This window comes from Trichosurus vulpecula, chromosome 3 (genome assembly GCF_011100635.1).
Source record: "Trichosurus vulpecula isolate mTriVul1 chromosome 3, mTriVul1.pri, whole genome shotgun sequence".
Taxonomy (NCBI): Eukaryota; Metazoa; Chordata; class Mammalia; order Diprotodontia; family Phalangeridae; genus Trichosurus; species Trichosurus vulpecula.
Genome location: NC_050575.1, coordinates 284079864 through 284224042, shown reverse-complemented (window position 1 = coordinate 284224042; position 144179 = coordinate 284079864).

The following is a 144179-nucleotide window of genomic DNA, read 5'->3' as shown; positions in this document are numbered from 1 at the left end:
ACCCTTTACTTGACAAGGTAACAAAAAAAGGACTTAATTGTCAAATTGGAAATGTCACTGAAATCTATTTACAATTGAATACATGGCACTTCACTAGTTTCCTGAAGCTCTGATGGGTTAAATGACTTATTCATAATCCTTTTGTGGTTAAGTATTAAAATTTGAATTTAAGCCCAGTTCTTTCCTGAAACCAATTCTATTATTCTAACCAACACACCACACTGACTATCAACCATTGGCTTGATACCAGAAATACTTTTCTTTTCATCTACCTCTTTTCACCAAATAGATAATATCTCATCATTCTTGACCAATTCAAAGATGAAAAAGAAAGTATCCCACCCATATAAGACTGTTACTCCTCTAGTCACTTTCACCTTCCAATTAATTCCTTCATAAATGCTGTAAACAGAGAAAAGTTGGGAACAATATTCTTCACTTTTATGGTCCTTTAGAATGTCATTGGAGTGTTCAACTTCACAAAAAGAATACAAGTTTTCTGGAATTTCCAAGTTTTTGATTAGTCAAAGAATTGCATTTACCCTTTGTATTTTATTGAACATTTAACCAATTTAGGAGGATTTAGTGAATATATTAATTGTAGAATTTGTACAGAAAAAAACTTTTGTTTTTGAAATGTGAGACTAAGTGGCTTTATCTTCATTTCATAGCTAGTCAGTGGCATAGACAAGATAAGAAGCCAGATTTCCATTTTAGTATTTTTTCAATATTCTAAGTATGTTCTTGCATGACACATTGAAATTAGCTCATTATTAAAGATTAAACTGGCACTCCTTCCAAAGGTTATATTTGATGTGAAGGGTGACAAAATTGGGAAGGAAATGTATTGGGAAAATGCATTTATACATTTGTACATATGACATATATGAAAGGATATACAAATATAACTGAGCACTATGAAAGTAAAGAACCAGATTTATATTATTGTAAAAGAGTTTAAACAAAATACTTTTAGTTTTCCTTTCTGTAAATACTCCCAAAACACCCAGAATTGGGCAAATGGTAAAAATGGCACAAGAATCCACTAAAGTAAAACCCTTAAAAACCAGAATTGGCCAAATGAAAAAAAAAGGTACAAAAATTCAATGAAGAAAAGAACTCCTTAAAAATCTGAATTAGTCAAATGGAAAAGGAAATACAAGAGCTCACTGAAGAAAATAACTCCTTAAAAAAATTGGACTTGAGAAAGTGGAAGCTATTGACTCCATGAGACATCAAGAAACAATAAAGCAGTCAAGATAATAAAAAAGAAGAAAATATGAAACATCTAAATGGAAAAAAAAATCCACAACTGAACCAGAAAATAGATACAGGAACGCTCATTTAACAATTATTGCACTAGGGGGAGGAGCCAAGTTGGAGGAGAAGAGGCAGGGACTCAAACCCCTCCAAATACATTTAAATAATACTTCAAAACAAATTCTGAAGTGGCAGAACCCACTAAAGGACAGAGTGAAACAATTTTCAAGCCCAAAACAACGTAGAATGTCAGCAAAAAAGGTCTGTTGCACCAGGGTGAGAACGAAGCACAATCCAATGAAAACTGTGCTAATACAGGACAGGCCCCAACAAACCAGGAGCATGCATTGGAGATGAATGAATCAGTAGCAGCAGTCACAGTTTCCAGACCTCTCAGCCCACAGATGATAAGGGTGTTGGACAACTGTCAAAAATAGATTACAGGGGTCCTTTTGCTGGCACCAGGGGCAGGACTCTGTCACATTGCTCATATTTCAATCCAGGCCATAGTCCTGATTCTGAATCCTAGGACAAGGAGGAGCACTACCACAGCAGAGCTTACAGCCACAATGGAGCAGGGACCCTGGTCATTGTTTCAGGACAGAAAAGAGTGCTTGTGGTCAATCACAGACCAGTGCATAGTACAGGAAAGTAATAAATACACCTGTCTCTAGATCATACCACTTTGGAAAAGCTGAAAACTTACAGTCCCTTAAGAATTACCTCTGAAAACAGCTAGACAAAAAACCTGAACCTTGGTACAGTGCCCTCTCCACTTTGGAAGAAGAGGCCCATTTTAGCATAGAATTGAAAGTCAAGAAATAGGCTAGAAAAATGAGCAAAGAGCAGAAAAAAATATCCTGACCTTAGAAAGTTACTATGGTGACAAGAAATATCAAAACACAAACCCAGAAAACAACAAATTCAAAAGTCCTATAATCAAAGCCTCAAATAAAACTATTAATAGGCCCCAAGGCATGAAAGAAGCCAAAAAGGACTTTAAAAATCATGTAAGAGAGGTAGAGAAAAATTGGGAAGAGAAATGAGAGTGATGTGAGAAAATAATGAAAAAACAGTCAACAGCTTGGTAAAGGAGGCACAAAAATGTAATGAAGAAAATAACACCTTAAAAAACTGAATAAGCCAAATAGTAAAACAGGCACAAAAATCCAATGAAGAGAAGAATGTCTTGAAAGTACAATTGTCCAAATGGAAAATGAGATACAAAAATCTACTGAAGAAAATACCTCCTTTGAAAGCAGAATTGACCAAAGGGGAAAGGAGGTACAAAAGCTCAATGAAGAAAATAATTCCTTAAAAATTAGAATGCTGCAACTGGAAGTGAATGACATTATGAGGCCTCAAGAAACAACAAAACAAAATCAAAAGAACGAAAAAAATATAGGAAAATGTGAAATATCTCATTAAAAAAAAAACAACTGACCTGGAAAATAAATGAAGGAGAGATGATTTAAGAATTATTGGGTTACCTGAAATCCATGATAAAAAGAAAAAGAGCTTGGACATCATCTTTCAAGAAATTATGAAGGAAAACTGCCCTGATATTCAAGAACCAGAGGGTAAAAGAGACATTGAAAGGATCCACTGATCACCTCCTGAAAGAAATGCCAAAAAGAAAACTCCCAGGAATATTGTAGCCAAATGCCAGACCTCCCATATCAAAGAGAAAATATTATAAGCAGCTGAAAACAAACAATTCAAATATTGTGGAGCTACAATCTAAATAACACAAAATTAGCAGTTATTAATATTAAATGATCAGAGGACTAGGAATATGATATTTTCAAGGGTGAAAGAGCTAGGATTATAACCAAGAATCACCGATCCAGCAAAACTGAGTATAATTCTTCAGGGGAAAAATGGACATTCAATGAAATAGAGGACTTTCAAGTTTCCTGATGAAAAGACCAGAGCTGAATAGAAAATTTGACTTTCAAATTCAAGAATAAAAAAAAAAACATAAAAAAGTAAACAGGGAAGACAAATCATAAGGGATTCAATAAGATTTAACTGTTTACATTCCTCCATGGGAAAATGATACTTGTAGCTCCTAAATCTTTCTCACTATTAGGGCAGAAAGCAGAGGTGTGCATGGAATATGTTGGGATGATTATTTAAAAATAATAAAATTGAGGAGTGAGGAAGAAGAATGTATTTGAAGAAGGGGAAGCTGAGAGTTAGAATTCTGCTAAGTTATCTGACATAATAGAAGTATGAAAGAGACTTTATAGTAGAAAGGAAGATGGGGGAAGTGGGGAGGGAGCACATGAATTGAAATTGGCTCAAAGAGGAAATGACATATACACTTAGTTGGGTGTAGAAATATATCTTAACATACAGGAAAGTGGGAGGGGAAAGAGGCAAGAGAAAAGGAGTTTGGGGCTTATAGAAGGCAGGACACTTGGGGGAGATAAAAGTCAGAGGCAAAACACTTTTAAGAATGGACAGGATTAAAGGAGAGGATGAGTTGGATAAACAAGGGGAAAATAGCATGGAGGGAAATACATAGTTGGCAATCATTACCGTGGAGAAAAATTTACAATAAGTTTCTCTGATAAAGACTTTATTTCTCAAATATACAGAAAACTGAGTCAAATTCATAGAAATAATGGCCAGTCCTCAATTGACAAGTGGCAAAAGATATGAACAGACAGTTTTCAGAGAAGGTAATCAAAGCTCTCAATAGTCACATGAAAATATTCTAAATCACTATTGATTAGACAAAAGCAAATTAAAAAATACTCTGAGCTACCACCATACACCAATCATATTGGCTAATTTGACAGAAAAGGCAAATGAAAAATGTTGGAGGGGATACGAGAAAAGTAAAACAATGCACTGTTGGTGAAGCTGTATAGTGTTTTAACTATTCTGGAAACAATTTGGAACTGTTACCAAAGGGCTATAAAACAATATTTATCCTTTGACCAAGCAATACCACTACTAGGCCGGCAAAATTTGCATTATAATTTTGTTGTATATTTGAAAGGAATAGCAAATTGTGCATAGTAGATTTGCAGTTACATGTGCAATCATCTTTTTATTGTACAATGTCATGTTTATTTTATCCCATAAATTAAAGATAAAATTTAATAATAAAAAAATTATTATAAACAGTATAAAATATGTGGTCATGCCAAGACAAACCCAGGAACTATGTGAAAACAATTACAAAACATTTCTCACGCAAATAAAGTCAGATATCAACAATTTGAAAAATAATAATTGCCCATGGGTGGACTAAGCTAAAATAATATAAATGACAATTTTGCCTAAATTAATCTACTTATTTGATGCTATACCAAAAAATATTTTATAGAGCTAGAAAATATAATAAAAAATTCCTCTGGAAGGAAAAATGGGCAAGGATATTGAGGGAACTGATGAAAAAAAAAATGTGAATGGAAGTGGTCTAGCCATACAACACCTCAAACTGTATTATAAAGTGGTAATCATCAAAACAATCTGCTACCAGCTAAGGAATAGAGTGGTGGATTGATGGAATAGATTAGGTACATAATACATTGTAGTAAATGACCATAGTAATTTAATGTTTGATAAACCCAAAGATATAAGCTTTTGTGACAAAAAACTTGTTATTTCATATAAAAATTACTGGGAAAACTAGAGAATAGTATGGCAGAAAGATAGGTATAGACCAACATCTCACACAGTATACATGATTTAGATACAAAGGTTGATGTTACAGATAAATTAATGGAGCATGAAATATTTATCTTTTAGGTCTATGTAAAAGAGGAGAATTTGTGACAGAATAGGAGATTGAGAGCATTATAGGAAGTAAAAGGTATAATTTTTATTACATTCAGTTAAAAGTTTGTTTTTGTGCAAACAAATCAAATGCAGCCAAGATTAAAAGGGAAGCAGAAAACTTGGGGGGGGGGGCAGATTACAGCAAGGTTCTTTGATAAAAGTCTTATTCTCAAATACATAGAGAAATAAATCTATACAAATATGAATCATTCTCCAATTGATAAATGTTTGAAGGAAATGAAATAGTCAGTTTTTAAATGAAGTAATCAAAGGTAGCTATGGTCGTATGAAAAATACTCTAAATCACTATTTATTAGAAAAGTAAAAATTAAAATAGCTCTGAGGTACCACCTCACACCTATCAAATGGACAGAAAAGGAAAATGACAAAGGTTGGAGGAGATGTTAGAAAATTGGGTGCAGTTGTGAACTTATATGATCACTTCGGAGAGCAAATTGGAATTATGCTCAAAGGGTTTGCACTTTGATCCAGCAACATCACTACATCTATCTCACAAAGAGATGTTTTAAAAAAGGAAAAAGACCTATATGAACAAAAATATTTATAGCAGTTCTTTTTGTACTGGCAAAGAATTGGAAACTGAGGGGATGCCCATCAATTGAGGAATGGCTGAACAAATTATGTTACATAGTTGTGATGGAATACTATTGTTATGTAAGAAATAATGAGCACAATGCTTTAGGGAAAATGTGGAAAGAGTTACATGAACTGATACAAAGTGAAGTGAGCAGAGCCAGGAGAACATTGTATAGTTGCCACAATATAGTTTGGTGATCAACTGTGAATGACTTAACTGTTCTCAGCAATACAATGTTTCAAGACAATTCAGGAGGATTTCTGACAAAAAATGCAATCCCCCTCCACAGAAAGAACTAATGAAATCTGAATGCAAATTGAAGGATGCTCTCAAAAAAACCCTTTAATTTTCTTATTTTTACTTTATTATGTTTTTTCCTTTCACAACATAATATGCCAATATATGCTAATATGCAAATATGTTTTGCATGACTACAAATGTTTAAACTATACCAAATTGCTTACCTTCCAAGGAGGTATATATAAATCTAGTAACCATTCCCCAATAGATAATTGGTTGAAAGATATGAACAATCCTCAAAAGAAGCATTTCAAAGTATTCATAATTGCATGAAAAAATACCCCAAATCACTAATAAAGAAAAACGTACATCAAGATGACCCTGACCTTTGCTTCACACAGTGCAAATTGACAAAGATGACAAAAAATGGTAATACTCAATGCTTGAGGGGTTGTGGAATGATAGATACACTAATATATTGTTGGTGGAGCTATAAATTATAGTCTTTTTGGAAAGCAATTTGAAATGATGCAAATAAAGTAACTAAAATGTCCATACTCTTTGAACCAGAAACTCTGCACAAAACAAATCAAAAAACTATATTTCAAATTCAAAGAGGGTGGATTAAACAATTAAATTAAATAATTCCAATGACAAAAAAAAAATTACAAGAGAATATGGGCATCCTTCAGTAATAAAGGAAAAGGAATTTGAATAACAAAAGACTGTTCTACACCCATCAGAAACCATGGAGGGAAACAATAATACATTTGGAAATACAAAGAACTTTGAGGTGCAAACCCAAATGACGTACCCTACAAATTTGTGCCTAACCATCAATGAAAAAGATAAATGTTCAATAAAAAGGTACAAAAGAACTGTCATCTCATGATGCTTTCTTCATTTTGTAATTGTGAAGTTGATCTTGTGATGTATTTAACCTTACATTTATTACTAATAAATTCCATCTTTTTAGATTCGACCCAATACTCTAAGTTGGCAAAAATCTTTTGGGATATGGACTCTGCCATCCTATATGTTAGTTATCCCTCTGAGCTCTGAAAATTTGATGAGTATCTTATCTATTCCTTTTTGTACATCACTATTAAAAGTGTTAAACAGAGCCAACCACAGATCACTGAGGCATTTCGCTGTAGCAAGGACCAGAAAAAAATACCAGACAACTGCTGGCTTCTGTGTGGTCCACAATCTAAGAAAGTTTTATTTTTATATTTTAAACTAAAGTTAGATTTTTTTTATTTAAAAGTGTAAAACCCATTCTTATCTCCTTGAATTTGGTCCTTGGGTAGTAGTTTTTTGACCTTTACTCTAGAGATTGCCATATTGATTTCAGTCCGTTAATAAAATAAGGACACTTTAATCTTATTTTCTACTTTGACTCCTTCAAATTATACTATTATCAATCTCACATGTCTCCCTCTTTTCCACAAGAATAGAATCTGATTTTTTTAAACAGGTATGCTAAGTATATAGGCAAAGTATATTGATAGTGATTTCCCCCTATCTCTTCATCTAATAGACTCCTGTTTTAAAATAAAAGCAGCATGGTTACTCAATGAAATCTTCTTGATGAAGCTATAGTGCCTCTTTGTGATTATTTCTGTTCTATTGCCATCTATTTAAACAAATGTTCTAGAATTTTGCCTGGAATTGAGTTTATGCTAAATGACCTATTTTTTCGGGTGTCATTGTCTTCCCTTTTATAAATGTTTGGACATTTGCCTTCCTAATAGTTTTTTAAATTCTTCCATTTAACATGAGTTAGATTCCCTCTATGGTGCCTTTTAGCTGTAGAAATATTACTGTACACAATTTCCACAGAGAGTACTGTGTATAATTGCAGAAGGACCAAAAATCAACATATATTATAATGTACCAAGAAGACTTTAAGTAAACAATACAACAGCAACTTATATTTACGCAGCATATTACCATTGTAAAGACCTTTCAGTGTCTCATTTTATTCTCGCAGCTACCATCCTTTGAGTTAAGTGTCAACTGCACAATCAATTGAGAACCTACTAATAATGGATAGAGAAGTGTAGAGGAAGATTTCAGTGCTATTTGATTTATAAAGGAATGTGTTAAATTTATATCAAACTTTTGGTTCTTTTTAACAAGTCACTTTTTTTTTTTCCTGATAATGACCTTTTCTTTTGTTTGTAGACCCTAAGGGATCCTTCTGAACTTCTCTGTTGAGCACCACAGGGGAGCTGAAAAGGTGAAAACAGAGCCTTAAATCTCTGGGGGATGTGTGGAGTATGGTGCTATAAATATGACATTTTTCATCTCCTGCATATTTCTAGGTGGACTAGTATGCTCATGAGATCATAATCATTTATTTTATTCCATTTGCCTTTCTTTTTCAAGTAGTATTCAGTAACTAAAGCATTGCATAGAAACAAAACAAAGAGATCTATAAAACAGATAATTCATTTTGATAATCCATCTTTAGAAGGCAGGAACTCTGTTGCTTTCTTATTTATATCCCCAACACTTAGGACAAGGCTAAATGTAGTAAGCACATATTAAAGTCTTTTTGTCCATTCCCCTACCTCCTTTCCAACATTTTGTAAACATGCTTAAATCTCCCTAATCCTAACTCTCCTGCATAAAATCCCTAAACAAATAAATGAATGAATGAATAGAAGCTTTTCCTTGACTGCTTTACCCTAACAAATTACCACTAAGTGGCTAAGTAGTGAAGAGAGAACTGGACCTAAATATAAATATATAAGTCCTGAGTTCAAATACCGCTTCACTCACATAGTAACTGTGTGGCCTTGGGCAAGTCATTTAATCTCAGTAAGCTTTTGTTTCTTCATCTGTAAAAAGGGAGTAATAATAGCATCTTCTTCCCAGGGTTGTTTTGAGGATCAAATGAGATAATATTTGTTAAGTGTGTTGCAAATCTCAAAGCACTGTATAAATGTTATTATTATTATTATTATTATATCCCTCCCATTTCTTTCTAATTCTCTGTACTTCTAACTTCTTGAAAAAATTCCCTGCACTGAATGTTTCCACTTCATGTATTTCATTCTCTTCACACAGTCTTTTGCAAAACAAGATACTAAACCCATAATAATCCATGACCTAGGATCTATGATTTCCTCATTGTAGGTATTCTCTCCAATGGTGCAGATAGCCACCACTTTATGTCTTCATAAGTAGTCTTAATTAGTAACTGTGTCTGAAGAAATCATTACCCTGGAGTCAACCTGGTGTTAAGCTTACCCGAATTTAGTTAGGCTAGTCCTTGGTTAACAAATACAAGTCTTCTCCTTAAAGACTTTTCAGCTTATTAGTGCTTTCCAGAGCTTATGCTCAGGTTACATAACATACAAGAACCTGGTACACCTTCCATTCCATGAGAAGGTATCTGAGTAACACTATATGTGTGTACATATACATATGTTTGCTGCAATAATCTTCAGAGATGGGTTGTAGGGTTTTGTTTTTTGTTTTGTTTTTAGCTTAAGGTATTTAACTATCAGCTCTTATCCATAGCCTACATTCCCTTCTTACTCCCCACCCCATGGAATTGTATAAAATCTAAATAAAGCTTAAAACTAGTGTTACACCCAAATTGAAGCCCACCATTAATCCCCTTCAAGCCCACTATTAATCCCCTTTATATTTTTGTCTGTCTCTGTCCTATACCCTGAATGGCTTGAAACAGCTTAAGGCATAGTTCTGGGTAGTTTACCCAAGGTTAGTCCCCTGATCCCCTCTTTCCTCATGATTCAGCATTCTGTATATTCTCTCTACATCAGCATTATGTACAAGGATCAGTTGCTAGGGTAAGGCATAAGTTTATTTCAAGGAAACACCCCCCCCCTCCCCCTGGTTACCAAGTAGCCTCACACCCTGGGTTATGGTGCAGCTATTCTGCTGACCAAGTTAGGTCCCCCACCCCAGCTCCCCACTCAGACCATAGATCAAGTAGGGGTTACTTTCTGGGAAATTCCACCTCATACCCTCCACCCATTCTAGGAAGCGGACCACCCTGTGTCACAGGATGGTCGCATCCCTGAATCAAGACATATTCCCAAATTAGTTCTGAGCTGATGAGTTCAACCAATGGCTGATCTTTGCTTCTGTAAGTCATTGCTTCCTCTAGCGAACCTCCCAAATTGTCATTGTGGTTTTTGCCTTTCCGGACTGCCTGATTTGAGTATATACTCCAGGTAGTTGAGTGCTTGGCCAATAAATCCACACCTTAAATTTACCTTGAACCCAGGTATCATCTCACTCTTATTTTCTACACAACACTAGCATTGCCTACAGATACATATGAAATAGAATAGGGACTGGACATGTAAATCTATCAGCGTATGACACTCCCAGACAAGGAAGCTCCCTTTACCAATGCAGGCCAACATGCTCTTTGTAACATATTCTTAAAGTGGGGTTTGAAGCACTAAAAGTTTGAGTGAGTTGCCCAACATCCTCCTTTTAGTACCTATCAGTGGGGGCAGACACACACACATACACATATACATATATACATATGTATAATATATGTTAAATATAAATATATATGATACATATAAATATATATTAACATATTATATATTCCATGTAATATATAATCAATTGAGTGAATGCAACTATTACAATCATTTATAAGCAATGTCCTATGGTTTATAATTTTAGTTTAGCTCCTCAAAGTGATAAAAAAAAAAATCCATTTACATTCCCAGTCCCGTTGAGTCTATCTACTCAGAAGTCATTCACAAACTACAGAAAGTTTAAGATTAAAAATTCTTTCTTTTTTTTTTTCCCAGGGTGCAGACTGAAACGTTTTTTATTTAACATGGCCAATGTTGGAATTTGTTTTGTTTAATGATGCATATTGTTACAAAGATTTTTTTTCTTTTCTTTTTAATTTAAATTTAGTTGTTTAGCATATATAGTTTTCGGCATTGATTTTCACAAGAGTTTGAATTACAAATTTTCTCCCCATTTCTACCCTCCCCCCCACTCCAAGATGGCGTATATTCTGGTGTCCTGTTCCCCAGTCAGCCCTCCCCTCTGTCACCCCACTCGCCCCCCCTCCTCCTTTCCCTTCCTTTCTTGTAGGGCAAGATAAATTTCTATGCCCCATTGCCTGTGTATCTTATTTTCTAGTTGCATGCAAAAACTTTATTTTGTTTTTGAACATCTGTTTTTAAAACTTTCAGTTCCAAATTCTCTCCCCTCTTCCCTTCCCACCCACCCTCCCTAAGAGGTCAAGCAATTCAACATAGGCCACATGTGTATCATTATGTATAACCCTTCCACAATACTCATGTTGTGAAAGACTAACTATATTTTGCTCCTTCCCGACCCATCCCCTTTATTGAATTTTCTCCCTTGACCCTGTCCCTGTTCAATAGTGTTTGTTTTTGATTACCTCTACCCCCATCTGACCTCCCCTCCATCATCCCCCCCCCTTTTTTTTAATCTTCTTCCCTCTTCTTTCCTGTGGGGTAAGATACCCAATTAGGTATGTATGGTATTCCCTCCTCAGGCCAAATATGATGAGAGCAAGGTTCACTCATTCCCCCGTCACCTGCCCTCTCCCCTCCTCCCACAGAACTGCTTCCTCTTGCCACCTTTATGCAAGATAATCCACCCCATTCTATCTCTCCCTATCTCCCTCTCTCAGTATGTCCCTCTCTCATCTCTTAATTTGATTTCATTTCTTTTAGATATCTTCCCTTCATCTTCAACTCACCCTGTGTCCTCTCTCTCTCTCTCTCTCTCTCTCTCTCTCTCTCTCTCTCCATATATATATATATATATATATATATATATATATATATATATATATACACACATAGATATATACATACATACACATTCACTTATACATATACATAAACATATATGTATATATATATATATATATATATATTTATATATGCATATTCCCTTCAGCTACCCTAATACTGAGGTCTCATGAATCATACATGTCATCTTTCCATGTAGGAATGTAAACAAAACAGTTCAACTTTAGTAAGTCCCTTGCAATTTCTGTTTCTTGTTCTTTTTCTTGATTACCTTTTCATGCTTCTCTTGATTCTTATGTTTGAAAGTCAAATTTTCTATTCAGCTCTGGTCTTTTCACTGAGAAAGCTTGAAAGTCCTCTATTTTATTGAAAATCCATATTTTGCCTTGGAACATGATACTCAGTTTTGCTGGGTAGGTGATTCAAGGTTTAATCCTAGCTCCATTGACCTCCGGAATATCGTATTCCAAGCCCTTCGATCTCTTAATGTAGAAGCTGCCAGATCTTGGATTATCCTGATTGTGTTTCCACAATACTCAAATTGTTTCTTTCTGACTGCTTGCAGTATTTTCTCCTTGATCTGGGAGCTCTGGAATTTGGCAACAATATTCCTGGGAGATTTCTTTTTGGGATCTATTTGAGGAGGCGATCGATGGATTCTTTAAATTTCTATTTTGCCCTGTGGCTCTAGAATATCAGGGCAGTTCTCCTTCATAATTTCTTGAAAGATTATATCTAGGCCCTTTTTCTGATCATGGCTTTCAGGTAGTCCAATAATTTTTAAATACTCTCTCCTGGATCTATTTTCCAGGTCAGTGGTTTTTCCAAGGAGATATTTCACATTGTCTTCCATTTTTTCATTCCTTTGATTCTGTTTTATAATATCTTGATTTCTCATAAAATCACTAGCTTCCACTTGCTCCAGTCTAATTTTTAAAGTAGTATTTTCTTCAGTGGTCTTTTGGACCTCCTTTTCCATTTGGCTAATTCTGCCTTTCAAGGCATTCTTCTCCTCATTGCCTTTTTGGAGCTCTTTGCCATTTGAGTTAGTCTATTTTTTAAGGTGTTGTTTTCTTCAGTGGATTTTTCAGTATTTGTTGGGTCTCCTTTAGCAAGTCATTGACTTGTTTTTCATGGTTTTCTCGCATCCTTCTCATTTCTCTTCCCAATTTTTCCTCTACTTCTCTAACTTGCTTTTCCAAATCCTTTTTGAGCTCTTCCATGGCCTGGGACCAGTTCATGTTTTTCTTGGAGGTTTCTGTTGTAGGCTCTTGCACTTTGTTGACTTCTTTAGGCTGTATGTTTTGGTCTTCTTTGTCACCAAAGAAAGAATCCAAAGTCTGAGACTGAATCTGGGTGCGTTTTCGCTGCCTGGCCATATTCCCAACCAACTAACTTGACCCTTGAGTTTTTCAGTGGGGTATAACTGCTTGTAGACTAGAGAGTTCTATGTTCCACGTTTGGGGGGGAGGTGCCAGCTCTGCCACACCAGCACTGCTCCTTCCCCAAGAACCCCCAACCCGAACTGGGCTTAGATCATTGGCAGGCTGTGAACCCCTGCTCTGATCCGCCATTTAATTCCTCCCACCAGGTGGGCCTGGGGCTGGAAGTAACAACAGCTGCAGCTGCCCCACCTCCACTGCCCCTGGGGCTGGTAGCAGAACCATGAATTCCTTCCACTCCCACAGCTTTTCCCACTAACCTTTTCTGCAGTCTTTGGTGTTTGTGGGTTCAGAAGTCTGGTAACTTGCCGCAGCTCACTGATTCAGGGCGCTAGGGCCCGCTCTGCCCGGCTCCTGGTCTGGTTGGTCCATGCCACTCAGGCTGGGCTCTGCTCCGCTCCCAGCTCCCAGCTCCCAGCTCCATGTGGGATAGACCTTACCCAGTGACCATCCAGGCTGTCCTGGGCTGGAGCCCTGCTTCCCTCTGTTGTTTTGTGGGTTCTGCCATTCTAGAATTGGTTCAGAGCCCTTTTTTTTGTTTTTGTTTTTTGGTTTTTTTTGGCAGGGCAATTGGGGTTAAGTGACTTGCCCAAGGTCACACAGCTAGTAAATGTGTCAAGTGTCTGACGCCGGATTTGAACTCAGGTCCTCCTGACTCCAGGGCTGTTGCTCTACTCACTGCACCACCTAGCTGCCCCGCAGAGCCATTTTTTATAGGTTTTTGGAGGGACTCGGCAGGGAGCTCACAGTAGTCCCTGCTTTCCAGCCGCCATCTTGGATCCAAGGTTAAAAATTCTTAATTTTCCAATTGGTCAGCTTTTAACCCTAGGACCACTGTATCTCACATCTCCTGAGTCATCTACCAGAGGAAGGTACTAACAAAGATCATTTTTCACTTCATAATAGCCAGAGGTATTGGTGCAGAGTATAACAACCAGGCATGCTCAAGGATACACTAACCAAAGCAATTTTAATAGATGCTTATTGAGAATTGTTTGAATGAATTACTATTTCTAATTATGTTGATGAATCACCATGTGATTACTTAATTATCCCAAGTTTTATAGTTCTTATCAATTGCAGATTTCCAAGTCAAGACTTCTAATAGGGTTCCATAATAACATGTCAGTGTCAATTTGGAGTAGGCACAAAGAAAAAGATTAGGCAGTAACCCCTTAGCTGGGTTTTTAGTTTTTAGCTGTGAATTCTCTAGCATAGCTAACATTTGTGGAATTTAATTGTTGATGCAAAGTATAATCAAGTGCACAAAACACTACTGTGAGAACCCAAGCACATATATACATTTTTGCAGGAGAAAAGGCATCATAGGAATCCAGTGAAACAAACTTCCATATTTTATATAATCTGACACACTGTACAATTCTTTCAAGCTGTTTTTCAAGTAACCAGTGAATTTCATTGTCGTATTTTTATAGGCAGGAATTTAAAATGCTTTAAAAAAAAACTGTATCTACATAAAGATCCCTCTACTCTCTATGTGTAAATTCACATATGGACCTCTCCGAAACTACAAAGAAAAGCTTGATTTATTTCTTCAAAAACAACAAAACTTATTTGAAAACACTTTTGACTTCAACAGAAGCTCCAAAATTTATTTTCATTTAGGCAGAAAATGAGACTAATAGCTTCACTCTTTTTAACTGAATACAAAAGTATTTCTTTAAATGAGCTCTAGTATTAATGAATCAAGTTTATCTCTGTCCTTTGACAGAATCATTCTGCCAAGTGAGCAAATGCATATGTTGCATATCAGTCTTCAGAAGGAAATACATGTACACACAATTTTCCTGTCCCAGAAGACAAAAAAAGTCAATGCAGTCTTTTGTTTTATTAAGACATAATGTCCAGGCCCCTTTTCTCCCTTCCCCTCCCTTCCTGCTCCCTATCTCTTCTCCCTCTGCTTCCATTTCTCCTTCCCCTCCATTCTCTATCCTTCCCTCCAAGCTTTCTCCTTCCTGCCTTCCCCAGCCTAGATGATGCTGTGGTGGAGACAACCAGCCCAGGAGCCCATGGAGCCCCCACGGCAGACATCGCAGGGTTGTGCCAGGACATGTTCTCCAAAATGGCCACCTGACTGGTGAGCTGACAGCCATCAGTGAAGACGACCAACTTTGGAACATATGGACAAACTGATTAGCTTGAAGTATCTAGAAATGAAAGATATCGCAGTCAACATAAGTAGAAACCGAAAGGACTTAAACCAGAAATATGCAGCACTTCGGCCTTATCTAGATTAGATCACTTTAATTTAGGAGCAATTAGCAACTCCTGAGCTGGTAGCCTTCAAGTTGGATGCGTATTCAAAGAAACTAGAAGCAAAGTACAAGAAGTTAGAGAGGAGATGAAAGAATTCTTTAGCACAAAGACTTTTAACTACAAGAATGTTTTATAAGAGATGAAATAAGTGAGATGGAACTTATCACTATGCTTCAACTTCTAAAGAGAAGCAGTGTTGATGATCCATAGAGAATCCCAGTCCCCACCTCTGGTTTGATGTGTAACTCTGGCCACCATTCCCTGCCATGTTTTCCTAAAACTGTACGCTCTGGAACCTCATCTTATCATGTGCTTCTTGTGTGCCCTGGACCAAGACTCAGAAATCAGGATAGAGCAGACACAGATGAGAGGCTCTCTTCTCTCTGTCTCCTCTCTTCTTCCATTTCCCATAGGGCCCCACCCCCTTCATAACCTGTTCTTGAACTTAAATAATAAATGCTGATGTATGATAAAAAAAAAAAAAAACGAATGTCCAGGACTAAAGATGATAATAATGTGTCAATTCTGCCCTAGTTAGAGCACATTTATAGTACTATGTTCAGTCCTGCAGTCACATTTTAGGAAGGAACTTGATAATATGGAGAGTGTCCAGAAGGAGGTAAACAGGATGGTGAGAGGCTTTGAGACTGTTCAATATAACACACAATTGAAGCAAAGTGGGGAAAATGAATAGGGCAGATAACAGAAAACGTTTTCTAGCTATTTGAAAGGTTATCTCTTAGAAGAAGGAATGTTCATATTCTACTTGACAAAAGTAAGAGAAAATGAGTAAGCATTATAGAGAGGTAGTAAATTTAGGCCTAAGAGGAAGGAAAAAAATTTATAAATAGAGCTATAGAAAATGAAAATCAGCTGCCTCAAGTGCTAGAGGATTTTACCTCCCTAAAGGTCTTAATTAGAAGCTGGAATTGATGAGGTTAAAGAAAATGATGAGGGTAGGGAACCATATGTTTTTAGTGGTGCTCAAGACCCCAAAATACCAACACTCCTGGTTCTGCCAAATGAATTCACTCAAGCCTTCTCAGCCAAGGAAAAAGACAAAGTTTATTAAAGATTCACCATATTGGGTTGTCTTAAGAAATCTCACCATTTTGATGCTTGTTTTCACAATCTACAGAGCTAGATTGAATCTCAGCTCCTTCAAGGAGGCAAGATAGATCTTATATACAGAAAGATTGTGGGGGGGATTGAGAGGTGGTCAAGTAGTCTGGGGTGACTAGAGGAGGGGTTTAGGGAGGGTCCTGAGGAGGATTCTAAGGAGGATCTTGATGGGACTGGGGTGACTATCGATCAAGACTCAGGGAAACAAGAGAATGGGATTTTGATGCGATCAAGGATGGGAAGCAGCTAGACAATAGAGGGCTAGGCTGGGTAGAGATTTGGGCCCAGAGAATGAAAGGCTTATGGCCTCAGGTGAAAGCCACATCAAATGGAAAGATTCAAGGAGAGTTCCAGGGGGCTCCCAGAGACTATACCTCATCAGGTTCAAGGGAGTTCCCAGAACCTGCACCCCCATCAGAATAACCAATTGCCAAGTCATCTTGATTTCTAATTTAGATATTTGTTAGACTAGGTTACCTCTGATAACCCTTTCAACTCTGTGGCTATTTTATTTTCTTCCCTTCAATATCTAAGGCTTTGGGGATGGCAACAATGGCAATTTTATCTTCTGACTCCAATGTAAGAAAATTCCATTGACATCATGCTATGTCCTAATCAACATCAGATTGAGAAAAGTGGGTGAGCCAGGACCAGGGACAGAGTGAGCACCCATGAAGAGCATGGATCAGAATAATGGGCAAGGAAAGAATAATTAAGTGGACTAACTGACCAGAAGAGAAAGGTAGCAGGTAGAAAATGTATTTAAATTGTTAATAATTGAAAGATACCTAGAAGCTAAAGGAACACCCCAAGTTGGATGTTCAAAAAGTCAGTAATCTGGACATCCTCAGGAATGGGGTGAACAGGAACAAGGCAAGCAGGAGACTAGATTCACAAATTTAGCAAAAAGGATACTGACACAGGTCTCCTCACCAGCTGAAGCCTTTCTTCTCATTCTACCAACATAAAAGCTAATTCTGGCTTGGAGCCCTGTAAGTAAAAACAGCTGAAAATGCTATGGGAGATGTTGAAGAGTGCAGATTCTTTTTTGGCAGAGGCACTTTCCATATAAATACCTTGGTTTTTGACCCAGAGATACATACATTTCTTTAAAACATTTTTTCTTATGTATTCTGGATTTTTTCATATTTTTAATTTTATTAAAAATTATAGTCAAGGCTCACCATGGGAAAAATAGGGTTGGTTTTCATTTTATTTTACCTCCCCTCTAGGTATCATTTCTCTTTTCTTTTTTTCTGTACCTGCTAGATGCCCAAGGCCCTAATGTCAAGAGGACAATAAACAAATCAACTAAGGTATTTGTGACTTAATAGGCTACCCTATTTGGTGGTAATCACATTATAAAGAGTACCTGGGGAGAGGAGTGAGAGAATGAATTCCTAAATCACTAATGTTGGAATTTCACTCTCACTGCAGAATTTAGAGTGGAGATGAGATGAAGTTTTGAAAGGGACTTCAGCAAGGACATTCTTACTCTCATTCAAGTGCCTGCTGGACTGGATAATCACTATGATTCTAGACAACTCTGAGAGTCAGTGACCCTGAGAAAGATAACTCTGCCTGTGAAAATAAAAATGGTGACTTGGTGAGAAAGAGAAATTGAGAATAAGACTTAATTATACAATCTGCTATTTACTTTTTCTTCTAAATTGCAGTGAAAACAAACAAAACAGACAACCATGAGTCTCAGAAGGAAATTTCTGATTAAAGAAACCATTGGAGAGCTACATTCTTCAAACACCTGCATGAAGCACAGATGGCCAAAGATCATTTGGCATTCCAGGGGCCTTCAAATCTGTTTCAGGATGCTATTCCAACTAATTCCCTCATAGGCCCTTTTTTCCCTTTTGTTATCAATACTGGAAATGAATTACCATGAAAACTGAGTCTGAATCCAATGTCATTTGATATTTATCTTCCAACAAGTATTTCTGATATTCCTAAGACAGGATACACAGTAGCATGTTCATAGTATATTTTTTAAAGTAGTGGAACACTGTCCAACCACCTCCCTACAATGTCAATGAAACATGGGAGAACATTAAGAAATTAATCATAAGCACTTTGACAATTTCATTTTAAAACCTGAAATAAAATTTCATGCTCACTTCTTCAGAACAATTTCTCCCATAAATATAGTTACAGTACACATCTTGAATCTATAGTTAAGTAGCACAGTTTCTCGCAGTCCTTTCCCTTTGAATCTGTTGCCTTCATATCTAGTGCAGTTCATAGCTTTTCAAATGACTGATATTACCCTTCCCTGATCCTCATTCTCCAACATACAGTCATACAGAAACACAGACTTTATGAATAGGAAGGGATCTTAGTGGCCATTTATTCCAAACTATATACCAAATGGAATGCCCCCTGTATCTATCTAAGAAATGGTTGTTCAGCTCATACTTGATGTTCTTCAGAGAGGTGGAGCCCTCCTCTTCTTGAAGTAGGCCATTCCAATTTTGGATAGCTCTAATTGTCTAATTGAATTGAAGTCTTCATCTTTGCACCTCCACCACCCCACCTCTCCCCACCCCATCCAATTGTTCTTGGTTTTCCCTGGTAGGGCCTCAGCAGAATAGGTCTAGTTCCTCCTTCATGTCACAATATTTGAAATGCTGGAAGAGGAAGACAGGTATCATGTTCTCCCCAAATCACCTTTTCTTTATGCTAAACATGCCTAGCTCCTTCAACCTACCCTTATACCACATGGAATCAATGTCCTACTGTTTGCCTTCCTCTGAACAGTCTAGTTTATTGATGTATTTCTTAAATGATGGCACAGAGAAGAGCGATGCCACCTCACTGCAGCTCAAGATCTTAGCTTTTTAAATGTCTCATCACTTTACTGATACACACACACTCACCCCCCCCCACACACATACACATACATACACACACACACACACACACTCATAATAGCTAGTATCGGTATAGCAGTTTAAGGTTTTCTAAGCACTTTACAAATTATATGTCATTTTATCCTCACAACAACCCTGTGAAGTAGGTACTGTTATTATTATTATTCATGTTTTACAAATGAGGAAACTGAGAATGACACAATGACTTGCCCAGGGTCACACAGATTTGAACTCAGGTCCTCCTGACTCCACATCCAGCACTCTATACACAGTGCCAACTAGTTTACCATATACCGAAAATCCCAAATATTTTTCAGAACTGCTATTTATCCATGTATCCTCCATCTTATATTTGTGGAGTTGATTTTTTTTTTGCATGAAAGTAGAAGTAATCTATATTTATCTCTCTTCAGCTTCATCTAATTAGATTCATCCTAATGCCCAGGCTTTTCAAAATTCTTTTGGATCCTGAATCTGTGGTCAACTGTCTTAATATCCCTCCTATGTTTGTGTCATATGCAAATCTTATGGTAATATCAGTGGAGAAAGTGGCAGAGCCATACAGAAGAATCCACTATGAATTGACATTATCTAGTCTCAATTACATCTTCAGGGCTATCAGGCCATAACTTTATGTAGTCTTCTTTGCTTGACTTCTTTTTCTACTCCTTAGATTCACAATTCCTAACCTTCTTTGCTCTCTTCAGTTCATTGAAACCAACACCCCACTTCACCTATCAATAGAGGACATTACCTAATACTTAAGTGAAAAAAATGAGATTGTACATATTGAGCTCTCCTTCCTCTTCAATGAAATATTTCAAATTCTGTCAAAATTATGACCCATTCTCTGTTGTTCCCAATTTGGCAGAAATGATGGTATTTCTCTTTGCTAATGTTAATTCCTATACTTGTACCTTTACCCTGATCTCACTTTCCATTATCTTTCACTTTCTCATATTCAATGTCTCTTTTTTCTCCCCTCATTCTTTCCTTCTCCGCTGCCTACAGTTATTACCAGATTTTTCTATTCTTACCAAAAAAAAAAAACCTTCTCACTTGACTCTGCCATTCCCTCAAGCTAACACCCCATATCTCTCTTCCCTTTAACTGGCAAATTCTTAGGATTAAACCTTTCTACAATCCTTTTTTCATCCTCCTTCCTCAAATCCTACTAACTTCTCAACCCTTTAAAAGTTGATATCTGATACAACCATTCAAATAAAACTATGGTCTCAAGGTAACCAATAAACTCAAATGATAAATCCAATAATAGCTTTTTATGCTTTATCCTTTTTGATCTCTGCAACTTACAACCAATTTTACCACACCCCCTCTTCCAATATTCTCTCCACCCTAGGTATTGGGAGCATTAATTTTCCTTGGCTGACTTGTGTGAATCCCTTCTATAGCACACATTGACATGCAGCCATTCATCTTCCAGGAAGGTTTTACCTTCTTTACTTTCTGAAGGAGTCTATTCTTCTCTCCCCTTTTTTTGTAACTCCTTTTATTAGGATGCTTTTCCTTACTTCAAGTCTAAATACACCTATCTGTCTTACCATTCCTTCTCATTCTCCTTTGCTGCATCATCATTGATGCCTTTTGCCCTCTCCTTAGATCAATATACTCTAAGTCTCTATCCTAGGCACTTCTTTATATTTATATTCTTTCTCACTAGGTTTCATAGATTCTACTATCATACCTTTGTACATGAATACTCAATCTATACTTCTAGTCCTCATCTTTCTCTGAAACTCTAGTCCCACATCACTAAATGCATGTTGGACTTCTTGCCTTGGATGTCCCACAGCTTTTCAGATTCTATGTGTTGAAAATAGAACTTATTCTCTACTCCTCTCCCATCCGTATCTTTTAATAACTTCCTTATTTCTGGGTAGAGATGGAATTTTGGGTAAAGGTCATCCTTTCTAGGCTCCTAAGTTCAAATTCTTGGAGTGATCACTAAATCTTCTCTCTCTCACTCCACCCCCTTTATCCAATCTGTTGTCAGGGCTTGCCAATTCTACCTACACAACATGTCTCACATCTATCCCTTTCTCTCCACTGACACCCCCACCATCCTAGTTTTGGCCTTTACAATATCACTCCTATACTATTGAAAAAGACTCCTGACAGGTCACCTCGCCATAGATATGTTCCCTCCAATATCCATCTTCTATGAGACTTTCATATTGATATTTCCAAAGCACAGCTCTGACTATATTACTCCCCTCCTCAAAAAGCTTGAGTGATACCCTATAGCCCCTAAGATAAAAATACAAACTCTTCCATTTGGCATTTAAATCCTTATCACTTGTGCATTCTTTGTCCCTTCTTCACTGTCTTCCAAGTTTGGAATGTATACATATAAATTCTCATTTTCATCTCTTAGAATTCCTGTCTCCATTCAGTGCTTAACTCAAATGTCAGCTCCTACATAAGGGCTTTCCTGATCCCTGAAGCATTAATGTTCTCACATACCACAAACTAGTTTTTATAGTCTATATTTACTCATCTTTCTGCAAGCTGTTCCCCACCCACCATAGAATGCAATTTCCTTGAGGACTGATAGCATTTAGCTTTTGTTTTTATAGTCACATAAATTACCACACATGATCAATACATCATAAATACTTGTTGAATAATAATATATTGACATTACCAGTGCTCATCTGGAGGGCCTATTTTCATAATGTGAACATTTTCACATGTAAGAAATAATTTGATATTTATCTAATTCTATATAAAATGCTTTAGAACAGAAAATACCATATTGATGTTAGAACAGGTTGCTCCATAAAATAAAGTGTGCCAGCAAAATGAGATCCCTATGAGTGGAAATGGGTATATACCTGTATACTGATAAATAAATACTTTCAATTACCTTAGGTATCAAAAGAGACTTCAAAACATCATGTTCAATTATATTTAGTGAAATATTTTTAAAATATTGTTTAAGTAAAACCATCTTATTAATTTATAATAATGCGATAATGAAATTTATAATATAATAATAATATAATTTATAATAACACAATACATTCTATTTTCTTAACTTTGCCAGATATCTTTTCAGTCTTCCCAGGATATGTAAATTTCACCCCCTCCATTCATCAGCAGAATACAACATCCTTGAGGACAGGAATTTAAATGTTCATTTTTGTATCCATGGTATCTACAACAGCACTTGCACCATAGGAAGTTATTAAATTTTTGTCAATTTTTATTGAATTGGAAGCAGTAGGCCATTTATAGGTTGCACATGTGTTTTTTAATAAACCAGATTTGGGGAAAAGGAATGACTTACCTTTGACTTGAGTGGTCTGATAACATCAGAATTTTCTCATAACGTCTCTGTTCATAACCCATGGAATACTAGGGCTCCCTAGAGGATGCTTTGGAAGAGAGTGTGACAGAATAGTGGCTATAATTTTAAACCAAAAAATTAGCAAACATTCTACTCATACCAACATGTATTTAGCAACCACTCTGTGCCAAGCAGCATAACAGACCTGATACTAAATATGTTTGCCATTAGTATGCAAAGAAAATCCTATTCTTCCTTTTTATCAGAAACCAATCAAGAAACTCAATCTGTACCTGAAGAGACTGGGAAAATGAATGTCAGAGTAATTAATAACAATCAATTTTGCTATGATAACTCACATTCATAATATATTTAAGATTTGTAAAGCACTCTCCTCTTAATAACCCTGTGAAAATTGGGTTTGGTATACCATGCTTATAATTCCTCTGACCAGGGAAGTTAGGCAGATCTCTTGAGTTAGGGATCCTGAGCTGCATTGGGTTAAACTGATTGGGTGCCTATACTAAGTTTGGCATTAATATGATGAACTCCTGGAATTGGAGGGTCATCAAGATATTCAGAGGTGAAACAAACTAGTTCAGATAGGAAGACAGAGTAGGTCAAAGCATTCATGTCAATTAGAATGATATTGACCTATGAGTAATGCCTGCAATTCAAGCCTGGGTGAGACAGAATTTGATACAGACAGTAGAAAAAAAATTAAAAACTCTGTGAGACAGTATAGAATATTACTTATTTCTAGTTTTATCAGCAATGAAACTGAGGTTTTGAACAATAAAGTGAATAATTCTTCATCACACAACTAAAATGTGGCTAAGGCAGTATGTTAACTCATAACTGACCAAAAGTTCCCCTTTTTTTCCAATTCACCATGCTTCTTACATTTAAAAGACAAAAATACAAATTATCCCCTCAATATCCACAAAACATGGTGTAGTTACTTGTTTTGTTATGTATACAAAGAATCATGAATTATTATAACTGTATAGTTACATAGGAGTATAGAGAAATGTGTATGTAGATTGATAGACAGATAGATAGATAGATAGATAGATAGGCATGTGTTAAGAGAGTATAGACCAAGCATGGAGAACAGCTAGTGTAAAAGCACAGAGACAGGAGACAACGTTTTCTATGAAGAAGAGTAAGGAGGCTAAATTGCCATAGAGCGCAACAAGAGCTATAAAATATAAGTCTTTAAAGCTACATTGAAACCAGGTTGTGGAGCATCTTAAAGGTAAAAGAGTTTTGTACATGCTTTTAGTGGCGATAAGATTCATTGAAGTTTATTGAGAAGGAGACTGAAATAGAATTGAGTTTTGAAAAATCATTTTGGTATTTGTATGGAGGATGGGAGAAAAGAATCTTGAGGAAGAGAAACTAACTCTAGGAGGATATTGAAATAGAACAGGTGTGAACTGGTGGGGGTCTGAACTATGATGGTTAAGACAAATGTTGTGGAGGTAGAAATTACAAGATTTGTCAACAATGGATATGTGGGATGAGTGAGAACTAATAGTCCAGGATAACAGCAAAGAGGATCATTAACATAAATTATTCAACCGTGTGTGTGTGTGTGTGCGCGCGCGTGCGCATGTGTGTGTGTGTGCATGTGAGAGAGAGAGAGAGAGAGAGAGAGAGAGAGAGAAATATGCAAATCTATGTTGCTTTTAGTGAATTTTCATGTGGCTAAATTAAAGATCCCATTATTTATTTTTCAAATATTTTATTTGAATTTTTTATTTGAATTGCATGTAAAAATTAACATGTGCTTTTTAAAAAAATTGAGTTCCATATTTTCTCTTTTCTTCCCTCTGCCCTCATTTCCAAGGCAATTTGCTATAGGTTGTGCATGTGAAGTCATGCAAAACATATTTCCATATTAGTCATGTTGTAAAAAAAATAGACAAAAACCCAAGAAAAATAAAGAAACTTAAAAAAATATGCTTCAATCTACATTCAGACTCCATCAGTTATTTCTCTGGAGGTGGACAGCATTTTTTATCATGAGTCCTGCAGAAGTATCTTAGACCACTGTATTGCTCAGAATAGCTAAGTCATTCACAGTCAATCATTGTACAATATTGCTGTTACTGTGTACAATGTTCTCTTGGTTCTGCTCACTTCACTTTGCATAAGTTCGTGTAAGTATTTCCAAGTTTTTCTGAAATCATCCTGCTCATTATTTCTTATGGCACAATAGTATTCCATCTCAGTCATGTACCACAGCTTCCACAGTCATTCCCCAATTGATGGGCATCCCTTTAATTTTCAGTTCTTCACCAACACAAAAAGAGCTGCTATAAATATTTTTGTATGTATGGATTCTTGTCCTCTTTTTTGGGGGGCTCTCTTTGGGATACAGACTTAGTAATGTTATTGCTAAGTCAAAGGGTATGTATGCATAATTTTATACCTTTTAGACATAGTTCAGACATGGCCAAATCAGTTGACAACTCCATTGACAATACATTAGTGTCCCAATTTTCCCATATCCCCTTTAAGATTTGTCATTTTCCTTTTCTATCATATTAGCTGAACTAATATTAAAGGCAAAGTAGCCAATTTGGTTCCAGAGGACAAAGAATGAAATACACGTCTCTTTTTTTGGACAGAATTGGAGGACTATTCTTATGGATTATTGATATGCCACTTAATCACCAAAATGGATCTCTTACTTCCTCCCTCTCCCCCACCCAATGCATTCCTCTTTTAAGCTTTATTATTTCTGTAGAGATTACCACCATTCATTTTATTACCAGGTTTGCAGGCTCAGAGTCATCCTCAACTCCTTACTTGTTCTTATCTATTATATCCAACCAGTCACAAAATCTTGTCCTTTTTATGTCTACAATTTCTCTTCCATAGGTCACTTTCTCTCTACGCACACGGCCACAACCCTAAGTCAGGCCCTTATCTTAATTCACCTGGACCATTGGGATAAATTCCTAATTGGCCTTCTTTCTTCTTCCTTTCTTCAATCTATGTTCTTCACAACTATTAAAATGAGTATGTGAAAACATGGATCTGACCATGTCAATCCAAGGCTCAACAAGCTCAAGCAGTTCTCTGTTGTCTCTGGAATCAAATATTTTCCTTGACATTTAAAACCCTTGACAACCTGGTTCTAGTCTCACTTTATAGCCACATTATGTGTTACTCGTTTATTCACTTTATGTACCAGCCAAACTGAACTTGCTAATCCTTATATATGACACTGGCTTCCGTCTCATTTTTTTTTTTATAATTGCTGCTCCCCATGCCTACAAGACGTTTCTTCTTGACTCACCTTCACTTATAGCAGAATCTCTAGTTTCCCTCAAAGCTTAGCTGAAGCATTGGCTTCTACATAAACCTTTTATGATCCAGCTAGAGGGTACTAGTAGCCCTCAATTCTATATGCTGATATATTTACATGTTATTTCCGCTAATAGTATGTAAGTTCCTTGAAGGAAGGAATGGTTTCATTTTTGTCTTTATATTCCCAATGCTTAGTATAGACTTAGGATACTGTAAGCATTTGATAACTGTGGGCTTGTTTGACTGATAAGGGTACTTAGCTGATCAGTTGGTTTTAATTATCTGTTTTCCTTTATTATATAATGGAGGTTTCTGTGATTGCAGGTAGGCAGTTATTTTGGGAAAGCATGGTATGTTATGATAATTAGGATGGGACTTATTTTTTACTGTTTCTTCTTTTGTAATGCTGAGGAAATTAAGTACCGTTGATGAATCTTGCCTTTCAAATGTGATGGCAAGCAAAGTGTACTTTTTGTTCTCTTTTGTTTCTTTAATTCAATCAAGTCTTTGACCTGCTTAAGAAACAAGAAAGCCTAGTTCACATGGTTTTGAGTCCCACGGTTGTGACACCCTCTGACCCTGAGAAGGGTATATAAGATCTGAGGTTGGCATTTTGTTTTGGGGCTCTCACTCGCTGGAAGAGTGTTGTGTGATTTGACCAGATAAGATTCTGGGTAGCCATTGTTAAGAGCCCTGCTCCACCCTGACCCCGGCTTTGAAAATCTAGATGTTGATACTTCTTTCTCTGGTAGGTGTTTATGTACTGTTTGGTCAGACAGATAAAAGCCTGTTTGTTGATCTGTTTATAATTTCTGTTCGTATTTGCTCTGAAGCTCAGGATGCTGGCTTTTCCCACTGAATAAATGAATGCTATATGTATGTTTAATTAAAATAAGATTGTTAACCCCTTAAAGTTGCTTTCCTTAGAAAAGCAGATCAAAGGATCTGTGCTAGCAGCCCTTCTGTGTATTGTTGTTGTTGGTCTTTCACCTCCACAGCAGCTGCTAGCAACATTGTTGTTACATTCTGGCAAAAAACAAACAAAAATCACCAATAATTTTTTTTTTTAAGATAAGGACCTTGTTGAAAGCTGGTCCATTTGTAGATTAAAACAAAAGCCAAGAAGTAATATCAGGGCTAGTATATCAGCATATTCATAAAATTTTATTACTACTTTCCATAATTCAAAAGTTCTATTGTTGGTATTACTGCGAAGTGAGGTTTTTAGGTGTCATATGTCTCTTCATGGCATTATAGATTTGGAACTGACCTTAGAGGTCATTTAATGCAATTATATCTAAAGCATATGCGTAGCAATTTATATATATAATTTCATTTAATCATACTAAAATCACATGAATTAGCGAAGGTAAATGTTACAACCTCTTTGCATAGATAACAAAATTATGGCTCACCCCGGTACTGAGGTAAATTGTGGCATCTGCTCAAGTCACTGTTGACTATCCCAAAATCACACAACTTGGAAATGGCAATACTAGGACTTGAGCCCCAATCTTGACTCCAAATTGTCTGCTCTTGCCAGCAAGCTACAATGTTTTTTGTGCCATCATAATTCAGCCCATCTTAATCCCATCACCCTGTGCCCCACACCCTATGGCTAACCTCTGCTTGCTGAAATTTTAGCCATACTTCAGGGCCTGACTCAAACTCAATCCACTCCAATAAGGATCTCTGTGTCATGCTGTCCGAGCTCTACATCCATGCCCAGCTAGATGTTTCTTTTTCCCTTTTCTAAATACTTAGAGATTCTTTGAGGGGGGTAGGAGGAATGTGGGGTGACACTCAAGGCACTCATCATATTTCTCATGGGTGAGGAGGAATTCGTGACTAAGGTTCATTTCCACTTTTAGTGGACATTAATATGTACCTGTGATATGTACTCTTTTTATGCATTTTTATGAATTCTCACTAGTGTATTTTAAATAGTTGCACACAAGATACCAAAATAAAGTTGGCAAAATTTTTATTCATTTTCCTGAAATAATATTTGGAAGATATACTCAAATTCCTTTCCTCCTCCTCATATAGTCACTAATGTTCTTTCTTATCTCCTCTTCTACTAAAAACCCCCAAAAAACTATATTTGGCATTTATTTATATGTGTACATGTTGTTTCCCCAAATAGAATGCAACCTTCTTGAGGGAAGAGAATGTTTCATTTTTCTCTTTTTATCACAAGTGCCTGAGTTCCTTACAGACAGTGTGCTTTTAAATGCTTCTGAATTGATTGGCTGATCCATGAGCCTGGGGCTATATCTTAATTACCTTTTTTAATCCTCCTTAGTATGTGCCCAGTGTCCAATAAAGGTTTATTTGAGGAATGGGCAATTTGAATTTTGTTGCCCCTGCCCAGGAAGATGGGATTTTGGCCAGGGCTAAGGACATTAAAAATAAATTTCTTTTCGAATAATGCAAGGAAAGTTGCCAAACTTGTGAGTTCCTTTCTAACTGGGATTCAAATACTAATGGTTTTGTTTTTCTAAAAGAGAGTAGCTCACCTGTAGTTGACAAGTATTAAGTTTAATTACACAAACCCTCCAAAGCAGAGGCCTACCAGCTAAATTACTTGAACAAGAGACATCTGTAGCCAATACAGCTATTCTTGCCATATGTCTTTCACTGTCACTGTCCCATTAGACAGAGTCATTCTTTCAATTGCATTCATTTAACACAGAACATATGAAGTAGAGCAGAGGCTCTGAATGTGTCAACTTGGCCTGCACCATTTCTTTACATCATAACAGATGGCAAAAGACCCACTGACTTCCCACACGGAGATGACAAAATCAAGTAAACTTATGGGTAAGTCTCTGATTTAGTCCTCTGATTGCTTTGCAAATCATTTGCCATATGTTGCCATGTTTGGGTTATACTTTGCATTCAACATTTGATTGCAAGCAGTCTCCCCGAGGATTTGTTTTGGTGGTGATAGCACCCACCTGAGCTCAAAAATTCAGTTTTAGTCTATGCTTGGCATGAAACAACAACAAAAAGGTAGGCAGATGTCATTACTATTTAGAGGTATACTTCTTTTATCTGAGAAACAAACATTGAGGAAGAGAATGAGAGAGAAACAAAAGTTAGCAATGCCAAAACAAAATAAATTTATTGCTTAATTATTTTTGCCAAGTATTCTTTTTTTTTTCATTGATGTTCATTAAGCTCTCCAGCGACTTGTGATTGGGTAGCTTTTAGAAGCAGAATTGTTTGTTGTTCAGACAGACTTTTTCAAATATTCAAGGTCTTTCTTTAAACAGAATACCATTTAGCATGCCTCAATTTTTATTGCAGAGTTTTAAAATGATCTTGAGTAGTGCCACCCATCTTATTTTTGCAATTGGCTGAAACAACACAAGCAATCTTAAATATTTCAAAAAATTGAAGTGGTAACTATAGATTCCTTCTTTCCTAGAGGTATTACCATGGAGACAGAGATCAGAAATGACTCTCCATTCATAGATCAACATTTATCCACAGCTCCCCCATATGCTGACATTAAACTTAGATAGACCTCTAGAGGGAAAGTCAAGAAAGGAAGTTTGAGGGCCACTAAGACATGGGAAAACTCTCAGAAACTTGTAGATTTAGAATCGAGAAGGGACCTTAGAGATTATTGGTTCGAACTCCCTCATGCTATAGATAAAGAAACTGAGACCCAGGGAAATTAAGACTCTGGCTCAAGGACACACAACTATTAATTTCTGATGCAAGATTCAAAGACAGGTCTTCCTGATTCCAAATCCATATCTCTATCTACTACCTCTTGACTGAGAAGAAGCAACAACAGCCACAACAGAGAACTGGAAGCTATGAGAGACCAACGTTAGCTTCTGAAAGGACTACCCTCTGGAGCTGCTACTCAATGATCTGCAGACCAGGAGTGATAATAGAAACCAAGGCTGGAGAAAAACTGATCATATCGCATCAATAAATGGAGATTATAAACAGTCTAGATTCCCTAAGGAAGTCTTTCTTTACCCTTCTTCAATGCAGGAGTGGCGAGTTGCTTTCATTTACCTGGCCACCACTGAATTTTTGGCTGCAGGTAAAGATGTAGCTAGGTGAGAGGGTGCCCTTGCTATCATATTGCATGGAGATGCTATAATTTCTGGGAAAGAAGGATAGGAAAAGGAATTTTCTCTCTCTCCCCCAATAGAAATCCAAAGATGATAAGATTATATATTTGAAGAGAGAAGGGACCTCAGAGGACAAAAGGTCAAACTCTTCCCTGCCACCACCACACACTCATTTTATAGTTAAGGAAACAGAGCCCCAAGGACATTTAATGATTTTTTTCAATATCACAAAGGAAGTCATTGTCAGAGAGATTAGATGTTGGCTATGTCCCGTTAAAGAGACTACCTCAAAAAAGCCTCTTTCTTTATGGCGCACTCTGGGAAGACTCTTCCTGGGTCAGTTACCAATTATATTTGACATAGAACCTCATCTGTTTAAGAGAAATCCTAAGACCAACCAAGAGTCACTGATTGTACATATCTGACAAGTGATAGAGAAGTTATCTCAATGGAAATTGCACAAGTGCATACTCAGTTTCATGGCCTATCCCCATGCATAGAATGTCATTTAGCCAATAGCAAGGAACACAGAAATTCATGATCACTAAAATAGTATTTGAAGAGCTGCTTCTTGAGTACACTTTTTAAAAAATTCTAATTGACAGAAAAGAAAAAAAAAACATTCTCTCTCTTAATTAGCCCCTATTACCATTGATTAAATTAAAAGTTGTACTGTGTCTACCCAGACAAGAGATGATGTTTTGCTTCTGAGTTCAATTTAATTCAACTCAACATACACAGGGCTGGGTTCAAGGGCCAGAGGTGCCCGGAATATAAAATAAAATATAGCATAAGCCCTCTTTTAAAGGAACTTATAGAAGAAGATGATACAGAGATCAAGATGGATAAAAGAGAAACCAAGGCTAGGGAAGAATTGAATATATCATATTATGGATGTTATTGATAGTCTAGGTACCCTACAGAGGTCTTTCTCTACCCTTTTTCAGTCCTGGAGTGATAAGCTGCTTTCATTTACCTGGCCACTAATGACATTTTCAAGGCAGATTTGTTCTCAGCTAGGTGAGTAAGAGGAAGTAAGATGAGTACATAAATAATTCTAATAGTATATAGGAGCTAGCACTATCTATGTAGTTCTCCGTGAGTGCAATTAGCAGAGGGAGAGTGAGATCTTTGTGCCATAGTCTAATTTTGTTTTTTAATTTGGTATAAAGTAACTTTTAATTTGATCTATTTTTACTTTTACTTGGTCTGAGATCAAGATTGCTACCCCTGCTTTTTATACTTCAGGTGAAGTATAACATATTCTACTCCAGCCTTTTACCTTTATTCTGAGTGTATTCCTCTGTTTCAAATGTGTTTCTTGTAAACAACATATTGTAGGATTATGATTTTTAATCCATTCTGCTATCTGCTTCCATTTTATGGGAGAGTTCATGCCATTCACATTCACAATTATGATTAATAACTTTCTCTCCATTCTATTTTCCCCCATTTATGCTTTCCTCTCTCCTTTCTTCCTTTCCCTCACCAGTGTTTTGCCTCTGAATACCACCTCCCTCAATTTGCCCTCCCTTCTATCAGCCTCTCTCCCTTTTCTTTCCCCTTTCCCCTACCTTTTCTTCTGCCTTTTGCCTTCCATTCTATCCACCCCTTCACTTTTCTTGCTCCTTTCCCATCTTACTTCATATAGGGTAAGATAGACTTCTATATCAAATTGAATGTGGCCAAATCAAATGAGAATAAGTTTCAAATAATGCTCATCTCCCTCACTTCTTTCCCTCTATTGTAACAGGTCTTTTTGCCATTTCGTGTGATACAATTTACACTTTTCTGCTTCCTCCCTTCCTCTTCTCCCAGTACCATCTTTTTTTTTTACTCCTTAATGAATTATTTTTTTTATCATCACATTAAAGGCAGCTCATACCCACACCCTTTATCTATGTATACCCTTCTTAATGTCATAATAAAGATACTATTCTCAAGAGTTACAAGTGTCATCTTTTCATGTGGGGTGTAAACAGTTTGACCTTATTGAATAATATACTCATTTTTCCCTTTCCTGTTTACATTTTTCTGCTTCTCTTTAATCTTGTTTTTTCAAAATGAAATTTTCTGTACAGCTTTAGAAATTTTATCAGGAAAATGTGGAAGTCCCCTGTTTCATTGAATATCCATCTCCTCCTTTGAAAGATTATGCTCAATTTTACTGGGTAATTGATTCTTGCTTTCAATCCCAGCTCCTTTGCCTTCTAGAATATTATATTTCAAGCCCTCCGATCCTTTAATGTAGAAGCTGCTAGGTCATGCGTAATTCTGGCTGTGGTTTCATGACACTTAATTTTTTTTTCTTTCTGGTTGCTTGCAATATTTTCTCCTTGACCTGATCATTCTGGAATATTCTACAATATTTATTGGGGTTTTCATTTTGGGATGTCTTTCAGGAGGTGACCATGGATTCTTTCAATGACTATTTCACCCTATGGTTCTAGGACCTCTGGACAGTTTTCCTTAACAATTTCTTGAAAGATGCTGAGTTTGTCACTGACTTTGTATGCTATGGCCTCAGGTGCTGGTAGCTGGAGGCTGAAGGCATCTGTCAGCTTACTTGGTGCTGATCTGGGGTTCTAGTAGTGGTGTCTGGTATATGTGGACACCAGTTGGGGTTTTCTGCATTTTCCTGGGGCTACACCGAAGCAAGTGGAGGTCTGGCTGCTAGAGGACACCTGCCTCCCTGGAGCTGAGCTGGTGCACATGGTGGTTCTCTGAGCTGGAGTATGCTGATTACCATGGCTATACTAATGCATGTGGGGGGTCCTGGTGTTGGCATTTGCTTGCTTCACCACCTGGAGCTTAGCTTCTCCCACTGGTTTGTTGCGGTGGGGCTTGCTGCTGGAATTCTTCATGTCCTGGAATGTGCTCCCCTTTTACCGGAGTGAAATGGGCCTTTCTTGCTAATCCTCCAAGTTTCCCAGGCTAAGAGAATGCTCCATCCCACCTTTCCACTGGCTGTGCTGTTCCAGGATTTTTCTTGGGGCACTACTTTTTGTTTTTTTAAAGGTCAATGTGGGAGGCTTACAGCAACTTACTGCTTGTTCCACAATATTGACTCTTGAAAGTCCCTAAAACGAATTCTTTACATAATAAGTAATAGTATTACAACTATTGATGCTGTATCTCTACTTTGTATCTCTTATATAGAACTAGATGCATATACATATTGGCCACCTTGTAAAAAAATGCAAGTTCTTTGCAGGTCAGGGCATTTTTTGGTTTTTGTATGCTCATCTGTAAAATGAGCTAGAGAAGGGAGTGGCAGTATCTTTACCACAAAAAACCCGAATGGGGTCACAAAGAGTCAGACAACTGAAATGACTCAACAACATCAACAAAATGCCCACACAGAGTACCTGCCACGTAAGAAAAAAAATCAATAAATGCTCAATTTGAACATTCTCTTTTTGCTTCTTGTTAGTTCATCCTTAAGCCCTGATATGGGCAGAAGCAAGATTCCCTTAAATCAGGGCACCTGTTCTTGAGGACATAGTAAAAGACTTTTGCGGGAGTGGGAGCTTGACAGGTCCCTCTAAGAATTGCCTTTAAATTATGATAGATCCAATTAGAAAATAGAGAAGGATTTATATGTACCAGAGTACTTCAAATCATTTCATTTCTGCACACTCACAGAACCTTTCATGTCTCTGACATATGGTTTCATCCAGGTGATCTGACCCCTGTCCCTTCATACTCAGGGTTGTCACCGTATTTCCTTTTAGGGAACCAGGTTCACAATGCTCACAACATGACCAAGTTAATTTACCAGTTAATGAAAATAGCAAGACTCACATCTAATCTTATATAAAGTATTGACAATCTCAGTCAGCCACCCTCCATCAGAGACTTATAAAATTTCTAAGACTTGTACTGACCTGTGCATGGCTCCAGCAAGGATCATTTGCTACACTCCTCCACGCTGATCAACCCTTTTAGCACACCTTTGTTTATTCCATGTTATCTCTAGAAGCTCTTGCCTCTTGCATCTAAGAAGCCATAACAAATCCCTAATTTTTCTCTATTCCTCTTTTCCTCTACTACTGCTTTCTCATTTGCCGCATTGTTTCAACAATCCAGCTAGCAGCTTTGGGGTGAAAAACCAACAACAACCAGTTCACAGAACACTGCAAGCCCAGGTCCTTTTGATCTGTTTTACCAAGAAAAGCAGCGTTAAGGGGTTGATAGTCTTACTTTAATCCAGTATACAAATACCATTTGCTTAGTTCAGGGGAAAAAGCCAGCACCCTGAATTTCAGAGCACATACAAACAAATTACAAACATCTACAGACAGACCAAATACAATTCATAGTTACCAGCATCTGAGTTCAGCCAGGGAGCTCATAACAACAGCTGGCCAAGAGTCACGTGTGCCACTACTGCTGTAGGTCAGAGCTCTGAAAAAGGAAAACCAACCCCTGGTTTTATAACTTTTTCAGAGTCAAGGGTGAGTCACACATGTGACTCACCCACATGACCTAAAATCATCACAAAAAATTTGACTTAAACCCACATGGTCTAAAAGCCTCTGATGTTACAAGCGTGTCACTGAAACCCTTGTAAACTAGGCTTTCCTTTGAGGCAAGGAGGTCATCAAGGACTCCTAATTTAATAAAGGAAATAAAGGCCAAACTCTTCAAGGGCACTTGGTTGAATTAAGTGCTAAGAGCCCATCTTGATTGCCAATACACCCGTAAAGCCAGAAGTTTTCTTACTAGCAGAATAACCCTCTGCTTCTTACTCAGCCTCAATGTTTTTGAAGCAGGTTGTCTTATAGCTGATGACACTTAATGCTCTTTAAGCTATTTGATTGCTGACTTCCTTTTGTAGATTGGTTTTCATTCAGCAAATACAGGTCATATTTTTTTTTCTTAGAGTATGAATTCTACAACCTAACCTGTATGGGACAAGTTTGTTTTACAATCCAATTAACAACCCTAACCCGATTCATTATTCACAAGCATTCTTTTGTACACAGTCCCATAGGCCTAAACCCCTACACCTTTGTTCAAACTACTCCCATAAAATGCCTTGTCCTTTTCTCCCTGTCTGTCTACATTTTGCCCATACTTCAAAAAGCAGTTCAATTCCTGAGTTTTAGCAAGTAACACCTCTAGTCCTCTCAATAAACTCCAGTGGATCACTGCTACCTTCAGATCAAATATCAAATCCTCTGTTTTGGCCTTGCCTGTGAACTCTTATTAAAGAACTTTCTGATTCTATGACCTATTTGTCACTCATCATTTACTATCTTCCTATTATAAAACTATTTGAAATATATGTTTCCTCTCCCTTCTGAAATTTCAGGGCCCTTATGGATACAGGCTCTCACAGTTATTAACCCAGTGCTCTTTAATAATAGTCACATAATGAGGTTTTTTTTTTTTGCATTGAACTAATCAGTTCCATTTTCATTAGCATCCACAAATACCTCTTTATTCATTAATGTTTATATTTTTATTAATATCTTTTGATCTCAGCCAAAGAAAATATTAAAATATCAGATTTTAAAATAATGTTCTATCATCTGTTTTGGTTTCCCCTTTTTGAATCATTATGATTCTCATTCTTCAACGATTTCCTCACAGTATTGCCTCACAGAGTCAAAATGGGATAGTGGAAACAAATTTGTGGAGTCCAATGGACTTGGGTTCAAATTCTATCCTCTTTGCTATTCAATTCAATAAGCATATATTAATTTACTATTATGTCCTAAGCCCTAGACATACTAAGACAATAATAAAACGGCCACTGCTTTCAAATAGTTTATATTCAAATGGAAGGGAAGAAGGTGGCAGGGCAAGAAACAATGAGTTCGTAGAGTCCTAAAAATGAAATATATATGAAGTCATTTTCTGGAAGAAAGTAGTAGCAGTAGGTAATTGACAATTGTTTCAAGTAGTAAGTGATATTTGGTCTGAACACTGAAGAAAGCTAGTGATTTTATGAAGTGGAGTTAAGGAGGAAATGCATATTTTGTGCAAGTCACTTAACCATTCTGTGATTCAATTTATTCATTTATAAAATGAGGAATTTGGACTAGATGACTTCTAATGTCTTTTCGTTCACTACATCTATGATCCTATCATTGATACTACATCTGTTTCTAGATAACTAGGTTATTCTTCATATGCAAAAACTATATCTAGTTCTCTTCATAATGAATAATTATAACAGTGGTTTAACATTTATGTGGCACTTAAACTTTGCAAGTACTTTCTACACACCTTTTTTATTATAAAAATAATGTGGCTATCATCTTCCTTTTCACATATTATCAAACAGAAGTCTAGAGATAACATAATAGTAACATGGCTAGTATGCAACAAAGTCAAAGACTCAAACCAGATTAAATACTAACTCCAGTGATCTTCCTGTTATACCACAGTAAGAAAATCTCATCAGTTACCTTAAGAACAAGCAAGTCAGTTGCATACAAAATGACTGACTAAGTAAAATTACCACTTGTCTATCATTTGTGCTATCATTATGTAGGCAAAATGTCCCTTGGGAAGAGTCCGAAGAATTTTGTTCTTACTTATTACCCTCTTTTCTTTAATAGATTCCTGTGATGAATAACCTTGTTTTCTTCACTTAAAATCGAATTTGCTTATAGTTCCCATGATAACATTTTTGAAGTAAAAAGGTGGGAAAGTCATTTCAAAATAATTGTGTTGCTAAAAAAAGTGGTTAAATGAATGGGCAAAATGTTGCTTTTTCATTAAAAACAAAAAGTAATCATAAGCCTTCTGGATTTTTCTCCATTTTTTTAATTTTAGGGGCTAGCATTGATTATTAATATACCGGATGCATACTAGTCTTTTAGTAATTCATTCACATAAACACCATATTTTAATTAATATTTCTTTTATGCATTCTGGGAAAATCATTAGTTTCATTTTGGTAATAACAGTTGGTATTTAGATGCAGTAGCCATTGTTATCACTAGCAGGTATAAATATATATATATATCAACTGCACATGGGGAAATTTGCTTCTGTTCTTGAATTGGGAGAGCATTTTAAGCTATTTCAACTAATGGACATATAAAAAGGACTCTGAGAAACTGTTGTCTTAATTTAGGTAGTTCTCTTCAAGCCAGTTTTAAAGATCATCAGACTAGGTATCTCTGGGTAGCACAGATGATACTGGCCACATATTCACTCACCAGGATGCTCCTGCCTCCTCCAGTCAACTTGTACCTAACGTAACCTGTACAAAACAGCTCAGATTGACACTCTGGTCTAGGTTAAAAGCTTTGATAGTTTGTCGTTGTTATTGGTACAAGCAGGGTAATTTCTTTTAATGATGTTCCTAACATTGAGTCAACTTGGAATTCTTGGAATTAATCTTACCTGCTCATGATGTATATTTTGTGATATATCATTGTAGACTCTTTGCTAATATTTTGTTTGAAGTGTTACCATCATTATTCATTCATTAGGAGCATTGATCAATATTTGTATTTGATTTTTCTCTCTCTGGTTTAGGTTAGGTTTCTCTCTCTGGTAATTTGGTAGGATCACTTCTCTTCCTGACTTTGCAAATAGTTTATATAATTTTGAAAGTAATTCTTCTTTAAGTATTTAGCAGAATTTACCTGTAAATAAATTTGGTCATGGAATTTTTCTTGGGATTTCATTTATAACTTATTCAATTTCATTTTCTGAGATTGGGTTAAAGTTTTCCATTTCTTTTTCTCTGTTGACTATTTTTAATTTTTATAAACATTCATTCATTTGGTCAGTTTTTTCAGTATATATTTGACAAATTAGTTTCTAATATATTCCTTTATTTCATTTTTAAAATGTACAATTTTCCATATTCTTTATAAAAACAGACTAGCTAATAGTTTATTTTTAAAGAAAATAGATTCTGTCTCAATCAATTAAATGTTTCATTTTTTCTTTTAATTTTGTTAAACTTTTCTTTGATTTTCCATATTTTATGTTAGTGTTTAGTTCAGTCTTCATTTTGTTGTTTTTCTAGGGTTTTTTAGTTATTTGACTGAATAATTAATCTATTATTTTCTCTTTTTGATGAAACTGTTCAAAAGATAAATTTCCCTTTGGTGCTTATTGGCTCCATCCAAAAATTTTGCTATGTTGTTTTATTGCTGTCAGTTTCTTTGATGAGATTTCCATTATTTCTGTTTTTAGTTCTTTCACTCGGAAATTCTTTAACGTTCTTTAAAATTAAGTTATTTAGCCTCTAATTAAATTTGAATTCTTTTTTCAAAGGTAACTTATTGAACATATATCTCATTGTACTGTGGTCAGTAATAGAAATGTTTAAAATCACTGCTTTTCTGCATTTACTTATGAGGTTTTTATATTGAAATGCATAACAAACTGTTGCAAATCTGCCAAACACATAAAATACGTAATTTTATTTTGATTCCATAATTTTTAAGAGTCTTTTATAAGTAGCTTATATAAAATCCATTCAAGTCCTTTTTCTTGTTAATCTTTTTATTAGATGTTTCTAAGTCTGAAAGCCACACTGAGATCCCCAACTATTTTAGTTTAATTTTATATTTTTTTCCTTCTAAAACATTTACTGTATTTCTCCATGTATAAGATGCACCTTAATTTTGGGGCCTGAAATTTGAAAAAAAAAGTATTACATAAAGTTATTGAACTCAAGTTTTATTCATCTGCTCATAGCTTTCGGGCATCTTTTGAGCAAGTCTGGTGCATGCGTGCTTGCTTAGTCCATTCCATTTCATGAACCTGAAGCACCAATTTTGTCCTCCTTTGAAATCAGCAACTTCTTTTTCATCAGCAATTCTATTTACCTCATGCTGAACCATCTTTGTGGACACAGGAATTCCAACTGCCCTTTGCTCTTTAATCCATATCTTCAATTCCCTCTCTAAATCAGGCCATTTTGCTGACTTGCCTCTCATGGCCTTCTTCTGCCATGGCATTTTCAGTAGGGTTTCTTCTTCCCATAGCCAGTCTCGGATCATTTTCTCAGTTGGAGGAGGACCAAACTTATATTCAGCAGCATGATTTCCATTCACTCTTGCAAACTGGATCACGTTTAACTTGAATTCAGTACTGTATGAAAATCTTTTCTGAGCCATTCTTAGGCAGAGTGTGGCAAAACATAACCTAATACACTGGTAACAAATGCAAAACAATGAGCGCAAAGACAACAAGTGTGAAAAAGCAGGAAATGCAAGTAAAAAAAAAAACTACAACCATTGTGTAAGACTCACCCAGTTTTTAGACCCCAAATTTTTCGAAAAAGCGTGCATCTTATAGATGGGGAAATACAGTAGCTTTTCCTTTAAGTACATAGATACAATATCATTTGGTATACACAAACACATATTTTAAGTTGTCTATTATGTCTTTAAGCATAATGTAGCTTCCCTGTTTATCAATATTAATCATGCCTATTTCACAAATACTTTGAGAGTATAATTGTTACTCCTATTTTTTGAGGTTCTCTGATGCATGATAAAATATATTCTGGCCATTAATCATAACTATTTTGAATATTTTTTATTTAATTGTGCTTCTTATAATCTGTTGTTCTTTTGTTCCAAAGGTGAGTTCATCCCATTTATGTTCATGAAAATTATTATTAATTTTTCTTCATTCTATTCTAATATTCCTTTCTCTGTCTCTCTGTCTCTGCCTCTCTTTCTCTGTCTCTCTGTCTCTCTGTTTCTGTCACTGTCTCTCCCTTTCTCTTCTTTTCTCCATTACCTCTTTCTTTACATAGGTAAAAAAGGTAATGAGAAAGCATGTTCTACCTTAGTCAACTATTTCTGCTCCCCAGTCCCTCTTCCTTTCCCTTCCTCCAGACCCTTGTCACTAATTTTTGCTTTCTTTCTTTCTCTTTCTCTCTCTCTCTCTCTCTCTCTCTCTCTCTCTCTCTCTCTCTCTCTCTTTCTTTCTTTCTTTCCCTCTGTCCTCCTTCCTTCTTTCTTTCTTTCTTTCTTTCTTTCTTTCTTTCTTTCTTTCTTTCTTTCTTTCTTCCTTCCTTCCTTCCTTCCTTCCTTCCTTCCTTCCTTCCTTTCTTTCTTTCTTTCTTTCTTTCTTTCTTTCTTTCTTTCTTTCTTTCTTTCTTTCTTTCTTTCTTCCTTTCTCTCTCTCTCTCCCCCTCCTTCCCCCCTCCCTTCTTTCTTTCTTTCTTTCTTTCTTTCTTTCTTTCGTTCTTTGTCTCTCTCTTTCTTTCTCTCTTTCCTTTTTCTCTACCTCCCTCCCTCCATCCCTCCCTCACTTCCTTCCTTCTTTCCTTCCTTTCTTTCTTTCTTTCTTTTTTTTTTCTAAGAAACTTTTTCTAAGTTATCTTTGGCGTTTGTGAGTTGAAAACTGTAAGTGCTACAGCTCAGTGATTCATGGCCCTAAGGCCTGCTCTGCCCAATCTATTCCCAGCCTGGTCCTTCCTGGTGTGGTCCTTGTTGGGTTGCACTTTGTTCCCAGTAAGGTGTGGTAGAGCCTTCCCAGAAGCCATCCAGGCAGTCATGAGCTGGGGACCTGCTTTCCTCTGTTATTTAGTGGGTTCTGTAGCTCTAGAATTTGTTCAGAGCCATTTTTTACAGATGTTTGGAGATATTTGGGGAAGAACTTAAGTGAGTCCCTGTTTTCCAGCCACCATCTTCTTATTGTTTCTTGATAGTATAACTTCACTGGCTTCCCCTTGCCCAATTCTAATTTTCAATGAAAATTTTCTTTCTTAAGATTCTGAACTTCTTTTTCTAATTGGTTGACTTTCTTTCCACGATTTTCTTATTTTTGTGGGATTGTTCTCCTCATTAGACTTTTAAAATCTTTTTTTTAAGTTCAGCTATGAATTCTTTTTGGGAAGGTGACCATTTGACATTACCCATTGAGGTTGGAGAAGCTTTTTTTGTTTCAGTATCCTTCTCTGAAGATGAACTCTGGTCTTCTCTATTTCCATAGTAACTTTCTATGATTGGATTCTTTCTCCTTTGCTCATTTAAAAAATATATCAGTTTACTTTTTGTAATCTTCTCCAGTCCTAGGGTTTGGGGGACAGTGCCTCTCCCCTCAGATTCTCCTTCAGTTCTCCCCTCTAGCTTGGAAGCAAAACCAAAACCTACACTCTACTGTAAGCACCCACAACCAGCAATGTCTCTGTCTCACTGCTTCTGCACTCACCAGGCCTAGTCTGGTTACTTCTTGCCAAGGGCCATATCTTCTCAGTACAGATAGGTCTGTCATTCCTTACTAGCAGAAGTTCTCTTAATCTTCCCTGGCTCAGACATGGAATCCAAGCTCTGTCCCTGAAGTGAAAGTTCCTGTGGTTAGCGATGAGGTTATCTCCCAACCCAGTTAGCTGCAGGGCTCACCACTTGCTGTTTCAGAGAAACTAACCTGGAGGTATTTATTCTTCACAGGAACCAAACCTTGGCCAGGGATCTTTCTTTGGATCTTCTCCCAGTTGTCCCAGGAGGACTGCTCTTCTGCCCCAACTCTTGTTTATTTCTACCACTCTACGTTCACCCAGGGGTACTATTTTGTCTTGTTTGTGGGGTAAATCTGGAGAGCCTGAAATTTTCTTACCTACTCTGCCATTCTCCAAGCATCTTCAGGTGACCATGAAGGTGGTGGAATCAGGTGCTGTAGAAGGCTTAGAGCTTGTCATATATTGAAGAAACAAAGGTGATTTACTACATCCCAGGCTATCACCAGTCATCTTGACTTTTGTCTTGCCACTGGACTTCAGTGGTTCTAGAAGACAGAGTGAGGATGATGACTTTGTGCAACTCTGCCTTACTTAAACCCAATTCATGTACAAATCAAGACATCACCCCATGAGGACACCCATTGGTCTTCTTCAAAAGTGAAGGACAAACAATATATTTCACACCCAACTGTATGTGTGCTCCATCTTCCTTTGCTTGCTTCACATTAAACTGACGTTTGTGAGATATCTGTCACCTCTACCCTCACTTTCATGTTTTTATGCTATTTTTCCCCCTGATATATTCCAATTGTGAAGATTAGATAAAAATTAAATATGGGTAATTATAAAGCTTTCTATATTGTTGAGAAATCTATTTCACAAGAATAAATGGGTGAGGCTTATTAAATTGATCATTGTCTGAAATAATAAGTAGGTATTAGGGTAGTTAGTATGATCTGACAGTGTGATATGGCAGCCACCAAAGCTAATGGAAACTTAGGATGAAGTGAGAACCATAATATTAAATATAAGAGATAAATAATATGGACATCTTCTGTTCTAGTCAGAACATGACTGATATATTGTCAGTTCTGAGAATCACATTTAGGAAGAATATGTATAAGCTAGACAATGTAGAGAAGATAGCAGTTGTGATCATGTTATATGAGGATGTATTGTTAGACTACAGATATTTAGAATGCAGAGAACAGAAAGGAGCATGCTATCTTTCTGCAAGCATTTGAAAAATGGTCATTTGGGAAAAATACTAACTTTATTCTTCTTTGTTGCAGATGATAGAATTAGGAGCTATGGCTAAAAACTACAGAAAAGTTGTTTTTTTTTTCATGTATGAAAAGTAGAACTGTCTATGAGAGTTAATGGCTTCCTCCACTTTAGGTCTATAAGCAAAGACTGCTGACTTATTAGTTATTCCGTAGAGGGAATTCCTGTTTCAGCCCAACCACAAGAATCACTTACAGATCTGAAAATATGTTTTGATGTAAGTCTTTCAAGAATAAAATAAAGAATGGGAAGTGAAAGGAAATATTGCTCAAATCTCTATCCAAAACACCAAAAAGTTGTTTCCACAATATGGCCCAAAGATACATGGATAAGTCCTGCTTCTAATGAAAATTGAATTATTATTTTAAAATAGAAAATCTGCTTCAGAAATTTATGAAAGAATATGCTTGATTAGGAAACAAAGCACTAATTATGATTCTGCTTAAAAGGCATGATAATCATAAAGAAATCACCTAGATAATTTTTAATGAATGACTACTCAAATGTTCCATGTTATTCTAAAGCAAAATTATTCTATCATGATCAACTAGGCAAAGCAGTTTATTAAGCTCATAAAATGAAATGGCATCTTAAAAGGTAACAAAAGCATTATCAAAAATAGATTAAATCATCTTTAATTTATATTCTTATTCTAGGAGCATCTTGTTTGATTGTTTCTTTTATATGGAAAGAGAGGAATAATGTATTGACATTTTAAAAAAGATAATTATTTTATTTTTAATCATCAAGAAAATTTGGTTTAAGTAGTTTATCTAAACCCAGGCACTATAAGGATATGTGTATGTATATGTATATATATATGTATATATACGTATATGTATGTGTATGTGTATGTATATATGCATATGCATATACACACATATGTATATTTTTATGTATGTGTATGTATAGATATGTACACATACATATATACATATGCAGACACACGGCCACCCACCCACAAATATACACCCACATATATACGTATGTATGTGTGTATGAATGTATGTTATATGTGTGTGATCAGTATTTGACTTATCTACATGAATAAATTGTTTGAACTTTCTAGAAAGATCAAATGTAACATAATGATACTGGGTTCAATTTCATTTCTTAGCAATGAAAAATCTTTTCAGTGTTTGTTCACTCTGGCCAAAGTATTCCTAAAAATCTTTTGTTGGTTGGAAGGTTTTTAGAGGTACAGTAATGCCATTTATTGGTATGTGGTTTAGTGGAAATTATAGAAACAAAAGTCAAGAGACTTGGGTTCTAGCCTTTTTTCTAGCCCTAGTTAGCCACTCTTTATCTGTTTCCTCATTTGAAAAATGGGAATGACAATAATATTTTTACTCTCCTTTCTCATAAAGTTGTTCTCAGGGTCTAATGTGATGATTGATGGGAAAATGCTTTGAAAGTATAAAAATTATATAAAAGTACAAGTTATTATTACTACTATGTTGGATTCATTATGATGTAGACCTATCTCCTTTCAGCAGAGGAGAAACAAGGAGTTGTAGTTAAAGATATGTAGATTGTGGCTGATAAATACCAGTTAGATCCTGATTCCAAAAGAAGTCTACTAACCTCTGGATATAGCTTCATCTGTTCCATTCTTAATTTGGAATACCTCAAGGTTTACATACCCCGAGTTGGTGCTATTATAAAAGCCACCAACTACTCTTCTTTATCTCAGTATAAAATCATAGATCCATAATAGCTATAGGCACTATGATGCTTGGGCTATATCTGAACAGAACGTAGCACTAGTGGCCAGTTATTTCTGTCTTCATTTCTTTAAGTTGGATTAAGATTGGTATTCAGTGGGTAGAAGAGAAGTTAAATACAGACCTGATTGTACCCTTTAAAAATTAGTATTTCATTTTCCCCAAATGACATGTAAAAACAATTTGTAACATTTGTTTTTAAAACTTTGATTTTCAAATTACCTCTCTTGTTACCTCTCCACCCCACCCCCATTGAGAAAGCAAGAAATATATTACAGGTTATGCGTGGGTTGTCACTCAAAACATTTCCCTATTAGTCATGTTATAAAAGAAAACATAGACCAAAGAAAAACTTCTCAAGAAAAATAAAGTAAAAAATATATGCTACGATCTGTATTCAGACATCATCACTTCACTGGGGATGGATAACATTTTTCACCATAAATCCTTCAGAGTTGTCTTGGATCATTGAATTGCTGGGTATAGCTAAGTAATTCACAGCTGATCATCTTACAGTATTGCTGTTTCTTTGTACATAGTACATTTCACTTGGCATCAACTCATGTAATTCTTTCCATGTTTTTCTGAGAGCATCTTACACATCAGTTCTTATAGCACAATAGTATTCTATCATAATCACATACCACAGTTTGTTCCACCATTCCCCAATTGATGGGCATCTCCTCAATTTCCAATTCTTTGCCACCAGGAAAGAGCTGCTGTAATTATTTTTATGTGTATTTAGGTCCTTTTCCTTTTTGTTTTTTATCTCTTTGGGGATGAGATTTAGTAATGGTGTGGCTATGTCAAATGGTATGCATGTTTTATAGCCCTTTATGCATAGCTCCAAATTCCTCTACTGAATGGTTGAGTCAATTCACAACTCCACCAATAGTACATTAATGTATCATTTTTCCAACAATAAACAAAAACTAATCAGATAAATAATCATGCAACATCTTGGTTTTCTGGTCCAGTGGTTGCCTTCATATCATTAATTTCTACATTTTAACTTTACAAGAATATTCTTGGGAAAATTAACAGTCTACATAAGCCTCATGAAATGTTTTTAGTTTTGTATTCTTTGAGAATGCTTCTAATGCTAAAGCAAAGCAGTGAGCTGAAATGTCACAAAAGTACAAAGTAAGGTTGGAATCTTTCAAGAAAAAATGGATTATAGGTTTATAAATACCTAGCATTGAAAAAAGTCTTTGGAGGCAATATAAGTCACCCCTCCTTGAAGCATGATTCACTCTCTACTATCTTTGAAAAGTTGTCCTTCTGTGTCTTCTTGAATACCTGAAGGAATGGAGAACTCATTACCAAATGAAATAACCCATTTACTTTTTGGACAATTTCAATCATTAGAGTTAATTCATTATAATGATGGAGATACAGTTCCATGTAATCTTCCACCATTGCTTCTATTTCTCAGGGACTGACAAGAATAAATCTAATCTTCCTTCCACATTGAACCTTTTGAATATTTGAAGTGTTTCTGCTTTCACTAAGTTTTCTTTTCTCTAAGCTAAGCATCTTCAGCTCATTCATCCATTGCTTATATGGTGCAGTTTCTTTAAATGGATACACTTTAAGCCTGAAGCTTCCTTCACACCACTGAAAGAACAAATTAAACCTTCAAAGTCTAATGATGAATAATGTATCTGAGATGCCTATGTAACAGATGCCCATATAACAGGTTCATATTTCAGATTTCCACTGATATTAACCTCTAAGTCTACATTTACACTACAGCCATCATTCAGCTATTTACTGTAGTAAAAACATAGCCCATGATGAGTTCATACAGTAATTTCGCATTTTACTGAGGGAGTATGGATGGATTAAAGAAATGTCTAAAAAAACTGGTAATCAACCGCTGCTGTTTCCTATGCAAAGTCCATTGGGAATTGACTCATGTAACATCTGAAATTGAAATGAGGTGAGATGTGGAACAGGGTGGTTTTTAAATATGGAAAATCAATACCTGTTTTGGATGTATGGACTAGTTTCTGGGAAGTTAATCTTCTAGGAGTTTGTCAAGAAATAAATGCTAACATTTGACAAAACTAAAACAAAAGAAAACAAAACCACAACTCACAGGCAATGAATCTTCTAAGGGAGGCATCCATTTTGAGGTAGTTCTGTGAAACTGAGCTAACATTATTTTCCTAGTTATTAAATTACATTCCTTAATTAAGAAAGAGGACACATAAATCACATTCTGTTAACTTCTCACCATCCTTCATAGATTCTCCTTATGGTTAATGAATGAGGTAGAAGATGAAATGAGTCATATTTAATCTTAATGTCAAGGGGAAAAAAACAAACTTACAAAAAATTAGACCTATCCAAATATATGGAATGGACTAACTTAGGAGGTCCTAGTTTCCTCCTCTTTGGAAATCTATAAACATATATATATATATATATATATATATATATATATATATATATATATATATACACACACACACATATATATATATATATATACACATACATATATATGTATATATGTATGTGTTTATATACACATATATGTATATTTATCAGGCACTCTATATAGTGATCCTTTTAAAGTTTCTTTCAAACTATGTGACCTGAGGTACCTTCCAACTTTAACTTATAGGATTCTGTGATGAAAACATATGTATTTACTTTAATTACTCTAAGAAAAATAACAACCAAGTAATCATGATCGATCGAATTTAGTTCCAAGAATTCATTTTACATAATGTTAATAAGCATCATTTTTCATGCCTATTTCCTCATCTTTTTTGCATCACTATAGCATTGATTCAGAGAGACTGGGTTGCACTAATTTCATAGGGTATACTATGATCTGATTAGATTTTTGGAGGTGACTCCAAAGGATTCATTCAAAATGACTCAACTGTGGGATGTGATCATAGGCCAAATTTTTTGAGACGTAGTATATGGGAAAAGGAAGTTGATAAGACCAGTGTACTTTACCTTGATCAGACCTTATATGGATCATTGTGTTCAGTTCTCTATACTCTCTTTTAGGAAGATATTGACAAAGAATAAAATCCAGAGCACAGTGACCAGCAGTGACAATCATGCTATGATGATTGGTTGAAGGAATAGGAGTTATTTAGCTGGGAGATGAAAATATTTTGGTGATAGTTGGGATTGGGCAGGGATGGGGGTGCTGGGAAATGAGATATGATAGTTATTTTGAAATATGTCAAGGAATGTTATGTAAAAGAGAGATTATGCTTTTTCTACTTAAATACATTGGAGAAAATCAGGGAAATAAAAGGTGAAGTTTCAATGAGGAAACTTTTTTCAAAATTTATTTTATTTTTCAACATTCATTTCCACAAGATTTTGAGTTACAAATTTTCTCCCCATCTCTATCCTCCCCCACCCCAAGATAGCATGTATTTTGATTTTGCCTTTCCCGAGTCTGCCCTCCTTTCTATCACTCCACTGCCCCCCCACCCCCCTTATCCCTTTCCACCTTACTTTCTTGTAGGGCCAGATAGATTTCTATAACCCATTGCCTGTGTCTCATTTCCCAGTTGCATGTAAAACAATTTTTAAACACTTGTTTTTAGAACTTTGAGTTCCAAATTCTCTCCCTTCTTCCTTTCCCACCCACCCTCCTTGAGAAGGCAAGCAATTCAATATAGGTTATACATGCATCATTATGCAAAACACTTCCATAATAGTCATGTTGTGAAAGACTATTTTTCCCTCCATCCTATTCTGTTTCCCTTTATTCAGTTTTCTCCTTTGACCCTATCCCTTTTCAAAAGTTTTGCTTCTGACTACCCCCCTCCCCCAATCTGTTCTCCCTTCTATCATGCCCCCATCTTATTCCCTTCCCCCTCTACTTTCCTGTAGGTTAAGATACATGAGTGCGTATGTTATTCCCTCCTTAAGCCAAATTTGATGAGAGTAAGGTTCACTCATTACCTTTCACATAACCCTTTTAAACTTCCATTAAAACAGCTTTTTCTTGCCACTTTTATGTGAGATAATTTACACCACTCTATCTCTCCCTTTCTTCTTCTCCCAATGTATTCTTCTCTTACCTCTTAATTTTATGTTTTTAGATATCATCACTTCATATTCAACTCACCCTGTTCCCTTTGTGTATATACATATATGTATAGAGATATAGATATAAATATAGATATAGGTATATAGATAGACAGAGATACATGAATATTCCCTTCAACTACCCTAATACTGAGAAAGTTCTCATGAGTTACAAATATCATCTTTCCATGTAGGAATGTAAACAGATCAACTTTAGTAAGTCCCTTATGATTTCTCTTTTCTGTTTACCTTCTCATGCTTCTCTTGATTCATGTATTTGAATGTCAAATTTTCCATTCGGCTCTGGTGTTTTCATCAAGAATGCTTGAAAGTTTTCTCATTGAAAATCCACATTTTGCCCCAAAGTATTATACTTAGTTTTGCTGAGTAGGTGATTCTTGGTTTTAATCCCAGCTCCCTTGATCTCCAGAATATCATATTCCAAGCCCTTTGATCCCACAGTGTAGAAGCTACTAGATCTTGTGTCATCCCAATTGTGATTTCACAGTACTTGAATTGTTTCTTTTTGGCTGCTTGCAATGTTTTCTCCTTGACCTGGGAGCTCCAGAATTTGGCCACAATATTCCTAAGAATTTTCCTTTTGGGATATTTTTCAAGAGGTGATTGGTGGATTCTTTCAATTTCCGTTTTACTCTCTGGTTCTAGAATATCAGAGGCATTTTCTTGATAATTTCTTGAAAGATGATGTCTAGGCTCTTCTTTTGATCATGGCTTTCAGGTAGCCTAATAATTATTAAGTTATCTCTCCTGGATCTATTCTCCAGGTCAGTGGTTTTTCCAGTTAGATATTTCACATTGTCTTCCATTTTTTCTTTCTTGTGATTCTGTTTTATAATTTCTTGATTTCTCATAAATTTACTAGCTTCCACTTGCTCCATTCTAATTTTTAAGGCATTATTTTCTTCAGTGATATTTTGGACTTCTTTTTCCATTTGGCTAATTCTGCCTTTTAAGGTACTCTTCTCTTCATTGACTTTTTTGGACCTCTTTTGCCATTTCGGTTAGTCTACTAAGGTGTTATTTTCTTCAGTATTTTTGGGGGGTCTTCTTTAGGAAACTGTTGACTCATTTTTCATTATTTTCTTGCATCATTCTCATTTCTCTTCCCAATTTTTCCTCTACTTCTCTAACTTGCTTTTCCAAATCCTTTTTGAGCTCTTGCATGGCCTAAGATTAGTTCCTGTTTTTCTTGGAGGCTTTTGATGTAGGCTTTTTGACTTTGTTGACTTCTTCTGGTTGTATGTTTTGGTCTTCTTTGTCACCAAAATAAGATTCTATAGTCTGAGTCCTTTCATGCTGTCTGCTTTCAAGAAGGAAATTTATTAACCTTTAAAAAGATTGTAAAGTAGAAAGGGCTGTCTGAAATACAGGTGGGCTTCACATACTGGATTTCTTCAACTATTGGCTGAATGATTGTTTTTCTTAGATGTTATGGAGAGGATTCAAGTTTATGCCGTTGTCATGTGTGATGATTTCTGTGGATACAGTCTTGTTCAGATTTGGTGCTCAGCAAAGTAAGACCAAAGCTAAGCCCTTTGACTGAACACAAAGGCTCCAAGTTTTTAGGGGACTCATCAGCCAATATCTATTTGGATTTGGCCTTTGTGTGAAAGTGCCTAGATTGCATTAAATTTAATAAAAATGCCAAATATAAAAGTAGCCACATCCTGTTATCTAGAAAAGATTCACTGAAATAGAAGACAAATATGTGATACCACACATAGGAATACAGATTTCTTCTATTGGGCTTGTGGGCTTATATTTGATAAAAGAATTTAACCTTGAGTTTATGAGAAAATAGTCCATGTGAGCCTTTGTAATCTTCTAGTGAGTAAGTTTTCTTTCATCAATTGTATTTGTAATCCCAATGACAAGCATACATAGTAAGTACTTAATAAATGCTTGCTAGTTTATTAATTAATAAATGGTTTAAAGAGAGGCCGTATGGTATAACGGAAGACACAATGAAAATGTAGACAGAGGATGTATGATTACATCTGAAGGCTACTTACATAATAGCTGTATTAACCTTGGACAAGTAACCTTTTTGAGCCTTGGTTTTTTCATCTTTTATATGGAGAAAAACAACATCTTCTCTATAAGGATAAAATAAAATAATGGATATAAAAGATAATTATATGATACTATGTACTGTTATGTATAAAACATAATTCTATTCATCTCATTTTTCTTATACTATGCATAATGAAATGGCAAAGGAATACGCCTCTATCTTGATATTATCATTGTGACATTTTGAAAAATATTACAAAATGGACAAAATAACTGCTTTTTTGTAACTAAAATATTGGGATATAAGCTCATCTCCTGAAGACCCACTGAAAAATTCTTAAGACATTTCTAGTAGCAAACAGTATGATGAAAATGCTATGTATAGCTTCTTCTTCTCATGTGGCTTTTATTCTTCCAGTGGGTTTATATATTTTAAAACTTTTCATCCATGGGAACTTGGAGGATATATATCTCTGTGTGTATATACATGTATAATATAATATAATATATATGTATTATATATATGTGGTATTTTTACTAGGTAAATGTTATATCCAGGGGTATTTCTTTATCTTTGAAAATACTTTGTTCCCTATACAGTTTTTATTAAACACTCAGAATATTTTAAGTCTATATTTGTACTAATGAGATACTACTGGTCACATTATCATTTATTAGCTGAGAAATCAAGCATATTTTGAGGCCTGTATTGGTAGGGTGGGGATTTGTCATTCTTTCATCCATGAAAAACAATAAGCTTTTGATGCTATTTATTCTAATGAATGGATTATGTCATGTTAGGAATTCAGTAGAGCCTGAAATCTTGCAGCCCTCTATGTTGTGTTGCAAATTTCTATTATTATCTTGCATAATTTCCATGGATCAATTAGTCCAGGTTTCTTAATGATACATTTATGTCATTTTTCATAGTAATAAACACAAAATTGTTACCCAAAACTTATTTTTCCAGACACAATTCCCCATGCCTCAGTCATTTGTTTATAGTCTACATTCTGACATATTGTTGGACAAGCACTTGTAGATGTCACCCACGGAAAACTTGTTGAATTCATCTTGGATTTTAGATGTTGTATTGGTTCCATTCAGATATTCCACTTGACAAATCTAAGAGAATACATAATGTTACTACAACTTATTATTGCTTGATGATGGGGTATCTTTATGTTACAAAAACAGTTCAGTTTCTGTTAACATGTTAGGATTATACTAAAATTTGTCCCAGGCAACTCTTTAAGACTGTAAGTTGCAGAAAATATATTAATCTATTTTGTTAGAGAGAGTCCCTCACTAGGACCTCTGTATACTGATGAAATCATGAGGCAGCTAGCCTATTAATTATTATTTCATTCTCTCATTGTTATAATTATTATTATTTGTAATAATCCAGTTAAAATACATGCAACAATAAACAAAGGGGGCTGTATGTTATGCATTCATTTAATTACATGGATTTTTTTTATAGGGGACCCATGCTCAATAGAAGAACTCTCAAATAATTTCTAAAGTTCAAGAGACATGACCAAACATATTTTAAAGTCCCTTCAGGTAGGGCTTATGTAACCAAAGAGTTAAGAAGGTCATTTAATAAGGGTATTAAGGACCCCAAATTCAAAAGCCACTTCTTGTTGCTACCATTCTCTAGTTTTCTTGAAATTGAATTGGAATTAGAAATGAAGATTGAGAATGTCAAGAAAAACAGTGGAGGGCAGACAGGGCATCTAGTTGATAAGTAATGGATAGAAGGTGTGTACAACATGTTGTATGGCATTTAACCTGGGCCTATGCATTCAGAAAGATTCACATTTAAATTATGGAAGAGTTAACAGCTTTCCAGAAGTTTTTGTCTTTCATAAAGACTAAAGAAATATCAAAATGGTATAAATATGATGGTATCATTTTTAAATCCATCTTTCTCCTAATATCTTCCATACTGTCTTGCTGTTCCTTGTACATGACACTGCATACCCACACTCTATGACTTTGTATTAGATGTCCCCCATGCCTGAAATGCTCTCCCTCTTTAGCTCAGCTTCTTTGCTTCCTGGGACTTCTTCAAACCTTTCCTTATGCAATAGAACTTTTTTGGCTACACTTCCCTCCAAATGCTGGTTCCTTTTCTCTGATATTACTTAGCATTATCCTGTATGTATGCATGTATTATGTGTATACACATAGTGTATTATATATATATTATATATTGTGTATTATATACACGCATGCATATGTGTGTATGTATACATACACACACACACATACACACACTAGAGTTCACAAAATAGACATCCCAGTACCTTCAACATGGTACAAACTTTTGCTACAAACCTTCGTATCCTAATTACCCTGCTTCTTGAAAAGTGGTGCCCCAAACTTAACAGAGTGCTCTAGGACATGAGTTCTTAACCTTTTTGTATTATGGACTGCTTTGGCAGTCTGGTGAACCCTATGGAATTAAACTCAGAATGTTTTGAAGTACACAAAATACAATATATAATATCAAAATGAAGCCAATTGTAATTAAATAAAATAGTATTTTTTAAATTTCACAGACAATAAGGAAATAAACTGCTAAGATGAAGCTTGATTAGGGCAGAATACAATAGAATTTCTTTATTCTTAAAAGCTACAAAGTGAGATCTATCTTCCTTGAGAATGTATTGAGTAAATATTGAGGATATAACATAGAGCATACTAGGCCATCAGCAGTCAATAAGCATTTATTAAGAGTCTATGTGCCAGGCATTGTGATAAGGATTGAGGATATTAAGAAAACCAAAGAAAATTCCTGATTTCAGAGACCTCACAGTCTAATGAGGGAGAAACATGAAAACAACTGTATATGAACAAGAGATGCCCAAAACAAAATGGAAATAATAAAGGTAAGCCATGAGGAATAAGGGGTATCAGGAAAAGCTTCTTGTAGAAAATGAGACTTTAGCTAAGATTTGAAGGAACCCAAAGAATCCAGGAGGTGGAGAAAAGAATGCATGGTATGTCTTATGCAAGGAACAGCAAGGAAGTCCATGTCACTAGATCACAGAGTATATGGCAGGTAGCATAAGGTGTAAAAAGACTCAAGGTAAGAGAGGGCCAAATTATGAAGGGCTTTTAATTAGAAATCAATTTTATTTTTTTCTCATAGAGGTGATATGGAACCATTATAGCTAATTGAATAGAGTGATGACAAGATCAGCTCTGCATTATAGGACAATTTATTTGACATCTGAGTATGGACTAGAATGGGGAGAGACTTGAAGTAGAAAGACCAACCAGCAGTTTCAAAAGAAAGGGGCATATGTGAGACAAGTTACAAAGTTAACATGCCTCACTAATAAATTGAATGTTAGCAGGCTGAGACAGAGAGTTAATGATGGTACCTAGATTTTGATCTGGAATGACTAGGAGGAGAGTGATGGCCTCTTTAGTAACAGAGATTTTTGGAAGGGGGTTTAGAGAAAAAAGTGAGTTCAATTTTGGACATGTTGACTTTAAGATATCAATTGAATTTCCAGTTTGAGATCCATAATAGTTACCAAAGTCACTAACTGCAGGTCCCTATTCCTAGGGTTGTTTATGAGAACAAATGAAAGTAGCAGAAGTAATTTGATAAGCATGCTTAGGGACCTAGAAATCCTGGGCAACAAACTGCAGAACTTGTATTCTCCCATGGTATTTTGATATTTTCTTCCTAATAAAGATTGGAACTTCAGAAGAGAGGAAGGAATATAACAACCATAAATGGCAAGAAAAACAATAACATCCTTTTGTTAGGGGAGAGGAAGATGATGATAAAATGAGGGAATGCCAGAATGAGTAAAGTACAATGCAGATAATATTTTCTCTGAAATCATTATAGTAGCTGTGAAAGCCTGGTAGAAATTCCAACATTGATCATTTGGGCACCAAAAATACTACTGATTGAGTAAGGTCTCCAGCCTGCATGATAGAATTGATCTTATGATTCTAAGAAATATTTGAAGCAGCAAAGCTTGGCCCTGGGTAGCTACATGGTTCAGTGAACAGAATGATGGTCCTGGATTTAGGAAGACTTATCTTTCTGAGTTCAAATCTGCCCTCAGACACTTTCTAACTGCATGGCTCTGGGCAAGTCATTTAACTCTGTTTGCTTCATCTTCTTCATGTATACAATGAGATGGAAAAAGAAATGGCAAACCACTGTAGTATCTTTACCAAGAAAATCCCAAATGGGATCACAAAGGCTTGAACACCAGTGAAAAATGACTAAACAACAACAGGCTGGACCTGCTTAAAATCATTATGATGATCAACTTATGGGGCATGGGGGAAGCCTCACTCTTTCATATTGTGAAACTAGTAAAAGTCAAAATACATTGGAGGAAAACAAATATCAGTGCCCCACTGGCCAAAAATGCCTGGTGTGGACTAATGAGATGCATGGTTTTACTAAGTGTAATTACTATATCATAACAAAACCTGGAAATAGATCTTCCCAGTAAAAAGCAAATCATATTACTTTTTTTGACAGTGTTATTCTCAGCTTTAAATTTCACCACAATTATATTATAGTTTAGTGCAGGGCACTGACAAGAAATAACTCCATTCCTAAAACTGGATTAGATGAATTGAGTAAAATTTGGCAATATATTTTATCTAAATAAAGAAAAGCTGATGAACTTGAAGGACTTAAACAACATATATCTCATGTAAACTTGAGAAGAACTACCTAATAATGAAACTAATGGTAATAAAAATGTTAATAGTTTGGATGGTTTTGAAAAGGAGATAAGCATACTTAGAATGGAATGTCAAAGAGCCTTTTCTTAAGGTTCATGGCATGAATCAAACTAGTAAAACAACCATACAAAAAGATGATAATTCAAAAGAAATCGTATTTATAATGTTTAACAGAGACTGATAAAACATTTCAGGACCTAGACACAACAATATACTGATGGCATTGTGACAAATGAAGGAATGATTGAATAAATGGATGAATGAATGAATGAAAAAAATCATTTCAGTACTTATTATGTGCTAAGCAACATGCTAAGTGTTAGGCTTAGAAATAAGAATCGAAGTTTCTGGTTTTATGGAATATATATTCTAGGGGAGAGAGCACACATAATGAAGTGCTGTCCAGAGAAAGTTATGGGGAAAAAGTTATGGAGATTTTGAATAGAGCCAAATGGGAGTAACAGATTAAAACATGCTTTTTAGGGCAATAATAATTAACTTTATTATAATTCTATTACTAGAAAAGAAGAGGGAAGCAGTTATAATAGAGATAATATAGAAATTTATAGTTATACAGCAATATTCTTAGGGGCAAAAGTCAAATATTACCATGGAAGAAGTTGTTTGAAAAAATTACTGAAGACATATCCAAAAACATTGGAAGATTGTGTTAATATTTGGCTAGTATTTATAGGAAAAAGTGAATACCATATAACTTGAAACAATATGAAAACAAATAAAGAATGGAATCCATTAGACAACAATACATCAAAATATTTTACCATTAATCATCAACTAAAAATTGAAATCCAAAATGCTAAGGCAATATAAGGAGTTAAATAAATGCAAAGATAAAATTGAACAACTCAAATGCAGTCAAAAGCTATAATTTAGAAAATTGAAAAAGAAATTAGACAAAAGAGCAAACTCCTAAAGATGTAGGAAATCTATGGGTCATTTTATGATTGAAAGAATTCCAACATAATAAAAGCACAAGCAGGATTGAAAGCAAAACAGAAATCTTTTGTGCTATTAATTTAATGAACAACTAAAAATCTAACTTCTCTGAGCAACTGGAAAACAACAGTTCAGGATAAGCTCATAGTGGTGCACACTTTACAAACTCACCTCTTTTCCCAGGCCCTCCTCTGATGCAAACATGATTTGGTTTTTTAAAGAGAAGACATCACACATTTATTACAAAAGATAAGATTAGTGATGCTTTCAAATACAGACTAAACTATATTTATGCATACTCTTCATACTTGATATGATCCTAAAAAATAGTTACTGGAAAACAATATATTGGTTCAGGAGAAAATAGGGTGTGCCAAAATGTCCTAGGAGGTATAAAGAGCAAGACATTACTGATTCTGATTAGAGAATAAGCCACCTGGAAAACTTATAACATTAATTGCTCTTTTCTGAATTGTTATAAAGCCTTTGACTTAGTTTTACACTCTTGCCTTAGTCATATGTTGTAAATATATAAAATGAATTCAAACATAGTGAGAATTTTAAAGCAGCTGGTGATTATATGGAAAACTTCTATATTTAAGTCATGGTACTGACACAACAATGTCAAGAACTAGAGAAGAAAAAGAACTTAGAGGACACATAATCTAATATGCTTGTTTAAGGAAGGATGTAATCATAGCCCAGAGAATTTAAAAGATATGTCTAAGGTCATGGAGGTGGGAAGTAGCAGAGTCAGGATTTCAACTTCAACCCTTTGAAGTTAATCCCATGCAATATTTCCATTTCTTCTTTCCAGTGAGGTGGTCTGTGGCATATTATTAAAATATATAACTTTTATTTCTTTCCTTTTATGGTCACTGAAATAATTTCTACCAGAGTTCCTTTATAATATTTAGAAATTTTCATATAAGTATACTTTTATTGCTATAGAGTTAGAGTCCTATTCTTCCTTTCTATCAGATCTATTCCTTTTGAATTAGGAATCTTTCTATTATTATATTACAGCCATGATTCCCATACCATAAAATCTTAGAGACACAAAAGAATTCAAATTTACCCATTCACATTAAAATCTCACATTAACTTCTGTATTAGCCACTATTTGCCCATTAGTATATAGGTATGGACATCATATATATTTTTTATTACTTTTCAAATACTTTTTCTTCTGAATTAATGGATACCTCCTTTATTTGCAATCTTCTTTCTGTGTCACACTTGAGTTATTCTTCATTATTTGGATTTATGGTTTTCTCTTTTGACATTTTTTTCCCTTTTCCCTTTCAATTTTTAGTTTAAAAACTTCTTGATCAAACTGATAAGTACCTAGGCAAACATTTTCAGTCTACACAGAATACAAGCCATCCTTAGCAGGAGACTGCCATTTTTGTTCTGTAAGCCATGATCCAGAAAATCAAATGCCTTTTTCATTACTTTTGTCTAACAAGATGACAGCACTAAATTTGGAGTAAAAAAATACCCTTGGGTTGAAGTCCAGGTTCTATTTGCTTGTTTAACACAAGTTCAAGTACTATTGTTGCTTTTGTAAGGCAATTACCATAAGCCAACTTAGTCTCAGCATCCTCATCTCTAAAACAAAAGCACTGGGCTATATTTCTATGGTATTTTCCAGCTTTAATTTCTATGATCTATATATACGCATATGTATATAAATGTATGTATGTATTTATATGTGTATATATATATATATAAACACATATACATATATATATATATACATATATATATATATATGCTTTGCATATTGGATATAGAAAGAGAAAACGTGGATCTAATCTTTACTTTGATAGAAGCTTTATGACCATGGGCAAATCATTTAATTTCTCTGAGTCTCATTACTTAATCTATGACATATAAATATACCTCTAGGATCCACATCAAGGGATTATTTTGAAGTTTAAACAAGGTACTACATGCAAAATCCTTTGTAGACTTTAAAAGTGCTATATGAATTTAATCATTATTGTTATCTTGTATTTTTATCATTTGTATGGAGTTCAGGTGAAAATAGTCCTTGTACAAAATTTAGGATTCTTCCACATAATGTTAAAGTACATAAATGATTGACTTTTTGATTGAATAAGGATCGTAGAATGAAAACTCATCTCCTGAAGATGGCACTTATAAAAGATATTTTTGGGAGAACTCTAGTAACAGAGAAACAATAACTTGAACCTACCAAAAATTCTCCAGGGATGGAGATTCTGAAAAGAAAGATGAATCCAAAAGGATGGATGAGAAAATAAAAATTTGACATATTACTTACGGCCCTGGGGATGGGAGGTATTGGTTAACGAAAGGTATGGAATTCATTTAACAATATGCCTTCACAAGAAGCTTTCCCTAAAGCTTAATCTTCCTTTTTGCCTGATTAAACCAACTACTCCTATCCTTGCCTCTCTAATAAGAAATTCCAAGCTACTCTTCTTGTTTTTAATCTCTTTGGCATATAGACCTACTAGCTGTATTGCTGGGTCAAAGAGTAGGCAGTTTATAGCCCTATGGACATAGATCCAAATTGTTCTATACACTTGTTGAATCAGTTCATAACTCTGCCCACATCCCTTCCAATATTTTTTATTTGCATTTTCTAAATTATTAACCAATCTGATAGGTGTGGGGTGGTACCTTAGAATTTTAATGCGCATTTATCTAATTAGTAGGGACTTAGAGCACTTTTTTCACATGACATAGCTTGACTACTTCTTCCAAAAACTGCCATTTCATATCCTTTGATTATTTATCAATTGAGAAATGGCATGTGTTATTATAAATTTGAATAAATTCTCTTCACATTTGAGAAATCAGGCCTTTCTCAGATACTTGCTGTAATTTTTTTACCATTATGATTACTAATGGCATATTGCTCTTCATCCTGTTTCCCACTGTTAATTCTACTCTTTTCCTTTCACCCTGTCCATCCACAAAACTGTTTTCCTTCTGAAAACTGCCTCCCCCAATCCACTCTCCCTTCCATCAGTCCTCCCTGCCTCTCTTATCCCTTTCACCTCAAACTTTCCTGTAGCGCAAGATAGATTTCCATACCCAACTTAGTTTGGATGTTATTCTGTCTTTGAGCCAATTATGGTAACAGTAAGATTCAAATGCTTTCCTTCGATGCAATTTCCCCATTTTCTCCTCCATTGTAAAAACTCTTTCACACCTCTTTTATGTGAGATCATTTATCACATTGTACCTCTCTTTTCTCTCTTCTCCCAATGCATCACTCTTTCTCACCCCTTAATTTTATTTTTAAGATATTATCCCATACTATTCAACTCTCAATTGTGCCCTTTGTCTATGTATTCTCCTTCTAACTATCCTAATAATGATAAAGTTCTTAGGAATTACAAGTATCATCTTCCCACATAGGAATGTAAATAGTTTAATCTTATTGAATCCCTCATGATTTATCCTTCCTGTTTACTTTTTTAGTCTTTTCTTGAATCTTGTATTTGAAAATCAGATTTTCTATTAATCTTTGGTCTTTACATCAGGAATGCTTGAAAATCCTCTGTTTCATTGAATGTCCATTTTTCCCCTTAAGTATTACACTCAGTTTTGCTGGGTAAGTGATTCTTCATGGTAAAATCATAGTTCTTTTGCCCTCTTGAGAGAAATTATTATTTTTCCCTTATATTAATGACCAATTATTAAATTAGGACTAAGGTTTTCTGTTCCTATTTCCCCATTCAAAACCAACCCCTGTGGATTATTCATCCAGTCTCTGAAGGAAACTGCTGATAGATGAGGTTGCCCAAATCCTGGGGATATATGTTTTTCAATCTTCCATGGGACCCCACCTAGCTAGAAGACCTTAAACACAGAATCCAGTCTAGGCAAGATCATGCCCTTAGGAACTAAGCCCCTGCCCTTGGGATCTTCCATTAGAATTAAGAGGAACCCAGATTACAAAAGGGAAAACCTGCCAAAGTAGTCTGAATACAAATAGATTATTTTGTCTAGATTGCTGGAGGCAGCTGAGTCTCATGATCAAGTCACATTTTTAGCAGGAGAAACTGAATAATAATTAGAATAATTATTATTATATATAATTATATATATAATATATAATAATACATTATATTATTATATAATTATTATTATTATATATTAATATATTATATATTATAATTATTATAATTATTCTAATAATTATTAGAAACTGAAGACATTTTGTTCACCTCCTCATTAAAATGTTCACTCCCTCATTGATTGTTAGCCAAATAGAGTTGAATTCCACCTGTAGGTACACACCCTTTTCAAAAGACTCTCTAAACATTCAATGTTCCCCAGTGTTCATCTTTGGCTTCTAAGAAAGCTATTGACCTCATTTTATTATTTGATAGCTATAATTAATAATTTGATTACTAATTATCCAGAAATTATGTCTCTTGGATTTTTCATTCAGCAAACTCTGGAATATTATATCCCAAGCCAAGCCCTCCAACCCTTACTGTAGAAACTGCTAAATATTATGTTATCCTAACTGTAACTCCATGATATTTGAATTGTTTCTTTCTGACTGCTGGCAACATTTTCTCCTTGACCTGGGTCCTGAGGAATCTGGCTATTATATTCCAGAAAGTTTACATTTTGGGGTTCTGTTTTAGCAGGTGATCAGTGGATTCTTTCCATTTCTATTTTACCCTCTGGTTTTAAAATATTGGAGCAATTTTATTTAACAATTTCTTGAAAAATGTTATTAATGTTATCTAGGCTCTTTTTATGGTCACGTTCAGGAAGTCTAATGATTCTTAAATAATCTCTTCTGGATCTATTTTTTATGTCAGTTGTTTTTCTGTTGAGATGTTTCACATTTCTTTTATTTTTTTTTGTTCTTTTGATTTTGTTTTATTAGCTTCCATATGTCCAATCTTACTTTTTAAGGAACTATTTTCTTAAGTGAGCTTTTTACCTCCTTCTCCATGTTCTTTTTTTTTAAAGAGCTCTCCTCCTCAGTGAATTTGTGTGCCTCTTTTGCCATTTGTCTTATTCATTTTAAGATGTCATTTTCTTCAGGTATGTGTGTGTGTGTGTGTGTGTGTGTGTGTGTGTGTGTGTGTGCCTCTGTAACCAAGGAGTTGACTCTTTTCTAACGATTTTCTTGTATCACTTATATTTCTTTTTTTCCCATTTTTTCTTCCACTTTTCTTATTCGATATTTAAAATGTCCTTTTTTTTTAGGTTTTTCCACAAATTCTTTTTCTGTCTGAGACCAATTCATAGGTTTCTTTGAGGATTTTGATATAGCAGTTTTAGCTTTGTTGTCTTCTGAGTTTGTGTTTTGACCTTTCCTGTCACTATAGTAACTTTCTATGGTGAGATTCTTTTTGGTGGTCTTATTATTTTCCAGCCTAATTTCTTTACATTTAACTTTATGTTAAAGTTGATCTCTGTTTCAAAGGTATTGGATACACTGTCCTAAGTTCAGGTTTTTTGTGCAGTTGCTTTTAGATCTAATTCTTTGGGCCTGTAAGGTTCCAGATCTTCCAAGGCAGCGTGATCTTAAGAGAGGTGTATTTATTATGCTCCTTGCCTGTTTTCTAACCTATGACCAACTACAAGCACTTATTTCTGCCATGGAACTTTGAACCAGAATTGTGATTGGTATCTGAGTATGGGCAATACAACAGAGTCTTGTGCCCAGGGCCAACAAAGGGACCTCTGTAATCTCTAGATCAATTGTTGGGCTCCTTTGTCATCTCTAGGATAAGACCTCTACCACTGTTAAGACCACTGCTGCCAATTCAGTTTGTCCCCAAGGCCTGCTGCTGTCTTTCCAGGGCATAGGTTGCACTGGACTGTACTTCATTCTCACTCCAGTAAGATGGATCTTTCTTATCAACCTTCTAAGTTATTTTTGGCTGGAAATTGTTTCACCCTCTTTTTCTATAGGTTTTGCCACTGCAGAATTTATTTTGAGGAATTTTTTAAAGTTGTTTGGAAGGGAACTTGGGAGAACTCAGGGAAATCTCTGCATTTTCTCCACCACCTTGGCTCTTTTCCCTAAATAAAGAACTTTCAAATGTCATCAAGATAGAGAGAGAGAGAGAGACACAGAGAGAGAGAGAGAGAGACAGAGAGAGACAGAGAGAATTGTAAAGCACATACTACTAGGAGGGGGAAGCAGTATTGTGGCTAATTTAGAATTGTGATAGGACCCCAACTGGTGATGGCACTTTCTGCCTTCAGTAAAGTGAAAGGACCTATAGAATAAGGCATTTTATCTATAGGACAATGGTGAAAGATGTTCTGGTAGCAAAATAGGATTGAGTGGATAGTAACAAAGCTCAAGAAGCTGATATGGAATTTGGCTTGTTTCCTAGTATTTGGGAAAAATATGGAGGACAGATGTAGTAAGAATCCAATCAATTGGCTGAGTTTTGTCCTTTGAATATCTCTGGGCAGCAAGGATTTTGATCTTTTGAAGCAACACAGAAATACCTCACATGGAATGATGAGCAATCTGCTCATCTTTGGAAATGAGCAGAAATGGAAAATGATTGGAAATGTACAAGAAAAATTTTAAAATGGCATGTGTAAATTCAGCTTTCAAAAAAGAGAAGGTTGATTGTGAATGCTGTAAAGTAACAGTTAAAGTTGATCATCTTTCGGCATTTTTAGATTATTTTATTAAATAGATACTTTATAAGCCCTGAGGAAATGAAGTGGGTGTTAACTAAAAATAAATAATATTAGACTTCAACCCTTTTCTTTTTATTGACTAGGTTACTAAATGGGTAAGTCAGGAAAATGCTATAGATAAAGCATAACTCTATTTCCAGGAGTCATTTTTCACTCTATCTTTGTGGGTAAGATTGGCAGTGTAGGCTTTATTGTGAGAGATGAATTTACAAGTGCATTCATAACTACCACAGAATATTGATTAAAAGCTCAATCTCATCCACACAGGATATATAGAGTAGCCACAGATGGTACATGTATTGGATTTGTGGATTCCAAGAAGCTGGAAGTGAGGAGGGAAGGGATAATCAATATATTGAAAGAATTAGGATTGAAAAAAAGCTCAACAGGCTGTATCTTGATAAGTTGAATCTAAGAAGAACCAACAAGTAATGGGAAATAAGTGTGAAGTCCTATAATTAAGTTTAAAAATTAGCATAAGTATAGGATAGGGAAGATATGACTAGACTGCCATTCACATGAAAATGCCTGTGGGTTGAAGTTAATTATAAATTTTGAAGAACTCTTTAAGCAAATGTGATCACTTGTTAATAATAGTGTGAATCAATGAGATGACATAGCAGCCCCCCACAACCCCCCCCCCCCAAAACCACATCCAATCATAGGCTTCCTTTAGTAGAAATACAATGTCCAGAATGAAAGAGTTAACAATATTTTATTCTGTGCTTATTATTATTAGCTATGCACTTATTATTCTTAAGTATAACATTGAGTTCAGTATATAATTATTCACAAATGATTCTATATGCATACTAGTTAAAAGAACTAAGGATATTCACTGTGAAAAGTAGAAGACTAAAAGGGTCATAGTAAAAACCTTTTAAGCTATCTTCAAATAGTGAAGGATTCTTGAAAGAGGTGGAACTTGAGAAATACCTTGAAGAATACCAAATTTTTGGATAGAGAGGAGAATTTACTTATGTTATGATCCTCACTTTCCAAATTCACCTTAAACAATATGGTGGGTTTTTTGCACTGATACACATTTGAATAAAAGTTACGTGATAAAAATGGCATTTGAAGATTAGTCTCACAATATACAGTTTTGGTGCTGCTAAAATAATGCTGGGGTGAATAGTAAATATGGAATGCTACACTAAAACTCAGAATGTCTTTTTCCTGTATTGGCTTACCTGTCATGAGAAATCATTATGCCATACACTGAACAGAAGCAATGTATTTTGGTCAGGACTTAAGCAGGAGATATAGTCAGGCAAACTGGGACTGAGGCTAAGTATCAGGGAGTCACAGCTTAGTAAAATGTTAGAAGTCTGGAAAGGGCCAGTTTCTTGGCATGGTTGAGGTTAAAAGCTTCTTCAAGAACACTGATCAAAGCAGGCTTTGGGAAGAAGGCATGAGGTATAACATAAAGCTAGCTCTGCAACAAGGTCTAACAACCCAAACAAGGACAGCTCCCAGAAAGCAGGCTTGAAGCTATTCCTCCCTTTTTATATCTTGGGCAACTCAATTCTTCTCTAGGCAGTCTCCTCCTGAAGAATGGAAAAGATCCAGTCCCATTGGTAGATAATCTGGCCCTTAACAAAGACTATGTCCATTTTTATCCTTGAACTCTTACATTAATGTCATATAGCTGAGTTCCTTCTTCCTATCAAATTTGGGACATAACGGGAGGATTTATGTTCTCCATGTTCTGAGTGTGGTCCAATTCTTCAGAATTTGCAGATATTTCTTTGTTAGAATCTTTTTCTTTAAAATATTTTTTTCCCAAAGAAACTCATGAAGCCTGAAAGGAATTCAAAGTTCAGTGAAAATAGATATACTTTGGAGTGTTCCATGTATCATTATTATTATTAATTATTATTAATGTTACAACTTTTAAAATAAATACACCAACCTTCTAGAACTATGCAGAACATCAAGATTGGTGGGGGTGGTGGTGGTAAGGTAAGCAAAGTACTATACTGCCATGTACTAACTGGGCAGCAATTTAATTCTTTGGTTCTAAAATATCCTCAGTTTGTACAATGATCTAGTTTTAGCCTTAGGAAACTGATGCTATGTAGAAATGAATTAATATGATAAATTCTTCTGGTATGAACAAACATACAAATTTAGATTTTTCTTCTATGTAAGTTATTGGTATTGTAGAACATACCTTTCCATTGTTTATTCATCTAGATATATTCTCTCACTCTCTTTATCTCTCGGTCTCATTCTCTGTCTCTCTCTCCTCTCTCCCCCCACATATATATATATATATATATATATATATATATATATATATATATATATGTGTGTGTGTGTGTGTATGTATATATATACACATACATACACACATACATACATATATAATGTGTATGTACATGTGCATGCATGTGTATAATATATACATATAGTGCACACATGTATGCATGTAGATTTGTGTGTATATGCAAATATGCACATACATGTACATATAGGCATGTATATATGTACGTGCACACATGTGTGTATATGTATGCATGCACATGTGCATATATGTAGATATGTACACGTATGTGCGTATACATTGATATGTGTACACATGTGTTTATATTCAGATATGTACATGTATATGCACATCTACATGCATGTACATATGTATATGTGTATGTGTGTATATGTATATACATATATCCACACACACATATTTATATACACACACCATCAGTATGGATAGGATAGTTTTTCCCCCCTAGATACAGCATTCGGTTCGTTCATTGAAATGTGTCAGTGTGTATGTGTGTTTTCAAATCCATCTGGCTTCAATGTCTTGAATGAAATTTTTCCTCCAATGTTTGTGCATATGTGAAAATTGGCTGTATTAAAACAGGAAGCTCACAATCTGGAGCTAAGTAATTACATGAGGTGTGAAAAGAATCCCTTACCTGTGTGGCATTAGTGTAGATTGGGAGACATCTGTTTCAGAAAGTAGTATTAAAAAAAAAAAAGACATAACCTAAGCTGTTCTGTCTCTGAGATAACAAATACTTTTTGGACTTGATCTTTTTTGTTTCAAGCAAAAAGCTAAGGCAAAGAAATTAACTGAGACCTCTTAACAGGAGGTTGAAGTGATTGAAAGAGAGAAAGGAAAAAAAATTATCAATTGCCTTCAAAAGAGTTGTCTTGCAAAATTCCCCTTATCATAAAATTTAACAGGGTGTGGGGTACACTAGCTATCTTAGAGTCAACACTGTATAATGGATAGAAAGGAGGCCTTGGAATCAAGAGCCTTGCATTCAAATCCTCCCTGGGCTATTTTATCTGAGCAAGTCATTTAACTTTTCAGTGCCTCAGGCACTGAAAGTTGCAGAGCAGTAGCAAATCTCTTTTGGAATTCCCTATGCAAATGAAACCATAAGACTGATCTAAAACACCAGATAGGCAGAGCTTTCACTTATTTATTTTTTTTTCAAATTTGAGAACAGTAAAATTAGATCAGTAAATGAAGTCTCCTAAATCATATAATCCATTTTTTCTGGTTGATTTTCACTCCAATCTGTCACTGTTCTTTTATGATCATTAGTTCTGAGGTGGTAGCTAGCAATATCCATCATTCTGTGGAAAATCTTCTTTGGATGTTTTTGCCAAATCTTCTGATTTCGTCATTGGTCAGGAAAGTTGTGAGCTGTAACATCTTGCCTTTTCTAAAGAATTTTTTGGATTCTCATGCTTTTTGGATTCAATTACTCACTGCCATTCAGCATCTTATATCAACTCAAAATCAGTTTTTGATATCTGCAGTTGTTTAAGGGCAGAAGGAAGATCCCTGAAGGAAAAAAAAATAACTGGAAATGTAACTGGAAACAATTGGAGAAAAGAGAAGGCAGATAAAGGAGAGACTATTAAGGAGAGATTTGTTGGCAGAGAAAATTGGCATATTTTATTAAAACCTAGGGTTAGGCAATTAACTTACAATTCTCAACAATGGTAGCAGCAAAGTGTTATGTTAATGCATAAAACATAATGCACTAGATACAAGAGCACACCATATGTAACTCATATGGCTTCCTCCATGCAGTTACATGGTGCAATGGGTTGATAATCTTTCCCAGGATTCAAATTTAACCTCAGACACTTACTGGCTGTGTGACTGACCAAGTCACTTAACCTTAGTTTTCTCAGCTGTAAAATGGAGATAACAGCACCTACCTCCCAGGGTTATTATGAGAAGCAAATTAGATAATACTTGTTAAGGGCTTATCTCAGTGTCTGGCAAATAGCAGATGCCATACAAATACTTATTCCCTTCCCCCTCCACAATTTAGTTAAAAGGTACTCTTTCTCTTCTTTTGTTGTTGCTCTTACTCAGTTGTGTCTGACTTTGTAATGTGGGTTTTTCTTGGCAACCATACTAGAGTGGTTTTCCATTTCCTTCTTCAGTTCACTTAACAGATAAGGAAACTGAGGCAAATAGCATTAGGTGACTTCCTCAGGGTCACACAGCTAATGCCTGAGGCTGGATTTGAACACACAAAGATGAGTCTTTCTGAGTCCAAGGCTGCCAATCTATCCACTGCACCACCTAGTTGCTCTCTTCTTTCTCTAGGCAAAGTATAAGATTCTATATACATAAATCATCCCTTCTGTTCAGTCCAACATAGTACTGTATGATTGTGGTAATTGCCTCATTTTTCTCATTGATTCCAGTCTTTTTCTCCTCCAGTGTATAGCCATACTCCATGTAGCTACGAAATTAAAAGCTAGCAAGTATTCTTTAAAGTATTATTGTTTGTGACTTTTCACACAAATAAAGTCAGATCTAAATTATTAGAAAAATATCAGTTACTTATGGATGGGTGGAGCTAAAATAATAAAAATGACAATTCCATCTAAATTAATTTATTTATTCAGGGCCATACCAATTAAACTACCAAAAATTATTTTATAGAGCTAAAAATAATAACAAAATATATCTAGAAGAACAAAAGGTCTAGAATATCAAGGGAATTAATGAAAAGAAAGGAATGCAAGGGAAGGTGGCCTAGCTACACATACCAACTGTTCAATTGTACTATAAAGGAGCAATCACTAAAACTACTTGGTACTGGCTAAGTAATAGAGTGATGGATCAGTGGAATAGGTTAGGCACACGAGACACAATACTCAAAGACTATAGTAATCTACTGTTTGATAAACCCAAAGACTCCAGCTTCTGGAGTAAGAATTCATTATTTAACAATAAACTGTTGGGAAAACTGGAAAATAGTATGGCAGAAACTAGGCATAGATCAACATCTTACACCATATACCAAGATAAATTCAAAATGGTTACACAATTTAGGTATAAAGGCTGATACTATAAACAAACTAGGAGAACAAGAAATAGTTTGACTGTCAGATCTTCAAGGAAGGGAATGATTTATGACCAAACTAGAGATAGATAACATTATGAAATGCAAAATTGATAATTTTGATTACATTAAACTGAAAAGTTTTTGCACAAACAAAACCAATGCAACCAAGATTAGGAGGAAAACAGAAAACTGGGAAACAATTTTTATAGCCAGAGGCTCTGATGAAGGCCTCATTTCTAAAATATATGGAGAACTGAGTCAAATTTATGATAATACAAGTCATTCCCTAATTGATAAATGGTCAAAAGATATGAACAGGCATTTTTCAGAGGAAGAAATTAAAGCTAGCTATAGTCATATAAAAATGCTGTAAATCACTATTGATTAGAGAAATGCAAATCAAAGTAGCTCTGAGGTACCACATCACACCTATCAGATTGGCTAACAAGACAAAACATGAAAAGGATAAATTTTGGGGATATGGGAAAATTGGAACACTAATGCATTGTTGGTAGAGTTGTGAACCGATCCAACCATTGTGGAGAGCAATTTGAAACTATTCCCAAAGGACTATAAACTTGTGCATACCCTTTGACCCAGCAATACCCCTTCTAGGTCTGTATCCCAAAGAGATCATAAAAATGGGAAAAAGATGCACATGTATAAAAATATATATAGCAGCTCTTTTAGTGGTGGCCAAGAACTGGAAATTGAGGGGATGCCCATCAATTTGAGAATGGCTGAACAAGTTGTGGTATATGAATGTAATGGAATACTATTGTTCCTTAAGAAATGATGAGCAGGCAGACTTCGGAAAAACCTGGAAAGACTCTGTAACAACAATATTGCTAACAGTTGTTGTAGGGGTCACAGACCACCAACAAGAGCACGGAGAAGGGCTGCTAGCACAGATTCTTTCATCTGCTTTTCTAAGGAAAGCAACTTTAAGCAGTTTACAATCTCACTTTAATTGAACAAAAATATATCATTCACTTAGTTCAGGGGGCAAAGCCAGCACTCTGAACTTCAGAGACTATACAAACAGAAATTAGTCCCACACTGCTTAACATTACAGACTCACATGAACTGATGTTGAGTGAAGTGAGCAAAACCAGGAGAACATTATACACAGTAACAGCAACATTGTGCAATGACTAACTTTCATACATTTACCTCTTCTCTGCAATGCAAGGATCTAAGACAAATCCAAAACACTCATAATGGAAAATGCTATCCACATTCAGAAAAAGAAATATGGAGTCTGAATACAAATCGAAGCAAATTATTTGTGCTCTCTCTCTCTCTCTCTCTCTCTCTCTCTCTCTCTCTCTCTCTCTCTCTCTCTCTCATTTATTGTTTTGCTACACAAAACTAGAAGACTTTAGGAAATTTTTCCTTTGGGTTAGGTATGAGACTCTTTTCTGACTGAACTGATATATTTCATTCCCATCAGTTTGGACTGGAATATATTCTCATATTTGTACTTTCTCTGATTTCTGCTGTCCTATTGACTTGGATAAATGTGTTTCTTTGCTAGTTAATATTTGTATTCATTATGTAACTGGTATTTTAGGGGAAAGGAATCAACCCTTAGATATAAAACCTGGGCTTCCCCTTCCCCTCAATTAATAGCATCAGAAATTTAGCTTGAATATGAAAATTACTTTTTCTATATTAACAACACTTAAAAGAGCAGATAGATATAATTCTAGCCTCTCTTTCTGAGGACATCAAAATGGCCAAACTTCTGGCCTCAACATCCTGCTTTCCTTCCTGGTAAATATAGAAGTCTCCCTTATAGAAGGGTAGAGGGAGGTGACACTAAAGGTGTCTATTCTTATTTTCCTGCAAGTCACATCAATATAGCCACATACACATATTAAAATGATAAATAGAAAGATGAGCTGTCTATCTTAAGGCCATTTAATCAGTCATAATAAAGCCAGTTCTCGAACCATGGAATGTTATAAATGCTATTCCTGTAGCAGAATTCAATACATAAGTAATTTACACAAATAATTTGGGAAGACAGGAATAAAGCAGAAGCACAACTAGAATAAGGTAATTAGGGTTTTGGTTTCTTTCCTCTTTGCAATTCTGACTTACTGTCCTCTACTGGCCAGCTGCAAAACTACTCACTCCCTCTCCTGGCCCTTGGCCAACATCTATTTTTCTGGTGCTCCCTCCATTTTCTCCTAGGTGATGGTGACTGCTACCTATTCACAATTTCTGGGGCATAGTCATAATATGACCACTCTGGAGTGAACTGTTTTCTGATCACCCTCACCCCAACACACACATACAAGTGGGACAATTCCTTTGCCCCCCAAAAAGAATGATTCTTTATGTATCTGGAAAGGAAGGATATTATTATTATTATTATTTTTAATTATTACTGTACCTCTTCTCACAGTTTCATATTTTGTCAGAATCTTTATGACATGTTCGTTGATGAGACATTTGTCTAGACCTTTATCTTGATCAATGGCATAAAAATGTTTAATTCAAATTTCTTGACAATAAACAGTACATCACAACTATAAATAGCATTTTTTGTGCTCATGTTCTTCCTTCAGAGGAGCTCAGCTCAATAGCCCTAATTGGACACATTCCCACAAGGTCCTTGAAATAAGAACAAGTGTTTTCATTATTAACAGTTGGGTATAAGAGAATAATATTTGTGTTGATGGGTAAATTACAAAGACTTATCAAGTTGAAGGTCCCTCAGTAGCTCAGTAAGAAGGACTGTGCAAGAAGTGTTATTTTCTGTTTCCGAGTCATGTCAGGTACAGTGGGAATCTAGTCCAATCACACATTTTACCCATGGCCAACAGTGAGGTCCAGAGAAATCATTTTGTAATGATTTCGCCAAGATCATATGGCTAGTTAGAGAAACAAACAACTCACCAAAATGCATGCTGGATTTGGAGTTAAAAGAGAAGTCTTCAAATCCTAGGTCTGTCATTTGTTAGTCTTTATGTCCATTTTCTTTATCTGAAAAATGGGGAGGTTGGATTAGATAGCCTCTAAAGCAGCAGTGTACTGGTTAATACTTAAGAACTGGATATCTGAAAAATAATGTACACATAACACTTTTGTTTTATCTGGACTATTAATATTCTCTTGGTTGCTTTCTTAAATTTAAACAATCATTATCAACAACAAAAAATAAATCAAACCTTGAATTGTAACATTTATCAATTTTCAAGGTGTAAATGCTCAGCCTAAAAATTTAACAATAACCTCTTACACGCCAATTAGAACTGGTCCATAAAATTTCTGCTTAAAGTCTCTTCTAGAGCTAACTCTTTGATTCTATGATAGAAATGGGATTTGAACCTAGGGGTTTCTTGTTGTTGGTTTTTTTTTTTTACTATAAGTCCAATGCTTTTTTGTCTCTATCATGCTGTGTCTGTCTGATTTCCTCCAAAGAGTATCATGTTATTTCAAATAACTGCTAACCCATTCTGAAATTCAGAAACTGAGTCTATAATATGACTTCTTGCCAAGGAAATTGATTAGAAATCACTCTGATAATATGTCACAAAATTCTAGAGAACCAATCCAACAAAGTCAGAATTTGTCTCTGTTTTTCAGTTTCAGGTACTATTGGGATGCTTTTTGATTAGAATCTACTTGAAAGTAATTTGAAATCAAGTTATTATAGCTTCTAATATCCTCATCATGTGGTTTGTAGAGCTTAGATAATAAGTATTATTTTCATTATTATATTGTCAACCATCTTAATAGGAGATTGAAAGATATCATCAGGGAGTCTATATTCAAGTGTTATTTGTGCTGACTTCTAAACTTAGTCTTCTATTCTCCACAACTTCTTGTTTTCCTCACTGGTTCTTTGATTTCTGTTTAAAACCTATTTTATTGCATCTAAGAGTCCCTTTAAAGGTTCTGGTATCACCTACCTCCAAGAAGATCAACAAGCCTCATCTCTTTATGGTCTTCATGAGTGACATATGTTGACTGATTTTTCCCAGGAGAAATGAACCTCCTGTAGAGTTAACAGCTCCCCATTGAGCAAGCATCATTCTTTTCCATCATTGCACGCTATGCATAACGTAAGCGGTAATACAATTTCACCTAGTGCTTCTTAGCAAATAAAGTATCACCAAATGTCAGATCTATGTCATTTCTTAGGCTTCCAGATTGCCTAAATGAAAGGCAATCATGTCCTGAGGCCCAAACTGAGAGCAAGACTTCCTCCAGGTTGAAGTGGGCCATATAATTAATATTAAATTGTAAGCTAGAATTTATTTTTTGTTTGTTTGTTTTTCTCCAGATGATTTATATTATTCTGATATCTTTCTAAATAACAAGAGAAAAATGTATAGACTAAGAAGTTATCTGAGATTTTTCTAAAGAGAAGAAAAAAAAGTAGGAATTGCACAATCTATTGGAAGGAAAATCAGAAACTATGTAGTTTAACATAGAGGATATAGCACTGGACCTGGAAGAGCTGAGCACAAATTCAACCTCAGACACCTACTTGCTGTGTGACCCTGGGAAATTCACAAAAATCTCTGTTCAGTTTCCTCAGCTATAAAATGAGGATAATAATAGCAGATCCCTCCCTTGGTTGTTTTTAGGACCTAACAAGATAATAATTATAAAGTACTCAGCATTGTACCTGGAATTAAGTTGGCACTATATAAATGTTAGCTATTGTTATCATTATTAATCATCAATTATCCCCTCTAGAATGTCTAGGATGAATGGCCCTCCAGTCTTTACTTGAAGGTATCCAGTGATTGGTAATCAGTGATAATCCAAATTCTGACTTACCCTGAACTTTTACCATTTTTTCTGCCTCTATTGTTATGCTGCTGAACAATGATGGGGGAAATCACAAAGTTACAAGAACTGGATCCACGAAAAAATCATCTAATCTGATCCCTACTGGGCCTTCATTAGTACATAGCAATCCTCTAATTCTTCCAAGTTAACTCCATGTTAAATGACTAAAATATCTATTCTCTTCTGAAACTACATGTACCCTTATGCTCAGCAGACTTTCTGGCTGCAGGGATTTTGGACCTGGTGTAAAGAGAAGCCACAAGCAAAGTTGGGGATAATGCCAACAGGGGTGGAAGTACAGATTCTGGCGAAAGAGCTCATAATAATAAAAATTGACTCCATTCTCTCCTTTTCACCCAGGAACATTCACCATCAATTATTTCTCTTCTCTAGACTTCTAACTGGTCTCAATCCACAGCTTGCTTCTCTGTTGTCCACAAAAATGCTTTAAATCAATCCTATTTTTAATGGATTTTGCCTTTATATGTACAACAATTTGTTGTTGAGTTTTCTGATCAGAATTGCAAGTGTTACAAGCACTCTGACTTAGAGTTCTTATTCAAGTGTTTGACAATTTGAAATGGGACTAAGATATAGTATACATGGGAGACATGATTATCAAAATTCTTTTTTCATTATGGGACAATCATAATTTCTATGGACATAGAAGATGAGATTTGAATTATTAGCAAGAGCTTTATTAAGGAAAAAGAGAAGAGCCAGAATCTGAAGCCAGAAAGACAAATGTAGAGTGATAAAAGGAAAGGTTTCATAACAGTATCTGCTAAGATTTATGGTAAGAGTGATTTGTTTTGCAGTTGCCCTTGAAGAGTGGAGGAACAGTTAAAAAGCAGAAAATCAGATAAGTTACCCACAAGGTCAAGTAATTTAGTTGAGAAGCTGCCAGTAAGATGTTGGTTAAGTACAGTATGGATAAACACAGTTTAGGATTTGAAGCATGTGTTCAAAACAGAAAATATAGTCTTTTTATTTAGTGTTTTGTTTTTCCAAGTTACATGTAAAAACAATTTTTACCATTCATTTTTAAAATTTTGAGTTCCAAATTCTCTCCCTTACTTCCTCTCCACTTCCACTAGTTGAGAAGAAAAGCAATTTGATATAGATTATATGTGGTAGTCATGCAAAACAATTCCATAATAGTCATATTCTGAAAGAAAGCATAGATTCCCTCCAAAAAAACCCTCAAGAAAAATAAAGTAAAAAAAATGTATGCTTCAATCTGTATTCAAACACCATAAATTCATTGTCTGGGAATGTGTAGCATTTTTCTCTGTAAGTTCCTCAGAGTTTTCTTGGATCATTGTATTGCTGAGAATGGCTAGGTTATTCACAGTCTCATCTTACAATATTGCTGTTACTTTGTACACAGTACATTTTACTTTGCATCAGCTCCAAGAAGTCTCTACAGGCTTTTCTGACAGTATCCCACTCATCATTTTCCATAGCAAAATTACATATCATAATTTGTTCAGCCATTCCCCAATTGAAGGATATCCCCTCAATTTCCAATTCTTTGTGATGAGAAAAGAGCTGCCATAAATATTTTTGAACACATAAGTTCTTTTCCTTTTTAAAAATCTCTTTTGGTATGCAAATCTAGTAGTGGTATTGCTAGGTGAAAAGTTTTATAGCTTTGGGCATAGTTCCAAATTGCTCTATAGAATGGTTGAATCAGTTCACAACTCCAACAAAAGTCAATTAATGCCGCATGTTCCCCACATTCCCTCCACCAATTGTCACTTTCTTTTTCTGTCTTATTATCCAAACTAATAGGTATGAAGAAGGTCCTCAGATTTATTTTAATTTTCGTTTCTCCAATCAGTAGTGAGTTTGAACATTTTTTCACATGGCTAGAGATAGCTTTGATTGCTTAATCTGAAAACTGTCCACATCTTTTGATCATTTATCGATCAGGGGATGACTTTTAAAAAAAATTGGCTCAGTTTCCTATATGTTTGAGGCCTTTACCAGAGAAACTTGCTTCAATTTTTTTTTTACCATTACTATTGTTAACTGTTTCCCTCCATCCTATTCCCCCCACCATTTATTCTATTCCCACTCTCCTTTCACATTGTCCTTCCTCAAAAGTGTTTTGTTTCTGACTACCTCTCCACCAACCTTCTGTTACTTCTATCACCTCCCCTTCTCTTAAGCCATTCCCCTCCAACCTTCCTGTAGAGTAAGATAGATTTCTACATCTAATTGAGTGTGTATGTTATTCCCTCTTTGAGCCAATTCTTATGAGAGGAAGGTTCACTCACTCCCCATCACCTCACCACTCTTCCCTCCACAGTAAAAGTTTTTTTCCTCTTTTATGTGAGATAATCAACCACATCCTACCACTCCCTTTCCTTTTCTCTCAGTATATTCCTCACCCTCCTCCTAATTTTACTTTTTAAAGATATCATCCTTTCATATTCAACTCAAACCTGTGCCCTCCGTCTATATATGCTCCTTCTAAATGCCCTAATAAAGAGAAAATTCTTATGAGTTATGAGTGTCATCTTCCCATGCAGGAATATAAACAGTTTAACCTTATAAAGTCCCTTATGATATCCCTTTCCTCTTTATCTTTTTGTACTTCACTAGAGTCTTGTATTTGCAAATCAAATTTTCTATGCAGCTCTTTTCTTTTCATCAAGAATGCTTGAAAGTCCTCTGTCTCTTTGAATGTGCATTTCCCCCCAAAGATTATGCTGAGTTTTTCTGGGTAGGTGGTTCTTGGTTATAATGCTAGCTCCTTTGCCCTTCAGGAATATCATATTCCAAAGCCCTCTGATCCTTTAATGTAGAAGCTGCTAAGTCTTGGGTTATCCTGACTGTGGCTCCATGATATTTGAATTGTTTATTTCTAGATGTTTGTAATATGTTCTCCCTGAGCTGTGAGCTCTGGAATTTGGCTTTAATATTTCTGAGAGTTTTGATTTTGGGATCTATTTTAGGAAATGATCAGTGGATTCTTTCAATTTCTATTTCACCCCCTGCTTCTTGAATATGAGGGAAGTTTTCCTTGATAGTTTTTTGAAAGATGGTATCTAGGCTCTTTTTTTGATCATGGCTTCCAGGTAGTCTAATAATTTTTAAAATTATCTCTCCTGGATCTATTTTCCAGGTCACTAGTTTTTCCAATGAGTTATCTCACATTGTCTTCTATTTTTTTCATTCTTTTGGTTTTGTTTCATTGTTTCTTGACATAAAGTCATTAGCTTCCCTTTTCTCCATTCTAATTTTAAGGTATTGTTTTCTTCAGTGAGCTTTTGGACCTCTTTTCCGTTTGGCCAATTCTACTTTTTAAAGCATTTTTCTGCCCATTGGATTTTTGTACCTCTTTTTACCATTTGGCTTACTCTGTTTTTTAAGGTGATATTTTCTTTAGTATTTTTTGTGTGTCTCCTTTACTAAGCTATTGATTTTTTCATGATTCACATTAATATTTCATGATTTTCTTTCATCACTCTCATTTCTCTTCCCAATTTTTCCTCTACATGTCTGACTTGATTTTCAAAATCATTTTTGAGTTCTTCCATGACCTGAGACCAATTTGTAATTTTCTTGGAGACTTTGGATGTAGCTTTGACTTTGTTATCTTCTTCTGAGTGTGCATTTTGATCTTCCTTGTCACCATAGTAACTTTCTGTGGTCAGATATTTTTCTGTTGTTTGCTCCTATTTCCAGCTTATTACTTGACTTTTCATTCTCTATTAAAACAGGGCTCTGATTTCAGGGTGGAGAGTGCATTGTCCTAAGCTTCAGGGGTTTTGTGCAGCAATTTTCAGAGATACTTCTAGGGACCTGTAAGTTTTAAGTCCTTCAAAAGTGGTATGATCTAAGGAGAGCTGTTTAATACTCTTTTGGCCTGTGCTGTTCTCTATGAGTGACCAAAGCACTCTTTTCTTCCCTGAAACTGTGAGGAGAGGCCCAGCTCCACTGCGACGTCATGGTCTGCTGTGCTAATGCTCTTCCTCATCCTGAGAATGCCACCCAGGATTGCGACCTGCATCTGTATATAACAAAGCAACAGACTCTTGCCTCAGTGCTAGCAGAGAGACTCCTATAATCTCCTTCTGACCAGTTGTTCAACCAACTTAAGATCTGTGGGCTGAGAACTCTGGAAGTTTCCACTGCTTGTTCAGTGGCTCTCCAGGACTACTCCTGGTTGGTGGGGCTGGGTCACTGTGATGCAGCCTGTGCTGTACTGTGCTCCTCTGTCAACCTGATGTGACAGACTTTTCCTGCTGAACTTCTAAATTGTCTGAGAATAGAAAATTGTTTTACTCCATTTTTGTAGGTTCTGTTGCTGTAGAATTTGTTTAGAATCATTATTTAAAGGTATTTTGAGGAGTTTTTGGAGAGCTCAGGCAAGTCCCTATTTTTACTCTACCATCTTGACTCTGCCTCCAGAAAATATATTCTTTAATGAGATTTTTTTTTCAATAGTACTCAAGACAGAAAAAAATGTACTGACATTTACAGTTTTGGAGTTTTGACTTTCCTCAAGCACACAAGTTTTCTTTGTTCATGGGCTTCCTTGGCAGTTTTCTAAGTATGTGAGTACCCACTTGCCCATTTATTTATTAAATATAAAGTAGCTAAAGTGGAGAATGTGACCTGAGTTTTTGTGTTATGATGTATTCATTATTCATGTATTAATTTTAATTTATGAGTGTACCTGTCAAGTTAATATTATTTCATTTGCCTTAATATTTACAATATAACAACATCATTATTGAAACTGGCTGGAAGATGGTAGAGTAGAGAACCACTCATCTGAGCTCTCCCAACATTTCCCTCCAAACAACTTTTAAATAACCTTTTAAATTAAATCCTGGAGTGGTGGAACCAACCAAAGGTTAGAGTGAGACATTCTTCCAGCCTAAGACAATGTAGGAGGCTGGAAAGATAAACATTTAGGAGGAAGCTGGCCTGGAGCCCTTACAGATGAAAGATTAGTTGTGGGACAAGGTGGTAGTGACAGAAATAGCAACACCTTTGGGATCTTTTAAGCCAGAGATGGTAAGGTGAACCACAAATGGTTAGAAAGAGATTACAGACTACCCTGTGTTGTACTGGACAAAGATCAGATGCTTTTGTCAATTCTATTGCCTATTTCCACTTGTAGGTCACAGTTCAAGGGCAGAAAGAGGCACTTTCAGTCAAGAGGGAGGGAAAGCCCTAAGAAGCAGTATAATTTCCACCAATTTATCAGGAACCCCGAGGAAAAGTATCATTTCTGGTCTCAAGTGAGGTTGAACCTTGAAGAATATATATTGATTGCAATCCTAAGGGATTGGGGGCTTTCATGGGTAAGGACCAGAATGCAGACCAAGAGAGCAGTTACCACACCTCTCTCCAGATTGCACCACCTTCGAAGCACCCAATATTTCCCAAACCACAGAACTAGATCTGAAAATAATAGTGCAGAAAAGCCTGAAGCTTGAGACAGAATGCACTCTACCCCACTCCCCATCTTGTTGGAACAGAGCCCAACATTAACATAAAGTTCCAAATTAAGAAATAGATTGGGAAAACGACCAAACAAAAACAACAACAAAAGGACCTGAACATTAAAAGTGATAGATGCAGAAAAATCCTTTGACAAAGTAGAGTAGCCATTCCCATTCAAAAAAAAAAACAGTAGAAATCACAGAAAACAATGGAACTTCTCTCAAAATGTTAAGTAATATCTAAGTAAACCAAGACCAACCATTATCTATAATGGGGATAAACTTGAAGTCTTCCTAGTAAGATCAGAAGGAAGCATTATCACTACTATTACTGAATATTGTACTAGAAATGCAAGCTATAACAATAAGACAAGAAAAAGAAATCGAAGGAGTAAAAATAGGCAATGAGAAAACAAAACAATTGCTCTTTGCAAATGACATAATGATGTATGTAAAGAACCCTAGAGAAGTAACTAAAAACTACCTGAAATAATTAACAACTTCAGCAGCAGGGTATAAAATAAACCCACAAAATCATCAGCATTTCTGTATACTATAAACATAAACACAGCTGGATGAGATAGAAAGAAAAATTTCACTTAAAATCTCTATAGACAATATAAAATATATGGGATTCTACCTGCTAATGTAAGCCTAGGTTTTAGATGAACACAATTATCACTTTTCACCTAAATAAAGACAGATCTAAACAACTGGAGAAATGCTAATTGTTCATGGGTAGGCTGAGCCAATATAATAAAAATAACAATTCTACCTAAGATAATTTACTTATTCAGTGCCATACCAATAAAACTACAAAACAATTATATTATAAAGTTAGAAAAATAAAAACAAAATTAATATGAAAGAAAAAGGGTCAAGAATATAAAGGGGATCAATGGAAAAAATGTAAAGGAAGGTGGACTACCAGTTTCAGATTTCAAACTATATTACAAAGCACTAATCATCAAAACAATCTGGTACTGCCAAAGAAATAGAGTGGTGGACTAGTGGAATAGATTAGGTAAACAATATACAGTAGTAAATGGCTGTAGTAATCCAGTGTTTTGTAAACCTGAAGATCCAAACTTTTGGGACAAGTACTCTCGATTCGACAAAACATTTCTGGGGAAACTGGAAAGCAGTTTGGCAGAAACTAGCTATAGACCAATATGTCACATTATACCAAAACAGGTCAAAATAGCTAAAGAATTCAGATATCATAAGTAAACTGAGTATAGAAAAATATAGCTGTCAGATCTATGGATAAGGGAAAAGTAGATGACAAAACAAGAGATAGAGGAGATTATGGTAAGTAAAATAGATAATTTGGATTACATGAAATTAAAAACTTTTGCATAAACAATACTAATACAGACAAAATTAAAAGGAAAACAGGAAACTGGGAAAAATTATAAAAAGCTTCTGTGATAAGGGCCTCACTTCTCAAATATATAGAGAACTGAGACAAATTTATAAAAATAAGAGCTATTCCCCAGTTGATAAATGGTCAAAGGATAGGAACAAGCAGTTTTCAGACAAAGAAAGTGAGCTATCTATAGTCATATAAGAAAATGAGCTAAATCACTATTGATTAGAGAAAAGAAAATTAAAAAACTCTGAGGTACTCCTTCACACCTATAAGAGTGGCTAATATGACAAAAATGAAAGAAAAGATGTTGGAGGGGACATGAGAAAAGTGAGACACTAATGCACTGTTGGTGGAGTTGTGAACTGATTCAGATATTCTGGAGACCAATTTGGATATATGCCCAAAGAGCTATAAAACTGTACATACCCAGCAATACCACTGCTAAGTCTATATTCCCAAAACATCCAAAAAACAGAACATGACTGATTTGTCTAAAAAAAAAATTCTATCAGCTCCTTTCGTGGTATCTAAGTATTGGAAATCAAAGGGATGTCCATCAATTGGGAAATGCCTAAACAAGATATGGTATATGATTACACTATAAGGAATAACAGGCAGGTTGATTTCAGAAAAATATGGAAAGGCTTAAATGAACCTCTGCACAGTGAAGTGAACAGAACCAGGACAATGTGTACACAGTAACAGCAATGTTGTTCAATGAAGGATTGTGAATGGTTTAGCTATTCTCAGCAATACAACTGTCCAAGACAATCCCAAATGACTGATGGTGAAGCACACTATCTGCCTCCAAAGAAAGAACTGATATTGACTGAATACAGACTGAAGTATGTTTTTTTTTCACTTTCTTTCATTTTTTTCTTCTATTTGGGTCTTCTTTTACAAAATGATTCATATGGAAATGTTTTACATAATTATACATGTACAACCTATATCTGATAGCTCACCATCTCAAAGAGGGGGAAGAGAAGACAGGGAGGGAGGGGTGGTATTTAAAATTCAAAACTTTAAATAAAAATGTTAAAAAAATAAAAAGGAAAGCAAAGCAATCAATAGTCACATGAAAAAAATTCTCTAAATCACTACTGATTAGAGAAATCTAAATTAAAACAATTATGAGATACAACCTCATACCTATCAGATCAGCTAACATGACAGAAAAAGAATATGACTAAAGCTGGAAGGGATGTGGAAAAAATGGAGACACTAACGCACTATTGGTAGGGTTGTGAACTAGTCTCAAAACTTTGGAACTATGCCCAAAGGTCTATGAAACTGTGCATAGCCTTTGACCCAGCAATATCACTACTACGTCTGCATCCCAAAGAGATCAGAGAAAAAAGGAAAGGACCTATTTGTACAAAAATATTTGTACAAATATTTTTGCTCTTTTTGTGGTGGAAAGAACTGAAAAATCAATGGTATGCCTATCCATTGGGGGATAGCTGGACAAGTTGTGGTATATTATTGTTATGGAAAACTATGGTGCTGTACAAAATGATGAGCAAGATAGTGTCAGAAAAACATAGCAAAACTCATATGAATTCATGCAAAAAGAAGCAAACAGAACCAGGAACATTGTACACAGCAACAGCAATATCGTCAGGATAATCAACTGTGAAAGATTTAACTACTTTTAACAAGGCAATGATCCAAGACAATTCCAAAACACTCATGAGGAAAAATGATATCCATCTACAGAGGGAAAGAAGTGATGAACTAAGAATGTAGATTAAAGCATTTTTACTTTTTCTATTGTTTCATTTTGTTTGTGTTTTGCAACATGGCTAGTATAGAAATGAGTTTCAGATGACCTCACATGTATAATTGAAATCAAAGTGCTTTTCTTGTTAAGGAGGAGGGAAAGGCAGAAGGAAGAGAGAATTTGGAACTCAAAATTTTCAAATATGATTTTAAAGTTTTTTTCTATGTAATTGAGAAATCTTTATCTAAATAAATAAAAATATTTTTAAATAGCAGCTAGTTTGGTCTAAGCAGAAATGCATCAGTGAAAGTTCAAGCTGAAATGGTGAAGAGAAGCCATACATTTCTCTGAAAAGGATTATCTTTAAGAGCCTCTCCTCTGATAATAGAAGTGTCAGTACATATTTATGGTCCTTCTCTGGGAACTCAGATCTGACAGTATGAAAATAGGCTTGAAAGAGCAATTCAGCCAGAAAGTATGAATGATGTGATGTACTATGATGTGAGACACCATCCTACTGACCCAATTACACTGATTCTTACCATTCCTTCAAGTTAGCAGCCTATATCACTTTTTTTTTCCCAAAGCATGCTCCTAGAAATACCTACACTGATTTCCTCTGTTTCCCCACTTCTTCTTACTTCTTAACTCTCACTTCCTCCCACTGGATTGATTTTGCTCTCTATAAAATAATAATGACAAATAATAATGATAATAATAATAATAAGTCATATGATACTTTGCGGCTTACAAATTATCTCATTTAATAATTACAAATGATATTTGATAAATCCAAAGATACTATCTTAGACCTTATTCTTCTTTACTTCTATGCATCTCTTATTACTGCCAAATACTCCCTCTCCCCCAAACACATTTCTCTTTTCTTAGCTTTTCAAATATATGCACCATTTAATTGTCAAAGTAATCCTCATAAAGGACATATCTATCCCTTACATCCCTGCTCAAGAAGATCCAGAAGATCTCTGTTGCCACTAGGATAATATACATTGAAACTATTTTTTTTTCTGGTATTGAAACCAAATTTGCCTCATTGCAACTTCTATCCCTTGCTCCATTTTTTGTATACAAAAATTTCTGTACCTTTTGCTGTGCTACATCCTTTCAGATACATGGAATCTATAATCATGCCTCTTCCCCACCACTTCACTTTTTCTCTTCTCCAATTCAATTAATTCCTCACATGATACGAATTTGAGGCACTTAAGTATGTGGGGTACCTTACTCTGGACACTCTCAAGTTTACCAATGCCTCTCTTAAAGTGTTATAGCCAGAACGTGACACAATACTTCAGATACAGTCTGACCAGACCTGAATAAAATTTATAAGTTTATTTACCTCTTTCATATAAGATAGAGTTGCACTACATGGTCTCTGAGGTCCCAGTTATGTCTAGATCTGTGTTCCTATGATTTTATTACTTTCACTATTGAATACCTTCTATTTGTTCATCATAGTACTAGTCACTGTGAGGAAGTATATAATCTCTGACATTAAATAATTTACAAACTATTTGGGGAGATGAAGCATATGAGACATAAAGAAATAAAATAATACATGGCACCCAACAGCCCACCACAACCCTGTGTAAATTTTATTGTAGACATGTTTCTGGCTCTACTCAAACTATTCCGCTAGAATAGAATTCCTGCAATTCCTTTCTTGGGGAAATTTTATGTTTCCTTCAATGGTAACTTATTCCATAGGCTATTTCCTGGAGACCAAAGTTCTTAGAAGTCCTCATGGAAATTATGTATGTTAACACTTTGGTACTTTCAAAATTGTCATGAGATGTTTAATTTCTGTATATGTCTCAGCTCTTGAAACAGTTTATGAGTTCTTTGATGGCAAAAACTAATAAAAATGGATGGAGCTAAGATAGCAGCATAAAGGCAGGGACTCAGACCTGAGTTCTCCCACAAACCATTCCAAAAACTCTTAAAGAATGACTCTATGCAACTTCTACAGCAGGAGAACCTGCAAAAAGATGGAGTGAAGCAATTTTTTAGATGAAGACAAATTAGAAGGCTAGAAGGAAAGGTCTGTTGCATCAGGGTGAGAGAGGAGTGCAGTCAGTGCAGGCTGCATCAGAGTAGCCTGGTCTGGTCAACCAGAAACAGGCCTCAGGCATAGTGAATCAGTGGCAGCTGAGACAGTTTCCAGACTTCTCAGCCCACAGATGCCAAATACAATTTAGAAGGTCAGCAAGGAAAGTCTGTTGCACCAGGGTGAGAGAGGAGCACAGTCCAGCAGAGGCTACATCAGAGAAGCCCAACCTAGCCAACCAGGAGCAAACCTTAGCAGCCATTGAATGAGCAGTGGCAATTTCCAGAGCTCTCAATCCACAGATGTTAAGCGGGTCAAACGACTGTTCAGAATGAGATTATAGGGTCTCTTTGCTAGCACTGAGGCAGGATTCTGCAGTTTTGCCCATTCTCAGATCAGGTTCTCAGTCCTAGGCTGCAGTCATAGGGCAAGAAAGAGCAGTAGAATACCAGACCTTGTATCGACAATGAATTAGGGACCCTTCTCACAGTTTCAAGGCAGAAAAGAGTGCTTGTAGTCACTCACAGTCCTCAGCACAAGCCAGGAAAGTAGTAAACAACTCTCCATAGATCATATCACCTTGGAAGAACTGAAAACTTACAGATGCTTAGAAGTATCTCTGGAAACAGCTGCAAGAAACCTAGGAAGCTTGAGACAGAGCATCCTCTATCCTGGAAGCAGAGTCTTACTGTACTCGAGAATTAAAAGTCAAGTAAAATGCTGGGAAAATTAGCAAACAATAGAAAAAAATATTCTGGCCATAGAAAGTTACTATGGTGACAAGGAAGATCAAAATACACACTCATAAGGAGATAATAAAGTCAAAACTATACCCAAAGCCTTAAAGAAAAATATGGATTAGTCTTAGGCCATGGAAAAGCCCAAAAAAGATTTTGAAAATCAAGCAAGAGAAGTAGAGGAAAAATTGGGAAAAGAAATGAGAGTGATGCAAGAAGATCATGAAAAATGCATCAAAAGCTTGGTAAAGGAGACACAAAAATACTGAAGAAAACAACACTTTAAAAACAGTAGGCAAAATGGTAAAAAAAAAAAAAGAAGTACAAAAGGCCAATGAGGAGAAGAATGCCTTAAAAATAGAAAAGGCCAAATAGAAAAAACAAGGCACAAAAATTCACCAGGAAAAAAAGCACTCCTTAAAAAGTAGAATTGGCAAAGTGGAAAAGGAGGTCCAAAAGCTCACTGAAGAAAATAATTCCTTAAAAGTTAGAATTGAGGAAATAGAAGCTAATTACTTTATGAGAAATCAAGAAAAAACAAAACAACACTGAAAAAATGAAAAAAAAAGAAAATGTAAACTATCACCTTTGAAAAACAACTGACCTGAAAAATAAATCAAGGACAGATAATTTTAAAAATTATTGGACTACCTGAAAGCCATTTGAAAAAAGAGCCCAGACATCATCTTTCAAGAAGTTATCAAGGAAAACTTTCCTGATATTCAAGAACCAGAGTGTAAAATAGAAATTCAAAGAGTTTGATCACCTCCCAAAAGAGATCCCAAAATGAAAACTCCCCAAAATATTATAGCAAAATTCCTTATTTCCGAGTTCAAGGAGAAAATATTGCAAGCAGCCATAAATAAACAATTCAAGTATCATGGAGCCACAGTCATGATAGCACCAGATTTAGCGGTTTCTACATTAAAGGATCAGAGGACTTGGAATATGATGTTCTGGAGGGCAAAGGAGCTAGCATCACAACCAAGAACCACATATCCAGCAAAAGTGAGTATGATCCTTGGAGGGGGGGGGGGATGAGGAATGGACATTCCATGAGATCGAGGACTTTCAAGCATTCTTGATGAAAAAACAGAACTGAATAGCAAATGTGACTTTCAAATACAAGACTCAAGTGAAACATAAAAAGGTAAACAGAAAAGGAAATGATAAGGGACTTCATAAGGTTAAATTGTTTAAATTCCTACATGAGAAGATGGTACTTATAACTCAGAACGTTCTCAGTTTGGGGTGTTTAGAAGGAGCATATATAGACAGAGGTCACAGGTGTGAATTGTATGTGAAAGGATAATATCTAAAAAAGTAAAATTAGGGCTGAGAGAGGAATGCACTGGGAGAAAGCAAAAGGGTAAATTATCTCACATAAAAGAGACAAACAAAAGCTTTTACAGTGGAGGGGAAGAGCAGGGAGGTGAGAGAGATTGAGTAAACATTAAACTTGTAAGTATTGACTCAAAGAGGGAATAACATACACATCCAATTAGGTATAGAAACCTATTTTACCCTATAGGAAAGTTGGAGAGGAAGGGGCTAATAGAAAAGAAGTGTTGATAGAAGGGAGGGCAGATTGGTGGAGGGGGTAGTCAAAATCAAAACACTTTTTAAAAGGAGAGAGAATAGATTTGATGGGGATGAATAGGATGGAGAGAAATAGCTAGCAATACTAACTGAACATAATTTTGAAGCAAGTTTCTCTGATAAATTCCTCACTTCTCATTCATATAGAGAACTGAGTCAAATTTGTTTTAAAAAAGCCATTCCCCAATTGATAAATGATCAAAAGATATGAACTGTTTTTAGCTATCTATAGCCATATGAAGAAAATGCCCTAACTCACCTATGATTGGAAAAATGCAAATTAAAACAATTCTGAGGTACTACTTCATACGTATTTGATTGGCTAATAGGACAGAAAAGGTAAATGACAAATGGTGGAGGGGATGGGGGAAAAATGGGACATTAATGCACTGTTGGTAGAATAGTGAACTGATTCAACCATTCTGTGGAGCAATTCGGAACTATGCCCAAAGGGCTATAAGACCATGAATACCTTTTTGACCTAGCAATACCACTACTAGGTATGTATTCAAAAAGAGTTTAAAAAAAAGGACCTATATGTAAAAAATATTTATAATAGTTCTTTTCTGAAGCAAAGAATTATAAATTGATGGGAAGTCCATCAATTGGGGAATTGCTGAACAAATATTGGTATGTGAGTATGATGGAATAGTATTTTGCTATAAGATATGATGAGCAGGATTCTCTCAATAAAATGTGAAAACCATATATGATCTGATGCAAAGTGAAATGTACTGTGTAAAAAGTAACAGTGATATTATAAGATGATCAGCTGTTAATGGCTTAGCTATTCTCAACAACACAATGATCCAACACAACGTTGAAGGACTTATGATGAAAATTGCTATCTACCCCCAGAGAAAGAACTGATGATGTCTGAGTACAGATAGAAGCATACTTTTATTTAAACTTTATTTTCCCTAAGGTTTTGTTTTGGTTTTTGTCTAATGTTTTCTTTCACAACATGACTATTATGGAAATGTTTTGCATGATTACACAAGTATAGCCAATATAAAATTGCTTTTCTTCTCAATAAGGGGGAGGTAGGGAGAGAGGAAGGGAGAGAATTTGAAAATACAAATTTTAAAAAACTAAAGTTAAAAGCTGTTTTTACATGTACCTGAGGGAAAATAAAATACTAAATAATTCTAAATTAAAAAAAACTAATCAAGAGAATGAGAGTGGTGGCACAGTTGCAAGATTATAGACTGCAGGTATCTGAAGGGCTATAATATGGCAGAAGGCAAAAAAATGTTCTGTAGATAATGTATCTATCAGCAATGGATAGAAAATAGTAAGTAGGACAGTTTGTCTGGAACATCATGTGAGCAGAGGAGGATGATGTGCATTGAGTCTATAAAGGTAGGCTAGAGTCATATTGTAAAGGGCTTTAAATGCCAAACAAAGAAGTTTGTAAATTATTCTAAAAGCAATGGGGAGCCATAAGAGCTTCTTGATCAAGGGAATAACACAGCCAGATTTGTGTGCTATGAATATTGATTTGGAAACAGTGTGTCATGTAAAGGTAGATTGGAGAGATTGAAGGCTTAAGGACAATCTGGAAGCTATTGAAATGTTGTGCAGGCAAGAGATGATAGAAATCTTAATTTTGGTGGTAAACACTTGAAAAACTGAATGAATAACTGCAAAACAATTTTTAAGTGCTTACTTTGTACCAAGTCTTGAAGTGAGTTCTGTGGATACAAAGTGATGTAACCCTTATTCTCAAGGAACTCACACTAATTGTAAGAGACAGTATATAGAAGAAAGTTTAAGGTTAGGGCAGAAAGAAAGGGACAATGAATTCAGTGGTGAAACAAATGAAAAGGCCCAGAGAGTTTGGTTATGTTACTGGATTAGTTAATAGTACTGGGGACTGAAAGGCTTACAAGAAAAATGGTAAGGCCTAGAAGAACTTCAGAGGCAGATGATAAGGTGTAGTGGCTCTCTCTCATCATAAGGAGTAGAGCTTTGACTACTATTTCATTTAAGCATGAGTAGTCAAATAGCCCAAATGAAGGAGAAAGGCAACCCAGTGGTGGTTTCTTGGCATCTGAATATCTAAAATGGTTACTAGCATGACCTGGAGCCAGGGAGAACATAAAGGAGAAAAATTAGAAGGGGGAGGTGTAGGAGAAAAATTACTAAAATTTTAATGAAGTAGAACTGACAAGAATTGGCAGCTGATTGGATATTTTGGTGGTGAGGGGGAAGGTGACATGAAGATAAAAAGGAGATTATGATGTAAGTTGAAACAAAGGATTAGGCTACAATTTAGTAATGGTACAACCCACAGAAGGCTGCAGTGAATACAAAATTATCGTATGAATTGTATCTTCTAAAATGTTATTTGATTTGGTAATGCAAAAAAAACCAATTGAACATTCTTCAATAAAGTGTATACCATACACATGTCAAAAATCATATTAGCTTCCTTCAAAAGATGTAACAACAAAAATAACCCCAGTTTTATTACTATCAAGTGACACATAGACTAGGAATATGTATGCTTATCAAAAGTCCATGAGTTCAAACATCATGTTGGTAATATGATGTTAAAAATCTGTCTCTGTCTGTCTTGTTCTCTCACTACACACACACACACGCACATGTATATATATATATATATGTATATACATATATATATACATATATAGATATGTACACATACATATATACATATGTAATATTAATCTCTCTTTTGAACTCCATTCTTTCATTGTCAAGTATTTGCTGGACATCTCTACCTTGATATAACATGAACACTGTAACCTTAATGTATACCAATTGTACCTAATTATCTTCCCCTATAAGGTAGTCCCTCCTTATGTATTTGTTTAGGGTGCTAGCATACATATCTTACCAGTCACCTAGCTAGGTTCTTAATCAATCAGTCCACAAGTAGTTATTAAGTGCCTACTCTGTGTCTGACACTGTACTAGCCACTGAGAATACAAGTATAAAGAATAAAATAATCCCCATTCTTAAATTACTTATGTATTAATGGAGGAGATGTGTGTCTGTACACACCACATGTATATATATATATATGCATATATATGTGCATGTATATATATGTTATATATATATAATGTATATATCTTAATAAATACAAATATATGTGTAAAATAATAAAATACAAGGCAGTTTTGGAAGTGAGGACACTACCAATTGGTGGATCAGGAAAAATTTCATGAAGAAGATGGTGTTTGAGCTAAATATTTTAAAAGATAACATAAAAGTACTAGGCAATGTAAAGTATAGAAAAAGGGCATATGGTAAGTCTTTGAAGACCTTTAGAGGCTGTGGTAGGGAAGATATTAAAGTATGGTGGTTTTTTGATTCTCATTTCATCTGAGGTGAGTAGTCAAGCATCCCAGATCAAGGAGAAGGAAGACAGGGAATTTATGATGTGGAAGCAACGAAGGATTGCTTTATAGGTATGGGGAACATTGTATGCAAAAACATGGAAATGGAAGGTAAACTGTCATGTGTGATGAACAGACAAATCCAGATTGGTTAGTTAGCAGAGCACAAGGGGCAGGGGACATAGGGCAGGGGGATAGAGTAGTGGTAATATTTGTCTTGTGAGGCTGAAAAACATAGTTTAGTGTCAAATTGTTGATCTTTACAAGCTGAATGGAGGAGTTTGTATTTGATCCTGAGAGTAACAGGAAGGCCTTGGATTTGAATGAGCAGGGGAATTACTTGCTCACCTCTGTTCTTAAAGAAAATTAATTTGGCAATATGGTGTAGGAAGGACTGGAGTGATCAGTGATTTGAGGCAGCAAGATGAATTAGAGGCTAATGAAATAATCTAAGAAGTGATCTTAGAATTATTCACAATCCAATGTCCCTTCCCTATGATCTCATATTGGATCAATTCCCAATTTGTGTCTATTCTTGGCCCACATTTTTCACATCATTCTTCTTATCTCGACTTATGTAGCCATGACTGTAATTCAGGTCCCCGTTACCTTTCATCTGGACTGTTGCATTGCTTGTCACCTCCTTGCTGTTTCCAGTCTTCAATTTCTTCAATCCACTTTCAACACAGTTGCCAAAATAATTCTTCCTAACCATATCACTCCCTTTCTCAAATGCCTCCATTGACTTTTTTTTTGCCTTTAGGAATAAAAACTCATCACCCTGACATTTAAAATCCTCCTTAATTTAGCTTACATCTACATATTTAGTTTTATTCCATATCACTCCCCTTCATACTCTCAAGCTTCCAGACAAAAAATCCTAATACTTGTCTCTTAGGTCAACATTCTGCCTTCCTTCCAAAGATAGATTAGATAGATAGATAGATCTATTTATCTTTAGGAGACTGAATGTTAACATATATCTGTATTATATATATATATATATACATATATATATAATATATATATGTGTGTGTGTGTGTGTGCTTGTGTGTATGCACATATATAATATATATAATATACATACATACATACATATATTATATATAATGTGTGTGTGTATATATATATGTATATATATGTATATATATATGTATATATATATTTACACACACACACACAGCCATCTCTCTGCTTACCTAATGGCTAAAATTGATTTTCTCCTAAACTCCAGCTTTCTAAATCTTTATTTTCCTAGTAATATCACCTTAGGTGCTACTACCTTAATGGAGGCTTCCATGACCCATCAGTTGTTAGAGCTTATCTTCTTCTCAAGGTAAATTGTATTTATCTGTATTGTGCTGTATACCCCCAGAACAATGTAAGCTTATTGAGGATAGTGTATATTACATTTTTACATTTAAACCTAATAAATATTTGTTATAATCAATAAAATTTGTTGAAATTATAATTTAAAGTAAAAAAAATGGGAACAATCATTGTTGGAGGGATTATGTCCCAAAACGCTAGTGGCACACTATGGCATGGCTGGCCCTATGAATTTGTGTAAATATTTTGGAAAGCAATTTTGAATTATGTAAATAAAATGACCAAAATGTCAATGCTGTTTGACCCAGAGATTGCACTATATACAAGAAGAAAGTTATTGACAAAAATAAAGCCCCCCTGTTCAGTGAAACATGTATTGGAGCACTTTTTGTGGCAGTAAAGAACTGAAAACAAAGGAGATGCCCATCAATTAGGGAATGGCTAAATCAAACTGTCACATATACAGGTAATAAAATATTATTCTGCTGTAAGAAATTATGACTATACACACACACACACACACACACATATACATAATGTGTGTATATGTGTGTGTGTGTATATATATATGTTTGGTTAAAGTGAGATTGTTAAAGTTTGCTTTCCTTAGAAAAGCAGGTCAAAGAAACTGTGCTAGCAGGGCTCCTGTGCACTTTTGTTGTTGGTCTTGTTATTGGTCTTTCACCCCCACAACAGCTGCTAGCAACATTGTTGTTACAGACTTGAAGGAAGTCAGGGAATCCAGAAGGAAGGGCAAGGTAGGCACAACATTCTAGACATGGAGGATAATCAGTGAGTTAGGAGATAGAGTGTTGTGTGAGAAACAGTAAGGAGGCTAGTGCCTCTAGGTTGATGAGTATATGGAGAGGAGAAAGGTGTAAGAGGCACAAGTCAGAATCTCTGACAGTGCCATTTTCCCAATCATGAAAAAGTCTGACATACTTTTTCTCCTGTTCCTAGGGTTTTTGATTCCCGCTTAACAGAAAAAGTCATTTATAAGAACCTTGTTGGATGGAGAAGTAAGCTAAAGATATAGTGGGCCACATGAAGTCCAGAAAGTGTATTGCTCCTTAAATGACAAGATACCAATGAATTGAGTTGTCTGGGAACATTCTGGTCAGTAGTCAACTTGATATCTGTGTGACTAGATGGGCAATATGACAAAATGCCAATATTTTAAAATCACTCCTTCTTCATCAGACTGCAATATCAATTAAGTTGGGACATTTTTTTTACTGTTTTAGAATGATAAATTAAATTAATTGTCTTTGATTGAGCCTTACTAGGTGCAAAGCCCCAGGCCCAAACACCTATCTAAGCCTATGTGGGTGTGAAGCCCTCAGGGTCCTAAGGGGAGTTGCTAAGACCAGAGCACCTAGGTTCTGGTTGCTCAGATGATGTTTGATGATGTCCAAAGACTGTATAAAAAGAGAGAACTGAGCTATTTGCTTGGGGCTCTGAGCCACAGGAGGAGTGGTGAGTGACTCTGGGCCAGCCATTGTTATGAGTTCCTTGGCTCGTCAACCCAGATGCTGGTTTCTTGGTAACTATGAATTGTATTTGGTGTGTTTATAACTTATGTTTGTAATTTGTCTGTATTTGCTCTGAAGTTCAGGGCACTGAGTTTTTCTCCTGAGCTGAGTGAATGATATTTGTATGTTGGATTGAAATAAGATTGTTAACCCCCTAACGTTATTTCCTTAGTAAAGCAGATGAAAAGAACCTGTGCTGGCAGCTTTCTTGTTGTTGGGCTTGTGTTGGTCTTTCACCCCCACAGCAGCCGCTAGTTGAATTGTTGAAACACAGGTCTTGATTACTATTTCATCAGGATGTTGTTTGCAACAAGTAGATCTATCAAACTAAAATCACATGCTGAGAGCAATGCTGTTATGCATTAAAAGTCCCACATAGAACTGAGGCTCATTTACTCACTAGCTGGATAGAAAATGATGCTACCTTACATTTAGATAGCACTTTACAGCCACAAAATTCTTTAAATACATCATTGCATGGTGCCAATGGAAAAAAGGACTAGTGTTGGAGTCAGTGGACCTATACTCAAATCTCAGCAATGTTCCTTGGTTCTCAGTTTTCTCATCAGCCAAATGAGTCATTGAATTAGATGATGTCAAGTTCTAAATCTATGATGCTATGAAGAAACATTGTAAATTTTAGGCACATCTTTATGAGGTTTTGCAAAAATTATTTTCTCCCCTTTTACAGAGGATAAAGGATGTATCCAAGGTCATCCAGCTTTTTAGTGGGGTGAAGTTGGTACTTTCATCACAGTCATAGAATCAGGGTATTTCAAATTAGAAGGGACCTATGAGATCATCATCTGGATGATCTTATTTAAGAAAACTGCAGTCCTGTGAGGCTAACTGAACATTCTCAAAGTTACTCAGTTAATATATAATGGAGTTAGAATTTATACTCAGATCCCCAGACTCTAAATCCAGGGCTTATTCCAATATACCAGGCATCTTAACTCCAAATTTTAGTGTTCTTCCTGTCAAACAAGGAACCAGAGAAGCAGACAGAGTAGACAACAGGGTCTTCTAATTCCTGTCAATTTAACAAAGTCATTTAACAAAGGCAAAAATTTCTAACCATACTGCTGACCAAAATATTTAGTATCAATGATTCCTTCTGTTAATGAGTAAGATGGTAAATTGATGGCTCTTTGGGCAGGAAAGTCATGTTTTCTAAATGGTACCCTATATGAAGATCAGTCTTATTTTCTTCTTATTATTTTCCCAGGTATCCCTTGCTTTGTTTATATTCCTTATAGTTCCCTATAATGTTAGACTAGTCAGACACATTCTGGTCATCTTCTACAGTACTTTCGGTTCCCAACCAATACAATCTTCCTACCATTGTCCAACTTCTATTCCTAACACATAGAAAAGTAGAATATCATAATGCATAGATTATTCTTCTTTGAGTAAGACTTAGATTCAAAATCCTACATTTGTGAGATTGTGTGTGTGTGATCCAGTGTGACCATGGACAAATTACTTCAATTTTATGGTTCCCAGTTCCTTATCTACAAAACGGCAATAATAAAAATTGTACCAACAATACCTCTATTCTCTATATCATAGAGTTGCTGTAATAAAAAAATGAGATGATGTTTATAAAGTACTTAGCAAACTTTAATGTACTGCATTAAAGACAAAATAGCTACAAAGCTAGTCTTGAAGCAAGGAAGAACTGGGCTCAGTTTTTGCTTCTGATAACAGCAAGTGATCATTAAGTGCCTACTATGTGCCAAGCACTGTGGTGGTCAATGGTGTATACATCCTGTGTGATCCTGACTAAATCTCTTAGTGCTATTCGTCTTTTATGCAAAGCTCTAGGACTATAAGTTGCAGAGAAGGTGCAGCTTCATCACATGAGAGGTTTCTATGCTTACAAAATCATAAGTCCAGTCCCTAAGCCTAAATCACTAAATAAAAGTAATTTCTTAGTACACATATGGTAAGGTACTTCTTTGCACGAATCAAAAAGAACAATAGCAAATGTAGATTAGACAGACCTTTTTGTTGTTGTTCAGTTGTTTTCAGCTGTGTCTGACTCTTTGTCATCCTATTTGTGGCTTTCTTAGCAAAAATACTGGAGTGGTTTGCCATTACTTTCTCTAGGTCATTTTATAGATGAGGAAACTGAGGTTAAAAGGGTTAAGTTACTTGCCCAGGGTCACACAGCTAATGAGTGTCTGATGCCAGATTTAAACTCAGGAAGATGAGACTTCCTGATTTCAGGCCTAGCACTCTATCCATTATCCCAGCTAGCTATCCTAAGACTTAGACCTACAAGTCATTAAAAGCTCAGGCGGGGAAGGAAGGAGTGTCTGATGGTCTCAATGTACTTTGTCTTTATAAGCCTATGAGCAGAGGCATCATACCATGAGGCTGATCATTCCCTGGTATGAACTAGCACATAAGTGAGCAGGGTATTCTCTCCTGGATTGTGCAATCCTGTTATTTGGCAGCTTTGACTCAGATCTTTTAATCCTTTTGTGCTGCTTTGTGTATTCATGCTGGGGAATTTTCCTCTCTTTGCACTCCAGAGCCACCATGTAAAAGCCAGATGCAGGTGCCTACTTTCCGGGGACCTAGGGAAGAAATACTTAGCTTCTGGCCAGAGTCTAGGCACAGAGTCTCCAGAGAACATGAGCCTTACTGTCAACAAGTATGAGGAGCTTCCAAAACATTTGAGAGCTTTCAAACCGATTGGACATAACAATAAAATAATTTTATTCCTTTTTAAAATATTTGTAATTTCTGAGTTAAATAAATTTTAAAAATACATTTTTAGCTTACTTTTGGAGTTATGTTTACTCAGAAGTCTCTGGAATATAATTTTCAAAATCCAATAGAAATAAACAACTGCTTTATTCTGTTAGAGCCTGGTTTGGAATCCATTCAGATAGAAAAACAGGAAAAGAAAAATAGCCAAGTTTCTTTCCATCTGCCATGGAAAGGGAATAGTTTAGGAATTCTTGGCTGTCTCTAATGTACTCTATCAGTGTGAAAAGGTATGCATATAAGTGGAGGTCATGTTGTTTTGAAGACATGGTAAAACTAATCCATCTCACACTACTGCCAAACTTTTAAAATTTAGTCTACATTTGTGATTTCATTAGTATATGAAATTCCTTCTATTGATACACATTGACAACTGTTTTGCAACTTATTGTACTAATGAGTTGTCTGAGGACATTGAGAGTTAGTGTAACTTTTCCAAGATCATAGAGCTAGAATGTGTCACTAGGAGAACTCAGAGCCAGGAAATTTGTCTCTGAAGCTGGCTCCCTTCTCACTTCACCAAACTGCCTGTCCAAGCAAGGTAAGTAATCAGTGATAAAGTTAGGCCTAGAACCCACGTCTTTTACTGCAATGTAATAGATGTGTCAAAATCCCAGGACACAGGCTAATCACGAAGTGTTTGCTTATCATGTGGCAATTTAGGATAGGTAATTGCCCTCTGTGGACCTTAGGTTTCTTTTCTACAAAATAAGGGAGTTGGACTGGATAATTTTTATTTCTCTTTTACTTTTCCCTGACTGTGAGAAATTGGCTTAAAATCAGTAGCAACCTTGTATTATGTGTCTACAATCTCTTTCACAGCATGAACTTTTTCAGATGACATATTTCCAGATGTTTTTCTCTTAATATTTATAATATAGCTATAAACATGTCTTTCTTTCTATGGATTTGGAGGGTACTGCTAGTCTCCCAAACCACCTTTTCCCTGATGATATTCTTTGCCATTATCAGACTAAAAGTCTTGGGGTGGGGGTTGTATTTTGCCATTCTATCTTGATCTAGTAGTATGTTTTCTTAAGGTATCAGATCAGGAACATGACTGGGGCAAAACTGTCAAGGAAGAGGTAACATGGGGAGTGGGCAAGCCAAAATTACCACCTGTAAATATAGCTTGCTTTTTATTTTGCTTATATGGAAATTTCATGCAGGAGCATATTACCCATAAACATGCTTATGTGTATGCACACAAAACATAACATGGCATCCTTTATTAGCTCTGGAGTTACAGAGGGGACATGTACTCAAAGGCTATGAGACCTGTGCTCTTCCCAAAGCAAGTTTCTTGGAGACCCCATTCCACCAGCTCCCATCTATTTTGGAGAATAGGCTATTCATTCAACAAGTATTTATCGCATGTGTGGTATGTGCAAGAAAGACCATGCAACAAGAGGTTAGAACAATACTGATAATAGTGTCTGGTCCTCAGCGTGGGTTGACTGATATTAAGAAAGAAATCAGTGGCTTTCTGGGGTAGAAGCAATCTCTCATATTTTGGACAATGGATAGGGAGGGGCCTATGGAATTTTTGTATTTATTTTCAAAGTTAGACTAATGAAGAGACACATGGAGAGCCAAGCCCAATGAGCTGGAAACACTGAATTACCTCAAGGAGGTGGGGAGTGGGGTGCATCAGGCCTGGGGTTAAGAACCAAATGGAAAAATAGTTCTATTCAGATCACAGCCTGGAAACCTCATAAAAATTTACAGTAATCTGAAATGTACATTTTGTTCAGTCCCAAGGCAAGAAGAGTATTAACTGATGTATTAACTCCCTAAGCATCTTAAACATTCACAATCACATACACACACACACAAACACACACACATACACAAACACAATGTAATCACATATGGTGAAGAAAAACCAGGAAAGTAATCTGCTTGTGAGAAAAGCAAACAACTCCTGTCAATATGTAAATGAGGCTGAGGCCATGGAGAGGCAGAGCAGTATCTAAATCATAAATTCAGGCATGAATTATACGCTTGGAAACAGCATATATATATATATATATATATATATATATATATATATATACATACATACATATGTGTGTGTGTGTGTATATATATATATATATATATATATATATAGCCCCGTTTCAAGTAGCTTGTGCTGTCAAACATCAATTCTTCTTCATACAGCAAAGGTACCATGTGACCTACATGGTGGAAACAGCCCCACATTGCCCAAACACACACCACCAGGAGGCAAACCAAGTTGACAAAACATCATAGTTCTTCAATATGCACTTGGTATCTTTTTCTAGTCACATAGTTGTTAATGGAGTTGCAAAGGACTCATAATCATTTCATGATTTATTCGTTGGGTGACGAGCCTTACATTATTATCTGTGCATTATAATTGCGTGTGGTGGAAAGGAAGAAGAGTGCAGAGAGTCCTTGTGAAGCTTCTCAAGTTCTATTTTTTTAAAGCAAACCTCCAAAATTTAAACTGAGACTGCTTACAAGATTAGCCACCCCTCTCTATATGCCCAAATTAATTAATTAATTATTCAGCCATCCAACTATCCATAACTTCCATTGTGCTAAACACATTCAGGAAGCTATGTATTTGGAAGAGAAGGACTACTTGAAACTTATGTGAGCATTGTTGATGATACTGATAATTAGCACCTTTAAATTCCATGAAGGGCATGAGTAGATAAATCTAGATGCTACAGGGGGCGGAGCCAAGATGGCGGCTGGTAAGCAGGGACTAGAGTGAGCTCCGTACCGAGTCCTTCCAAAAACCTATAAAAAAATGGCTCTGAACCAATTCTAGAATGGCAGAACCCACAGAACAGCAGAGGGAAGCAGGGCTCCAGCCCAGGACAGCCTGGATGGTCTCTGGGTGAGGTCTATCCCATGCGGAGTTGGGAGCTGGGAATGAGGTGGAGCAGAGCCCAGCCTGAGCGGCGTGGAACAACCAAACTTGGAGTCGGGCGGATGGGGACCCTAGCACCCTGAATATGTGAGCTGAGGTAGTTACCAGACCCCTCGACCCACAAACACCAAAGACTGCAGAGAAGGTTAGTGGGAAAAGCTGCGGGAGTGGAAGGTGTTCCCGGTTCGGCTTCCAGCCTCAGGGGCAGTGGAGGTGGGGCAGCTACAGTTGCTGCTGCTTCTGGCCCCAGGCCCACCTGGTGGGAGGAATTAAGTGGCGGATCAGAGCAGGAGTGCAAAAGCCTGCTGAAGATCTAAGCCCAGCCCGGGCTGGGGGTTCTTGGGGAAGGAGTAGTGCGGGTCTGACAGAGCTGGCACCTCCCCCCCAAACGTGGAACATAGAACTCGTTAGTCTACAAGCAGTCATACCCCACTGAAAAACTCAAGGGTCAAGTTAGTTGGTTGGGAATATGGCCAGGCAGCGAAAACGCGCCCAGATTCAGTCTCAGACTTTGGATTCTTTCTTTGGTGACAAAGAAGACCAAAACATACAGCCTAAAGAAGACAACAAAGTCATAGAGCCTACAGCAAAAGCCTCCAAGAAAAACATGAACTGGCCCCAGGCCATAGAAGAATTCAAAAAGGATTTGGAAAAGCAAGTTAGAGAAGTAGAGGAAAAATTGGGAAGAGAAATGAGAAGGATGCGAGAAAACCATGAAAAACAAGTCAATGACTTGCTAAAGGAGACACAAAAAAATACTGAAAAATACACTGAAGAAAACAACACCTTAAAAAATAGATTAACTCGAATGGCAAAAGAGCTCCAAAAAGCCAATGAGGAGAAGAATGCCTTGAAAGGCAGAATTAGCCAAATGGAAAAGGAGGTCCAAAAGACCACTGAAGAAAATACTACTTTAAAAATTAGATTGGAGCAAGTGGAAGCTAGTGACTTTATGAGAAATCAGGATATTATAAAACAGAACCAAAGGAAAGAAAAAATGGAAGACAATGTGAAATATCTCCTTGGAAAAACCACTGACCTGGAAAATAGATCCAGGAGAGATAATTTAAAAATTATTGGACTACCTGAAAGCCATGATCAAAAAAAGAGCCTAGATACCATCTTTCAAGAAATTATCAAGGAGAACTGCCCTGATATTCTAGAGCCACAGGACAAAATAGAAATTGAAAGAATCCATCGATTGCCTCCTCAAATAGATCCCAAAAAGAAATCTCCTAGGAATATTGTCATCAAATTCCAGAGCTCCCAGATCAAGGAGAAAATACTGCAAGCAGCCAGAAAGAAACAATTTGAGTATTGTGGAAACCCAATCAGAATAACCCAAGACCTGGCAGCTTCTACCTTAAGAGATCGAAGGGCTTGGAATGCGATATTCCGGAGGTCAATGGAGCTAGAATTAAAACCTAGAATCACCTACCCAGCAAAACTGAGTATCATGTTCCAAGGCAAAATATTAACTTTCAATAAAATAGAGGACTTTCAAGCTTTCTCAGTGAAAACACCAGAACTGAATAGAAAATTTGACTTTCAAACACAAGAATCAAGAGAAGCATGAAAAGGTAATCAAGAAACGGAAATTGCAAGGGACTTACTAAAGTTGAACTGTTTTGTTTACATTCCTACATGGAAAGATGATGTGTATGATTCATGAGACCTCAGTATTAGGGTAGTTGAAGGGAATATGCATATATATATATATATATATATATATATATATATATGTTTATGTATATATATATAAGTGAATGTGTATGTATGTATATATCTATGTGTATACGTATATATGTGTATGTATGTATATATATATGTGTGTGTTTATATATGTATATGTATGTGTATATATATATATATAAAAGAGAGAGCAGACACAGGGTGAGTTGAAGATGAAGGGAAGATATCTAAAAGAAATAAAATGAAATTAAGGGATGAGAGAGCAACATACTGAGAGAGGGAGATAGGGAGAGATAGAATGGGGTGGATTATCCCGCATAAAGGTGTCAAGAGGAAGCAGTTCTGTGGGAGGAGGGGAGAGGGCAGGTGAGGGGGGAATGAGTGAACCTTGCTCTCATCAGATTTGGCCTGAGGGGGAATACCATACATACTCAGTTGGGTATCTTACCCCACAGGAAAGGAGAGGGAGGAAGATAAAAAAAAAATAAAAGGGGGGGATGATGGAGGGGAGGGCAGATGGGGGTGGAGGTAATCAAAACAAACACTTTGGAAAGGGGACAGGGTCAAGGGAGAAAATTCAATAAAGTGGGATGGGTTGGGAAGGAGCAAAATGTAGTTAGCCTTTCATAACATGAGTATTGTGGAAGGGTTATACATAATGATACATATGTGGCCTAGGTTGAATTGCTCGACTTCTTAGGGAGGGTGGGTGGGAAGGGAAGAGGGGAGAGAATTTGGAACTCAAAGTTTTAAAATCAGATGTCCAAAAAAAAAAGTTTTTGCATGCAACTAAAAAATAAGATACACAGTCAATGGGGCGTAGAAATTTATCTTGCCCTACAAGAAAGGAAGGGAAAAGGGGATGAGAGGGGAGGGGAGTGGTAGAGGGGAGGGCTGACTGGGGAACAGGGCAACCAGAATATATGCCATCTTGGAGTGGGGGGGAGGGTAGAAATGGGGAGAAAATTTGTAATTCAAACTGTTGTGAAAATCAATGCTGAAAACCAAATATGTTAAATAAATAAATTTAAATTAAAAAAAAGGGAAAAAAAACCCAAAAGACTTGGGACCCTTCCAGGTGTGTGCTAGAGTCCAGTTTTCAGTGTATTTACACCTTGTAAATCAGCAAACCCTAACAATCAGGACTTGATTGATTGTTTTGTCAATTGTCTAGATTTAAGAAAGTGATGGAGAAAAGGTTAATAATTCCAATTAAAGTTTAAAAGTATATGTGCAAAAAAAATATATAGATTCTACAGCAGCAAGGTAGCAACTAGACTTTCTGTTTGAGGAAAAAAGGACACTACCTTCTATTTTGCCAATCCTGACTCCTAATGAGATTGGAGTAGCTAGAATTTAACTGAAGCAGTTAGCTTGGGGTAGTTAGATGACACAGTGGATAATGTGCCAGGCCAAGAATCAGAAATACTCATCTTACTGAATTCAAATCTGGCCTTAGACACCTGGGGGCTGTGTGACTCCAGGCAAGTCACTTAGCCCTATTTGCCTCAGTTTCCTCATCTGTAAAATGATCTGGAGAAGGGAATGGTAAGCCATTCCAGTATATTTGCCAAGAAAACCTCAAATGGAGTCACAAAGAGTCAGACACAATTGAAACAACTGAACAACAACAACAGAAGGAGAGATTGGGCTAAGCTTTCATGATAGCTCTGCCCCTTCAATTTCTTCTATTAATTGCCTTTAAAAAATCCTGCATATACAAACCATTAGATAGGATGTCATAGCATCATAGATTTAGGTTCCGTAGACACCTTAGAATTCATTTACACCAACTCCTTCATTCTATAGATGAGGAAACAATGTTCCAAAGGAGATAAGTGACTCTGTCAAGCTTATATAAACAGCAAAGTTGAGGTTTGAATACAGCTCCTCTGTCTTCAAATCCAGCACTTTTGGCTTCACCATGACACTTCAGGACACCTGGGATCCTTGCCCTAAATCTGTCATGACTCTCCAGATATGTATGAAAGTAAAACAGAATGGCAGATTTGCAGTCAGGATTCCTGATTGATTCCTGCTTCAAGCACTTGCTAGCCATCTCTTAATGAAATAATCTCTTAACTTTTCAGAGTTTCAGCTTCTTCCTCTATAAAGGTGTGTTAATAGTCCTGACACTAACTCCCTGCTATAGAAGGTTTTTAAATTAAGCACCTTTAAAAATGTTATGTAAAGGTAAGTCATTGGTCTTGTCTTCACACACCCATTTCTTCACATGCTAAACAGAGGTAGCAATATATGTCCCCATGTAAAATGTATAAGGAACACTAAAATCCAGAATAGTACAAATATTTAAAGCTCTCCGTCTTCAAAACTTAGGCTAGATCCTCTCCTCCCCTTCTCTCCCTTCCTCCTTTTTTGGGTCTCTAGTTAATATACAGGTTTCCCGGACTTGTCATTCATTAAGCAGCAAGATCACACTAGACCATAAAGCAAATGAAATGATGCAAATTGGGTGAATTGAGGGCCTGGTGATAGGAGTGCTTCAATTTCATAGAAAACATCCAAAGATGTAATGTAGCACAATGGATGGAGAGTTAAATGTGAAGGCCTGGATTCAATTCCCACTGCTGACATACAACCTGTAAGATGTTGAGCAAATCAGTTAGCTCCTCAGTACCTTAAGCTAGTGGTGTCAAACTCAAATGAAATGGAGCCCCTAAAGCATAAAGAAAAATCCCTGCCTCCACATATTGACTTAGAGAATTACATATTAATATTATCTATATGTTATTTTATTTTGTTAAATATTCCCAATTGTATTTTTAAAATTTTTATTTATTTTATTCTGAACTTAAGAAATAAAACAAGCATTTCCATAACATGATGGAATATATAAATATATATGGTATGTGAAACTGCAAATCTGTTATGTACAACTTGCTATCCCTTTTAAATATTATATATGTGCATATATACATATATAAATATATAATAAAGTTATTGTGTAATTTTCTTTTTGTTTTCTTTTTTTCTTCCCTCTCCAACCCCTGCCCTAGAGATGTCCACTATTAGACATGAATATGTAAAAACATTCGAAACATACCTCTGTTTATCAGGTCTTTCTCTGGATGCACGTAGCATCTTCCTTAAATTTCATTTTAATGTAGTTTAGCATGCCAACTGCACATTTGACACCTCTACTCTAAGCATCTCTTTGAGATGGTAAGTTCCAAAGACTTGCACTGGTAGAGAAAGTTTCCTCATTCTGGAAAATCCTTTATGTAACTCCTCTGAAAGGGAGAGGAGTGGCATATATTAATGGGAGTTTACATCTTGCCTCATCTTCCAAAACAAAGATAATGTCAGTGATGGTGGATGCAGCAACACCAGAGCAGAACAATGAAATAGTTTTTTCTCTTCCCAAGCCAACAAGAAAGGTATTTGTCAAATTTTGATCCTGCTACTCACTCAGGTGGCTAGAGAGCCTTTAAAAATGTGTGCATCCTTGGGAAATAGGGAGAAACTGACAATCCTTTTCTCCTTGGACATGCCAGATATGAGATTCTTCCTTCTCTTTTAATTGTTATTACTAACATGACTACTTTTAGTTATTAATATAACTATTTTTCATGAACTTTTCTTGCCAACCCAGACACATATATCTGTGCTGGCTGACCCCTGACTTGAGTGTGTGAGGACAGTTTTAGGAATAATTTAGGACAAGGCTGTTCAAAGTGCGGCCCACGAGCCGCATACCACAGTGCAATTTTATGTACCCTGCCTGTGTTTATTACAGGCATGGAAATTGACACAAATGCTTTACCTAAAGCATTTGTGTTGATTTCTGTGCTTGTGGTAGACACAAGCAGGCCTCATGGGGGAACACGGCCTGTGTTTTGGACAGCCCTGATTTAGGAAATAATGGCTTTTCCTAGTGTTTGGCTGGGATACCGACCTTCAGATTATCGTCAGAGAGTCAATCTCTGTTGCTTTGTCTACTCTCTCTGTGTCTCCATCTCTATCTCTCTGTCTTCCTCTATCTTTGACTCTATGTCTCTGTCTCTCCATCTGTCTCTCTCTCTCACCATAAGCAAGAATAATTCACATATTTTCTAAATAAATTTTCAAGAGCAGAATTAATATGAACCTTGCTCTTTCATTAAGTCTGCTGAACCACACCATCAACTTCACCTTTGGTTTTTCTATGTAACTCAGAAAGCTGACTCATTAAGAACAAGAGGGGCCTTGGAACTCCATAGCGACAATAGATGCCCATGGAATCACAGGTCTAGGCTCTAACTCTCTTCAGAAACACCTTGGGTGGGTATTTAAAAATCAAATATCCTGAGTGTGGGTTAGTAAGGTTTGGAATTTCAAATAATATACATGAGACCCCACAGCAAATTAATCTAATGATGGAGTTTATAGACAACCCACATAGAAGTAGTTGATCATAGAAGTGATAGGGAGCCACTGAAATTTATTGAATGACATGGTCAGACTTATGCTTTAAGAAGATCACTTTGACAGCTGAGTGAAAGATGAACCAGAGTGATGAGAATCTTGAGACACGGAAACAGTCAGTAGGCTATTGTAGCAGTAAGTGTGTTGTGAGATGAAGATGAAGGTCTACACGAAGGTAGTGGCAGTATCAGAGGAAAGGGGTATGTAAGAGAAATGTTACAAAAGTGCTTAGAATTGAGGTTGGAGACAGACAAATAGGTCTTAGAATCACCAGCATGGAGATGATAGCTCTAACCTTGTAAGCTGATGAGATTAGCCAAATAGTATAAAAAAAGAAGAGGCCCTAGAACAACCCATAGATTTTATGAAGAGGAGTAGTGTGTGTGTGTGTGTGTGTGTGTGTGCGCGCGCGTGCGTGTGCATGTGTGCATGTGTGTATGTACACACATGTATACATATGCATGAATATGTATTTTTATATATACATGTATATATGATATGTATTTGAGTATCTATGTATGTATCTATATCCAGAAAATGATAGTTCAACCAGTTGTTAACCTGTACATTATTAGGCAAAGGCATCAGTCTGCCAGTCCTCAAGGAGCTAACAGTTAATTGGGAAAAACATGTGCATGTGTATATATATATATATATATATATATATATATATATATATATATATATACGTATAAGACTATATAACACATACAAAGCAATGGGTAAGGGGCACTGCTTGGTTGCAGGACTGAGACAGGGAAGGAAAGAGAAGATGGCATTTACTTATCAGAGACATTCTGGTTTCTGATAAGTAAGATAAACCAAGCATGGAGTTGACAAATTTTTTTGAAGGCAGTGTCTTTGTGGATATTCATCTGTTCTTCTATTTCTTTCTATATGTCTATCTTTCTTCAGATAAAAGACTATGATCTATCCAGCCTATATCAGAGCCCTTCCCAAGCTACACATTTTACACCTCCAACTCTACACACACACGGACACACACACACACACACACATACACACACACTCATAGAGGTTATTGTTGTTTGTCCTTCATTCTTGAAGAGGATCATGACATCAAGGAAGTGATGCCATGATAAACAAATTAATTGGATTTAAGTGAGATAGTGTTGTGTGAAGCCAAGAGCCTCACTTTCTCCTATGGAGCTATCTGGGTGCAGTGGTGAGATATAGCTCAGGACAACTGGAGATGGCCCTAGATGCAATGGGAAACCTTGGCCTTTTTAAATAAGGCATTTAACAGACCTCAGTTTGACTGAGGCAGGGTCAATTTAGTGATTAAGGATAGGTAAGAAATGAGGCATAGAATGGACTCTTTACTGAGTTAAAAAAAAAATCAGTCTGGGAGGGGAAGATCCTCAGGGTTTTTGGCCATGCAGAAACAATTGCTATTTACATTCTCTCTAAGCCAATCAGGGCTCAAATGTGGCTTGGCTTGGGATCTATTGCTGGCCAATCAATGAGAGCCAGAGTGATTTGGGTTTAAGGTGTGTCCTTAAAGAAAAAAAGGTTTCGGAGATCAAAATATGAAGTTTTTCTATAAAGTCCTTTCTCTGTTTTTCACTCTTCCTGGTTTAGGTATTAGTATCATATTTGTTTCATAAAAGTAGTCCCTGAACAAGTTGTGGTATATGATTCTGCTATAAGAAATGATGAGCTTAATGATCTTTCAAAAATATGGAAAGACTTGAATAAATAATGAAGAGTGAAATGTGCAGATCCCAGAGAAGGCTGTATGCAATATCAGGAATATTATTTTGAGAACAACTTTGAGCTAATAAGTCATTTTGACTATTATAAATATCCAAATTAACTCTAAAGTACATGTGAAGAAATACTCTATTTGCATCCAGAGAAAAAAACTGATTAATAGAAGTATGGATAGGATAATTTCACATACACACACATATGGACACATATATACATATATACCTACACATATACATACAAACAGACATGCACATATATGTGTATATATACATATATTCCTATTTGTGTCTAATGGTAGCCATCTCTAGGTTTACGTGGAAGGAAGAAAAAAAGAAAAGAAATTTATGTAACTTTATTACATCTTTAAAAGGAATAGGAAGTTGTACATAATAGATTTGCAGTTCCATGTGCAATCATCTTTTTTATTATACTAAGCTATAGAAATGCTTGTTTTATTCCATAAATTAAAAATAAAATAAATTTGAAAAAAGAAATTCAACTCTGGCTAGTCCATTGATAAGATTCTGAGTGTGCTTCTGGGATACTATCTGTGTTTATGAGTATAGTCAACATTAAGGAATGATAAATGACAAAACATACCTATCACATTCCATTTTCCAACACTTGGTCAATCAATAAGCATGTATTAAGGTCTCACTATGTGCCATTTCATTTTAGGCAATGAGCATGTAAAGACAGGATGTATATAGCCTCTGTCATAAAGGAACCCACCTTCTAGCAGGGAGATATGTACATATAGAGGTAAATAAAAATGATATACACATAGATAAAAGGTGATTCCTTTGTGGGTTAGGTAATTGGAAAGGCATCATGTCTAAAGTGTCACTGGATATGAGCAGGAAAGACAATTGGGATTCTAACAAGAGGAATGGAGTAGCTAAAGGATTTCAGGCATAGGGAATATCTATTGAAAAGGCATGAAGATAGGAAATGGAATGCTATGAATGAAGGACAGTGAGAAGGCCAATTTGAATGGACCAGATTGAGCCTGAAGCAGAGCAATGATAATAATAATGAATATTTTTATTATTGTTTATTGTTAATAGCATTAAAATATGCATTATATATGATATATTTATTATATATTTGTCATACATGTGATATAAATGTAACATAATCTATATATTAATATTATTAAGAATAATAACTAGCATTTATAGGGTCATTGTCTTTTCTTCTCAAAGAGGACCAAAATGACATCACTAATTAGGGTCAAGTTACAATGTGTCCAACTGTGGCTGATCAGCCCAACATGAGCTCAAAATGTTCTACCACAGGGCGGACACAAATAGTACATGTGAACATTTCATATGAATTCTCTAAAATTACACATCCTCTGTTTATTTTGTGCCATTTCAATTCTGCTTTGCTCGTAGAGCACGGTACCTTCTCTGATGTGGAAATGCTGGTATCTCCCATGACACACAATTCCAAAGTTCTTAAGAGAAACCTTGAGAGTGTCTTTGTATCACTTCTTCTGAGCACCATGTGAACACTTACCCTGTGTGAGTTCTCCATAAAATAGTCTTTTTGGCATGCATACATTTTGCATTCAAACAATGTGATCAACCAATCGGAGTTGTACTCTCTGAGGCAGACTTTGAATGCTTGGCAATTTAATTCAAGAAAGGATCTCAGTGTCTGGTATCTTATCCTGCCAAGTGATCTGCATAACCTTCCTAAGACAATTCAAATGGAAGCAATTCAGTTTCCTGGTGTGATGCTGGTATACTGTTCAGGTTTCGCAGGCATACAACGAGGCTCTGTAGACCTTCAGTTTGGTAATCAGAGCCTCCCAAACACTGAGCTACTCAGGCAATGCGTGTGTCAAACTCATTATCAATGTGTACATCCCTGGAAAGTACATTACCAATGTATAATGCTTTAAGAATTGCAAAGAACTTTACATGTACTATTTCAGTTGCTCTCCCATTTGGTCTGAGCCAGAAAAGACACTAGGGATTCCAGGAGAGGGAGGGGAGGAAGAAGTACACCCTAGACATGAGGGATATCCATTGGAGATATATGAAGATGGGAAATGGATGGTTGTGAATGAAGAACAGTAAGAAGGCCGATTTGAGTGAACTAGAGGAAGCCTGAAGAGGAATGCTGATAATAGTAATGATAATTATCATTAATAGTAAGTATTATTTATTAGTAGCAGCATCATGGTACATATTATATAACTTCTTTGTATATTTATTATATAATATATTAATATGTTAGAAATTGCATATCTAATCATAATATATAGTATATATACTATTTTATATTATATAATCATCATCATAATAACATTTACATAGTACTTTAAGAATTGCAATGCACTTTACACATATTATCTCGGTTGCTATCTTAGCTGATTTGAACCAGAAAGGACATTAAAGATTCTAAGACTGGGAAGGGAGAAGGGAGTATAATCCAGACAGGGGGTACATCCATCAAAAAGACAAGATAGGAAATAGAAGGTTGTGAATGAAGAACAGTAAAAGGGCCAATTTGAATAGAGATAACCTCAAGGGGAGTAATAGTAGGAGTAGGAGTAGTAAATAGCATTTATACAGTGATTTAAAAACTGAAAGATACTTTACCCATACGATCTTAGTTGAACATCGCAACAACACTATAAGCTACTATTATTATCTCCATTTAACAGATGAGAAAACTGAGGATGAGAGAGGTTAAGGAGTTCACTCAGTCACATAGCTAATAAGTAACTGAGACAGGATTTAAACTTAGGTCTTCCTGACTGCAAGCCTAGCATCCTATCCACTTTGCCTTCTAGTTGCCTATAATGCCTAATTAACTAGATTGGTTGGAATCAATTTTTAAAATATTTTATTTTTCTTTTTTATTTAAATGCCATTCAGACCCTATAAATTATAGAGACATATAAACATTTGTTGAATAGATGAGCAAAAGGGTCAGACTCATTCTTTAGGAAAATCACTCACTGGTCTGAGGAGAATGGTTTGAAGTGGGGAGAAAACTGAAGCAGGGAAGCCGATAGACAAACTATTGCAATAGTCCTGGCAAGGAGCAGAGACCCAGACTTCATCCTTACTGAAGAGTGTTAAGTAAAGATGAAAACTTTTCTACTGCCACCTTTACTGTTAGTAAGCATTCTCCCCAAGGTCTCCAGCAGAGCCATATCATTGTGAACAAGCACAAAAATGGCTGCTGACAAGCTGTGCCATGCTGTGTGATATCCTCTCATCTTTAATCTTCCCACAATCAAAGAAAAATGCTGGCTCTTCAGAACTGAGACATTGTATTTAGCTTGCTGTGATGCTGCATTATGAGTTCATGCTGGCAATTTATTAACACAAATGTCTATGCGGCTTTAACTAATGGCCTGATTAGTTTGTCAGGGCTTTCTCCTGGTGGCTGGCAGCAGACAAGAACAATGTTCCTGGTAAAATAAGAAATGAAGAAAAAGAAAGAAAGTCAGAAATTGAAAACTGATAGAGGGAAAAGAAGTCAAGGCAGGGAGAAAGTTTATTGTATTTGAATAACACTTTGATGTCTGCATGGAGTTCTCATGTCCTTAGTGTAGATTTTGACTCTGATGGGACAGATCACAAACTCTACATCAACTCTTTTCCATTTCCTGCCATAAATCAATCATTGGGACTCTGAAAAAAGGTCATACTGTGGGCCTTTCTCTAGATTTCTTAGTATTGTACAAGTATCAATGTCAGACAATTGACAACTATTTATTAAAGACCTACTAGATAGTATGGCTTCATGGATAGAAAGTTCATCTGAAAGACAGGAAGACCTAGGTTTAAACTTTACCAGTGAAACATACTCACTCTATGATTCTGTGTAAGTCATGTAAACTTTCCTTTCCCTGGGTAACTCTGTAGGATTACAAATTGCAAAATAGGTAATAATCTGCATTGGAAAAAAGGTTCTTCAGTGAAAGATCCTCATAATTATGAAATCATGTGTTTTAAAAAATCATGCATTGTGCTAAGGTATGAGATATACATATGAAAATGAGATAGGTTTTGCCCTCAAGGAGTTTACATTTTTCTCAACACACACAGATTATCCCTTTCTTTCAATACATGATTAGATGGTATTGCTCCCAGTTACACACACATACACACACACAGCCATACATAGATACATATAGATTCATATATATCTGATGACATTGTTCTGAACATTTTCCCTATATAATTTTATTTGGTAATGTTGCTATTGACCACACCTCTCCATTGTGCTTTGGCTGGTCCTCAAATTTAATGCCTGTGGTGTTACTTAATAGCCATATAGCAACATCAGAAAAATGTTAAGAAAAGTGAGTCTTAGTTTTAGTGAATACAATACAATGTATATTTATTAAATGTCTAATATATGTCCTGGGTATACACATAAAGAAAAAAAAAAGAAAGGTAGTCTCTGTCCTCAAAGGATTACAATGTCATGAGGAAAAAACAGTCTACAAAAGGAAACTAAAAAGGTGGGTTAGAGAAGGGAGAAGTTACAGAGTGTTGAGGCATCAGGATAATGGAATAGAATCCAAGCAGTGCACTGGGTGGGAAATGATGAATTGATTGGGCTTCTGAGTCCACTTTATATGGAAGCTTTGGGAAGTTTTTTGCTTTCCCCTACAGCCGTCCAATCAAATGGGCAGACGTTACTGTGAATTCTGATGAGGTGTGAGTAACAAAACTGATATAATCTCACGGGATGAAGAGTTTCTTGATGATAAGATTTTCCTGGGGTTGGGAGGAAAGATGATGGTAGATAAAGCCAAAGAAAATCTAGTGGTCACTAAAAGCATTACATGATTTCCCACCAGTAATGGAGGTCATTCCTGCTCGGTTTTGGATTTAGTTTTTAGTTTATGTAACAACAATGTTGCTAGCAGATGCTGTGGAGGTGAAAGACCAATAACAAGACCGACAACAAGAGCACACAGGAGGGCTGCTAGCACAGGTTCTTTGATATGCTTTTCTAAGGAAAATAACTTTAAGGGGTTAACAATCTCATTTTAATTAATCATGCATACATCATTCACTTAGTTCATGGGAAAAGCACCCCAAATTTCAGAGCAAATACAGAGAGAAACTACAAACAAATCAACAGACAGGCTTTGTCTAATCAAGACATCACATACATAGTTACCATAAAGAGAAGCACCAACATCTGGGTTTTCAAAACCAGGGGGCTCTGAACAATGGCTACCCATAGTCTTGTCTGGTCAAATCACACGACAGGCTTCCAATGAGTGAGAGTCCCCACAGGCAAAACACTAACCTCTGAGTTTATATACACTTTTTTCAGGGTCAAAGCGCATCACAACCATTCAACACAAACCCATGTGACTTAGGCCTTCTTGTGACTTAAACCTTGCTCAGGGTCAGAGGGCAGAACTAGGCCTTCCCTTGACATAAGCAGGTCATCAAAGACTCCCAATTCAATCAAAGATTCCTTAGTGCTGAGAGGCACTCCAAAACAAAGACAACAAAAAGTCCACTTTGCTTGCCATGATATTTGAAAAGCAAAACTCATCAAAGGTATTTGATTTCCTCAGCATTCCAAAGGAGAAAACAGTAAAAAAAAAAGTCCCACCCTAATTACCATAACAATTTACCATCTCTCTCTCTCCCTGTCTCTGCCTTGTAACTACAGGACATGATCTATAAGAATCATTACTTTCATTTGCAAATCTAGGTGGTAAAAAGATGTAAACCAAAGGAAAAGTGATTGAAAAAAAATTGAGATTGGGTCCCCTCTGGCAAACTAGAGCACACAAAATTTGTCTATTTTGACTCTCTATTGGAAATTTCTATGGCTATTTCTTTTCCCTTTCCTTGCCTCAGGAACTTGTTTCCTTTTCCTTCAAACTCCTACTCCCAGGAAAGGAACTTGTATTAGTCATTTACAGATCAATGCACATTTAAAAACGCAAAAGCAGAATCAATTTGCATGCCTCTTGCAGAGGTATTTGTATTATAACTCCTCATTTCCAGTTGAGGAGTCAAAAGTATTTGCTTTTAATTGTTAAAGGACCATCAGGCAGGTAGTGGATATATGTTTGTTCTTCCTAGTTCCATTTATTGTAGACTGCCCAGAGCTACAATTGGGATGTGGGTATGTCCCTGAATAATGATTTAGTGTAAGTATCATGAAACTACAGCTCAAGGGCCAAATCCCTCTGCCCCTTTTTAAATTTCTTAATGTTTTATATTTGATTTTTTCCAGGGACATGTAAAATAATTTTAAACATTCATTTGTAAAAAATTTTGATTTCCAAGTTCCCTCCCTGTTTTTTTCCTCCCCCCTCCTTGAGAAGACAAACAATTTGATATAATTTATGAAGTCATGTAGAACATTTTTTTCCATATTGCTCATGTTCCAAAACACAGACTCCTCTACCACCACCACCCCAAAAAAGAAAAAGAAAGCAAAAAAGTATGCTTCAATATGTATTCAGACACCATCAATTCCTTCTTTGGAGGTGGATAGAATATTTCATCATAAGACTTTTGGAATTGTCTTGGATAATTGTATTGCTGAGAAAAGCAAGTCATTCACAGTTGATCATCATACAATATTGCTATTACTATGTACAATGTTTTCCTGGGTCTGCTCAATTCACTTCGTGTCAGTTCATGTAAGTCATTCCAGGTTTTTCTGAAACCATCATTTTTTATAACACAATAGTATTCTATCACTCTACACCCCTTTTAGTATGGCTTTGACCTGAGTGGTTTTTTACCTTTTTTACCTGTTTAAATACAATAGAACTTTATTTAAATATATGCAAATGATTCTTATGCCTGAGTGTACAAAAACAGGAGAGTAGCTGGATTTGTCCCACAGACTGAACCCCTTTCTTGGGGTGGGTGAGGAAAATTGCATATTTTAAATCTCAATTTCCCACTCTAAAATGGGCACCCATTCTCACTGTTAACCCCTGCAGCTGCTTATAGAAAGATATACATATCTATGTATCTATGTATCTATGTATCTATCTATGTCTGTGTCTATTTGTCTGTCTCTCTTTATATGTGTGCTAATTATTTCTATCCTAAACTTCTTATTCTCAACCTAAGCTGAAATATGTTTCCACTGGCTTTTTGGGAACTCTTGGATGTATTCTGCCAACTGTCATTTGAATTGTCAATTCAGGTCCCCAGAGTTGACTATGATTTCCCTGTTGGGTTCCAGGAGAAGAGTGAGAGCCTACGAAGTGCATTGTTCAGTGGTTAGCTTTCCCAATGAAGCAATATTTCCCTCTTTCTTTCTATTTTAATCCCTCCCTTTGCTACTTCACCCAACTTATTCCTGAGAAACCACAGGAGTGTAACAACGATGCTACTTGCTGCCACTGCAGCTATGTATGGCCAATAACACCAGCACACAGGAGGGCTTTTCTAAGGAAAGCAACTTTAAGGGGTTAACGATCTTATTTTAATTAAACATACATATATCATTCACTTAGTTCAGGGAAAAAGTCAGCACCCTGAACTTCAGAGAAAATGCAAACAGAAATTACAAGGAGAGATTATGTAAACAGAGCGAAATAACACACATAAGCAGACAGGCTTCTAGCTGGCTCTCCAGGACATTGCATGCATAATTACCAGTGAGAGAAGCACCAACATCCGGGTTTTTCAAAGCTGTGGGGCTCCACTGGCTACCCAGAGTCTTGACTGGTCAACTCACATGACACTCTTCCAGTGACTGAGCCCCAAACAAAATGCTAACCTCAGAGTACACATATACACTTCTTTACGGTCAGAGGGCGTCACAACCATGAGACTCAAACCCATGTGACCTAGGCCTTCCTGTGACTTTAACAGGTCATCAAAGACTTTTGACTGAAACAAAGGCAATACTCAAAGGCACTGGATTGCTTTAGCGCTGAGAAGCACTGGAAAACAAAAGACAACAAAAAGTCCCACCCTACTTGTCACCACAAGGAGTTATTTACTTTTCATTGTTTAGCAGTGACTTGGTTAGGACGCATCAAACATTCCTTTCTACCATTCCTCCTTTCTTTTTTAATGCATCTTCCTATTTTGTAGTTTAATCACACATATACATACAAACACACACACACACACACACACAGTAACACAAAAAACATTGATCTACTTATAGATAGGTGCTATGAGATGTAGTCCAGGGTATTTTATGCTTGGTTCTCTGTCACAATTATTTTTATTTGTTTCATCTCCACCCTTATTTCCTTGTGCACTTTTAGAAGCAAATTTCCTAATGATTCTTTTTTTGAATTTAATAAGAATATATAGAATTTTTTTCAGTATCCCTCCCCTATCTTTTTTACTGGGGTAATTTATTTCACTACTTTTGCCTTCCTTGTTTACTGTGTGTAACATTCTTGTATTTATGTTTTCTATGGTATGTGCAAAACAAATAATCTATTCACATCTTTTATTTCATTTTCTGTAAAAATGTTTCAAATGTCTCACTTATTAAATGTACATAGTATTTTTTTAATTGATGATTAGGCTCAGGTTTGCAGGATGTTTCACCTTTGGTTTCACCTTAAACTCCTTTGCTCTTCAGAATACATTCAGTTCCTTTCAGTAGTTTCCAGCAAGTGCAAAATAGTCTTCAAATTTCCTTTCCTTATATTTGTAGCTCTTTTTTCTAGTTATTTATAGAATTTAATGATTTAACTTGGAATTTTAAAATTCTACCACTACATATCTTAAAGTTTGCATTACAGAGTTGTTTTTCATTCTCTCAATACTCCCTCACTCCCCCAGAGTTCATCTATGGATTCTTAATTGGCAATTTCTTTCAATAATCCTGAGTAGTTTTCTTGCATTCTCATGATAAAATTTTTTCACTTGTTTATAGTCTTCTAAGAGATCGGTGGTCCTTAAATTGGCCCTATGCAGACTATCTTCTTAATCAATGTGCATTGCTTATGAAGACATTATGTTTTCTTTGAAAATTTTTTTAAAAATTTCTATTTCTACTCTTTCTGGTTGTGTTCTACTTAGATGCATTTGCAGTCCTGATCAGTAATTATCTATTTTGTTTCTTTGATGAGATTCTATACCATATGTAGTATATAAACATACATACTATATACAGTGTATGTATACATATAGTATATATAGATTCTATACTATATATTCTATACTATACCACACTATATATTCAAGTTTTTCTGTTTCATTATTTCTACTGCGCAGGCCATAAATTGTGACTCCATGAATGTTCTTTTCTCTCTTGAGCCATCAGATAATATTTTACTATAATTCCATGCCTTCTTAGAAATGAACAAGGTCCTCTGTCTAATTTTTCTTGCATTGAAATATTTATTCAGATATATTTGGACTCTTTTAGATAGCCTGGAAGCCATCTTCCATTTCATTCCTAATATTTTCCCCCATGTGTCTATTTATTTGTGCTCAGGATTTTTAACTGAGGTTTTTTTTCCCTTCCTAAAATCTTTACTAATTACAGCCTTTTAATTTTTATTGTCTTTTATTTCTCACTTTCTGATTCCTTTCCTTTTAATTATTAATCCCCACAGGACTAGACTTCAAAGGAAACTATCTCAGCTTTCTCTCACACTGGAAATTCATTTTTCACCAGCCTCATTCTCTGCCACCAAATGCCTATTGGAATGAAGCAATGGCCTCAATTTGATGCCAATCCCCTTTCCTTCAGTTTCGGTGAAGTATTTTTAAAAGCTTTTATCTAGTATTTTATTTTTCTACAGTTATATGTAAAAACATTTTTTAACATTCATTTTTAAAATTTTCAGTTTCAGATTCTCTCTCTTCATCCCTCCTCACCCTCTCTCACTGAGAAGGCAAGCAATTCAATACAGGTTACACATGTATAGTCATATAAAAATATCCATAATAGTCATGCTATGAAAGAAAACACAGATTAAAAAAACTCGAGAAAAATAAAGTTAAAAAGTATGTTTCAATCTCTATTCAGACATCATCAGTTCTTTCTCTGGGCATAGATAGGATTTTCCTTCAGCATTGTCGTGGATCATTGTTTTGATGAGAGTAGCTAAGTCATTCACAGCTAATCATCTTCCAACATTGCTGTTACTTTGTACATAGTATAGTTCACTTTGTATCAGGGAATACAAGTCATTTCAGCTTTCTCTGAGTGCATCCTGCTCATCATTTCTTATAGTACAATAGTATTTCATCATAATCACACACCACAACTTGTTCAGCCATTCCCCAACTGATGGGCTTCCTCTAAACTTCTAATTCTTTGCCCCAAGTGTTGGTATAAATATTTTTGTATATATAGGTCCTTTTCCTTTTTTAAAATCTCTTTGGTGATACAGGCATAGTGGTAATGTTACTAGATCAAAGTGTATGCATGGTTTTATAGCCATTTGGTCATAGTTCCAAATTGCTCTACAAAATGGTTATATAAGTTCACAACTCCACCAACAGTGCAACAAAGTGTCCTTTTCCCCACATCTCCATCCAACAACTATCATTTATCTTTTCTATCCTTTCAGCCAACCTAATAGGTAAAATGTACCTCAGAATTGTTTTAATAATTTTAATTAATCATTAAATTATGTATATGGATATACATGAATAATTATTAATTAATTTCTCCAATCAATAGTGAGTCTTTTTTCATATGGCTATAGATAGCTTTGATTACTTCATCTGAAAACCAATCATATTTTTTTATCATTTATCAATTGGATAATGACTCTTATTATTATAAGTGTGACTCAGTTCTTTCATGTTTGAGAAATGAGGCCTTTATCAGAGAAACTTTCTTCTATTTTTTTTACAGTTACTATTGCTAACTGTATATCCCTCCAACATATCACCCCCTAGCCTGATTATCCTTTCTCTCCTTTCATCATAACCATCCTCACATGTTGTTTTCCCAATGAGATATTTGACATTGTCTTCTATTTTTTCTTTTTTTTATTATTTCTTGATTTCTCATAAAGTCATCAGTTTCCATTTGCTCCATTCTAATTTTTAAGGAATTATTTTCTTCAGGGGAACTTTTGGAACTCCTTTCCATTTGGCTGGTTCTGCTTTTTAAGGCATTCTTCTCCTCATTGGCCTTTTGGACCTCTTTTACCATGTGGCCTACTCTGTTATTTAAGCTCTTATTTTCTTCAGTATTTTTTGTCTCTTTTACCAAGCTGTTGACTTGTTTTTCATTATAATCTTGCATAACTTTCATTTCTCTTCCCAATTTTTCCTCTGCCTCTCTTACTTGATTTTCAAAATCCTTTCTGAGTGCTTCTATGGACTGAGACCAATTCATATTTTTCTTGGAAGCTTTGGTAGGAGCTTTGATTTTGTTGTCTTCTTCTGAGAGTGTGTTTTGATATTCCTTGTCACCATAGTAATTTTCAATAGTCAGAGTTTTTCCTGCTTTTTTGCACATTTTTCCAGCCTATTAGTTGACTTTTAACTCTTTGTTAAAGTAGAGCTCTGCTTCCAGGGTGCACAGTACACTGTCCAAAGCTTCAGGGGTTTTGTGCAGCTGTTTTCAAAGATACTTTTAGGGATCTGTAAGTTTTCAGTTTTCCAAGTGGTATGATCTAAGGAGAGATGTTTACTTTTCTCCTGGTCTGTCCTCTGGTCTGTGAGTGACCACAAGCACTCTTTTCTGACCCGGAACTGTAAGAAGGGGCCCCCCTCCACTGTTGCAGCAAGCTCTGTTATGTTAGTGTTCCTCCATGCCCTGGTACTGCAAGTCAGGACTGTGACCTAGATCTGAGTATGGGCAAAGCAACAGACTCTGTCCTCAGTGCTAGGAGAAGGATTCCTGTTTTTCTGCCAATTTTTTGATCCCCTCACTATCTGTGGCCTGAGAGCTCTGGAAGTCACAACTGCAGCTGCTGATTCATTCACTCCCAAGGCTTGCTCCATGCTTGCTGGGGCCTGGACTGTTCTGGTGTGGCCTCTACTAGAATGAGCTCCATTCTCATTCAGGTGTGACAGACCTTTCCTGCTTACCTTCCAAGTTGTCTGTGTTGTCTGTCGGCTGAGAGGTCTGGAAAACATCACTGCTGACAGTGATTCAGTTGCTCAGAGGCCTGCTCTAGACTTGCTGGGACCAGTTCTGTGCTGGCATGGCCTGTGCTGGACTGTGTTCCTCTCTAACTCTGATGCAACCTTCTCTCCTGACAACCTTCCAAGTTGTCTTGGGCTGCAAATTTGTTTCATTCCTTCTTTTTGTGGGTTCTCCTGCTCTAGAATTTCTATAGAGTCTTTTTTTAAAGGTATTTGGATAGGTTTGGGGGTTAGGTGAGTCCATGCCTTTACTCCACCATCTTGTCTCTGCCTCCTGGTAGAGTCTTCACTCACACCACCCCAAACCCACACACAAATACACACCTGACCTATCTCAATTCCATTTATTCTTCAATTTTCTGGCTGAGGACTGCTACAGAGTACCACACTGATGCTGCCACTCCAAGCAGAGTAAACTTTAGCTTTCCTGCTTCTCTACCTCTTCTGCACAAGGTTGGAGGAGGGGCAGAGTTGAGTTCTCTTTGCTGCCTCAAAACAATGAAGGTCCAGGGGACTAGGGTATGTACTAGCAGAAGTTACAGCAGGACCAAAGAGATTGCTGAAATATGAAAACCATTTTAGTTCCAAATTAATTGAAAGCCTGATTTCTACAACTATTTTTTTTAAAAATCCAGCATTCTGACTAGCATTTCACATAAAAAGCAAACAAAAAAAACCCAACACCTGAGCTTATTCAACTGATACCATTAATCAAGCCATTAGTTCTTCAAAATTACATATTTTTTTCATAGTTAAAGTAGAAATGAAACCCCCCTGCTTTAGTTCAAAACTGAGTTCATTGTTTTCATGGCTAAATCTTTCTATCCTCCTCATTTCCCTGTTTCTATTGTCAATAACATTTCCCTGGTCCCTAGGGATAGAAAATTTAGTCACAGAATTTTAGGATTTACAACTGAGAAGGACTTCAGGAATTGACCTTGTCTCCTCCCATCAGCTCCCTTGCTTCCCAAATACCATTATGATGCACAAGTCTTCCTGCCTTTACCTTGCAGCACATCTGCCCCTTCTTTTCCATTGTCTTTAATAAGCTGTCTTTGCCTCATTCCTGAATTGTGGTAAGAACCTCCAAATTGAGGTCTCCTGCTTTACTCTCTTCTACCTTTAATCCATTTTACAGTCTCTTGCCAAATTAATCTTCCTAAAGTGCTTTCTGGTCATGCCACCTTTCTCCTCAGAAACGTTCAATATATCTTCACTGTCTGTTGAATAAATTCCAAGCTTCTCAGCATGGCATTCAAGGCCTTCACCCATATGACTCTATCTTACTTTTCTAGCCTTGTAACTCTGGGCATTATTTCATGTATTTTAGAATTTATCAAAATTTTAATATTTAGGGTCCTCCAATATACTCTTTTCCACCTTTATTCATATTGCTATATACAGAATGTCCTCCCCTCCCCTCTTTTTCCACTGTCCATATGTTGAAAACTACAGAACTTCAAGTTCCCACACAAATATGATCTCTTTCATGAAGCCTTCTGTGATCTCTCCAGATGTAAGTACTCTTTCACTTCTTTATAGTTCATACTCTATTAGAATTTAATTTATAACTCTTTTATAGGGTATATCTTAATTAAGTCCAAATCTGATGACTAATTTTGGTGTGGAGGAGGTCCAGAGCCCTCAGTGGCTATTAAAATGGAATCTAAGTTCTGGCAGGTCCTATCTAGCTAGATGCAATGGGCATGTGTTGTTTGAATCAAAGTTTGGCTGTACTGTGATCCAATTTCAGCTACAATAATTCATGTTTTAATTCATCATGCATTAATTAAGTTCCTATCATGGGTCAGGCATTTTGCTAGGTACTAGGGATGCAAAGACCAAAATGAAACAGTACCTACCATCAAGTAACTTTTGTTCTCTGAGGAGGAAATTGCATGTTCATGGATGAATCAATACAAAATATACACAAAATAAAGAATAGGTCTTTGGTATCAATAGCATAAACATAGAATAGAAAAGATGTTGAGTAGCAGTTGTCACTTGAGCTGAGCTATGAAGGAATTGTAAGATGCAGAAGCAAGTAGGATGAGAAGTAAGGGTGAGTAGAGTCATGAAATCCCAGAGGAGAGAAAGTATTTAGGAAAAGGGGGTCAATTATGTAAAAAAATCTGCGGAAATTGACCTTTCAGGTCAAAGGATGAGGGTGAAAATAAAAAAACCGTTATATTTAGCAAGTAAGAAATAATTAGTAACTTTGGATAGAGAAGTTTCAGGTAGTGTGTTCAGAAACCAGATTGAAACAGTTTAAGCAGTAGATGTCAGGAGAAAAACTGAAGGCAACAAATCTAGCTTTATTTTTTTTTGGAGTTAGGCTGTGAAAAATAGAAGCAATGTGGAGTAAAGTGAAAGTTCCTCATCCCACCACAGCTGGAGAAAACATGCATTTCTCTGAGCAACAGGAAAAGAGCTAGCTGATAGGAAGCGAATAAACATTAAAGTTAGAGGGAATGATTGAAGAGAAAAAACTTTTGGAGAAGATAAGAGGAAAGGGAATCATAGGCCACCAGTAGAAAGTTAGCCTTGGTGAAGAGAGAAGTAGCATCTTTATCAGAGACTGGAGCAATGAAGGATACTCAATGATGATATCAAGGAATTTTCAGGTATAGAATAAGGGACAATAAATTCATGCTTATGCTTTTGCATGCTTTGAAGAACAGAATTCTGGGCACCACAAGAGTGGAGCCACATCATTCAGTTTTAGGACTCTCGTGCTGGGCCAGTGCTGTCCTCATTGGTGAGTGTTGGAGGGAGTTCAGACTCATAAACCCCTCCATATAGCCAGCACCAGACCTCCAAACATGTTTCATCTTGCCATCTTTTTCTCATGTCACAATAAATATGACTTTTACTTTAGACTTCTTATTCTAAAAAAAGTCATCAAATCAATGTGTTTATGTATAATATATATACATACATATATATATATATATATGTGTGTATGTATACATACATACATGCATACATACACACATATATGTATACACACACACACACACACATATGTATAGTTCCTGAAATGGCTGTGTTGATAGAATTATCTATGGCTCCACTTACCCTACCTTTGAATTCTAAGATCAAACAACCTTCCCTAGCCAACACTCTCCTACCTTTACATATATCATCTCTTTCCAATAGAATATAAACACCATTAGAGCAGAGCCTACCTCTCATTTGAGTTTGTATCCCCAAAGCTTGCCACATGGCAAATATCTAATAATGCTTTTCCATTTATATATTCATTCTCAGCAACATTGAAGCTATAATCTTCTGTGGAAAGCAAAGGGAAGGGATGAGGTTTGCATCAATTATTCAAGTACTTACTATATGCCAGGGACTCTTCTAAGAAGGAGACAATAGACATTTTGAAGCACTTGCTGTGGAAAGCATGCTAGTATTCACATAAAAAAGAATAATAGGAATGGTATGTGGAAGTGAGGGCAATAGCAAGTTTAGATTTAAAAATAACCTACAGTGGACCCAATCTGAACAATTGTATGACTCAGTTCAATGCTATCAGATGAGAAAAAACAGAGAAGGCAATTGGAGGCAGGGGTAGTCAAAGGCTAAGGTCTCACAAGACACAGATGGCAATAGGATAAAGTCAAAGATTAGAAAGCTAAGAAAGGTATAGATTTGATTAGGTAAATTATAGAGTCAAAACTGGGGAGGAAGGAAGTCAGAACAGGGCTTATTGCTGAAGAAAGCAGGAAGGGGTAAGCATACTAGAGGTCATGATAAGCAAAAGGAGTAAATTTAATAAGAGGGAGGTACAAGGAGAAATAGAAGGCTAGGCTATGGTCATTTGTTCTTGATTATAGTAGAACATTTGTGGATGGAGTTTGAAGGTCTGAACATGTCTGTAAATGGCTGAAGTGGAGTGAAAGTATAGTTTAGGGGAGCTAAGAAAGATAATGAGCTGGGTTGTAGGGTGTTTGAGGAGATAAGCACCAATGTCTCTCCTAAATGATGAACTCTGTGATTCTAGGAAGTTGAAACTCAGTTCTCAATGTCTTTCTAGGACAGAACACAGGCTAGAGGAGAACACAGGCTTCCAACAAAGAAAAGGAAAAAAAAGTCTAAGACGAAGGCAAGTTTGTGGTTAAGTCTCAATTAAGACCCATCTGCTCAAAGACCATCTTTTCTCTTCCTCCATATACTAGGCCCTTGATCTTCCCTATTATGTGATATATACACAATCTGGAACATTGAATGATATTTTTGTCTTTGTTTGATCAGCCAACGTTTTGTGGTATTATTTATAAGTGTGTCAGTGCTCTACTCATTAGATTATTTTCTACTTCTTTTGACAGAAGGGGGCTTTTTATTGACTGTTATCCTAGGCATATTTTACTATTGTTACTGTCATCTTCATTTTTTTGAGGTATAGAAAAATTGAAATGTAAAAATAAAAGAAGAAAGAAAGAGATAAGAAGAAAACAAATAATCTAAAGTGAACTGTAGGGTGAGGGTGAGGAGGTGGTGTTGTGGAGGAGGGCAGAAATCACAGAACCAAAACTTATTAGCCAGTTAGAGCTGGCGGAACTCTCAGGACAAGACATTGTCCTAAGTACACCATTTAATGTGATTCATCTGTGACTTGTCTGCCTCCACTTGATATAACCAAAGTGACAGAAGATGACTGAACTCTGACCTCAGAAGCCCTCACATCAGAACCCTGGAAACTGGAGAGCAGAATCAAGACCATTTGTTCACTCTCTAGCCTTTTATCCCAGTCTCTCTTTGCCTGATTCACCCCAATACACTCTCATGTTCCAAACACCCTTACCATTTGACAGTCTGCCAATCCAGCAAAGCAGCAAATATAGAAAAACACTGAAACAATCATTAGGAAAAACACATCATCCTTCAATTTCAGTAAAATATTTTGTGATGGTTGGGATCTTTCCAGGCTATTGAGGCTCTGTTATTGACTGAGGGCAAAGAAACCATTCTGACTATAGAAGAAGTAAATAACCTGCTTGAGATCAATTGAGGGGAGAGTTTGAAGCAGGTACATGGTTCCATTTATTATTAAAAGTGAGATTCGCATTGACACCAGCATCTCTTAATATGTGACAAAATCTTTTCTCTTTTGTAAGAGGAGAGAAATCAGATTCCAAAGTCCCTTTTATTCATTTTCCCCTCCTCTACTTCTTGTGTACACCCTGTAAACCAATATATTTATGTCCTCTACCCAGACATGAAGTCCAAGAAACTTGCAGCTTGATTCAATAGACATTTTAAGCACCTACTGTGTGCAGTACATTGTAATAGAATTGAGCAGAGGAAAGGCTGCAAAGGTTAAAAGATAAGATATTTTCCCTGCCCTCAAGGAGCTTGCAGTCTAATAGTAAGACAATTCAAAAGGTTATAGACACAATCGTATATGGTAAGTGAATTGGTTACAAAATAAAATATGAAAATAATTCAGAACAGTGAAAATAATACAAAATAATACATAGTTAATTTAAAAATTATCTCATATGTATACATATGAGATATGTGAACATATATAAAGATATCAATAAAAATAAAATAAAGGGGTTCTTTATTGAGTTTGAGAAATAATAAGACCCTGCAACAGCAGGAAGTTTGGCTTCAACAGGGTTAAATCAAAGGGAATTAGGAGAGGCACAAAGAGATGTCTGAGAGTTATCAGAAAGCATTATTGACTGGTGGGTGCCAGAGTGTGGGTTGGGCAGGGAAAACCTCCTGGAGGAAGTAACACTTGAGAAAGGTTTTATTTTTTTAAGCACATTTACTTTATCTTTTTGAAATTAACAGCATTTAATTTTTTCTACTTAAACATATAGTTTTCAACATTGTTTTTGTAAGATTTTGAGTTCCAAATTTTTCTCCCTACCTCCCTTCTCTCCTCCCTCCCCAAGATAGCAAGCAATCTGATGTAGGTTATACATGTACACTCATGTTAAACATAATTCCACCTTAGTCATGTTGTGAAAGGAGAATCAGAAAAAAAGGAAAAAAAAAACGAGAGAGAAAAAAAATCCCCCCAAAGTGAAAATAGCATGCTTCGATCTGCATTCAGACTCCATAGTTCTTTCCCTAGGTGTGTATAGCAATTTCCATCATGAGTCTTTTTGAGTTATCTTGGATCATTACATTGCTGAGAAGAGCTAAGTCTATCATAGTAGATCATTGACAAGGGTTTTAAAGACTAGATAGGTGCTTAACAGGGAGGAAGTTGTGGGTTGGGCTTTCTAGACAGGAAAATCTAGCCAAGTTTACAGGATTTATGAACATGAATCAATTAGATAATGATTAAGTATTTTAAGCTATGTTCTTTGAAAGAATTCCTGAGACTTCTCTTTTGAAGCATGATTTTATACATTTAGAGCAGTACCCAGGAATAAGGACATAACCATGTTTCAGTGTCAAGTCTTACTTCTTAAAAACCTTAACCGTTCTGGAATCTTGAGGGAGTTGATTGTGGCAAGTCCTCAAAGAGAGGAGAGTACCAGATTATCTTACTTATCTCTTGTATGCAGGCCAAGAAGGAACAGTTAGAACCAAACGTGGAATAAGTGATTTGTTTAAGGTTGAAAAAGGAATACAAGAAGGCTGTATGTTGTCTCTTTAGTTATTTAACTTAAATGTGAATACATCATGTGAGATTGCAGGCTGGATGAATCAAAAGCCAAGAACTAAGGTTGCTGGGAGAAATAGCAACAATCACAGATATGAAGACAATCCCACCCTGATGGCAGAAAGTGAAAAGTAATTAGGAAGCTTCTTGATGAGGGTGAAAGAGGAGAGTATAAAATCTGGCTTGAAGCTTACCACCAAAAAAACTAATATCTTGGCAACTGGTCCTATCACTATTTGGCAAACAAAGAGAGAATACATGGAAGCAATACCAAATTTTATATTCTTGGGCTGAAAGATCACTGCAGATGGTGACTGTTTCCATGAAATTAAAATATTGCTCCTTGGCAGGAAACCTATGGCAAATCCAGACAGCGTCCTAAAAGCAGAGATAGCACCTTGATTACAAAGGTCTACATAGGCCTCAGGGCAACTGACTTACTGGCAGTAGAGGTATATCCAGACTTCTCAGGCAATAGACACCAAAGACAACTTAGAAGGTAAGCAGGAAAGGCCTGTTGCACCTGGGTGAGAGAGGAGTTGGGGTCCAGTGGAGGCCATGCCAGCACAGCCTTGAGAGTGACTGAATCAGCAGCTGCAGCTGCTGTTGCTGCTTCCAGCGCTCTCAGACCCTAGTTGGCAAGGTAACAACTATTAAGAAGGAGATTACAGGGGTCTCTTTGCTAGAACTGAGGCAGGACTCTGTTGTTTTGCTTATATTTGGATCAGTCTGGGTCATAATCCTGGGTGGCAGTCCTGGGACTAAGAGGAACACTAGTATAGTAGAGCTTGCAGCAGCAGTGGAGGTAGGGGAAGGGACTGCTCACAGTTCCAGGGCAGAAAAGAGTGCTTGTGGTCACTCACAGATCTGCACATAGGCCAGGAGAAGAATAAATAAACAGATCTCCTTAGATCATACCATTTGAAAGAACTAAAAACTTACATGTCTCTAGAAATATCTCTGGAAATAGTTACAAGAAACCACTGAAGCCTGGGACACTATACCGTCCATATTGGAAGCAGAGCCCTACCTCAACAAAAAAGTTTAAAAAGTCAAGTATAGGTTGGGAAAATGAACAAACAGTGAGAAACAATCTGACTATAGAAAGTTATGGTGGTGACAAGGAAGATCAAAATATATTCAGAAGAAGACAACAAAGTCAAAGCTCTTACTTCCAAAGCCTCCAAGAAAAATATGATTTGGTCTCAGGCTACAGAAGAGTTCAAAAAGGATTTTCAAAGTCAAGTAAGAGAAGTAGAAGAAAAATTGGGAAGAGAAATAAGAGTGATGCAAGAAAATCATGAAAAATGAGTCAACATTTTGGTAAAGGAGAGACAAAACATATTGAAGACAATAAGACTTTAAAAAACAGGCAAAACCAAATGGTAAAAGAGGTCCAAAAGGCCAATGAGGAGAATGCCTTAAAAAGCAGCATTGGCCAAATGGAAAAGGAGGTCCAAAAGTTCACTAAAGAAAATAATTCCATAAAAATTCAAATGGAGCAAATGGAAGCTAATTACTTGATGAGAAATCAAGAAACAATTAAAAATGGAAAAAACAGAAGATGATGTAAAGTATCTCATTGGAAAAACAACTGACTTGTAAAATAGACCCAGGAGAGATAATTTAAGCATTATTGGACTACCTGAAAGCCATGATAGAAAAAAGAGCCTAGACATGATCTTTCAGGAAATTATCAAGGAAAACTGCCCTGAAATAATAGAACCAGAGAAATTGAGAGAATCTACCAACCACCTCTTAAAAGAGATTAAATGAAAACTTCCAGCAATATTTTAGCAAAATTCCAGAGTTCCCAAGTCAAGGAGAAAATATTGCAAGCAGCCAGAAAAAAACAATTCAAGTATTGTGGAGCCACAATCAGGATAATAAAGATTTAGCAGCTTCCACATTAAAGAACTGGTGGGCTTGGGATTTGATATTCCAGAGGGCAAAGGAGTTAGGATTGTAACCAAGAATCACCTACCCAGCAAAACTGAGTATAACCCTTCAGGGGGAAAGGGGGCATTCAGTGAGATAGAGGACTTTCAAGAATTCTTGAGAAAAGAACAGAGCTGAAGAGAAACTTTAACTTTCAAATACAAGTCTCAAGAGAAACATGGAAAGGTAAACAGGAAAGAGAAATAAAGGACTTAATAATTTTAAACTGTTTATACTCCTAAATGGAAAGATTATAGTTTAACTCATCAGACTTTTCTAATTATTAGGGTAGTTAGAAGGGGTATATATAGACAGAGCATGTATGTGTGAGTCGAATATGAAGTGATGATATAGAAAAAAAAATAAAATTAAGAGGTGAGAGAGGAATGCCCTGAGAGAGAGAAAGAGAGACATAGAATGGAGTAAATTACCTCACAAAAAAAAGATGCAAGAAAAAGCCTTTACAGTGGAGGGGAAGGGGAGAGGTGAGAGGTAACGAGTGAACCTTAATCACACTAGAACTGGCTCAAAGAGGGAATAATATGCAGTTTCAACTAGGTATAGAAATTGAGCTTACCCTATGAGAAAGTAGTGAGGAAGGAAATAAGAGGAGAGGGGGTGATGGAATGGGGGAAAGATTGAGGTAGAGGGTAGTTAGAAGCAAAACACTTGTGGGGAGGGACAGGGTGAAAGGAAAGAGAGAATAGAACAAATGGGGAGGTAGTCAAAAGCAAACACTTTTGCAAAGGGACAGGGTCAAGGGAGAAAACTGAATAAACGGAGACAGTATAGGTTGGAGAGAAATATTGTTAGTCCTTCACAACATGACTACTATGGAAGTGTTTTGCATGACTATACATGTATAACCTATATTGAATTGCTTGCCTTCTCTATGAGATGGGGTGGGGAGAAAAGAAGGGAGAGAATTTGGACCTCAAAGGTTTAAAAATGAATGTGAAAATTCTTTTAACACATAATGGGAAAAATAAAATACTAAATAAAAATTAAAACAAAACAAAACAAAATAAACAATAACAAAACAATAAAAAGTCTGTATAGTCAAAACTGTGGTTTATCCAGTAGCAATATATAGCTGTGAGAGTTGGACTATAAGGAAAGTTGAAAAATGCGGAATCGATGCTTTTGAATTATGGTGCTGAAGAAGACTTTTAAGAGTCCCTTAGACAACAAGGAAGTCAAATCAGTCAATATTTAAAGAAATTAATTCAGGCTATTCACTGGAAGGTCAGACACTGAAGAGAAAGCTTAAATACTTTGGACACATAATGAGAAGATGAGGCTCATTGGAAAAGACCCTGATGTTGGGAAAGATTAAAGGTAAAAGGTATAAAGCAAAAGGGACAGCAGAGGATGAGATGGATAGATAGTATCATGGAAACAATGGACAAAAACTTGGACAGACTTCAAAAGATAGTGGAAGAATCTGGCATGTTTTGGTCCATGGGGTCGTGAAGAGCTGAATGCAACTGAATGGCTGAACAGCATTTGCCAGCCTGAGGTTGTAAGAGAAGATCACTCATCTTTTTCTTACATTTAGTTCATGTTAGGAAGCATGGTAAAATATAGAATGAATGTTGTTTTTCAGTTGTTCCATCATGTCCAACTCTTCATGACCCCATGGACCATACTATCTATGGGGTTTTCTATACTAGAGTGGTTTGCCATTTCCTTCTCTAAGGGATTAAGGCAAATGGAGGTTAAGTCACTTGTCCAGGGTCACACAGCTATTAAGTGTCTGAGGCTGGATTTCAACTCAGTTCTTTCTGACTCCAGGACTAGCATTATATCCAGTGAACCACTAGTTGCCTCTAGAATGAATATACAAGATTAGTATTTTGATGTCAACTTCAAGGAGGTCTCTGGTGGAGTGCACCAGGCATCTATGCTTGACTCTATGCTGTTCAATGTTTTTGTCAATTACTTGGATGAAAGTCAATATGTCATTCTTATTAAACTTGCAGATGATAATATTATTTTTCAATGGTCTTTTTAAAAATTTATTTTTCGTATTCAACACTCATTTCCACAAGATTTTGAGTTACAAATTTTCTTCCCATCTCTACTCTCCCCCCACCCCAAGATGGCATGTATTCTTATTACCCCTTTCCTTAGTCTGTCCTATCTTCTATCACCTCCCCTCCCATCCCCTTTCCCCTTACTTTTTTGTAGGGCAAGATAGATTTCTATACCCCATTGTCTATATATCTTATTTCCCTGTTGCATGTAAAAACATTTTTTTAACATTTGTTTTTAGAACTTTCAGTCCCAAATTCTCTCCCTTCTTCCCTCCCCACCCACCCTCCTTAAGAAGGCAGGTAATTCAATATAGGCTATACATGTTTTGTTATGCAAAATACTTCCATAATAGTCATATGAAAGACTGACTATATTTCCCTCCACCCTATTCTGTCCTTCTTTATTCAACTTTCTCCTTTGACTCTGTCCCTTTTCAAAAGTGTTTGCTTTTGACTGCCTCCTCCCCCAATCTGTCCTCCCTTCTATCATCCCCCATCTTGTCTCCTTTCCCCTACTCGTCAGCTTTGGATGTAGGATCTCTGACTTTGTTGACATCTTCTGGCTGTATGTTTTGATCTTCTTTGTCACCAAAGGAAGATTCTATAATCTGAGTCCTTTTACACTGCCTGCTCATTTTCCCAGCCAATTACTTGACTTTTGAGCTCTTTGTCAGGGTAAGACTGCTTTCAGTGTAGAGAGTGCTATGTCCCAAGCTTCAAGGGTTTTGAGCTGCTGTTTTCAGAGCTACTTCTATTCTGAGGTGGTATGATACTTCTCTCCTGGCTTGTGCTCTGGTCTGTGAGTGATCTCAAGCACTCCTTTCTGCCATGTAACTACCAGGAGGACTCCCTGTCCACATTCATCACAAGCTCTGCCACACCAGCACTCCTCCTCCCCCAAGGACTGGCAACCAGGACTGCAACACAGATACAAGCAGGGTAAAGCAAGGCAACATTGCCTCAGCTCCAGCAAAGAGATCTGTACTCCTGCTCTGATTGGCCACTTGATTCCCCACATCATCTGTGGGCCTGGAGCTGGGGAAGCAGCCCCTGCTTCTGCTGCTGCTGCCACCCCTACAGCCACCTCCATTGCCCTGGGGCTGGGGTCAGACTGAGTGCTTCTCTCACCCAGGTCCAACAGTTTTCCCATTGACCTGGTCAGTTTTCTTTTGCATTTGTGTGTTGAGAAGTCCGGAAACTGCCACAGCTGCCAGTGATTCAGTGCCCTGAGGCCTGCTCAGTCAGGTCTACTCTGGGCTGATCTGTCCTGGCGCAGCACAAGCTGGGGTGTGCTTTGCTCCCAGCAAGGTGAGATAGGCCCTTCCCAGGGACCATCCAGACCATCTTGGGCAGGAGACTTGTTTAAATCTGTCATTTTGTGGGTTCTGTAGCTCTAGAATTTGTTTAGAGTTATTTTTTTACAGATGTTTGGAGGGATTTGGGGGAGAGCTCAAGTGAGTCCCTGTTTTCTTGATGCCATCTTGGCTCTACCAACTGGATGACAATAGTATTAGGGATCACTAACACATTGTATAACAGAGTAAGGACATGAAAGGTTCTTAACACTCTAGAATACTGAATTAAGTAAAATAAAATGAAATTGAATAGAAATCAATGTAAAGTCTTTCACAGGTTCAAAAATAACTTCATAAATATAAGATAGAGAGGAGGGGGCACTAAGAGAGTGCCAAGCCTGAGTTCATCATTCACTCATAATTTAAATTAGTGATCTTTCTGAATTATAGCACTTAAGTAGAACTTCATTAAAAAAAGTAGATTTTGATCTAGTTTTTAAATAATGATTTGAATAAGTAATAGGGAACAAAAGGAATTCTAGACAAGAAAAAATGAAGTTAGGAGCATGAATAGGAGAAACAAAGAGAGGCAGGCAGAGAGAAAGAGTTCTCATAGGAAATAGTGGGTGGGACTGGACAGAGAAAACTAGTTAAGCTAGGTGGGCCACACTGCTTGGGTAGAGTAGATATTGAAATGTACTGAGAACTGGTCCAAACTGGAATAGGGCTGCAATTAAAGATACATTATGTGGGGACTTTAAATCCAAAGGAAAAAATCATGGTTATATCCTAGGACTTTAATCCCAGCTACAGAAGCCAGAATGATGAATAATAGAAATCCAGAAAAGGGAAGAAGAAAAAGATCTGAGACAATACCTCAGTGAAGACAGACCACAATTACTATGTGTTTCTGCTTAAGAGTGAGAAACAATCAGAGCTTCTAAAAATGTTCCATTCCATTCCATTAGTACCCTGACCCCAGCACAGAATAAGACTTCAGTGGTTTTCTCTAATACTTTTTGGTAACGGTATCACAGGCAGATGTTATCCCATCCCAATTTTCCAGTTATTCCTCTCAAGACATATCTAAGTATATATCTTTCTATTTAGGTGCACAATGGATAAATCTCCAGGCATCAAATCAGGAAGACCTGAGTTCAAAGCTGACCTTAGAAATTTACTAGCTATGTGACCTTGGGCAAATCATCTAGTAGCTATGTGACCCTGACCAAGTCACTTAATATTTGTCTCAGTTTCTTCATCTGTAAAATTGGTATAATAATAGCACCTACTTCCCAGGATTGTTGTGAGGACCAAATGAGATAATAATAAAGCACTTGGCACAATACCTGGCACATAGTAAGCATATATATATATATGTATGTGTGTGTGTGTGTGTGTGTATGTATAATGTGTGTGTTAGTGATGATGAGGAGGAGGAGGATGAAGATGTCAGACAGTGACAGCAGACTGACTAGGATGAGGCCAGTGTTGTGACCTCAGCTTTGCAGTTTGAAATATAACTCTTCTTGGTCCTGTGTTGGATTTAGGCCTGTGGGACTAGTGTAATTCCCATGGAAACTTCCAGAAAACACCAAGTAGTGTTTCAGAGGCAAGAATGCATTCACATATATTCCAAAGATTTCTGCTTTCCCAGGTGCATCAGAAGATTCTCTGATTTTCTAGTAACATTCTTACTCTCTCTCCATCTCACTTCACCCCTGTCCTTTGATATTATGGCAGAATAGATGTGAAGGAGACTGAAGTAGCTCTTTCTTCTGAATGACTCAAATGCTCCAAGATTACTCACAGATCAGATATATCTGGAATAAATGGTGACACAGCAGTCTAGAAACATGATGCCTGCAGGGTACAGGGAAGTCAAATCAGTTGATTCCCCCAAGTCCAGGCTTCATGTATACCATTCCTAAAAGATGTCATCTATGTAGATGTCTTTTAGATGGTAGTTAATTCTGTTCCCTTTTTATAATTTCATTAAGAATGATCAATCTTTGTGGATTATTCTCATAAGAAATTTGTAGAGAGGTGAAAATAGTTATCTGACTTGGTAGTTAGTAATATTTTATTAATTGCCTTTTTTCAGTAGTGCTAATATCCATGATTTTCACCCAAGTATGTTATCTTCTCCCTCTTTTTTGATAAATTAAATATCAGCTCCTCAATAGCCTAAATTGGGTTGCCTCCAGCATGGATTTCCTCTTCATATCCTTGGTCTGGTTCAATTGTTCTTCCCATAGTTACACTATATAGTGTTATATACAAAATTTTAAATGATAATAATCATAATCATTTTAAAAATATATAAAATTTGGAGCAAAGAAGACATCTTTGATGAAGACATGAGATGGGAAGAAGTACACTTCAAAAATATTAAGCCATATTGACTTTAAAATCACAGTGTCAAGTAAAAATATGAAGAATTTAAAATCTCAATGGGATTTTTTGTTGACTAGTAAAAATAGCATTTCATGCTACTGAATATAATAATAATATACAGGATTGAATTGAAAGATGTAACAATAGAGAAAAAAAAATTTCCAAGAGAGCCTATGACCTACATTAATCATTATTCAGTGCAAAGAGAATAGGATAAAGTATGTTGGGGGGTCCTCTGTAATGGTTTTTGGAGGAAATAGGCAAATTCCATAAATGATAAAATGGGATTTAAATGGATAAAATTTTATCTCATTGGAAGGAACATTCAAAATAATGAGATTATAGATCACCTAGAGTTGTTAAAGTCACTTAGGTTCCCATCTTCACCAATTCTTGACTGCTCTCTCTCAGATATTCTTCACATATAATAAATTGCCTGTCATTATACGTCTACAATATCTCTCATATCTATCTTCTTTCCACTGATAATTTCATCAACCTAGTTTGGGCCCTCATCACCTCTTAATAGTCTCCCAATTGTCTTCCCTGTCTCTACAGTCTCTGCTTTCTTCTATCCATTTTCCACAGAAATACCAAGTTGATTTTCCTAAAGTACAGGTGCAACTGTCATTTCCTGCTTAAGAAGTTTCAGTGGCTCCCTCTTCTTCCCTTTGAGATAAAGTACAGACTCCTGTACTTTCTAACACCCTTCACATTTTTTACCCCCAATCTAAATTTTCAGGTTGATCTCATAAAACTCCCTTCATTCACTCTATATTGCAGTCAAATTGGGTTATTTTCTGTTCCCTGTATGTGATATTCCATCTTCTGCCTCCATATCTGTGTGCAGGTTATTTCCTTTTCCTAAAATGTTCCTCCCCACCTATTCTGTGTAGGTGAAGACAGCTATTACTTCAAAGAGAAGCTCAGGTAACATATTCTATCAAAGGTTTTCTCTGATATCTCAAGTTGTTGATGGATATGTTCTACATATACCTTCCTACTAAGCTTATTTACACAATAGTCAGGTTGTAAAGAAGAACTGTGACCAATGGAATGAATCATGAGAAAGAAGAAACAAAATGAAAAAAAAAGAGAAAAAAAGAGACCAAATAGTTTGCCTCAATCTGCATTCAGACTCCATAGTTCTTTCTCCGGATGTAGATAGTGCTTTTCATCATGAGTCCTTTGGAGCTAACTTTGAACCTTGTATTGCTCAGAAGAGCCAAATCTATCAAAGTTAGTCAGCACAGATACCGTGTGTCTGTAGTCATGTATAATGTTCTCCTGGTTCTGCTCCCCTCACTCAATATCAGATCACATTAAGTCTTTCCAGGTTATTTGTGAAGTCTGTCTGCTCCTCATTTCTTATAGCACAATATTATTCCATTACATTCATACACCACAACTTGTTCAGCCATTCCCCAATTGATGGGCATCCCCTTGATTTCCAATTCTTTGCTACCACAAAAACAGCTGCTATAAATATTTTTTTTCATATGGGTCCCTTTCCCACTTGTGTGATCTCTTGGGGATATGGCCCTAGAAGTGGTATTGCTGGATCAAGGGGTATGAACATTTTTATAGCCCTTGGGGCATAGTTCCAAATTGCTCTCCAGAATGGCTGCATAAGTTCCCAACTCTACTAAAAATGTAACGGTGTCCCAGTTTTCCCATATCCTCCCCAATATTCATTATTCAGTAGTTTTTATGACTGCTGCTTTATAGTACAGTTTAATATCTGATATGATTAGTCCACACTCCCTAGCATTTCTTTTCATCATTTTCCTTGATATTCTGGACCTTTTGTTGTTCCAAATAAATTTTATTATAATTTTGTCCAGCTCTGTAAAATAATTTTTGGTAGTTTGATTGGTCTGGCACTGAACAAGTAAATTAATTTAGGTAAAATTGACATTTTTATTATATTAGCTTGGCCTAACCATGAGCAACTGATGTTTTTCCATTTATTTAGATCTGACTTAATTTGTGTGAAAAGTGTTTCGTAATTATGTTCATATAGGCCCTGAGTTTGTTTTGGCAGGTAGACTCCCAAATACTTTATACTGTCTACGGTAACTTTAAATGGAACTTCTCTTTCTATCTCTTGCTGTTGGGCTTTGTAAGTAATGTATAGGAATGCCAAGTTTTTATATGGGTTTATTTTATATCCTGCAACTTTGCTAAAGTTGTTTATTATTTCAAGTAGTTGTTTATTTGATTCTCTAGGATTCTCTAAGCAAATCATCATGTCATCTGCAAAAAGTGATAATTTAGTTTCTTGTTTGCCTATTTTAATTCCTTCAATTTCTTTTTCTTCTCCTATTGCTACAGCTAACAATTCTAGTACCAAATTGAATAATAGGGGTGATAATGGACATCCTTGTTTCACCCCTGATCTTGTTGGGAATGCATCTAGCTTATCCCCATTACGTATAATGCTTGCTGATAGTTTTTAGTAGATGCTATTTATAATTTTAAGGAAGGTTCCATTTATTCCTATGCTTTCTAGTGTTTTTAGTAGGAATGCATGTTGTATTTTGTCAAAAGCTTTTTCTGCATCTATTGAGATGATCATATGGTTTCTGCTACTTTTGTTGTTGATATGATCAATTATTCTGATAGTTTTTCTAATATTGAACCAGCCTTGCATTCCTGGAATAAATCGTACCTGGTTGTAGTGTATTATTCTTGTGATAAGTTGCTGCAATATTTTTGCTAATATTTTATTTAAATTTTTTGCATCAATATTCATTAGGGAAATTGGTTTATAATTTGCTTTCTCTGTTTTCACTCTTCCTGGTTTAGGTATTAGTACCATATTTGTGTCATAAAAAGAATTTGGTAGGACTCCGCTCTCTATTTTCCCTTAATAGTTTATAAAGTATAGGAATTAATTTTTCTTCAAATGTTTAATAGCATTTACATGTAAAATCATCTGGCCATGGAGATTGTTTCCTAGGGAGTTCGTTGATGGCTTGCCTAATTTCTTTTTTGAGATGGGGTTATTTATTTGCTGGGTAGTTGATCCTTGGTTGTAGTCCAAGTTCATTTGCCTTTTGGAATATCATTATCCAATTTCTCCTATCATTTAATGTAGAAGCTGAAAGATCCTATGTGATCCTGACCATAATTCTACAATATTTGAATTGTTTATTTTTGGTTGCTCACAGTATTTTCTCCTTGACCTCATAATTCTGGAATTTGGCTATAATATTTCTTAGAGTTTTCAGTTTGGGATCTCTTTGGGGGTGATCAGTGGATTATTTTGATGACTATTTTGCCCTCTGGTTCTAGGATCTCACAGAAGTTATCCTTGATGATTTCTTGGAAGATACTGTCCAGGCTCTTTTTTTCTGTCATGGGTTTCCAGTAGACCAATAATTCTTAGATGATCTCTCCTGGATCTATTTTCTAGGTTGGTTGTTTTTTCAATAAGATATACCATGTTTTCTTCTATATTTTAATTCTTTAGATTTTGTTTGACTGATTCTTGATGCCTCATAGAGTCATTAGCTTCTAATTTCTCAATTCTAATTTTTAATGAATTGTTATCTTCATTTTGCTTCTCAGTCTCCTTTTCCATTTGGTTAATTTTAATTTTCAGGGCATCATTTTCTCTAACAAAACTCAGAATCTCCTTAGCCATTTTGCCAATTTTACTTTTTAAAGATTTGTTCTCATCTGTTAATTTTTTTCCATTTTTTCCCTTTTACTTCTCTAATTAGGTTTTTTAAATCCTCCTTGAGCTCTTCCAGGAATGATCTTTGGGCCAGTGAGACCAGTTCACATTCCCTTTTGAGGTTTCAGATGTGAGTATAGTGTTCATGCTGACCTCTCCCAAATTGGTATTTTAAACTTCTATGTCTCCATATAAAGAATCAATGGTCTTCGTGTTCTTATTCATGTTGGTTAACTTTTTCCTGGATTTAAAGTAGGTTTCTGTTTCTTAGGCTTAGGAATCTCTGTCCTAGGCTTCTTATTCTGGCAATTGCTGGCCTAGTTACTGGCTTTGTGTGCTATAGCCTCTGGTTTCATGAGGTGAGGAGGAGGGGTGGTCTCAGCCTTTGTCTGTGCTGGTGTCTGCCTCTTCCACTGGCTCTGTGGAGGCACCTCTGGGTGCCTGGTGTTGATTCTTGCTGTCTCCACTTCCCTGAGGCTCAAGAATTCCTGCTGTTTGGCTATTGAAGCCCCACTTCTGGCTCCTCTATTTCAGGTTTTCTCCCTAGGAAGTATTATCTGGGTGAGGATGGAAGGGTTGAGAGCCATTTTATTTCATCATCATATCTCCTGGAAGTTCTAGAAGGCACATTTCAAACCTTTAGACTGTGGGCTGCAAGCCTCAGGAGTAGTTGTTCTTGCAGCCACAGGTGCTCCTCTGCTGCTTCCCATAGCTCCAACCTACTCCCATCCTGGACTGGGAGGCCTGGGGATTGCCACTAGTTTTGGATGCCTAGCCTGGATCGCTGACAGAGTTCCACAGCTGCTTCAGCTTTGGTGTGGTCTGGTGCAGCTCTGCGTGCTGGGTACTCTCCCAGACTACAGTTCTGTTCTGTCGACCCTGTGGACTCTTCTGGTTTGGAAATTTGCCCCACTCAGTCTACTAGTGGCTTCTAACTCTCTCAAATCTGCTCAGATTCAGTTTTTTAGAGGTATCTGACAAAGTGTGTGAGAGATCTCTGGTAAGATGCTGTTTTCATGCTGTCATCTTGTCTCTGCCCCCCTTGAAGGATTGTTCTTTCTGCTCCCTTTCACCTTTCTTCCTCTAGCTGTGGAAGCAGACCTGAAATTCATTCTCTCCCTCCTCCACTCCGATTTTTTTAAATCCCACTATGCCTGGTGAGATTTTTTAAGCCCGATTATTCTCTTTATACATTAACGAATTCCCATTGTACGTGGGCATGTTGTTATTAAGAATATAATATTCATGGAAGGATTGTCCTAAAGGGCTTCGGATTGTATAAAATATTATCTTGAAACCCTAAAATTCTGGTATGGAAGTTTAATAGGCCTTCCTGGGGGCTGAGACACAGCAGTTTTATAAATGATTTCCAAGCAAGCAGAATTCCAAAATTCAAATTTGATCCTCATTACATTTCTTTTGTGGTGATGATGATGATGATGATTATAGCTAAGATTTATATAGCACTATGTGCCAGCCATTGTGCTAAACATTTTATAATTATTGTTTTGTTTGATCCTCACAGTAACCCTGGGAGTTATGTGTTATTATTTTCCCCATTTTATAAATGAGGAAAATGAGGCAAACAGGGATTAAATGACTTTCTTAGGGTCACATAGCTAGTAAATGTCTGGGGACAGATTTGAACTCAGGTTCCAGGCCTGGCCTTCTATCCACTGCCTTCTTTAGCTGCCCCCATTATGATGATCTGGTAGAACATGGTATGATGATAGTGAGAGTTCAGGTCTATAGATTAAATTGGTCCTGTTACCCAAGTGAGGAAAATATGAGGAAAACAAAAGATACTCCACATTGACAACTATTTCAACATATATTTATATGTGTACATATTGTTTACACTTGGCTAGAATGCAAACTTCTTGAAGGCAAGGATTGTTTCAATTTTATGTTTGTGTTTGTTGCACCCTAGCAGCACATCATGCTTGCTAAATAAATGCTTGTGATTTAAATTAAATTGGATTTGCAATAATGTAGCGCACCCAAAAATATCCACTTCTTTTTGTACATTATATATATATATACATATGTATATATACATATATATGTATATGTATACATATATATGTATATATACATAATCATTATGCATACTTAGTACTTTAGAGAGGCACAGAGTATTCTGTGAAATTTTATGGAGAAAAGTCCCTACTGATATAGGAGAATTAATTAAGAAACATAGAATTTGGACATGGAAGGATTCTTAGATACCCATTAGTCAAACCCTTTATTTGACAAATGAGAAAATTAAGCCCTAGAAATATTAATTGACTTGCACATAGTCAAATGGATAATATGTAGCAGTCAGGATTTGAACCCAGGTTTTCTAATTCAAAAATGGAATATTCTTTCCAATATGCTACACTACTTTCTTTCTGGAGGAGAGAGTGTTTTACTGGAGCTTGATATGATTGGAAAGAATTCCAGTGACTTAAGGTAATAGTATTTCAAGTTTTGAGCACAGGAAGCAAAAGCCAAAAAATCATGAAAAGTGAACAGGAGATGGTAATGACATATAGTATATGTTTTCACTGAGGAGAATGATCTTTTGAGTAGAAATAGGAGGATGAATATGAATAACATGGATTTAATACCCAAGAATTAAGAAAATATCTACCTGTCTTTGATGAGTACAAATCCCAGATAAATATGCCATGGTACAGAGAGAACTTGTGGTTAAGTGTATTAAGCAACTCTCAATAATCTTTTAAAGAGAGTAGAAAATGGGAGTGGTGTTGAGATATTAGAGAAGAGGAGGTGGTTTCCTGATTATTGTGATTTTTAAAATAAGAGAACAGTCTTAAAACTGTGGTCCAATAAATTTGCCATGGATCACTGATAGAAATCTAGAATGATTATTAATTTAAAGGATGGTTAGTGAATGCCTGGAGGTGTGGGGAAAGAGCTCACATGAATAGTCATAAGGATCATAGTTTTAGAGCTGGAAAGAGATGTTAGAAGGCATTTTTTCCAATACTTTCACTTCATAAATGAGAAAACTAAGGTCCAGAGAGATTAAAGAATTTTTCCAATGGTCACTAAGGAAAAAAGTTCTATAGCTAATGTCTGAACTTAGATCCTCTAGTGACAAACCCAGTGCACTTTCCTCTACCTTCTACCATATTGTGCTGCTACTTCATCAAAAGGTCATGCCAAACTAATGACATTTTCTTTTGTAACAGGCCTACTAGACTGATAGACCAAGACAATGTCCTATGCATAACTCACCTACATTTTTATCAAAGAAATGTGCCAGATTTTCTTGTACTTTTCTTATGCACAAGACAGAATGTTATAGGTAGACAATAGTATAGCACAATTAAGTGGACTTGTAATTAGTTGAATGGTTGAATCCAAAGAGTCATTACCATTTTGATTTCAACTTGGAAGAAAGTTTCTAATGGACTTCTCCAGTGTTATATACTTATCATTCTATTATTTTACATTTTTATAACTAACTTGGATAAAGGCACAGGTAGCATATTTATTAGACACAAATGCTATAAAACTGAAGTAACTGGTATTTTGCACAGCAATCAATAAGAAATGTTGCATCAAATCTAATGAAATTTAATATGGGTGAATGTAAATTCCTACACACAGGTTAAAAATATTGATTTTGGTGCCATATGAACAGAACTATCAAAAATTATTTTACAAAACTGGATAAAATAATAAATAAATTCATCTAAAAGAACAAGAGGTCTAGAATATCTAGGGAAATAATACAAAGAAATGCTAGGGAAGGTAGACTAATCATATCAGACATTAAACTGTACTATAAAGCAGCAGTCATGAAAAATACCTGGTACTGGCTAAGAAACAGAGTCATGGGTCAGTGGAATAGGATAGGTACACAAGATGCAGTAGTAAACAACTATAGCAATCTACTCTTTGATAAACTCAAATAATCCATCTTCTGGGCTAAGAATTCACTATTTCACAAAAATTGCTGGGAAAATTGAAAAATGGTACGGCAGAAACTGGGCATAGACCAATATCTTACATGATATACCAAAAAAGTCAAAAGGGGTTCATGATTTAGGAATAAATGCTGATACTATAAGAAATTTGGGAAAGCAAGGAATAGTTTACCTGTCAGATTTATGGAAAAGAAAAGAATTATAAAATGCAAAATGGATAATTTTGATTGTGTTAAATTGAAAAGTTTTTGTGTAAAATAAGCCAATGCAACAAAGATTAGGAGGGAAGCAGAAAATAGGGAGAAAACCTTTACAACCAGTGTCTCTGATAAAGGCCTCATCTCTAAAATATGCAGGGAACTGAGCCAAATTTATAGGAATACAAGTCATTCCCCATTTGAGAAACAGTCTAAGGATATGAACAGGCAGTTTTCAGAGGAAGAAATTAAAGATATCTATAGGCATAGGCAAAATGCTCTAAATCACTATTGATTAGATAAATGCAAATCAAAACAACTCTTAAGTACCACATCTCTCCTGTCAGATTGGCTAACATGACCAAACAGGAAAATGATCAATGCTGGAGAGGATATGGGAAAACTGGAACATTGTTACATTGCTGGTGGAGTTGTGAATGGATCCAGCCATTCTGGAGAGCAATTTGGAACTATGCCCAAAAGGGCTATAAAAATGATGCCTTTGATCCAGCAATACCTCTTCTAAGGTTGTATCCCAAGGAGATCACACAAGTGGGAAAAGGACCCATATGTACGAAAATATTTACAGCAGCTCTTTTTGTAGTAGCAAAGAATTGGAAATCAAGGGAATGCCCATCAATTGGGGAATAGCTGAACATGTTATGGTATATGAAGGTAATGGAATACTATTGTCTTATAAGGAATGCGGAAGATACGGACTTCATAATAACCTGAAAAACCTCCACGATATAATGCTGAGTGAGCAGAACAGAACCAGGAGAACATTATACATATCCACAAATATATGGATTCTGTGGTGACTAACCCCGACAGACTTTGCTCTTCTCAGCAACACAATATGCAGAAACAGCTCCAAAGGACTCATGATGGAGAGTGCTATCTACATTCAAAGAAAGAACTATGGAGTCTGAATGCAGATTGAGGCACATTGTGTGCTCTCCAATTTTTTTCCCTTAGTTTTTCTCTTTTTTTCAGTTCAATGTGAAGTTATATGTAAAAGATATATCAGATTCCATGCCATCTTGGGGAGGGTGGTGCTGAAGAAAATCTGGAACTCACAATTATGTGGAACTGAGTGTTGTATACTAAAAATAAAAAAAAAAATCTTCTTTATAAAGAAATAAAAAATACTGATTTTTCAAGTACAAAAATTGAAGGGATGTATGGCTAGGCAAAGCTAACTTAAAAAAAATCTTGCAGTTTGTTGTGTCTTCTATGCTCAGTATGAGTCAGCAGTCTTTCTTTACTTGGATGTATTCATTAAACTCAAAGAAATAAGTAGAAGTTACAGAGAAGGTGATTTAAGCTTGATATATGAGGGGAAAAATCTTAATTTTTCCAAAAGACAAATGGGGATATCTTAGATGGTAATAAGTACCCCTTCACTAGGGGTTTTAATTAAAGGCTAGGTGGCCACTTGTTAGGCAAGGTTGTAGAGGGAAATTTATTCAAATATGTGTTGTACTAAAAGCATCTAAGGTATCTGCCTACTTAGCAATTCTATGATTCAATGAATATTTCAGAAAGTTAAGTTTGTCTCCTTACTGTTCTATGAATATTCCATAGCTAGTGCCAAATTTATCCCCTTATTTTTGTTTTTCAGTGGGATGGTCATCTAGAAAACCTTCTTTTCCTCCAACACATAGAAATTTATCTTCTGAATCCTTCAAAACCTAGCTCAAATTCAACCACCTATAAGAAGACTTAGCTATCTATTTTATTTTGCATTCTGGGCCATCTCCAATTGTCTTCATCTATATCTGGCCATTGGACCCAGATGGCTCTGGGGGAGAAAGTGAGGGCTGGTGACTTTGCATGACCTCCCTGGCTTCAATCCAATTCACTTGCAAGTCATGGCATCATATTCCTGAGTCCTCTTTGAGAAAAAAGGACAATCCACAACAACCTATTTTGGTTAATCAGTTAGTAAACAAGCATTGATTAAGTAACTATTATACACAAAGTAATGTGCTAAATAATTGTGTATGAAAAGAAAAAAGACAGCCCCATGCTTTCAAGGATCTCACAGTCTAATATGAAAGAGAACAAGAAAACAATTATGTACTGGCCATATAAATATACAACAGAAATTGAAAATAAACTGCTGGGGAAACTGGAAAAACAGTACAGCAGAAACTAGGTATAGACTAACATATTACTCATATACCAAGATAAGGTCAAAATGGGTAGATGATTTAGATATAAAGGGTGATACCATAAGGAAAGGAATAGTTTACCTGTCAGATAATATGGGGAAGTGAAAAAAAACTATAACCAAACAAGAGATAGATGACATTAACAGATGCAACATGGATAATTTTGATTACATTAAATTAAAAAGGTTTTGCACAAGTAAGGCCAATACAACCAAGATTGAAAGGAAAGCAGGGAAATAATTTTTACTGACAGCATTTCTGCTAGAGACCTTATTACTAAAATATATTGTGAACTGAGTCAAATTTAAAAGAATAGAAGTCATTCCCAATTGATAAATGGTCAAAGGATATGAACCAGCAGTTTTCAGAAGAAGAAATTAAAACTGTGTATAGTTATATTAAAAATGCTCTAAATCGGAAGATGATGGCTGGAAAGCAGGGACTTGCATGAGCTCCCACCCCAGGTCCCTCCAAAAACCTATAAAAATGGCTCTGAACAAATTCTAGAGCTGCAGAACCCACAAAATAACAGAGAAAAGCAGGGCTCCAGCCCAGGAAAGCCTGGATGGTCGCAGGGGAAGGGTCTATCGCATGGGGCTGGGAGCAGAGAAGAGCAGAGCCCAGCATGGGCTGTGCCAGGATCAGCCAGACTGGGAGCTGGGTGGAACAGGCAGTAGGGACCTGAATCATTTTGCTGTGGCAGTTACCAGACTTCTCAACCCACAAACACAAAAGACAACAGAGAAGGTTAGTGGGAAAAGCTGCATGGACAGAGTGAAAGGAGTCCATGGTTTGGCCACCACATGGGGGACAGTGGAGGTGGTGCAGCTCTGAGGCCAGAACTTCAGCTGCAGCTGCTTCCAACCCCAGGCCCACCTGGTGGGAGGAATTAAGTGGTGGATGAGAGGAGGAGTTCAGAGCCTGCTTAAGATCTGAGTCACGATTCTGGTTGGCTGTTCTTGGGGGAGAAGGAGTGCTGGTGTAGCAGAGCTTGCTGTGTAGAAATAGCTCTGAAAACAATAGCACAGCCCCTCAACCTTGGGACAAAGTATTCTCTACTCTACAAGCAGTCATACCCCAACAAAAAAACTCAAGGGTCAAGTAGTTGGCTGGGAACATGGCCAGGCAGTGAAAATGGACTCAGATTCAGACTCAGACTTTGGGATCTTTCTTTGGTGACAAAGAAGACCAAAACATATAGCCAGAAGAAGTCAACAAAGTCAAAGATCCTACATCAAAAGCCTCCAAGAAAAGCATGAACTCGTCCCAGGCCATGGAAAAGCTCAAAACATATTTGGAAAAGCAAGCTAGAGAACTAGAGGAAAACTGGGAAGAGAAATGAGAGTGATGAGAGAAAACCATGAAAAAGAAGTCAATGACTTGCTGAAGGAGACCCAAAAAATACTGAATAAAATAACACCTTAAAAATAGACTAACTCAAATGGTAAAAGAGCTCCAAAAAGCCAATGAAGAGAAGAATCCTTGAAAGGCAGAATTAGCCAAATGGGAAAAGAGGTCCAAAAGACCACTGAAGTAAATACCACCTTAAAAATAGAATGGAGCAAGTAGAAGCTAGTTACTTTGTGAGAAATCAAGATATTATAAAACAGAACCAAAGGAATGAAAAAATGGAAGACAATGTGAAATATCTCATTGGAAAAACCACTGACCAGGAAAATAGATCCAGGAGAGAGATAATTTAAAAATTAGTGCACTACCTGAAAGCCATGATCAAAAAAAGAGCCTAGATGCCATCTATATATATATATATATATATATATATATATATATATATATATATACACATATATATACATCTATATATATATATATATATATATATACATCTATATATATATATGTGTGTGTGTGTGTGTGTGTGGATAGATAGATAGATAGATAGATAGATAGATATAGATATAGATATATTAGTTTGGGTAAAATTGTCATTTTTTAAAATTATACTGGCCCTGCCTACTCATGTCTCCAATTATTTAAATCTGATTTTATTTGTATAAAAAGGCTTTTTTAAAATAATTTTGTTTATATACTTCCTGTATTTGTTTTGGCAGGTGTACTCCCAGGTATTTTGAAATGTCTAGAGTTATTTTAAGTGGGCTATTTTTTACTATCTCTTCTTGCAGA